The sequence below is a fragment of the Piliocolobus tephrosceles genome, chromosome 2 (genome assembly GCF_002776525.5).
Source record: "Piliocolobus tephrosceles isolate RC106 chromosome 2, ASM277652v3, whole genome shotgun sequence".
Lineage (NCBI taxonomy): Eukaryota > Metazoa > Chordata > Mammalia > Primates > Cercopithecidae > Piliocolobus > Piliocolobus tephrosceles.
Genome location: NC_045435.1, coordinates 79,231,966 through 79,376,144, shown reverse-complemented (window position 1 = coordinate 79,376,144; position 144,179 = coordinate 79,231,966). Strand labels below are relative to the sequence as shown.

General features: G+C 44.8%; 3 protein-coding genes and 1 pseudogene across 6 annotated transcripts in view; 2 read left to right on the top strand and 2 right to left on the bottom strand.

The window, feature by feature from the left end:
• Positions 1-14,016: 14,016 nt before the first annotated feature.
• Positions 14,017-14,595, top strand: SPATA12 (spermatogenesis associated 12). The gene is given in 1 exon segment (XM_023201075.2): positions 14,017-14,595. A coding segment is annotated over 1 exon segment (579 nt).
• Positions 14,596-34,516: 19,921 nt separating this feature from the next.
• IL17RD (interleukin 17 receptor D) lies at positions 34,517-110,727 on the bottom strand. 3 transcript variants are annotated; one of them, XM_023199773.2, is made up of 13 exons: positions 110,662-110,727; positions 60,960-61,017; positions 55,175-55,300; positions 50,516-50,634; positions 49,863-49,983; positions 46,748-46,792; positions 46,495-46,646; positions 44,951-45,016; positions 43,349-43,403; positions 42,743-42,853; positions 41,440-41,624; positions 37,873-38,812; positions 34,517-36,789 (listed from the first exon to the last, which is right to left on the bottom strand). In XM_023199773.2, exons 5-13 carry the CDS (start codon positions 49,978-49,980, stop codon positions 36,677-36,679), a joined length of 1,785 nt encoding a protein of 594 aa, XP_023055541.1. In that variant the 5' UTR covers positions 49,981-49,983; positions 50,516-50,634; positions 55,175-55,300; positions 60,960-61,017; positions 110,662-110,727; the 3' UTR covers positions 34,517-36,676. The 3 variants fall into 3 exon arrangements, with proteins under 3 accessions (XP_023055541.1, XP_023055538.1, XP_026302609.1); XM_023199770.2 differs by lacking the exon at positions 110,662-110,727 and adding an exon at positions 106,305-106,513; XM_026446824.1 differs by lacking the exon at positions 110,662-110,727 and adding an exon at positions 82,465-82,493.
• LOC111532870 lies at positions 74,896-85,502 on the top strand (annotated as a pseudogene).
• A 30,816-nt stretch (positions 110,728-141,543) lies between the features above and the next one.
• HESX1 (HESX homeobox 1) overlaps positions 141,544-144,179 on the bottom strand; it is a 28,606-nt gene continuing 25,970 nt past the window's right edge. For both annotated transcript variants that reach the window (XM_023201045.2, XM_023201052.2), the window contains exons 3-6: positions 143,483-143,749; positions 142,475-142,674; positions 142,106-142,207; positions 141,544-142,010 (exon numbers count right to left, since the gene is read on the bottom strand). In XM_023201045.2, the coding sequence (XP_023056813.1) occupies positions 141,912-142,010; positions 142,106-142,207; positions 142,475-142,674; positions 143,483-143,639 (558 nt within the window). In that variant the 5' untranslated portion in view covers positions 143,640-143,749 and the 3' untranslated portion in view covers positions 141,544-141,911. The remainder of the gene's footprint in view (positions 142,011-142,105; positions 142,208-142,474; positions 142,675-143,482; positions 143,750-144,179) is intronic.

Sequence of the window (144,179 nt, the reverse complement as noted above, 5' to 3'; positions counted from 1 at the left end):
GTAAAGCGGGACTGAAATGACTGCCTGATGGGGTGACAGCGAGACTTTAAAAACATGAAGTGGGGCCGGGCACAGTGGCTCACTCCTGTAATCACAGCACTTTGGGAGGCTGAGGTGGGGAGATCACCTGAGGTCGGGAGTTTGAGACCAGCCTGACCAACATGGAGAAACCCCATCTCTACCAAAAATACAAAAGTAGCCAGGCCCGTGGTGACACATGCCTGTAATCCCAGCTACTCGGGAGGCTGAGGCAGGAGAATCGCTTGAACCTGGGAAGCAGAGGTTGCGATGAGCCAAGATCATGCCATTGAACTCCAGTCTGGGCAACAAGAGCGAAACCCTATCTCAAAAATAAAAATAAAAAGATGAAGTGAGGGACCCAGCACTTCGGGAGGCTGAGGCAGGAGAATCACTTGAGCCTAGGAGTTCAAGTTCTGACTGGGCAACAGAACGAGACCCCATCTCTACAAAAAATTTAAAAATTAGCTGGGTGTGTGACATGCACCTACAGTCCCTGTGGGAGGATCTCTTGAGCCTGAGAGGTCAAGGCTACAGTGAGCCATGATTATGCCACAGCACTCCAGCCTGGGCAACAGAGCTGAGATTCTGTCTCAAAAAAAAAAAAGAACTTAGCCCAGGGCATGTATGTAGCAAGCACTTAAACGGTATAGCTGCTGCTACTCGGGTTTTCAAAAAAGAGCTGCAAAAAACTCTAGGTTCTGCAGGAGATCCCTCTCAAGAACCTGTCCAGGAAGCGGGTACACCTGTCCCCACCCCCACAGTAGGAGTCAGAATCAGGGACTGGACAGGATGGGGTTCCTGGAGGAAGCTCACAGCAGCAGCAGCCTCTGAGTCACAGCTCAGCCCCTCCCTGGCATATCCCTTTGTTTGCTGGGAGTTGAGCTGTGACTCACATGAGCTCTGGTCCTGGGCTGGGCACATGTGACCCAGGGTCCTGACTGCCCTGCCCACAGTCACTGAGAAAATTCTTTGTGCAGACTCACCTTTCCCTCATCTCCCCTGCTCTTCCTGCTCCTGCAGCATCAGATCTCAGCCTGCAGTATCAGACCTCACAGGGAGCCTCTGGTGTCTTGTGGGTAGTTTACCAGCCCCCACCACACACACACACACACACACACACACAGAGGCACACACCACCACTTTTGTGGAGTGTGCCTGTTTTTTCACCGTGCTACGTTTTGATGTAACTTCAATCTATAAAGAAAAAGTCCAGAAGAGTCACTGTAGTACACTCCAACTCCTCTTACACTTTTTTTTTATTGTGGTAAAATATAATATAAAACATACCACTTTAACCATTTTTAAGTGTACAGTTCAGTGGCATCTAGCACATTCACCATGTTGTACAACTCTCACCATTATCCATTTCCAGAACTTTATTGTCATTCTAAACAGAAACTGTGTATCCATTCAGCGGTAACTCCTCCTGCACCTGCCCCTCTCCCAGCCCCTGCTGTATTAATACTTCTCTTTCTAAACTTGCTATTCCAGGTACCCCCTGTAAGTGTCCTTCTGTGACTGGCTTTTCTCAGGTAGCATAATACTTTCATGGCTCAGTCATGTTGTATCGTGTGTCAAAAATTTCTTTTTTTTTTTTTTTTTTTGCAATGTGATCTGGCTCTGTCATCCAGGCTGGAGTACAGTGGCACGATCATAACTCACTGCAGCCTCCAACTCCTGGGCTCAAGAGGTCCTCCCATCTTGGCCTCCCAAAGTGTCAGGATTACAGGTGTGAGCCACCTCACTCAACCAGAAATTCCTTCCTTTTTAAGGTTAAATAATATTCCATTGTATGTACATATCACATTTTGTTTATCCACTCATCTATCAATAGACATTTGGGTTATTTCTACCTTTTGGCTATTGTGAATAACACTGCTGTGAACATGGGAATGCAAGTATCTGTTTGGGTCTCTGCTTTCATTTCTTTGGGTATATACCCGGATGTGGAATTGCTGGACTATATGGTACCTCTATGTTTAACCCCTGTTACACTTTTAGGATTCTGGCAGTCACCATAGCTAACTCAATGAGCACTCTCGTCTTACGTTACTCACCACTCTAAGAATTTTTATTAACTCATTTAGTCCTGAAAACAACTCCCTGAGGTGTGGTATAATTATTTGCATCCCCATTTTACAGACAAAGAACCTGAAGTGAGAGAGGTCCTCCTTCTCAGATGGCAGCGTCAGCATCTGAGCCCTCACAGGTTCAGATTTAAATTATTTCTCTGGTTGTGACAAAAACAAGGTGCTGCTCTGCCTACCAGCATTTTCTGCCCTGAATAATGCCTTTGGGAGGGTTTCCACATCTTTCCTTGCTCTAGACTAAGGATCAACTAAAAAAAAGAGAGTGAGGCAGGGATGCTCCACTGGATTGGATCTGTCTAGACTCACTGCTAGCAGTGAGAAATCCAACTCCATCTAAATGGGTGAGAAAGGGGATTTGTAGGAAGGTCCCTGGAGCAGCTTGAACAGTCATGTGACTAGATCCAAAGACAATGTGCCCAACCCTCCCCACGCGCTGTCACCGCTCCACACTCTGGGCCTGTCCTAACTGCTCTGACGCTGGGTGAGTGCCTTCAAGCACCTTCTCTGCCACTTCTGAGTGGGTTAGTATGACGGTGAGGAAGCCCACGGCCTGGCATGGCTGGCTTGTGTCTAGCTCCAAACCGGCTACCACAGCCAGGGGGAGGGGAACCATGATAGGCCCAGCCAGGACCACAGCCCCCACTCGGGCTCAGGCTGGGCTCAGGAGCATGGGGGGGCTCAGGAGCACGGGGGAGCCTTTCAGAGAAGAGGGAAGGAAGCAGAGCAAGTGCCCAGCACAGATGCTGTGTAATCTACAATAGCAAAAGATTGGAAGCTGCCCAGTAGTACTGAACAAAACAAGGTTAAATAAAGTTGCTCTAGCCACTCAGCAAAACACTATGTAGCTGTTTAACAAGCAGGAATATCTGGTGGGAACGACAGGACTCGCTCTTTCTCTGTCCACACACATGCACACACACACAACAAACATACACACACACATACATACACATATGTAATAATTCACAGGTAAGAAAAATATAGGCAAGAATTATATCATAATAGAAGAATCAAATGGCTTTTAATCTGTTTACCAAACTTTTCTTTACAGGTTCAACAAATTATTGTCCGTACCAGGCAAGGCGCTGGGGACGTGACAGGGAACACAATAGAAGAAAAATTCCTGCCCTCATGGAACTTACATTCTAGTGGGGGAGGCAGATGACAAGATAAATAAGCAAAATATACCTTATATTGGATAACGATAGTGTTAGGAGAAAAAGCAATGAAGGCAGAGGGGAAGTTGGGATGTAGTGGTAACAGTATTTAGATACAATGACCAGGGGAGGCTGGAGGAAATGAGGGACCAAGCTCTGTAGACACTGGGAGAGGTGCATTTGGGGCAGTGGGAATAGCAGGTGCAAAGGCCCTGAGGTGCCCACGCAGGGAACAACATGGAGGTGATGTGGCTGAGGTGAGGTTATGAGGGGGAAGGGCAAACTAAAAGAGGAGTCAGAGAGGAAGTGTGGCCAGATCACATGGGGCCTTGCAGCCACCCTAAGGGCTTTGGCTTTTGTTGCAATGAAATGAGAGCTATTTGAGGGCTCTGAGCAGAGAAGTAGCCAACCCTTTAGAAGGTTCCCTCTGACTCTGAGTTGAGAACAAGCTGAAAGGAGGTAAGGGCAGAGGCTTGGAGGCCACAGTCATTCAGGTGAGAGGGGAGAATGACCTGGAGGGTGGTAGGAGAAGGAGGGGAGCAGTGGCCACTCTCCAAGTATATTTTGAAAAAATACAGTGGAGTCTTTTGACAAGTGTGGAGAAGAGAGATACAAAAGTCAGATGATGCCCCAGCCTTTAGGCCTGAGCAACCAGGAGGTTGGGGTGCTCCTTAATAGAGATGTGGGAAGAGGATCAGGAGAGTGGGGCATCCTGGAAGCCAGGTGAGACAAGGCTTCGAGGAAGAGCAGGTGACCAACTCCATGAAACACTGCTGGTAGCCAGGAAGGATGGCAACAGAGAACAGGCCATTGGGATGAGCAACCAGGCACTCATTGGAGACCTCAGGAAGAGATGTCTGGGGAGAAGGGAGTGGAAGCCAAGCCTGCCTGAAATGAGGGGCTCAAAAGAGAATGGGATAGCAGCATTATTCACAATAGCCAAAAGATGGAAGCAACTCTGTATTCACAACAGATGAATGGTTGAACAAAATGTGGCAAATGCATAGAATTGAATAATATTCTGCCTTAACAAGGCAGGAAAGTCCATGCCAGCTGTGTTGGCTCATGCCTGTAATCCCAGCACTTTGGGAGGCCCAGGCAGGGGGACTGCCTGAGCTCAGGGGCTCAAGACCATCCTGGGCAATGTGGCAAAACCCTGTCTCTACTGAAAATATAAAAAATTAATCGGGCATAGTGGTGCATGCCTGTGGTCCCAGCTACCTGGGAAGCTGAGGTCAGAAGATTGCTTGAGCCTGGCAGGTAGAGGTTGCAGTGAGCTGAGATTGTGCCACTGCAGCAATCAGTGACAGAGTGAGGCCCCATCTCAAAAAACAAAACAGAAAACCAAAAACCAAGATAGAAATTCTTACTTTTTTTCTTTTTTGGAGACAGGGTTTCCTTCCGTTATCCAGGCTGGGGTGCAGCGGCAAGATCACGGGTCACCGCAGCCTCAACTTCCCTGGCTCAAGCGATCCTCCCACCTCAGCCCCCAAGTAGCTGAGATTACAGGTGCATGCCACCACGCCCAGCAAATTGTTGTATTTTTTTGTAGACAGGGTATCACCATGTTGCCAAGGCTGGTTTTGAACCCCTGGGCTCACTGCCTGCCTCCTCGGTGCTGGGATTACAGGCATGAACCACCATGCCCAGCCCAAAGGAAGGAAATTCTGATACATGTTACAACATGGGTGAACCTTGAGCACATTATGCTGAGTGAGATAAGCCAATCACAAAAGGACAAATATGGCATGATTCCACTTATATGAGGTATCTAGAGCAGTCAAATTCAGAGACAGAAAGTAGAATGCTGGTCGCCAGGGGCGGGGGGCAGGAGGGAATGGGGGTTACTGTTTAATGGATATAGCGTTTCAGTGTCACAAGATGAAGAACTCTGCAGATTGGCTGCACAACAATATCACTATACACAACACTACTGACCTGAAAACTTAAAAATAGTCAACACAGTAAATTTTACGTTATGTGTGTTTTATCACAATTTTTTGAGAGACAATGGAAGGCAAAAAATTAGTCAGCAAGTCCAGACAATTCTTTCAAAAAGTTTTGCTCCAAACTAAAGAGAAATGGGTGTATAACTGTAGGGAGAAATAGGGTGGAGAGAGGGTTCTATTGTTTTTAAGTTGGGAGAAATAACTGCGTGTTTATTTGCTGATAGGACTGATCCAGTAGGCCATGCTCTTAAATGTTGAAATTACTTGCAAAAGGCCGGGCACAGTGGCTCACGCCTGTAATCCCAGCACTTCGGGAGGCCGAGGTGGGCAGATCACTTGAGGTCAGGAGTTCGAGACCAGCCTGGCCAACATGGTGAAGCCCCATCTCTATGAAAAATACAAAAATTAGCCGGGTGTGATGGTGTGCACCTGTAGTCCCAGCTACTAGGAAGGATGAGGCAGGAGAATCACTTGAGCCTGGGAGGCAGAGGTTGCAGTGAGTCGAGATTGTGCCACTGCACTCCAGCCTGGGCAACAGAGTGAGACTCCATCTCAAAACAAAAACAAAAACAAAAATTACTTGCAAAAGAAAAACTGTATTTTAGGATGATGAATATTCTGGAACTAGTGGCAATATCTGCACTACCTTATGCATGTGCTAAAAAACAGATTGGGTACTTCAAAAGGGTCAATTTTGTGGTATGTTAATTATACCTCAATAAAAATAAAATAAAATAAAAGTGATAATAAATGTTTAATGTCTTCCGAATACCATGTTCTCATACAGGCTGAGTTCCCACCCAGGCAGCCCCAGATACCAATAGTTTCTGTGGCCAGTGACCCACCACAGCTACGTGGTAGCCTGCGGAACAGGAGAGGCAAGGTCAGCCTCATTATGGCTGAGTCACAAATGCTGCATTAGCACACACAACCCCCTACAGCTAGACCTACGGAGCATGCACCAATTTGCTGCAGATAGATGGCACCTTTTACTTAGTTAGGCCCATGAACTCTCAGGTCTTCAGTCTTAAAAGGAAATCTAAGAACTGGGCACGGTAGCTCACACCTGTAATCCCAGCTACTCAGGAGGCTGAGGCAGGAGGATCACTTAAGGCCAGGAGAGCAACATAGTGAGACTCTGTCTCAAAAAAAAGCAAAAACCCTAAAATGTAAGAAACAATCATTTCAATCAGAACAATCAAAAGAAACTCTGCACCCCCACTGCCAATCTGCCAACCCATCTGGTCCATCTGTAATTGCAAGACAACAAGGGAGGGACTTATTTTGCAGTCAATCAAAGGGGAGGGAGTTCTTTCCAAAATGTTCTCCTATCTATACCAACAGCACACTTCCACTTCCAACCATTGCCTTTTTCCTTTCTTTTTTTCCTTTTCTTTTTTTTCTGAAACGGAGTCTCACTCTGTCACCCAGGTACAGTGGCACGATCTTGGCTCACCATGACCTCCGCCTCCCAGGTTCAAGCGATTCGCCTGCCTCAGCCTCCCAAGTAGCTGGGATTGCAGGCACCCACCACCACGCCTGGCTAATTTTTTGTATTTTTAGCAGAGACGAGGTTTCACCATGTTGGTCAGGCTGGTCTCGAACTCCTGACCTCAAGTGATCTTTCCGCTTCGGCCTCCCAAAGTGCTGGGACTACAGGCATGAGCCACCACACCCAGCCTTTTGCCTTTTTTCTTTCTTCTGAACAACCTCAAACAGTATCTTACCCACTGTGATGATTAATTTTATATGTCAGCTTGGCTAGACCATGGTAACCAGCTATTTGGTCAAACATTCTAGACATTTCTGTGAAGTTATTTTTTTAGATGAGATTAACATTTAAATCAGTGGACTTAGAGTAAAGCAGATTATTCTCCATGATGTGGTGGGCTTTAGCCAATCAGCTATGAGCCTTAGCAGAAAAAGACTGACCTCCCAGAGCAGGAAGAATTCTGCCCAGACTGCCTTTGGGCTCACTGCAACTCTTCCCTGGGTCTCCCGCCTGCCAGCCTGCCTACCTTACCGATTTTGGACTCGCTCGGCCTCCACAATCACATGAGTCAATTCCTAAAAATCAACCTCTCAATAGATAGATGAGTGATTGATTGACATATATCCTGTTGGTTCTGTTTCTCTCCAAACCCTAATACACACCCAAAATAAGTGATTTTCCAATAGAAATTGTCTGTAAGGACCTGTACTTGCATGAAATTTCAAGTCACCAGAGAGATGAATAACAATTTTTTTTAAAAAAAACACAAAATATGGCAACCCAGAAAGAATAACATTTGTTGGCCAGGCACAGTGGCTCACGCCTGTAATCCCAGCACTTTGGGAAGCCAAGGCAGGAGGATCACGAGGTCACGAGATGGAGATCATCCTGGCTAACACAGTGAAATCCCATCTCTACTAAAAATACAGATACAAAATTAGCCAGGCGTGGTGGCGGGCACCTGTAGTCCCAACTACTCGGGAGGCTGAGGCGGGAGAATGGCGTGAACCAGGGAGGCAGAGCTTACAGTGAACCAAGATCGTGCCACTGCATTCCAGCCTGGGCAACAGCGAGACTCCATCTCAAAATAATAATAATAATAATAATAATAATAATATTTGTCTATATACTGATCAAAGCCATCATAGTAGATATATTTGTTTTCAAATGCAACTTTAGTGTGGGTGTGGTGGCTTACACCTGTAATCCCAGCACACTGGGAGGCTGAGGCCAGAGAATCACTTGAGCCCAGGAGTTTGAGACCAGCCTGGGTAATACAGTAAGATCTAGTCTCTACAAAAAATTTTAAAAATTAGCCAGTGTGAGGCCAGGTGCGGTGGCTCACGCCTGTAATCCCAACACTTTGGGAGGCCAAGGTGGGTGGATCACGAGGTCAGGAGATCGAGACCATCCTGGTTAACATGGTGAAACCCCATCTCTACTAAAAAAAAATACAAAAAAATTAGTCGGGCACAGTGGCAGGCTCCTGTGGTCCCAGTTACTCGGGAGGCCGAGGCAGGAGAATGGCGTGAACCTGGGAGGCAGAGCTTGCAGTGAGCTGAGATCCGGCCACTGCACTCCAGCCTGGGCAACAGAGCGAGACTCCGTCTCAAAACAAACAAACAAACAAACAAAATTAGCAGGTGTGGTGGCATGCACCTGTAGTCCCAGTTACTCTGGAGGCCAAGGCAAGAGGATCACTTGAGCCCAGAGGACACTAGACATGCATAGGGCAACTATTGTTTCACCCAATAATTCAGATATGTGCGTGCACGTGTTCGCGCGCGCACACACACACACACACACAACCGGGTCACCAGGTAGCAGTCTATTTTTTACAATAGGTCAGAGTCAAAAACAAGGGAGAAGCCACCATACTCCACCACACAATAAATGCTTAATAAAATTTGGTAGCATCATCATTCTTAGCTCACTCTAAAAGCTAATACTTTCATGTTCTTCATTAGCATTTATTATCACAATAAAATAGAGCTTCTGATACATTTATCAATGCTGCCACTCACTTACTGCAGTGCTGTTTAAGACTCACTGCACCTCCCTAAATAAACTTGCCAACTCTCTCTCCTCAAAAGGAGTCAGGCGGTCATTTAAATAATTTCTGACTCACAATGCTGGCCAAGGATTAGCGAGGCCCTGCCCAGCCCAGAACACATGAAATGTGAGTGATTTGTTAAGAAAACCATTTGAGTTTGCAAGACTGCACAGGGCTTTTATAAAACTAAAGCCATGCTGGAGAGAAACAGTCCTCCCCACCCCCTTGGGAGATGTGTCATAGAGAGAGGTCACACAAGGTCAGTCAAGCTGCACCTTCTGAGACTGGGCAGGAACTGAAGCGCCAAACCTCAAGTGTGGAACGTGCTTCCTTGTTTTGGGGTTAGGTTATATCATTGTGTTTTTCCCCTAACTTTCCATGTGCATAAACACGCACACACCCCCATCACTAAAGGATGGAAACAAAATCCCTATGAACTGCCGGTTCCAACAACTTAATTAAGTAAAGGGAATCTGCTAAGGCAAAAGATCTGATTTTTTTTTTTTTTTTTTTTTTTTTCTGAGACTGAGTCTCGCTCTATCACCCAGGCTGGAGTGCTGTGACACGATCTTGGCTGACTGTAACCTCTGTCTCCCGGGTTCAAGCAATTCTCTGCCTCAGCCTCTCTAGTAGCTGAGATTACAGGCACCCGCCACCATGCCCAGCTAATTTGTGTATTTTTAGTTGAGACGGGGTTTCACCGTCTTGGCCAGGTTGTTCTTGAACTCCTGACCTTGTGATCCACTAGCCTCAGCCTCCCAAAGTGCTGGGATTATAGGCATCAGCCACCATGCCTGGCCTAGATCTGAGATTCTGAAAATCTCAAAACATATTCTATTGCATATAACTTTCTCTCCTCCCAGAAACAAACTAAAAACTCAGTCCAAATTAATGCTTTTTAAAAAATTGCTTTCTTGAAACAACTGTAATAAATAACTCTAATCTCTGTATCTCAAACACACGCACACACAAGTATTGTTTTTTAAAATGAGAGCTCTTCCCCCCAGCTGAGTTGAGGTATGAATGGATTTGAAGTTTCAAATGTAGTTTCCCACATTGTTCTTTAAGTTTGGAAAACAAGACTCCAACTTGGAAAACAAGATTCCAAGTGATATAAATTTAAGTGCTGCATTCTTTATTTCTTTTTTCTTGAAAATAAAATCATGTATTTGTGCTGTGCCAAAGCATTACATCTGGAACACATAAGTACATGTTGGGGTGTAAACTAACCTTGTTTTTTTCTTTTGAGACGGTCTTGCTCTGTCGCCAAGCTGGAGTGCATTAGTGTGAGCACGGTTCATTGCAGCCTCAAACGACTGGGCTCAAGCTATCCTCCCACCTTAGCCTCCCAAGTATGTGGGACTACAGACGTGTGCCGCCACACCCAACTAATTTTTAAATTTTTTTATAGAAATAGAGCCTCGCTTTGCTGCCCAGGCTGGTCTCAAACTCCTGGCCTGAGGCAATGCTCCCACTTCAACCTCCCAACGTGCTGGGATTATAGGCGTGAGCCACTGCGCCTAGCCTAAACTAAACTTTTAATATGTGATATTACTCCCTTTTTATTTTTATTCCATTCTTCAAACTATGATGGGAGTGAATTGGCGGGGAGGGGCCAAGATTGTTTTAGCAGCAGAACTCTTTCCTCAAATGAAATAATACCCCTTTGCCCAACAGATAAAACAAGATAAAATGGAGCCTGGCTTCAATTCTCCTACCACCACCTGTTGCCTCCAGGGCTGTGGGGTCTCCCAGTTCCCACTACACTTCTCAAGGCATGAAGCAAGGGGTTATGGGAGTATCTTAGAGATCTCCAACCCATCCTTAGCATGAAGGAAAGCCAGATCTGTTATATCTGCGACCCGGTGCCAGATGCACTCCCATTTCACAAATTCAGGAGTTAAATGCCTTAAATTAGACACTATAGTATACTGTGTTACTTTCTTCAAAAAAGAAAAGAAACATTATGTTCCTGGAGTTTTGTCGGTGCAATTTGATGTCTGTGCAATTTGCCTACTCAGCAGACTCAATGACTAGGGAAGCTGAGTGAGCAGTGCCACCAGCAAAAAGGAATTCAAGTTCCACACTTAATATTGTTAAGATGGCAAAACTCCCCAAGTAATCTACAAAGTCAATGCAACCCCTATCAAAATCTCAGGTCCCTTTTTGCAGAAACTAACAAGCTGACCCTAAAATTCATAGGGAGATCCAGAATGGCCAAAATAATCTAGAAAAAGAAGGACAGGCTGGGCACAGTGGCTCACACCTATAATCCCAGCACTTTGGCAGGCCAAGGTGTGAGGATTACTTGAGCCTAGGAGTTTGAGACCAGCCTGGGTAACATAGCCAGACCCAGTCTCTACAAAAAATAAATAAATAAAAATTAAAAATTAGCTGGGTGTGGTTGCACACATCTGTAGTCCCAGCTACTTGGGAGGCTGAGGTGGGAGGATTGCTTGAGCCCAGGAGGTCAAGGCTACAGTGAGCGGTGATCGTACCACTGCACTTCAGCCTGGGTGACAGAGCAAGACTCTGTATCACAAAAAAGAAAAAAAGAAGAAAGAAAAAGAAGGACAAAGTTGGAGGACTCATACTTCCTGATTTCAAAACTTACTACAAAGCTATAGTAGTCAAGACAGTATAGACAGCAATACTGGCCTAACGATAGACATATAAATGAATGGACTAGAACTGAGAATGCAGAAATAAATGCTTACGTTTATAATAAATTGATTTTTGACAAGAGTATCAAAACAATTTAATGGGGAAGAAGAGTCTTTTCAACACATGATTCTGGGACAACAGGATTTCCATATGCAAAAAATGAAGCTAGGCCCCTACCTCACACTATATACAAACATCAATTCAAAACAGATCAAAGTTCTAAATCTAAGAGCTGAAACTATAAAACTCTTATAAGAATATATAGGCATATGGCCAGTTGCAGTGGCTCACGCCTGTAATCCCAGCACTTTGGGAGGCCAAGGCAGGCAGATCACGAGGTCAGGCATTCGAGACCAACCTGACTAACATAGTGAAAACCTGCCTCTACTAAAAATACAAAAATCTGCCGGGTGTGATGGTGCACACCTGTAGTCCCAGCGACTCAAGAGGCTGAGGCAGGAGAATCATTTGAAACTGGAAGGTAGAGGTTGCAGTGAACTGAGATCATGCCACTGTACTCCAGCCTGGGTAAAAGAGCAAAACTCCATCTCGAAAAAAAAAAAGAGTATATAGGCATAAGTCTTCATGACCTTGCATTAGGCAAAGGTTTCTTAGGTATGATACCAAAAGCATAGGCAACCCAAGAAAAACAGATAAATTGAACTTCACCAAAATTAAAACCTGGCACTTCAAAGAACACTATCAAGAAAGTGAAAAAATAACCCACAGAATGGGCAAAATGTATTTTAAAATCATAGCTGATAAGGAACCGAATTCAGAATACACAAAGAACACTTACAACTCAATAATAAAGAGACATATAATCCAATTTAAAAATGGATAAAAGACCAAATATACATTTCTCCAAAGAAGATACACAAATGGCCAATAAGCACATGAAAGAATGCACATCATTAGCCACCAGGGAAATGCAAATCAAAGTTACAATGAGATGCCACTTCATATCCACTTAGGATGGCAATAATCAAAAGATGGATAATAACAAGTGTTGATGAGGATGTGGAGAAACTGGAAATCTCATACACTGCTGATGGGATTGTAAAACGGTACAGCCACTCTGGAAACAGTTTGGCAGTTCCTCAAAATGTTAGAGTTACCATATACCCAGCAATTCCACTGCTAGATATATATTCAAGAGAAATAAAACCGTATGTCCACAGAAGTTTGTATATTCTTCCCTAGGAAAGAGCCAGGGCAGATAAAAGAGAAGAGAAATGCATATGGACAAAGAAAACACTCTTGGACATAATTAAATGGGAAAACATTAGTTGTTAGCACTGTCCAGGCCAAATAAAGAATTAAAAAAAAAAAAAAAAAAGGCCAGGTGCAGTGGCTCATGTCTCTAATCCCAGCACTTCAGGAGGACAAGGCGGGAGGATTGCTTGAGCTCAGGGGTTCAAGACCAGCCTGGGCAACATGGCAAAACCCTGTCTCTACTAAAAATACAAAAAAATTTGCCAGGTACGGTGGCACATGCCTATAGTCCCAGCTACTAGGAAGGGTGAGGCACGAGAATCACTTGAACCAGGGAGGCAGAGGATGCAGTGAGCTGAGATGCCACCCTGGGCAACAGAGCAAAACTCTGTCTTAAAAAAAAAAAAAAAAAAAAAAGAAAAAAAAAAAAAAAAAACAGGCCAGGCATGGTGGCTCACCCCTGTAATCCCAGCACTTTGGGAGGCCAAGGTCGGTGGATCACGAGGTCAGGAGTTCAAGACCAGCCTGGCCAAGTTGGTGAAACCCCATCTCGACTAAAAATACAAAAATTAGCCAGGTGCAGTGACAGGTGCCTATAATCCCACCTACTCAGGGGGCTGAAGCAGAAGAATCACTTGAACCCAGGTGGCAGAGGTTGCAGTGAGCCAAGGTCATGCCAGTGTACTCCAGCCTGGGTGACAGAGTGAGACTCTGTCTCTAAATAAATAAATAAATAAATACAGAGAAACAAAATCCGTAGGTAAGTAATACATACAAAATGAGCCCATTGTGTTGGTTTTCAAAGATACTCACAGGCACTCATGCTTGTGTGAGTAAACAAAAGCAAGAGAAATCTATGCCCAGCTGATCACAAACATTCTCTCTGGAAGCAAGCCTGGGATGGGGAAGGCAGAATTTTATTTTTTACATCTTTTTTTAATCTCAGCATATTATACCTGTAATTACTTTTAACTCTACAACTTCTGATATGTTTACATTTGTGTTCAATAAGAATATAATCAGGATTTCTTATTTATGTTTCTAGCCAAAAGGGAAGGAAAGAGAGAGAAAGCCACTGGAGTTGGGCAGCATGGGAAGTTGTGAAAGTGGACAAGCATGAAAGAGCTTCCAAGTAGTAGAAACAGCAGGAGCAAAGATGTGAACGTGGGAAAACCTCCACAGTATCTGGGTGACTGTGGAGTTTGGCTCTGTTTGAGCACCCAGGGATGACTGCTGGTGGGGTATGGCTGAAGGTGAATGGGAACAGTGCACTCAGCAACCAGGCTGCAAGAGTGCTGCATGCCCCTTAGGGATTGGCTCTGGCCAAGTGCCCTGGCCTCCTTTTCTGGAGCATTCTGGTTTTGACTTGGGCCCCATGTCCAGTTCTGCCCTGACTTGTGGGTCCACCTTGGAAAAGTCAGGAGGGACCTGGGAAATGAAGGCACTAGACTCTTCCAGACTCGTTCCATGGCCACCCAGAGGCCTTGGGTCATCTACCCAACATCCCAACAAACCCAACTGTGCACTGGCATCATGCCAGGGGCCAGATATTCTGCCAGGAGCAGCCTCTGCCCTCCCAGAGCTGACATTTCAGGGAGATGTGTGCCAAAGCAAGACCTGTAAGAGATAATTACAAACAGCCATCTCTCTTGACATCACTGCACCCCAAATAAATCTTCTGGGAAGACCCTCTTCACCTCTAGCTCTCCTGATACAGCAAGACAGTTGTGAACAAGTTATTTATAACTCTATACCTCAATTTCCTGGTATGGAAGATGGGGGTAATGAGAGGACCTGTGCCACAGGATGGTTGTGGAGACTGTATGAGGATATAGGTGCTGAGCCCAGTAGCACAGGGTACAGCAGTTCAAACCAACTGACATTTATTGAGGGCTGCTTTGTCAGGTCCCTCTCTACAGTATACTCCAACACACACATACACACACAGCTGTAACCAGTGAGAATTCTGCAACATCTGAGAGTCTGGCAGCTGTCTGTCTGGGTCTTTGCACATGCTATGCCCTCCCTTCCATCCCCCACCGGGGGTGACTTGTAGCCATCCCTTTCTGCATCTTGTCAGATATCACTTTTTCCAAGAAGCCTCTCTGTCACACCATTTCCCCAATATCACAGATGAAGAAAAAAAGACTCAGAAAGGTTAAGTTACTGGCACAAGGTCACACAATCCAGATCTCATACTCTTAGCCCCACGGGAACCTTACGCTGTATTAAATGACATCAATTGATCAATCAATGGAAAGAGTGGAACGCATGCATCTCCTGATCCCCGATCCCATACATTTTCATCTCTTTGTTGTTTCTATCAAAGCCTGCTAAGTAACTACTTTTCCTCTAGATGAGTACCACTAGGTGATGAGGTGAGGTAATCAAATGACACAAAACAGGAAGGAGTCCACCACCAGGGTAGGTGCAGTGGAGCAAGTGTTACAATGTGCAGGATTATAACTCCAGCAATGACCCCTAGGCTCATGCTCATTCCCCAGGTGGCAGTTTCAGAACACATTGCTCAGGTCTCACCCTGTAAAGGTAGGTACCAACCTTCTAGTAAGCCATCAGAACACACAATGCCAAGATCTTACTCCAGCCACCTGCCAGGACCTGGGGGGCAGGAGGCGAGTTCTCCCTACATTGTCTCATTTTCCCTCCCCTTCTGCAGTGAGATAGACCATGTCCGGTGCTCAAGAGTTGACTGGCCACACTGGAGAGTTTGACCACAACCTTGGGCTCCATATGCATGGAATGAGGTTGCCTGCAATTGTCCATGAGGCTGCTCCCTCATTTGTCTGGGTTTATGCTCCAGTGCTATCTCCTCAGAGACCTTCTCTGACCAAAGCCAGCTCTGCCTCCATCCCATCACTCTGGATCTCCTTTCCCAGCTTCATCTCCATTACACTGGCCACTTTCCCTCACATCTTATTACTGATCTAGTTGTCTGCTGTCCATCTCCACCACTGGGATGTAAACTCCACAAGGGAGGAATGCTATCAGTTTCCTTGACTGCTGTGTGGTCAGTACAAGGGCAATGCCTGGCACAGAGTAGCCCTCTCTCCCTAAATGTTTTTGAATAAATGAAAAAAACGAGCTAAGTGGCTAAGACAGGTGTAAATACGACCTCAATTAGGAACAGTCTTGCCAGTCCTCTTTTTTTTTTCTTTTTTTAAGAAAAAAAAAAATGGGCCCAGCACAGTGACTCATGCCTGTAATCCCAGCACTTTGGGAGGCCAAGGCAGGTGATCACTTGAGCCCAGGTGTTCGAGACCAACCTGGGCAACATGGTGAAATCCCATCTCTACAAAAACTACAAAAATTAGCTAGGCATGGTGGTGCATGCCCATAGCCCCAGTTACTCAGGAGGCTGAGGCGGAAGGATCACGTAAGCCTGAGAGGCAGATGTGGCAGTGAGCCAAGATCACACCACTGCATGCCAGCCTGGGCAAGAAAGCAAGACCCTATCTCTAAAAAAGAAAAAAGAAAAAGAAATGTGTACCCATTTTCATAACTGAATAAACAATTTTCATCAAAGTAAAGAAGAAAGCAAAACTTGTCACCAAACCTCTCCACAGCAGACCTCACTCCACCCATCATGCTAGTAATATCCCATGAAGAAACTGACTCAATAAATTAGAATTATATATTAAAAATCTCATTTTAACTTGAGTTTCAACTTGTGAAAGTGAAGTGATATGAATTAAAGAATATTTGTAGAAACCATTAAGAAAATGAGTCCAAGGATTAATTTTCTTTTAAATATAGCTAGGGTCGCATTAATAAATTGATTAAGGAATGATACAGAAAAATCCAGGAAAAGAACAAAAGAGAGAGAAAGCCCCTACCCACCCCCACCTCCAACCCAGTGCAGTTACAGGAGCCTGAACAATACAGAACTTGGCCTTGAAGGGTTACTAAACTATGGCAATGGCCTTTCTGCTTCATGCTTCTTTGCCTCAGACCCCCTCTGGTGACACATGACTGCGCAGCATACTAAGTTCTGGTCAGGAGCTCAGGGACCTTAGTTATGGCAGAGAACTTTAGAGACGGATATTGATGGATGCAGGATGGTCAGGACACTAAGCAGACCAGAAGGACTAGAACGGTAGCATGCAGGAGGCCACAGCTCGTCCTCATCAGAGTGGTACAGGGACTGCATCTGGTTCTCTGCCCCCTCTCCTTCAATGGTTCTCTGTCCCCTCTCCTCCAATGGAACAGGCTATTGCAGGAGGTGACAAGTTCCCTGTGCCTAGAGGATTCAAGCTTAGGTTAAACAGTAACTAGGAAGAGATGTTGCAGAGGTGATTTAATCTGGAGGTGAAAGTATGGTCACTTTCAACCCTGAGCTCCTGACCAGCAACGAGTTCCTTGGCATTTCACTACTCGCCAAACTCGCCTCACTTCAGTCAATGGGTGTTCATTCACTCAGGACAGTTATTGTGCACCAGCTATATGCCATGGGCCAGGAGTCAGTAGTGAACAGGACAATACATCTCTGCTCTCTTGAATCCTACGTTCTCCTGGGTGGATGCACACAATAAACCCATAAATCAATGCATGAATAAGATCATCCCAGGCAAGCTCTATGAATAAAATACAAGAAAGAGTGTGATAGAAACTAATGGGGGAGAGGCTGCTTTGGATAAAGTAGTCAGAAAAACCATCTGTACAGGGGAGACATCTGAGCAAAAGGGCAAGAAAGTGCCCAGCATGGAAGAAGTGATGGAAAAGCATGCTAGGTTGAGGGAACAGCAAGTGCAAAGGCCCTGAGAAGTCTTCTGAAAACTTGAACTCAAATGTTCATGAATTGCATCCCAGCCTAAAGGTCTCACCACAGGCCAACAGTCCCTAACCTCACAGCCTGCGTCTTTTTCCCCTAATTGACCAAGTCAAGGCTGACCTGTATTGCCTATTGAAAAGTGTGTTCTGGGAGGGGGAACAAGGGCAGCCCCCAATGTGCAGGGAATTGAGATGTAACAGGGGGCAAGAACCTTCACTTTCCTACCAGAAGTTCAGAATCCACTTACAGGCCTCATGGAGAATACAATGTAAGGGGAAACCTCTGGAAAAATAACTGTGCTTCAAGTGCCTCATGTACATTTCAGGACATTCCCTGGGGCTCCAGGTTCAGAGCTCTTATCTATGGAGTTCCAGAAGACAGAAACTAAATTTCCAAGAAGATACTAAATGGGTGCAGCCCAGGAAAACTCTACAGATGGAGGGGGCAATCTGCTAGAGATGAATGAATGCGGGAGAAGACGACAAGATCAGGTCCCTGGACCCTGAAATAGACTCCCACACTCACAGAGACTAGACAATGTCAGCCTGTCAGGGGACCCAAGGCCTAAAAGAATCAAGTGAAATCTACCCACCCTCCCCCCGCCAACAAGAGGCAAACATCCAATCGCACCCCAGAGCTTCCAGAGAAGATCCAAGACCCCACTTTCCAACAGTGTCCTTGACAAAGTTCATCTCTAATCCCACATTCTGAGATATACTTTGCACAAGGCTGGTTAGCCACAGGAGGTGTTACAGCAAAGCTCAAATTTCCCAGGGCGGAAGGGAACACCATGGCTACTGTGTAAACACCACCAGCTCCTTACCAGAAGAAGGGGAAGGAGCAACAGCCTGCAGACCCACCTCATTGAGAAGCTAGGGCTGTGCACGCGCTGTTAGATGTCAGTGATAATAATCACAAGAGCAGCTAACACAGAAGATTTATCCTGCCCCAGTCAGTATTTTAAGCACTTTATCCCTATACAAGTCTTTAAGGTTTGTACTATTATCATCCCCACCTTACAGATGAGAAAACTGAGGCATAGGTAAGTGAAGTAACTTGCCCAGGACTACACAGCTAAGACAAAGACCCAGTGAAGCTCTCCTCCTCCACACCCCAGGGAAGAAAGTGGTTATACCTGGGTAGTGCATGAAACGCTTAAAAATAAGTTTCTACCGGTACATTCAGGTCAACTACCGTCTGGCAATTCCCACGTCCTCGCCCAGTGCGGGAAGCAAGCCTGGGCCAGGCAGTAAATTCAGCAACCCGAGACCTCTAGGAACAAGGCGCTCTGTTTCCGCAACATTCAAGCGCGTGATGGGGCCGCTGATAGTGCAAGAGCAGCTCTCCACCACCGCAAAACCCAAGGGAACCCGTTTCCACTCGGCTCAGTCAGCCTCAGAAAACGCTCACCCGTCTCTGGCTGCGAGGCACCCACGCTGACCTTAACCCCTTGGCGTCCGCCACTCTGGCGTCCTATCTCTGGATCTTCTGGCCGCTCGGTTTAAAAGATGCAGCCGCCGGGACAAGGGCCTCAGGCAGGCTGGGACGGCGCCCGCCGCCCGGAGCGCCCTGAGTCCGGCTCCCCCGCTGCGAAGTGACCCGCGGCCCTGTGAGCCGCCACTAGCAGCGCGCGACGCGACGCTGACCTGCGAGTGCCCCGCCAGGCTGGAGAAGAAAGTTGGGCGAAAGGGGCGCGTCCCAGGACAGGTGGCGCCTCCCTCCCCGGAAGTGGCTCCGGGAATTTTCGCTCAAGGGGCTACCCGGGGACCAGAGTCAGGGTCCCCAGCAGGAGCGACGACTGGTCGAGGCTGGAGGTGGCACTGCCTACTTGCACTGCGCCCAGTGCGCCCCCGTGCGCTGGGCGTACCCTAGACCAGGGAGCCCTCAGGGCCCGCCGGGGGCACCGAGACCTGGCGGGGTAACTCGGAGGTGGGAGTTGGGGGGCGGTCCAGCTCGGGGACCGGGGCAAAGGAGGAACCAGCCCGGAAGAGGGTCTCACTCCGGGAGATCTAGCGGGGGGTGTCCCACCAAGGGGGGTGTCCAGCCGGGGAGGGTCTAGCCGGGGAGCGGGGTTCCCGGCTGCTGCCCGCACTCACCTCGGCCCCCGCGCTAGTTCGGCCTCTCCAGGCTGGAGAACTCACCGCGGGGGCGGCGGCGGCCCCCCGGGGGGGGGCGGGGCGGGGGGCGGGGAGGCCGGGCCGGCCACGTGGGCTGGAGGCGGGCCGGGGACCCCCGCGGGCGCCGGAGCCGGGCGACGCAGGACTAGGACGTGGCCACGCCCGGCCACAGCTCGACACCCCAGCTCCCCATGCACGGCCTAGGTCTACGGGAAGGCTAGAAAGAGGAGAGCGGAGACCCCAGGACATCCCTCCCCCGCCGCCACCTAAATCAGACTCAGGCTGAGAGAATTAACCAAGTCGGAGGAGGGGTAAACAGCCCTGCCTCTGGCTCCCGCTGTCCCGCCAGAGAACGCACCGCGGAAACCCCGAGGGTGGGTCGGTCGAGGGCCGAGTACCCTAGTGGGAGGGGACTCTCGTGCCGGGGTGGTAGGGGCTGCCCTAGCGGTCCAGGGCCACAGCCTGCACGCGGAGCTCCCACCTCCACGCTGGGCAGATCTTGGGCGTGTCAGATCTTGCCCAAGCCTCACTTTCCTCGATGGTGGAGGTGAGAATGAGGACGAGCCTCGAGCTGCGTGAACCCGGGCGCCCAGTAGGCTCTCAGGAATCGTCGGCTTGTAGGTGGACGCCGAGCCTGAAAGTGAGGGGCCTGGGTCGTGCATGCAGAAATAAACATGGGACTCTAAATAAAACGAGTTTCTGCAGGCATTCATTCATTCAACAGATGAACGCCTACGGTCCTCTTCACCTCTTAAAGTCAGAAATAAAGAATGCCCTAGACTGTCGTTACTGGGCTCCTAAGAAAGTGTAAACCCCGATGCTAAAAATGAAAAATTAATCAGTTGCCCCCATGTGCCGGCAGTGCATTTTAGGTGCTTGATCGAAATTAGCATTCACGACAGCCTTTAAGGTGGAGGGCCTGTGCGGGCCCGCTTCTCAAATGAAGAAATCGAAGCTTGGCGAGGTGAAGCCAGCCCCCAGAGCCAGAGGATCACAGTCTGGCCCCCTGTTTACAGAGGAAAGAGCATCAGCCCAAGGTACTAAGGCTCTTGCCCAGGTGCAGGAAAGGGGTGAGGGTTGAGAGCTCCCTGGGAGGCCACCTGTCGTGACAGCAGCAGCTGGGATGCAGGTCTTCCAGATTTACTTCACAGCAACCTCTGCCTTCTGTTGCCAGTGCTCAGCCCCGCAGTGCTGGGTGGCCTCTTCCTGGCCTGCAGCCCACCTTTTGGGCCAGAAACTGGGCATCTTGAGCAAACCAACTTCTATTCCACCAGCTGCAACTTCATTCCACTACAGCTTCTAGGGAGTTCCTTGACCCCAGACCCAATGCATTGTGACCCACCAGTTTCCTGTTCAGGGAACACACTCTCCCCAGTACTCCATTTCCAAGGACAGCTCCTGTGTCCAGACCCCTAGTCCTCAGCCTTTTCCCCAAGAACCTTTTGTCATTCTCCTTCCTCCCTAATGCAGAAGATCCCTACAACAACCAGCCATGTTTATCAAGTAATTACATTTATTAAGCAAAGGGCTTCTCTTGTCTCTGAAGTGCCTGCTCCCTCATCTGAGCTCAGCAGTGGCTTCAGATCCACCAGCCAACACCTGGTATTCTACTCAGGCAGGTTTGTCAGAGAAAACTTTTCTTTGCATTAGATTCAATTTAACAATTATTTGAGCATCTACTACATGCCACACACTGTGCTAGGCTCTGGGGACAGTAGTGACTGGATACCAAGACAGACAGTCCCTGACCTCATGGAGCTTATGAGCTGATGAGGGAGACAGTCAACTGACCCCTCACCAGGCAGCAAGAGAGCAGGATGTGGTGACAGACACCTGGAAGAAGCACTGGCCCAGGCAGAGCACAGGTCACACTGCTGGAAGTCCATGGACAGGGGAGGTAAGGGGAGAAAGAGGCTGCAGGAACCTTGATGGCCAAAGTGAGACGTTAGACCTTGTCCACCTAAAGGTTCAGACAGAGGCATGATGGGATGGATGTGAGCCACAGTTTGAAGACATCACACTGGCTGCTGAGTGAGAGATGATGCGGCAAGTGAGTCTCCTATACACAGTTAAAGGCAATGCGCCTTTTTATTATTACTAAAGGCAACTGCCTTGACTTCCTCTGTTTTATAATTCAGGGTTTCTGGAAAGCAGGACACATCTGCAAGTAGAATATTTAGATTAGCAACACAGCAATTTAACCCACAAGGTTTCTATGTGCAGCTCTCCCACCCTCTCCCATCCATGCCGTGCTTGGCCCTAATGTGGGCTTAGGGTTGGGGAGGACTTTGTTCCTAGACTCAGATTGAGAGTCTGTCAGGGGGAGAGATGATACACCCAAAGAGAGGATAGGCAGGAAATGTGGGTGTCTAGCCACAGAGTTTGGAAACTAGTGAAGACTCCAGAAGCCTCTGATGGTCAGTCATCTTTTCTCCTTGAAATGGTCAGTTTATTCATAAGGGCCCATTCTTAAGTTCAGTTCCCTCTCCCCGAACTACAAGACAGGATGAGAAGGCCATGTGCAGTGGCTCACACCTGTAATCCCAGCACTATGGGAGGCCAAGGTGGGAGGATCGCTTGAAACCAGGAGTTTAAGACCAGCCTGGGCAACAAAGTGAGATCCCTGTCTTTACCAAAAATTTAAAAATTAGCTCAGCATGGTGGTATGTTCCTATAGTCCCAGCTACTCGGGAGGCTGAGGCAGGAGGATTGCTTGAACCCAGTTTGGGGTTGCAGTAAGCCGTGTTCACACCACTGCACTCCAATCCGGGCTAACGGAGAGAAACCTGTCTCAAACAACAACAACAACAACAACAACAAAAAAAAAAAAAACAGGCTAGTGTGGGATCAGGGCAGTTACTTCACAAAATCATCAATTGGGGAAGCCAGGGTTTCTGCAAGAGACCCCCACCTGGATGGGCAGAGGATGAGCTATGACTGACGCCAGGCACAAAAGCAATGGAGACGGGCTGGGACAAGGGGTTGGGTAGCACCTTCAGGGAAAGCAGCCACAGGAGAAGACACAACCAGGGTCAAAGGTGGGACTCTGAGACCAGTGGCCCCAGCCACCTAGTAACCACTGGGTACCTTGAACACTTGCTGTCTGTTGTGTGTAACCTTACATTTAAAACCCCCTGCTTATGTAACACTAGTCATTGTAAAGCAATATAGAAAATACCAGAGGTACAAAGAATAAGAAAACCCACCCACAATCACACCATCCAGTGGTAACCACTGTTAATCTGTGTCCTTTATTTTTCATTTAACATATTGTGAATCCTTTCCTTTGTCATGAAATATTCTTCCACAACATGATTGCTAAAGGCCATTTGGTCCATTGTATGCATGTGCCCTCTTATAATCAATCCCGACTGGTACTTGGTTTATTCCTCATTTCTTGTTATGAAGATAATGCTTAGTAATGAATTTTTTGTTTGTTTGTTTTTTGAGACAGAACTTCACTCTGTCACACAGGCTGGAATGCAGTTGCACTGCAACCTTCACCTCCCAGGTTCAAGTGATTCTCTTGCCTCAGTGTCCTGAGTAGCTGGGATCACAGGCACCCACCACCATGCTCAGCTAATTTTTGTTTTTTTTTTTTTTTTTGTATTAGAAATGGGGTTTCGCCATGTTGGCTAGGCTGGTCTCAAATGCCTGACCTCAAGTAATCCACCCACCCTGGCATCCCAAAGCGGGGATTACAGGCGTGAGCCACCAGTTCTGGCCTGAAAATCTTTTTTTTTTGAAGGCAGGGTTGCCCAGGCTGCAGTGCAGTGGCACAGTCTCAGCTCAGTATAACCTCGACCTCCCAGGCTCAAGTGATCCTCTCACCTCAGCCTCCCAAGTAGCTGGGACTACAGGCGTGCGCCACCATATCTGGCTAATTTTTCTGTTTTTTTTTTTTTTTTTTTTGTAGAGACAAGTTCTTGCTATGTTGCCCAAGCTGGTTGTGAACTCCTAAACTCAAGCAATCCACCCGCCTCAGCCTCCCAAAGTGCTGGGATTATAGGCATGAGCCACCATATCCAGCCTCGAAAATCTTTGCACAACAAATGTAAATGTGCATTTTTAGTTACTTACTAAAGATAAAACACCAGAAGTGGAATTACTGGAAGAGACATTTAACTCTCTGCCTATTGCAACACACTATACAGATGTTCCCCCTCCCCCACTTTTTGGCATTTGAAAGGTGTGGAGTGTCCGGTTGTCGTCTTCACCCGGGGAATGGTGATGTGTCTGGGCATCAGTCTTTTTTTTTTTTGAGACGGAGTCTCACTGTATCACCCAGGCTGGAGTGCAATGGTACGATCTCAGCTCACTGCAATCTCTGCCTCCTGGGCTCAAGTGATTCTCCTGCCTCACCCTACTGAGTGGCTGGGATTACAGGCGCCTGCCACCACACCCGGCTGATTTTTGTATTTTCACTAGAGACAGGGTTTCACCATGTTGGTCAGGCTTATCTCGAACTCCTGACATCGTGATCCGCCCACCTCAGCCTGCCAAAGTGCTGGGATTACAGGCGTGGGCGTCAGTCTTATTGTTCACGCCTAAGCAATGCTCTTCAAGTGCTACTAAAAAGCTTCTTTGGAAGCAAGTCCTTTCTGCTTTCATAATCTGGGTTAGAAAACCTGAGGAGCAAGGCTGAGCTGGGGAGTGGAAAGGCAGAGAGAGGCTGTGGAGTGGGAAATACCTGAGTTCAAATACAACTTAAGCCCTGTCCTGAGGCAGGACATGAACTAAACTCCTAAGTCCCTTTGGGAGGGTGAGGGGAGCTCGAGCGCTACGCAATGCATGGCATAGTAGCAGGCATCCAATACACATTAGTGATTCTGATACCACTTGTTCCACTAACCAAACCTGCGTCTATAGCAAGCTGTTATCCAGTCTGGAGACAGGAACCACAGAGTGTAAAACCTTGAGATAACAGCCTAGTGGGGGAAATACATAAAACAGCCCAGTCGTTCTCCACTCTGGGATCACAGTAAATGGATGGGAGCCATGTTCTAATTTGCAAAGTGAGGCACAGATGCACTTTTCTCTTCTAGGGAACCTTTTAGCTGTCATCAAGATAGGCAATAATAGTGTTTTTTAAATTTACTAATTTAAATTAAATTTAAACCTTTTAAATTTACTAATAACTGTTATTTCTCAGCCAGGCACAGTGGCTCATGCCTGTAATCCTAGCGCTTTGAGAGGCCAAGGCGGGTAGATTGCTTGACCCCAGGAGTTCAAGACCAGCCTGGGCAACATGGTGAAATCCCATCTCTACAAAAAATACAAAAATCAGCTGGGCATGGTGGCGCACGCCTGTAGACCCAGTTACTCGGGAGGCTAAAGTGGGAGGATCGCTTGAGCCTGGGAGGTTGAGGCTGTAGTGAGTGGATTTGCAACCTGGGTGACACAGTGAGACCCTGTTAAATAAATAAGAAGAAAGAAAAGAAAAGGAAAAACACTATTATTGCCTATCTTGATGACAGCTAAAACAGATAGTAATGTTTTTGAGCACTTGTCATGTGCCAGGCACTTAGTGGGCTATCCCCTCCCCTCCCCTCCCCTGCTTTATCCTCACAAGAACCCCATGCGGCAGGTACATTTTTTCACCCCCATCTCACTGATGAGGAAACGGAGAACCAGGGAGATGAGGTGACCTGCCCCAGTGACTGCTTAATGATAGGGTGAGTACAAGCTGGTTAAAGCAGTAGAGCCTGAGTCCAGTCCAGATGGAAGGCCTCTGCAAGGGATACGGCCTCCCCTCATGAAGCAGCACTCTAGTGGGCAAGAGATTCCTGAAGACACATGTCAGGACCTAGACTGGAGGTGGACAGTGGTCAGGGAAGGTCTCTTTGCAAAGGAGGGATGGAGACTGAGAGAGGGTGATTCAGGTAGAAGAAAAGAAACAGCACATGCAAAGAACCCGGGGCAGGAACATAGGACTGAGGAATTTCAACAGTCTGGTATGGTCAGAAAAGAAGGGACACAGAGAGGAGAAGTCAGCAAGGCATCACATAAGAGCTTCGGTATTCACTTTCAGGGCCACTGGTGGTTTAAGCAAAAAGTGACATCTGATCAAGTACCCATCTCCCTCAAAGGCTATTCCCAGCTGCCCTGCGGAACTGAGACCTCCAGGAGGCAGGAATTCCATTTCAGTTAGCTATGCCATCAGCTACCCAGGCCAGGGCCAGAGAAGACATTCAGGGGAAATCCCATTTCATAACTTATACCTCCTAACCTGCCCCCATGACTCATCCCTATAGGAACAGGGGCTTTCCATGTGCCATGCTTTGTGCCCAGAATTTCACCCAGCTTCACATTCAAGCCTCACAACAGCCCCATTAGGTACTGAGTTATTAACTGCTTTTTTTGTCTTGTTTTGCTGTTTTGAGACAGAGTTTTGCTCTGTTGCCCAGGTTGGAGTGCAGTGATATGATCTTGGCTCACTGCAACCTCCACTTCCCAGGCTCAAGTGATCCTCCCACCTCAGCCTCCTGAGTAGCTGAGACTACAGGCGCATGCCACCATACCCAGCTGATTTTTGTATTTTTAGTAGAGACGGGGTTTCAACATGTTGGCCAGGCTGGTCTCGAACTCCTGACCTCAGGTGATCCGCCCACCTCTGCCTCCCAAAGTGCTAGGGTTACAGGTGTGAGCCACTGTGCCTGGCCCTATTATTAACTGTTTTCTAGATTTAGAAAGTAAGTCCTAAACAGGGCAAGCTGCCTGCCCAGGGAAACACAGAAAATGGCAAACTGAGATCTAAGTTCAAGATGCCTCAGACCAAAGCCTGCCTCAGCTTTAATCACAATGCTAATTATCATGATCTCATGAATAATAATACACAATTATACACAGGTGTGCAGGATACTGAAGCACATCTACCTCCAGAGATACAGAACCAAAGGTAGGACCTGACTGTATTTGCATTCAGCTGCCAGGCATGCTCTTGCCTTTCTTTTCTACAAGTTTCCTATGGCCCAGCCTTACCCAACCTGGTAGGAAAAGTCTATGGTTTGTTTTGAGGCTGATGTCTGCCCACTCCCCAGAATGTCTCTGACCAGCAAGAGTGGAAAAGACCAGGCAGAGCCATCTCATTCTGAAAGACTGTTATTTGATCTCTTCCCATCTCCCTCCACTAACTTCTAAAACTTGGGAAATTGCCCTGACCTTGCACTGATGGTTTGAGAAACAACCCCTGCCTTTGTTCACATTCAGAATGGAGAGTGGTCATCTGCCTAGCACAGAGACCTTACAGCAGCAAGTCCAGAAAAATGTATCTCTATTGGGATTAAATGGCAACCAGGAAAAAAGGAGTCTGGGGAATGGAACATTGGCAGATCTCAAGGTGCACAGTCAACTGTCACAGGCTATGTGTGGTCAGCTATTGGGAACCCCAGAGCTAACGTCTTAATTTTGCCAAATTAAGTTCCTCTTCAGCCCTCACCTCTGCAACAGCCAGGCATGGACCCACCCTCTTCTTTTAGGGGATAGAAATGATATAACTTATCACCTGACAAAATACTTGGCCTAAAGCTCCTTGTGGGCATGGAACTGTCTCCCACCCATCCCGATATGGCCCCCAAAGAGCCCAAGACCTGCTCTTCCATGGAATAATTAATAGCTACTATTCACCAAGTACCTGGCACTTGCTGAGCACAGCCTTGGGTACTTTATGTACTCCATCTCATTTAATCCTCACAATAGCCCTTTGTGGTGGCTATTAGTCCCATCTTACAGATGAAGAAACTGAGTTTCAGAACATTTAGATGACTTGCCCTCAACTCTATACATAGGAGGTCAGCAGGGCAGGGGTCCTGTGTGTACCATGTCCATCACTATGTCTATGTCCCAACACACACTTTGGAATTAACCCTGTTAAGGCAGTTGTATCATCTGTAGATGCAAAGGATGGTGCAAGGTCCCTTCCAGAAAGAGGCCAGGGAGCCAAGCTCACTGATCTTGCATTTCTTTTCCTTAATCCCAAAGGCCCCATTTGAATTTTCTCATTGCAAAAGTTTTTATGCCGTGTTTGTGTCCATCTCTCCCCTTCATTGCATCCTCTAACTTTTCTTATTCTTGGGCCTCTTATGATTTCATTCCTTGTGGACAGCAAGGACAGGATATGCTGAGGGAGGAGTGGGAAACACTTTTTTTGGGGGACCCCCTGTGCCCAGGACTGCAAAGAAAGATTTTATGTCTCCTCCCTCCTCCACCTGCTTAGCTTATCACCTGTAGTTCTTATTCAACTAAAGCAACGACATTTTTTTCCAATTAGAGCCTCCAAGATGAAACTGGTCCTTGCTCCTCTAATGCTGGTATTTCTAAAACAAAGCAAAGCCAGTGGTAGGGCCCCACAGATGTTGGGGACTGCAAGAACCCTAGGCTGCTGTAAAAACAGACAGCTTTCTAATATCATGGTAAAAATGAGGGCTTCTCATGCTGTCCCAAGAGAACACTAATAGAAAGTACTAGCTGCAACATTTCTTTTTCTTTTTTTTTTTAACTTTTTAATTTTAACTTAAAATTTTTTGAGACAGGATCTTGCTCTGTCACCCAGGCTGCAGTGAAGTGGTGTGATCATATAATTCACTGCAGCCTTAAACTCCTGGGCTCAAGTAATCCTTTCACCTCAGCCTCCTGAGGAGCTAGGACTACTAGCACACACCACCATGCCCAGCTAATTTTAAAATTTTTTTGTAAAGACGGAATCTTGTTATGTTGCCCAGGCTGGTCTTAGACTTCTGGCCTGAAGTGATTCTCCTGTCTTGACCTCCCAAAGCGCTGAGATTACAGGTGTAAGTCACCATGCCTGAAGTATTTGTATTTTTTGAAGCCTCAGCCTGCCGAGTAGGTGAGTCTATAGGTGCGCACCGCCAAGCCCAGCTGCAACTTTTGTTTTAATGAAAGAAAAGGAAAGAGAAATTCATGTATAACAGTATCTGCCTCATGGATTCATTTGCTTCAACTCTGAACCAGATTTACACTCAGTATTTGCAACGAGAAAGGAACCAAGTCACTCAAGTTTCTTCCTTCCGCTTAAACTATTACTGAGGGACAGAGCAGCCTATTGATCAGGAGTGGTGATGCTTCAGAGACTTCAACTCCAGTGCTGCCAATTCCTTGTTTGTGCCCTTGGCAAAGCTATACAATTTCTAGACCTCAGAATCTCAAAATTGAGGCTGCTGATAGTACCCTCTATAGGGGATCATGGTAAGAAAAAACATGAAGAGCACTAAGAGCAGGAACCAGCCCTGTCGACACTCAGAGGATGGCAATCATCACTTCCTCTCTGACATTCATTTTATGGGAAAGCTCTCTATTGCCTTTGCCCACACATTTTTCAGTCCATTCCCTACCTGGCTGGCTTGACCTTTAACAAGGGCATCCCTGAGCAGTCTAGGTAGGGTTTGCCTCAGCTCATATCCTGGCTCTGCCACTAGCCAACTGTGGGATCACAAGTCAGTTATAGCCTCTCTGAGCCTCAGTTTCCTCATGTGTAAAATGGGAACAGTAGAATTGGCCACCTCACAGAGCAGCTGTGAAGATGAACGAGATGATGTGTGTAAAGCACTTAACACTCCTGGAAATAAAAAGAATTGACAGAGTGTGGGGGGAAAGGAAATCAATGGGAGAAATGATAACGAGCCTCCTGGGTCACTCTAACCAGGAGAAATGAAGGATATGCGAAGGTCAGGAGGCAAGAATGTGTGAGAATTTCCTCCTCTCAGAAACAATAATGCTTCCCTCAGAGCTGTTTTCTTTGGGGGGTTTTGTTTTTTACCACTCCTTGTTTTCCTTGGGCTCCCCAAACAGGGTAGGTTGTAGGCCCTGAGCACATTAACATCCCAGTGAAGTATGAGAAGGAACAAGTAAATAAGGAAGATCCAATTTTTAAAATCTATTATGGTCCCAAGACCCCAAATTTAGACTACATCCCGCTCAGGCAATGGCCAAAAGCTTGTATTCTATGTCCTTGCTATTTGTTAACCCTCACTGTCCTCCTGTGGACACTGTCATTTACTGAACATGGACTATGAGCCAGGAATGCACAGGTGGCACTTTACATTCACCGTGCAGTTTAATTCATCGCCTGTAAAGTAGGGCCTCTCTATGGACGAGAGGCTGAGGGGCAGAGTCTGACAGTCACTGGGGCACAGCAACAGTAGCAGAGGCCAGGCATGGTGGCTCACACCTGTAATCCCAGCACTTTTGGAGGCAGAGGCAGAAGGATTGCCTGAGTTCAGCAGTTCGAGAGCAGCCTGCGCAACGTGGGGAAACCCTACCTCTTAAAAAAATAAAAGAAAGAAAGAAAAAACAGTCAGCAGAGCTGGGACCTGACCCTGAAGGTGATAGACACCAAGAAGTTAACTCACAGAGCATGGGGGTCACAGGAGGGGAGAATGTCCATGGAAGACTGAGCAGGCATCTTTTTTTCTGAGTGACAAAAAACGTTTGTGTGCAGCCCCCAAATCTCAGTGCCTTTTTTCAAATTTCTGAAAAGAAAGTCCATTTGTTCTGAGAAGTCAAATTTCTTTCTGATATAAGTAACCCTGTTGCAGCAGGCAGGCCTGTTGCCACATGGGGTAATGGGTGACTGATTGCCTGTGGAGCCGAGCTGAAGGACTAGGGCAGCACAGTGCTGTTCTTTAAAGGGCAAGGAAGACTGGCCACCCTTGGCCTCCTCGTCCTGAGGCAGAGCCCTCCGAAAACCGGGCTGGGAACCTCAGCCAGTCAGGAAACAAGAAAGATGTGCTGAAAAATGAACCACTACAACCTTAAAACAAAACATTTTATTTAATGCAGAAATTCTAAGGTACAAAAACATTTTGTAAATGTCAGCTGTGATCTACTATCACCTATTTACAGAGTTATGTACAAATCAAATAAGTCTAACATTTTCAATGTCAAAAATACAGCACGCTGTTAAGAGTTCTGTCAGTGCTCATTATCCCACTAGATCCCACAAACGACAAACTCAAAGATGAAACAAAGGCAACGCCATCAATAAGCACCATATTCCACAGGCTTTCTCCCCTCGGATGTAGTAACAGGGAGTTTCCACAGGGAAAAATTATCTTTTAAAAAACTAACAGTAAAAATAGGAGTTACTTACTATCTAGATGAACACATTTGGTTTTCACAAAAGCTTTTGCTGTGGTCTGGATTCACCATGCTTTTTTCTTGAGAGAAACATACCAAACTTTTTGTTGTTGTTGTTGAGACAGAGTTTTGCTCTTGCTGCCCAGGCTGGAGTGCAATGGCGCGATCTCAGCTCACCGCAACCTCTGCCTCCCGGATGTGAGCGATTCTCCTGCCTCAGCCTCCTGAGTAGCTGGGATTACAGGCACGCACAACCACGCCTGACTAATTTTGTATTTTTAGTAGAGACGGGGTTTCACCATGTTGGTCAGGCTGGTCTTGAACTCTGGACCTCAGGTGATCAGCCCACTTTGGCCTCCCAAAGCGCTGGGATTACAGGCGCGAGCCACCGTGCCCCACCTGATATGAAACTTTTGAAACAACAGATGAGCACATTAGTGTAATCCAATGGCAAGTTTTTGTCTAACAATTAGAGCAGCTAATTTTGTCTACATCATGTACAAATAGAAGATTGCCTCTGAATCTTCCCGAAATTTTATAGGATATAAATATCAGATATGCAGTCATAACTGTTTGCTTTCGTGAGACTTCTGATTGTGCAAAACGCAGTGCTTGGTCAATTGAGAGCAGAACAGAAACAAAGATTCTGGAGGTGTCTGTGGTCTGAGCTGAATTTTAAAGAATGAAAGGGCAAGAGGGAAGATAACTGGCCAAACTTCCCCAGACATCTTCACTGGGGGACTCAAATGTCTTTGCAAATTAGCCTTCAAACAGCAATGGGAAGGTGGTGCTTAGCAACTACTGCTGTTACCTCACCAGTGGTTAAACGGAAGTCTGCACCATTTAATATTGTGAGTCGCGAAATAAAGGTGATGTCTACAGAGATGCGTAAAAATAGGATCTAAAATTGGGAGGGAGGGGTAGCTGCCACTCAGAAGGTAAGAGCTGGTCTCAACATAGTATACATTAGAAATAAGCACCAAGTGTTTGATCTCAGGAGGAAAACAAACACAAGTTATGATAGATGACTATCATCAGGGGAAAAAATGTAGTAGTCAAATAATTCTCCATGAATATAGGCAACATATCATTTTGTAAAAGTACCATTATATTTTTAAGTGGTAAGAGGAGCTGGGTGTGCAAGAATTTCCCCCATAATCCCCACCCTGAGCCTGGTCTTCACAAGGCACCAATGTGAGTAAGACACCAACATTCTGTTTGGGCAACTAAACTAAGTGTGAAGCTGAGAAACATTATAGCAGTGAAAATTATTAGGCCCCTGGAAAACAAGAGCCATGAAGAATGGTTTAAGTGGGTGGAATTATTTATCACTGAAATAAAAACACCAGGGGGATGACTTCACTGTGGTTTTCGAATACATGGAAGGTGACCAGCTGTTCTTTCTCCACTACATGCTGAACAAAAGGAAGCCGGCTTGAATTTCTATAAGACATACAAAGAACTATCTGATCAGCAGGGTAGGTTACAGAATCTCCTTCTTGTAAAATAAAGACTACCATCTACAGCCGTATGTCTGGAATAATTCAGGCACAGCCCTGTCTGACACCAGGGGAAGAACATGCTAGATAATCTAAACTTTCTCCTAGTCCCTAAACCCTGAAACTAGAATCAAAGCCACTGGCTTGCAGTCAGATTTCCTTTTGTCTATTTTCACCCTGATCCTGGAAAGGAGGTGATATGGCAAGGATGACCCAACACTCCATTTGGACTCCTAACTGGTATCTCAATATCAGGAAAAGCTTTTCTCTGTATACTGTTTCACACCTCCAAAACAGAGTCAATTCACAGATCACTCAAAATGGAAGATAATGCAAATACCTGGCTCTAATGGATGCTAGGAGGTTCCTTGCCTTACTCTCTAAAATTGCCTGCTTTCCTAATCATGTCTTGGCCTATGCTCAAAACCGCACACCATCGAAAAAAAATTATTATGCCAAGAGCTAAAACTATAAACAAAGCCCTTTAGGTTGTGAAGTTTAAATGAAATTGTTCCCAGCATTTTTTAAATTGAGAGAGCATAAATCTGATTTTGAAATTAACAACTGGCTTGCCTTTCTTTTAAGACACCATGAAATGTAAAGATGCAATCAAGACATGTCCAATGCATTCAAAATCACATCAAATTTCTTTGCAGGAGAGGCTGGAGAAAGAAGCAATCTAACTACTGGCTGCATTTAGCAAGAGCATTTTCTGGTGGCACCATCTGTAATTACCATGAATGCCTTTCCTTCAAATCTTATAAAGCAGAGGTTAACAAACTGGTATTCAGTGGACCAAATCAGGTCCATCCATGCTGGGTCTAAATTCACTTGAATTTTAACTTAGTTGTCAATATTTTTTAAAATCAGAATTGTTCATATAAAAATCCAGACTGTCAGCTTTTCTTGAAAAATGGGAATATCAGGAAATACTTCATGGCCACAGTCGACTGGAAAATTGCCCCCTGTGGCTGGAACAGGGTTGCTTCAGTTTGCCACAGTCCCCACCATTCCCTGTTGCTCTCTGACACAGACAAAGTATATTAATTACCATTTATCACCACACTGCTGTTTTCCTTATACCTCACATGCTACACTGGTGACCACTGAAGGTATAAGATCTGCTAAATAAGAGCAGTAGTCGTCTTCACCAACAGAAAATAAAAGACTAGTAACCTTCACATTGGCATTGTCCACTTCTCTTTAATAAAGACAGAAAGAATATTTTCTCTGTTCTTCAGGGAGTCAAATTAGTGTTGAAGTTGGGGGGCCAGAGAGTTTTCTTTCTTTTGGGAGGAGGGTGTGTCATTTTTCCTCCAGGAATAAAATTGGTCTTCTTTCCCTTTATTTCTTTTAAAAGATGCTCAACTCTGAAGAAATGGCTCTGAAAATCATGTAACCCCACATTTTTTGAAAGATAGTCTCCTGTTTATTTGCACTTAAGTCAGGAGACCTGAGACTAACAGTTGGTATTTTAAAAAAGATACTTGTGGCTATGAAGTTATAAGACTGAACGCTGACAAACAAATATGAACTTAAATATCCATGACTTACTACACACTGATTCCAATGATGTCACCACTGCTAAAGACATTTTATTGAACTTCTGATCTGAGACTGTCTTCAGTTATTCCTAACATGTCAATCAAAAACTCTGTCTTCTAACTTTATGGCCTGATCTCATTTTTGGCTCAAGATACTATTATCTGGCTGGGTCACCATCTGAATACCTGGGCCTGGACTGGAATGACTTCTGATTCTTTCTGGAGATTAATTGCCTCAAAGGCCCAAGACAGGCCTCTGGAAGAGCTTCTGCACCCTGTATGGCTGGGCTGAGTCTGTTGAGGTGTTCTCTGTTGAGGTGGTCTCTGCTGCTTGTAACAGAGGTAGTCTCTGAGAAGGCACATCTTTACCTGAGCTTTAACCTCCTTGATCACTCTCCTGGCAAAGCTGACGACATCAGATGCTAAGTCCTTTCTATAGCGCATTGGTAAGTTAAGATGAACAACTAGCACTCTACCTTCAGCTACCTGCAGGCTTCTTGGTTTTCCTGGAACCCTGGACTTACCCCTGATCTCTTTTCTAAAGGACATTGTCTAACCTATCCACAAAAGCCTTTTACTCTCAGGATCAAGGCCTCTCATGGAGATCATCCCTTTTTCCATTTCTTGTTTCCACAATATCTAAAAGCCTGTGACTTGGCAGAACGTTTTTCTGAATTTCATCTTATATCCACCGTCTGGGACAATTTCTGAGTCAAAAAATGCAGCTTTGCTTAAAACAGATGTTTTGCCTTAATCTGCAGGGCAACGATTCCCATTTCTAGCATAATGGGTAGAGTAGAAAAAGTGAAACTAATGAAACAAAACTAGGAAGTTGGACTTCTCAATTTATTCTGAGGCAATCACACTGTCGTTTCATTACTTGTTATATTAAGAGTTTGATTTTGTTGATCAGAAACATTAGTATTTCAACATAAGTATCAAAACCCTAAATCCAAACTAAAACATCCCCTGATTTTTTGACTAGCACTCTCTTTTTCCCTTCCATTTCTATAAGGAGTGAGTTCACGTGGCTAGCTCTCTGCCCACACACCCTTGGAGCCCAGTTAATGCTTCTCCTCCCAATCCTCCATTCTCTCCCTGGGGCCACTTTCCCAGAGATGCCTTATTTCATGAGCAAAGCTGAATATCCTAAAAGCGACTCCTAATGGTTCCTCTGGGACAGGAAACATCTCTTGACCTCAATAAGAAATCTCTCATAATGTTCCAAGTGAATTTTCATGTTAGCCAGTTTGGACTAACCAATCTCCTTCACAGAATGTATGCCTAGGATGAAATGGCGGGGCAGTCATGTGTGGGTAGGAGCTCTGCACTCATTCCAGATTCCATAGAAGAGTCATTCCAACATGAAATGACTCTTCTCTGAGTTGCCTGTTTTTATGGGGAGACAGTCTTGCAGCTCACTGTCTCTCCCTCGGAGCAGCTGCAGGAAACTTGATGCCAGAGAACAGACTAGCACGTTCTTCTCCCAAAAAGCTGCCAACTGCCTTTACAGAGCAGTGAGTATGACATTTGCATCAGAAATATACACAAACCTTTTCTTTCCAGCAGGAGTGCAAGTCCCCCTTTCCCCACCTGCCATGCATGTGCTTAGAAGGGAAAGTCCTGCCCCATCCCACCTCCCACTCTGCCTCAGGATGTTTCTCAACATACCCCTTCATGTTGGTCTTATCTGACGAAGGAGTTAAAACCACAGTCCCTGGGCTGAATGTTGAGAAAACAGGGTGCCGAAATCTAACAGCACCCATGTGAAAGGTAGTGAGAGAGGTCCACACCTGCTCAAAGGCACGGGGAGAAGGGTTTCCACAGGGAAGACCAAGACAGCATTCATTACACACATGCTAATCATCAGATGAGATGTGAACAATTGTTTTTTCTTTAGAAACAGAACTCTGTAGAAAGTCATTCATAAAAATGGAACATTTACTTTTGTGACTATCCCCTCCATTCTACCTTCTTTAAAAGAGGTTTGTCATTAGTCAAAACCAGTTCAGCAGATTAACTGGCCATCACCTCCACACACTGCTGTATTTCAGTGAATTCTGATCCCTAATATTCAGGACACAGCTTTAGACCAGAAGGCCAACCAAAGCACGAACTGCAACTTTCAATAATACAGACCAGCTGGGTAGCAGTCTCTTAAGAATAAACTTCCAGACACCAACATCTGAGACACAGCACAGTAAATGTAACCCATGGAAATAGCAGGCAGATCTGGCCCCCGCATGATGTCTACTCAGACCAAGAGGAGGCTGTGTGTGCTGAGATCCTGGGGCCTTCTGCACATTGACCAACCTATCTCAGATGGAATGGTCAAGACGGTCAGCCTGGCCCTGTGAGCTTCACTTCAATCAGCCATGCTACCCAGTAACACAGAGACTCATTTCATAAAAAGTGACCGTATATTCAGTCACTTTCTTAACTTTTGACTCAAAGCTTATATTTAACACCCATGGCAATGTAAATTCTATATCAAAAATAAATGAGAACATTATTTGCAATACAACATGGATTCCAGATAGACTGGCACTTGATTTCTGTGGCTATGATGTTAAAAGTGCCTTTTTTCACAAAGCATTTCAAATCAAGGTAGCCAATAGCAAACAGGCAAAGTTTGTGGAGCTCAGTGAAGTCTGAATGACCAGTGAAGGTATCTTCCTTTTTTTCCTTTACGTATTTCTTCCCTACCTCCCACAATAGGCTCTGATCCAAGGACTAACCAAATTTGGCAAGCTGTTGTCAGACCTTATGGACATGCCTTTCAGAGCTCCATATCATTTTAGAAAATTGGAGAGTTTGCCAAGATATCTGGTGAAGGGTTGGGGCAAGGGACAACAAGTACTGGCCAGCATTTCACTCCAAATATCCTTGTATGAGACCTCAGCTCCAAGTGGGCCATGCAACCAGGGAGATGAGCTGGGGAATCAGAGGGAGGCAGCAGCTAAAGTGGCAATGCTTAGACTCTTTCATTTTGTTACAAAGGGGCGACCGCGTGGAGTTCATCAGTGTAGCTGCGGCAACCAAGATCTGCTTTGCACACTCCAGAAGAGAGGAGCTTGGAAGGAAGGGCAGGAGGTTCCTCTTCACCTAAAGAGAGAAGAGAGTACAGAGTCACACTGTCATCGCATTTCGCTGGGCTGGGCGGGTGCTCATGCTAGAATATGGCTGGATCTGGGTTTGGACTATGGCTCTGTATAAATAAGGTAAGAATCCCAACCAGCTCAAGATGGGGCTAGTCCTCCTAACAGGTTCTAGTTCCCTTAGTTGAGGAAGGAAGAGATATTTCATAAAAGTAAAGGGTTTGGGCTGAGCACAGTGGCTCACGCCTGTAATCCCAGCACTTTGGAAGGCCAAGGTTGAGGGATCACTTGAGGTCAGGAGTTTGAGACCAGCCTAGCCAACATGGTGAAACCCCATCTCTACTAAAGATACAAAAAATTAGCTGGGCATGGTAGTGTATCTGAAATTCCAGCTACTTGGGAGGCTGGGCAGAAGAATTGCTTGAACCCAGGAGGCAGAGGTTGCAGTGAGCTGAGATCAAGCCATTGCAGCCTGGGCAACAGGGTGAGACCCCGTCTCAAAAAAAAAAAAAAAAAAGTCAAGGGTTTGTATGCATGACCCCAACTAGTTACAGACATAGTAAGGCACAGCCTGAGATGGCATCTAGCTGATGCTCCCTGGGGAAGTAGGCCTTCCTAGAGAGCCCTCATACCTGGGGCCCTGTGCTGAGCTAAGATAGAAATAATACTGTACCCATGAATCCCAGACTCGATGAATGTAGCTTTAAAGACAACAGGGGGCGGTGAACACTACAGGTCTAAAAAAGACAAGCGTCCACAAACTGTTATCCAAGACCCTCGGGGCCCAATGTGTTTTCATGTCTGATGTTTTTGAAGTTTAGAAAAGTGATACAGTGCATATACTGTATGTGGCACAACACCCCTTGCAGGGTCTGGGCAGCTCACCATAATTTAGCATTAGTATTTCTGCAACTCAAACATGTGAGTATTCCCATCACCTGGTATAAATCAAGACTACCAAACGAGCTGTGTTCTCATCAGGTTTCATTGCCCAGTAAGTTGGCACCAAAACTGGAAAAACGCTTTGACTATTTCAGAAGCATGGCCAAAGGCTGCGTCCTGTTAGAACCTGGCGCCAAAGTCACCTTACCCAGGCCTGAAGAGGAAGACACGCTCTCCGTCAGGGAAGATGTTTCTGTCTGGTCCGTCGACAGTCCTTCCATCAGTGGCAGAGACAGCTCAGATGAGGGCACAGACGAGTCATAGATGCCCGAGTCCCGCGGCATGTCCGAGGGGCTGCCGGCTTTCACCGTGTGCAGCAGGGGCTGCAGAGCGGCGCTACCGTCAAGGGCAGGCCGGGCCTCCGCGTCTTGGTCCAGGCCCCCGTGCTGACTCTCGTGCTGGAAGTCGGCTGGTCCAGTTGCCCCAAGAACGGCCGCCTCTACTAGGCAGAAATCGCTCTCGGGCCCTGGTTTGCACATGACATCATTTAAAACCAAGCCCGAGTCAAATTTCTCCAAGACTGGCTCCCGGTAGTGCAGTGGAGGAGGATGGAAGGGAACGAACTGCTTTTCGAACCAGTCGGGCTCCTCGTCGATAAACTGGTGCATATTGCAAATGGCGACGTACAGGGACCTGCCTGACTTGCTCCGGAAGTAGTTCCTTCTGCTGCCCTGTCGCGCATGCTGCCCTGGCTCCTGGAGGCCGTGGTCTCGGGAGTGCAGGTGGGAACAGAGCTGGGGAAGATTGTCCATGAGTTTATACTTGGTACTCAGGTCTAGGACACCGGGGACGTCTCCCTCGCAGGAATAATCAAAGTAGACGGCGATGAACTTGCTGAGCGCCGCGGACGAACTCTGCTTGGCCTGGCGGAGCTTTTCGGCAATGGCTGACACCGCCACCAGGAAGAGTTCTCCTTTCCCCGAGCCTCGGCCACCTCCTTTGTGTTTGTAGTTCTTCTTGTCCACAAAGTACTTCATACCTTTGGAACAAACCACAATGATGAACTGGGACTCGTGGATCTTCTGGATGACCCATTCTCTCTGCCCTTCTCTACAGAGGCTGAAGTCTTCCCACAGGTCCAGAGCCACCTGGAAAGAGAACAAGGCACCGTGTCACCCATACAGAAGGCTCGGGAAGAGGCTCGGAAGTGAGTTACAGGAAGGGAAATGTCAGAAGGAGGCCATCTAATATGCCCCTTAACCCTTATTAGCACAGCTATGTACAGGCTCCAGGTTACACCATACCAAGGAATAGCTAAAGTTCCATGGGTGATGGTCATATGCTAGTCCCTCTGCAAAAACTTGCCATCCATCCATTTTCGTATCACACGGGGTCATTACCACTCCTGCCCTACAAGTGAGGGGACAGAAGCACAGCGCTTTTGGCACCTTGCTCAAGTCACACCCTACATAGGACATCCTCAAGGAAGCAACAGGTGGTAGAGAGCACAGGACAGAGAAACTGAGGTTGGTTGATCTGGTGAGTGAGGTACCTGGATTAGAGGGGCAGATCCTGGAGAGAAGGCTGGCAGGCTCTGAGAGGAAGATGTGGATGAATGGCTCCAAAGTGAACTGGGAGATGGGGCTCAGGCCTGGATGCCAGTCACCCACAATTATAGGTGACTCACATCCAGACAGTGACTGACAAAGGGACCTATCTCGACACTCTCATAGCCTCAGGCGTGCGCACGCTGTTTATTAGTTTGTCCATGGCTGGAGAGGAGGCTAGTGAACTGCATTAACATGGTCATTCTGAGTAACTCACTCAGGACTGACTAGCACACCTTCCTCCATGACTTCACACAGGTCTACAAAGCTACATCTCTACAAGGCTGGTAATTGGCAAGGCTTTACCCCCAAGGGGGTCTGGTAGGGAGATTGTGGGGGTGGCTGACAAAAGAGAGAAAATCAGACATGTATGGCCCCTCAGAGGACTTCACCTTCTCAGACCACTTTCACCTAATTCTGCGAAAACATCTCTTGGCGATTGTGTTGGTGTCTTTCCTTCTGTAGTTCAGATATTAATTCCCAATGGCTATGACCAAATACAGCAGCCACACTATCTTACAGGGAAGGGCATTCTGAAACGACTTTGTTCTCCTCTTCTGCTCTAAGATGTTACCAATGGGGAAAAAACCCCCAACATCCATCCACTTGCTGAAAATAACCCTGAATTGTCTTATACTTTCCTTAATTCTTGATAACATTACACATGCTAAAAGCTCAGTGGGAGTATACACCAAGCATTTTTTAAATGTTCCTATCTTTGACCCAGCAATTCCATTTCCAGGCATCTTTCTTGGGAAATCATCCCAAATGGGACAATATTGAACCACTGAGATGTTTAATATTTGTACTGAGTTATGGCACATCAGTATGGAGGGTCATGTAGCTATTTAAAATTGCAGTTTATATATAACTACTAATAGTGTAAAAAATTATTAAGAGACTGCAAAAAAATCATTTCAATCAGCCCCAAAGGCAAAACTGTATGCGTGAGTTCACCTATATGGAAAAAGACTGGAAGGAAATAAACCACACATGAAATGTGAGTTCTTCTTTCTCAGATTTTCTTTAATCAGATTGGGATACCAGACAATGTTTTATCTATCATTGTTTTCTAGTTCCAAGTTTTCTACAGTAACTATTACACTAATAACTGGAAGAGCGTTTTCCCCAGAGGCTAAATACTTGTGAAGTAGAGCAAACTTGGTTGCCTGTGGTATCTGAAAACTGTGCCATTGGCTAGAGTGCAGTTATTTTCAGCACGTGTTGATCCACCAACCTTACCGCTTTCATGCAGAAAGTAGGCTAGCGTAGTATGTTATGCTGACACTAGGGGGCAGCCTCACCACATGGAGAGATTCTGAAAAACATGCCAATGGGCAGTTTCAAAGCAAAAACAACTTCCAATCACACAATTATTTTACAGTTCTTGCATTTGGAAGAAACAGGGTATGCCTTCCATGAGAGTTTCAGACTTCACTCTAAAAATGTACGTTCTGACATTATAGAAAAGCATATTAATAACATATTAATAACTCAAGAGAACAGCTAAGAAACCAGAGCAGATCATTTCAGTACTTGACACAGTATTGCTTTCTGGGAGTGCTCCCTTCCTACCTCCCTGTTCTCTCTGGCCAGTGCCCTCTCCTGCATCACCAGTTTCTCCTCGTCTATGATTCCACCAGTCAATGGTCAAACAGCTTCACAGAGCCATTTGTTTATCACTTCTCCCTGGACCTCAAGATTCCCTCTAATGGCAGCCTCATCCTTCATTCCCCTTCTCAGCAGAACTCCAAACAACTGTGTGAACTCACTGCTTTACTTGCCACTCTCTCCTTGATCCTCCAAGTGGGGCTTCTGTCCTGAACATGCTCACCAGGATGAGTGACACCCTTCAACTCCAATTGCATGTTTCCATGGAAGCTACTGGTCTTCTTAATGCTTACAAAACTTCCTGCCAGGTGAGTGCCACTCAAAGCTCTAGAGCAGAAGTTTGTCAGAATTAGAACTAAGTATTATGAAATATTTAGTGCTGGTGATGGGTAAGACAGACTCAAGAAAGAATGCAAGACTATCCCCAGTTTGAAAGCTGTGGCACTACTCAAGGGCAGGTGTCACCACAGGAGGCCCAGAGGAGAGGAGAAGGCAGTGGGAAGAGTACGGGGCAAGTGTCCTGGCCAGGGTAGGAGAAGGAACTTTAGATTCCGCACCTCACAGCCACAGAAGTCCTGGAGGAAGTAGGCGAAACACTGGACGACATTCATGTGATTCTGGCCATCTTTACTGGAATAGCAGAGAAAGACCTTTGGCCGCGGCCGGAGCCTCTCTCTTGGGAGTGCTGCAGTGTATGTGGAAGACTCAGAGCTCTCTTCATCTAAATGTGAATATATGTTTTCTAAATTGGAAAAGAAGATAGGGTTGATACCTGCAAGCAGTGCTTTGTTCTGTTCCCTAAGAATTGAAACCCAGTGCTATCTTCAAGAAAGAACAATTGACACATCTACCTAGAGCAGTCCCAGTCCCCAACTCCATCGGCCCCCTCGGGTCATCACTTGGAATGGGACAGCTGATTTCCGCAGTGGAGCAACGAATGGTCAAAAATTGTTCTTCACCTGAAGCTGACCTTGGATAAACTAAGAAAGCTGTAGGGGTCATCCTGGTTAGCAGAGCGCCACCCTAGTTAGCAGAGTGCCCAGAACTGGCTCTTGCAGCCAAGTGCACCTATTAGACCAATTAAGCATGGGCAGAGCTGATGTTTTCTTAAAAGAGTTTTTATTGAGGTATAATTTACAAAAGTAAAGTTCCTAAATCTTAAGTGTACATCTCAGTAAATTTTTATGGAAGTATACAACTGTGTAACCCTCACCTCGACCAAGCTATGGATCATTTACAACACCTCAGAAGGTTGTCTCATGGTGACATTTGTAAATGAGCAAGCCCTACCTATATCCTTACTTTCACTTCAGGCTTCCTTTATGTCCCTGAATTTACTATCCTATGGTTGAAAATGGAATTATGGGCCAGAGGCAGTGGCTCATGCCTGTAATCCCAGCACTTTGGGAGGCTGAGGCAGGAGGAATGCTTGAGCTTAGGAGTTAGACCAACCTAGGCAACATAGTGAGACTCCATGACTACAAAAAAAAAAAAGTTTTTTTAATTAGCCAGGCATGGTGGTGCATGCCTGTAGTCCCCAGCTACCTCAGGGGGCTGAAGTGGGAGGATGGCTTAAGCCTGGGAAGTCGAGCCTGCAGTGAGCTATGACGGTGTCACTGCACTCTAGCCTGGGCAACAGAGCGAGACCCTGTCTCAAGAAATAGATATATAATGATACCTGTTTTTTTAGTGGCTCCTGAGGTTAAAAGCCAAATATTTTAATTCCGGGAATTGAATAGGAGCTATGAGGCTTCCCAGGAGCCATCCTGGAGGACCCAGGTACTCCCAGTCTCCCTTTCTGTTGGCAGCAACTCCTGGTCTGCCCCTTGTTGTGGGGAGACACAGCACACAAAGAGATACCTTGTTGCTTCTTGCGGCACATCACAGTGAAGAGCGTCGCGAATGCTGATATGACCACCAGTGGCACTGTGATAGCCACGGCTCTGATGGGCCCAGCCCACGGGGAGTGCACTGGGGAATTTCAAAGGGAAAGTTTTTAAACTTAAGCAGTGTAAAGGTTCAAAGAGAAACAACTTTCTTTCTTTTTAAACATAAGCCGCATAACAGGTTCTAGGACCATGCAACCACCTTTCTCTAGTGTGGTTTGGTGATTATAAAAGGATTCAAAGGTTCATTTTTAAAGAGTTGCAAAGAACAATTCAACAGTTAAGAGTCAGGCTGGGACATAAAATACCTTTGAGTGAGAATTTTGCCTAAGGAAACCTCCCCTCCTACCACTTTTCTTCAGAGGACAATTGACTATTTATCTAGCTATACACACCAAACTGGCTTTAATCTCCCAGGTATCCACATTAGAGTGGAAGGAAAGTCAGATTTGATGGAACATCATTTAAGAGAGAGGAGCTGAATTTTGTTTTGTTTCTGTAAATCATGAAGTACAGAGAATATCAAATAGCTTGGTCTATAATAGTCTAGGGCCAAAATTTCAAACGAGAAAACACCTACCTGGCTTTAAGGCATAATGCATCACTTTTCTTGTTGTGTTAGTGTCATCCACCAGCTGCAAAACAGAGGATGCTGCATTATTTTTTTTTAAGTGGTATATACCAGGTAAGTGGAAAAAAAATGGTAATTTCATTCATTTTTTCCATCATTGGGCAGTGCGGGAAGGGGTAGGAAGCAAGTAGTGGAGAATGGCTGAGTTTTGGAAAAGAGAGCTTCTGGAGCCTGTAATCATCTGCCAGGCTGAGACTAGGCATCATGTGTACTCAGGTTCATCTCTGCTTTACCAACTCGAAACTCTAAGCTTCATCATGTTTTCTTTTATTAATCAAAAGGCTGTGTATTGATTGAAGAAGTCAACTGGTGAGTCCCGCATTCTAATAATGTTCAATTAAGCTGGCATCCTTCCACTGATTTTACTGGGCCTCCATTAATGCTTTAAGAAGGTGTGTCAGTCTAAAACCACACACTGATTCCAAGGAATGCAAGAACTAGGTGTTTCTACCAAAATGTTAAGACATGTTGTTTGTCTTTGAATGGTGGCACTATGGACAAATTGTTAATTTCCTTTTCTGTTTTTCTCATACTCTTATTATTTGTAGTACCAATTTGATACAGGAAAGGTAATCTTAAAAAGGAAATGAAACATTACTTTTTTTTTTTTTTTGAAACAGAGTTTCGCTCTTTCGCCCAGGCTGGAGTGCAGTGGCGCGATCTGAGCTCACTGCAACCTCCACCTTCTAGTTTCAAGTGATTCTCCTGCCTCAGCCTCCCAAGTAGCTGGGATTACAGGCGCCCACCACCACGCCCAGCTAATTTTTGTATTTTTACAAGAGATGGGGTTTCACTGAGACATTACATTTACATGTTCTTTGAAGTGGTGTTTAGAATTCATTTATACTTACATAGAAGAATAGCAACAGAAACTTAAGAGAAGTGTAGGCAAAAGTAATGGGCGTAACTTATTTTGCTATTTTCATACTAAAAAAAACCTTTTTTTTTTTTTTTTTTTTTTTTGAGACGGAGTCTCGCTCTGTCACCCAGGCTGGAGTGCAGTGGCCAGATCTCAGCTCACTGCAAGCTTCGCCTCCCAGGTTTACGCCATTCTCCTGCCTCAGCCTCTCGAGTAGCTGAGACTACAGGTGCCCGCCACCTCGCCTGGCTAGTTTTTTTGTATTTTTTAGTAGAGACGGGGTTTCACTGGGTTAGCCAGGATGGTCTCGATCTCCTGACCTCATGATCCGCCCATCTTGGCCTCCCAAAGTGCTGGGATTACAGGCTTGAGCCACCGCACCTGGCCTAAAAAAACCTTTAAGCTAAAATCTTGAAAATATATCTTTGTAGTATTAAGGAATACTAGAGATTTTAAACCATGGTTATATATGGACCATATGATTACATAAAAATATTTATTTGAAATATTTAATGAAGAGATCAAAGATCAATTATATATAAAGTTTTTTTAAAAGCATGTTAAGAACCACATAAAAATATAACTGTGCACACCTTCAATGGCTTGAAATTTTAGTGTTGTAAACAGTTGAAATTCTATATGAACTGGGTTCATTCTATAGCATTAACAGGGCTTTCTTGTGTTATGCATACCTCGATTATATAATCCCCAGGAGAAACATTTTGAAGGAGGCAGCTGGTCGTCTCTGTATTTTGCTCCTGCAACAGACCAAAGAACACTTTAAAAACTCACTTTTTGGACAAAGGTCATCAGGACACCTCTTCTAGCCCAGAGCTGAAGGAGACTTGCCATCAGTCTCAACCACAGTTTTCAGAAAATGTGATTAGATCAAAAAGTAACTGTGTTTATCTGCCACATGTTATCTGAACTTCCCTTTGATAAAAGGCCCAGGACAGCCCAGGACCCTTGCCATAGACTATGCTTAGCTGGTGGCACCCTGAGCAGGAATATTTGATTTGAAGACAAAGAAACTAGTTTGAACAACCTTTACTTAACAAAAGGGTGAGGAAAGAAATTACTAGTTTGTGTTTATACATATTTTATTTGCCATAATTTTAACATGGGCAGGAGGTCAAAGACCTCGATAGAGATGAGAGCCAGCAAGGAGAGCAAACTATAACAGAACCTGACATATACAGGAGCATGTCTAAGGAGGTACTGGGCTTTGCCACCACGACCAGAAATTTTCTTGGTATCCACAGTGGGCGATCAGACAGTCCTGTGAACATCCGAAACGGTTTCCACTCTTCTGACCACTCCCAGTTTAAGGGGTGGGTTACTCAGTTTCTATTTAACCTTGGCCTATTTGTAAAATCAGTAGCCACTGTGTTATCAGTGGCTTGGCTCCTAGATCTGGTTTTTCCATTTACTAGGTATGTGGCCTTGAGCAAGCCAGGTGATTTCCCTGAGCCTCAGCTTTCCCATCTGTAAAATGGGGATGACAGTAGCCTCTGTTTCATAGAGTGGTATGGATTCAAGCAGCATAAAGCTCAGGGCCTGCCACACAGAGAGCACATGATGAATGCTTAAAACATAAAAGGACAGGCCAGGCGTGGTGGCTCAGGCCTGTAATCTTAGCACTTTTGAGGCCAAGGTGGGTAGATCACTTGAGGTCAGGAGTCTAAGACCAGCCTGAGCAACATGGTGAAACCCCGTCTCTACTAAAAATAAAAAAATTAGCTGGGCATGGTGGCATGCGCCTATAATCCCAGCTACTCCAGAGGATGAGGCAGGAGAATCATTTGAACCCAGGAGGCAGAGGTTGCAGTGAGCCGAGATCACACCACTGCACTCCAGCCTGGGCGACAGAACAAGACTTCATCTCAAAAACAAACAAACAAACAAAACAAAAACAAACAAACAAATATATATATATATATATACACACATACACACACACATATATATGGACAAATGAGAAATACTTCTTGTTTATTCCTTGGCAATCCTGTTACCAGGCTGTATCACCACCAGGACAGCTGGGTTACAGATAACTAGGGAGTGAAGGATAGTGGCAAGGTGGCCCTGAGACATGCCCAGTGATTACATTCCCAAGTATCTACCAACCACTGAGAGCCAACAAAGCCTAATGCTCACATTGAGCAACCCAAATTCCAGTGGCCCGGGGGTCGCTTTGAAACTCGCAGTGTTACTTTATGTACACCCGGCAGCTCACCTGCTTACAGGTCTTTCGCTTGAAAGGTCCTTCATGCTTGAGCTTGTAGTGAAGATAGAAGAAACGGAAGCCGAAGTTGTGCGGTGCGTGGTCGAAGGACACCTGCATGTCCGAGCCATGCTGGCTAATGTTCAGGTTCCGAGGCTTCCAGACTGGGAGGAGGTAGGACCCAGAGTGAGCAACCAGAGGCTACCCCAACACCATTATAATGGCAACACTTTGAGACTTGATAGATAAGAACACTGTTACTTACAGGGTTTACAAGCCAGGTTGTCCGGCTGTAACAACAGGTCACAGGCTATTAAGAGAATAAAGATACATGTTTTTAGTTTTAGGACAGTTTGACATTTTCCTCTCCCAACAACCCAATGAAATATAAAGATACTGTGCTAGATGATGCTAGAAAAGGTATAAAATATATCAATTCAATGAGGATTTTCACTACTGTGCAGTTGTATCTTACGAACATTTAAATGGTACAATATAAACATATTAATGCAGTTCACTTTATGCCACATAAATGTTAACAGTGTAAAGTCATCCAGATTTTAAAAGCTTGTCGGGCATTACATAATTTCAAGGATGGTGGCCAAGGGCAGCAGAGCTATGTTGATGCTACAGTCACATGGAGGCTCTGTTTCAGCTGTAAACAGAAATGATGCCGGCCCCTACCCCATTGTGGAGATGTTTAGACACAAGAGAACCTTGGAATGGTCTTGGTAACTGCTGCAGGATTAGTTTAACCTTCACTAGTATTCTAATTTAAGATGCTTTTGATGGTTTCTTGAAATGGCATGCAGGCATATAAACCTGAAATGTCAGCACTGAAAACCAGGTACCAAAGCCAATAGCTTTGAAACAGAATCTAAATGCAATAAAAACACACTGAGAGAGGCCAAACAGCTAGTCCACTATGCCATGCTGCTTGCTAACGCAGGGAGAGTCTCCATATAATGCCAATAAAACCGAAGGCAGCATCAAAAACCACAGTGCACTGAAATGGTGACAAATGTTTGCATTCCAGGAACACACCCCCTGCACCCACCTTACCCCCAAATAGACACATTGATTCTATGCCAATGGGAAAAATTCATCTTAAATTATACTAATTTTGATTTAGGTGAGGCTTTCATAAACACATTCTTTGAATCTTCTATCTGGTTATTATGTGCAAGTCATCCAGAGATTATGTGACATACACATGGTCTTTGCCCTATGGAATTTCATTTTAAGAATTATGAGACCAATTGTTAAAATAATTTTGCTGCATAGAAAACAATCATAATAAGAATTCTGCAGAGGGAAACACTGATGTAGGCTGGAGTTGTGAACAGAAACATCACAATGGATGAGGGCTGCAACCAGACCTCACAGGAGGGGATGTTGGACAGGACTGACCATCCAAGGCTTGAATGACAAAGACTGATCAGGAAGGCAAGAAGGAGCTGCTGCCTGTTGCAGGGTGACCAGTCACCAAAGTTTGAAAGCAGCATCTCAGGAAGATTAAAGAGATAACCTGTACAGAACAAAAGGTGAGCAGACCCAGCACAGTGGGTGGTTGAGTTCAGAGCATGGATTCCAGAGTCAGACTTCTGGGGTTCAAATCCAACTCCCGGCAAGCCCTTCACCTTCTCTGTGTGGGATTCGACATCTAGTAAGTGGGGATGGTACGATTAAATTCTTTGTAGGGTTGTCACAGAGGGTATTTGGAGTTAACATTTGGAATGCATTTAGAACTGGGCCTAGCACATAGACATTAAATAAACAGAACTTTCTAGAAAATAGTTTTCTTAATCTAGTCCTGAAAATGACAGGCCTCCCTCCTGATAACAGGTAAAAAATGGAATCATTTCATGCTCTACCCTTAACCACAAAATCAACTTACACTTTTTATTTCTGGGTTTTTGTTTGTTTGTTTGTTTGTTTGTTTGAGATGGAGTCTTGCTCTGTGGCCCAGGCTGGAGTGCAGTGGCATGATCTCAGCTCACTGCAACCTCTGCCTCCCCGGTTCAAGTGATTCTCCTGCCTCAGCCTCCTGAGTAGCTGGGATTATAGGCACATGCCACCACACCCGGCTAATTTTGGTATTTTTAGTAGAGATGGGGACCATGTTGACCAGGTTGGTCTCGAACTCCTGACTTAGTGATGTCCCTCGGCCTCCCAAATGCAGGGATTGCTGGTGTGAGTCACTGTGCCAGGCCAGCTGTCTTTTTAAACTAGAAATGGGGTCTTGCTATGTTGCTCAGGCTGGCCTCAAACTCCTAGGCTCAAGCAATCCTCCTGCCTCAGGATTATAGGCATGAACCACTGAGCCAGGCCTATTTTTTTTCTTTAATCCAATCGTTTTGATACATGTCTGTCTTTTTTTTTTTTTTTTAAGACGGAGTTTTGCTCTTTCGCCCAGGCTGGAGTGCAGTGGCTTGATCTCAGCTCCATGCAACCTCCACCTCCCAGGTTCAAACAATTCTCCTGTCTCAGCCTCCCGAGTAGCCGGGACTACAGGTGCACACCATGATGCCCAGCTAATTTTTGTATTTTTAGTAGAGACGGGATTTCACCATATTTTTCAGGCTAGTCTCGAACTACTGACCTCAGGTGATTCACCCACCTCCGCCTTCTAAAGTGTTGGGATTACAGGCATGAGCCACTGCGCCTGGCCGGCTGTCTCTTTTAACCAGAAATGGGGTCTTGCTATATTGCCCAGGCTGGCCTCAAACTCGTGGGCTCAAGCAATGCTCCTGCCTCAGCCTCCCAAATAGCCGAGAGCATAGGTAATGCAGACTATCTTAGTGATGGTCACAGCATCCTCAAAAATATCAACTGTCAGGTCTGTTCTACAACAAGCCAGGAGTGGGTATATCTGGTTAGATGAACAGTGTCTGTACCTAACCTTAATTCTAAAAAGTTCTTTTCTGGATGCTTTTCTCCCTGCCATGCTTGCTTCATACTAGTATTTGGCATGTTTTTTGTTTGTTTGTTTGTTTGTTTCTCCCTGAGACAGAATCTTGCTCTGTCACTCAGGCTGGAGTGCACTGGCCCAATCTTGGCTCACTGAAACCTCTGCCTCCCGGGTTCAAGCAATGTTCCTGCCTCAGCCTCCCAAGTAGCTAGGATTACAGGTGCCCACCACCATACCTGGCTAATTTTTGTATTTTTAGTAGAGACAGGGTTTCACCATGTTGGCCAGGCTGGTCTCGAACTCCTGACCTTGTGATTCGCCTGCCTCGGCCTCCCAAAGTGCTGGGATTACAGGTGTGAGCCACCGCACCCGGCCCTTGGCATGTTCTTGAACACATTTCTGTAGAAAAATCATCAAAAGCAGGAGAAAAGCCTTCTCATGGGAACCAGGCAGGAAAGGCTATACTCACCTCGGGTTCTGAAGAAGAAAGGGTGGTAATTGCTTTCGTTTTTAATGGAAGGAAAAGGGACAACCTTTACGAAATAATCCGTTTCAAATTTCATATTCAGGAAAGGTTGAGATTCCATTCCCTAAAAGGGAACAAAAACAAGTGACATCATGGAGAAATTACCCACCCCTCCACCAACATAAGGTCTTCGCTCCTACCCCAACTGCCACCCAGACACAACTCCAGATCTGCAGGACACGTTCCAGGGAGGCAGGAAGTCAGGTCTAGTTTCTGGACCAACTTGAGGTTTGGATTGCTTAACCATGAAGATGGACAATGCAGTCTGTTTTTTGGCAAAGAACCCATGGCTTGTTAATACTGAACCTCAGAGTTGGGGGGCAGGGTGAGCCCACATACACTCTTTGGAGCACAAAGACACCTTCCAGGATAGCTGCTCCAGCAGTAACCCGAGAGGCGTGTTTACACAGGGAGGTGCTGAAGTTTCCCTGGGAGCCTGGAGCAGGCTCAAGGTGCTGCTGTACCATTCTTGCCCACCTTGGCGGGTGGGGTGGACCCCATAGCCCCTCCTTCTCCAATTTCAGACTTTGAATACACTATTCAGGACCCTGGAACAATGGCATGTCTTCAGGAGCACATTCCCCAGCATGACTTACAGTTCTTTTGAAGCTACTGTTGAGCTGCTTCGGATCCTTTAGAATCAGTTGTTGGCACTGTCTTCCCTCTGACTTCAGCTCCTCCAGTATTACCCGAAATCCTTTCAGGAATTCGATGCCTAAGCAAAGCAGAATGCTTGTATTAATAGTAAACCTCATTACTTCTGAATATACTCTTCTTCCTCCAAGATTACCATCTTCTCTACCTACACACCAGAGTTAAAGGAATTCTAACTCTGGCCAGGGTATCTGAGTCTATAGAATGGAAAAAACATACCCCCTGCATTCCTCTGGTAAAGACCAGGTGATTTTCTCTATCCCACCATTACTAATTAATCCCTAATCCAGCCAGCTATTTCATAAATACCCATTGCCTCTCTGGCATTAGGGTTCAAATATTTAGACTCCAGTTACAATTGGTCATAAAAAGTCTGAAGTGGAATATATGATTTCTAGGTCATTACAAAGAATACATTCGACTGATGATAATTCCCAGTGTTGACTAGGGAATCCCTCCAAACCATGTTTCCACTTTAAGTTTTAGCTCTATATTTTTTGGCACATCTCACTGAGCAACATACAAAATTCCCAACAAATTGTGTCTGCACCCAAGGGGTTCTGAGGCTTGAGATTAAATAGCTTAGGGGAATGCCTGTGTGATTTACAAAGCGGTTCTTGCTCTAATCATGCCTGAAAGGCAGACACCCAAGGGTTGCCCAGTGTGTGCTCTTCATACAGCCTCCGAGGCCCCGAGACACCCACAGCGCCGCTGAAAGGCACCAGCCCAGCCTCCTGCCACCTGAGCTCCCCCCACTGCACGTCCGACTAGATGCTTTCAAAAGGATTAAGCTCTGATGGCCACAAGCGCCAGCACCAGGGCTGTGTATCCCACGGAGACTGAAGTGGTCCGACTGCAGCTGGAGAGCCCCAAAGCCTGCCGCAATGGCGAGATACCGATTTCACATTCTTTCTGAACATTTTCAACCCTTCCCCTCCCAGGACAAAAGTAATTACACAGGATGCAATTAACCAGGTGGGAAATTTATTGATGATAAAGGTCAGGAAAATCTTTTTCTCTTTCAACTAAGTTCTCCAATCCTATAATTATTTGATGAAGAATACATATTTCTTGATGAGTAGGGCAGAGGAGCAGGAGCAACAATTAGAGCTTCACATTTTAGGGTTTCAGAGCATTACTGTGCACAGGTATGGACTCTGCCATGTTGTATCTCAATTACAAAGCTTCCTGTGGGGGTGAAAGCCAGCTGAGCAACCACCAGAGATTCAGACAAGGTGATGACAAGGTCATTAGACCAACGACTATTTTAGATCTCACAGGACTTGCCTTTTGAGATCCAAAAAAACTTTGTAAAACAAATCCTCAGTATTAATACTAAGATTTAATTTACACAACATTACCAGAATGACTATTTAACAAAATCCAGGTGATTAATACTATTAACAGCCATATATCTCACAATTACATAAAAATTCATCAGCTGGGGCCAGGCGCAGTGGCTCATGCCTGTAATCCCAGCACTTTGGGAGGCCAAGGCGGGCGGATCACGAGGTCAGGAGATCGAGACCACGGTGAAACCCTGTCTCTACTAAAAATACAAAAAAAAATTAGCCAGGCACGGTGGCGGGCACCTGTAGTCCCAGCTACTCGGGAGGCTGAGGTGGGAGAATGGCATGAACCCAGAAAGCAGAGCTTGCAGTGAGCCGAGATCGCGCCACAGCACTCCAACCTGGGCGACAGAGCAAGACTCCATCTCAAAAAAAAAAAAAAAAATTCATCAGTTAGGGTGGCAAGGGGTGGTTCTTGTTCTTATTTTTAAAAGATTGGCCTAAAAACCACTATGCCAAGGTTCCGAGGCTGAGGGAAGAGGCAGTAAACGTAATTCCTTTATTACTGTGACACATTACAGTACTATTAACACCTTGTAGTTATGTAATGATTAGCAATTTTATAGAGGAGCTTCCCATGAAAGAACTTATTTGCTCTCTCTTCCATCATTTAAACTCATCAAATCCTCCCAACAACCATAGGAGGAAGGTGTTATTATCCCCATCTTACAGATGAGGAAACAGATTTATAGTAGCTAACTGGCTTGCCCAGGGTCACATAGGAATAAAATGGCAGAGGTGAGATTTGAACCCAGGAAGTGTCTGGCTCTCAGCCAGTACTCTTAACTCACATGCTTTTCTACCTTCCAAGAAGTGTCCTTAATAGAACCTAACAGAAACTCTCCAGCCATCCCCACCCATAAATCAGCGTCCAGGAAAAGCACAGTCCCCCCACTGCCCCCACTGGTCCATGTCAGTTTTCCTGCCACCAACTCACATCTCTTACTTTCATTCTAACGAGGGGGCCTGCAATTCATCAGGCCAACTCCTTAACCATTTAAGCCTTACATGGAATGACTACTTCCTTTTTATCTACAGAAAATGTTTTTAATCTTTAAATGTTAAGATAATATTATTTTTGGAAACCCCAGTGGGTTAAAACCCAGAAGTACTGATGTGGAGAAGTGGTTCGGCCCATGGGTCTGCTTAATCCTTCCTCTCCTGCAATCTGGTTCTTCTGAGATTTATCCTGTTCAGATTAAGAAATTCAGACTTTATTTTACTTCTTCCTTGGCCATGTTTTCACAAACTTGTAATATCAGGTAGCAGTGTCAAAGCGGCAGTCCCGAGATCTAGGTTCTGATCATGGTAATAGCAGCCACTATTCTTTGAGAACTCTCTCTGAAAATGAAAACTCTCTCTAAAGAGTTTCTGTTAGGTTCTATCAAGGACACTTCTTGGAAGGTAGAAAAGCATGTGAGTTAAGAGCACTGGCTGAGAGCCAGACACTTCCTGGGTTCAAATCTCACCTCTGCCATTTTATTCCTATGTGACCCTGGGCAAGCCAGTTAGCTACCATGTGTGTCTCTAACCATGAGGCAGTTCTCATGTCCCCTCTACAGATGGGGAAGCTGGGGCTCAGTGAGGTTCAACGCCTCATGTGAAAGATAAATTCTGGAGGTTCAAACCCAGGCCCGTCTGAACAAATGGTCCCCTTCCTACGTCTCATAGAATGGGCTAACCCATTCTTTCCTATGTATCTTCAGTTCATTCAAGAGGACAAGCAGATTTAGCCCCAACCCGAATCTAGCCATATAATACCGGTTTGCTTTCTTCTTTTGTTATTTATTTATTTATTTATTTTTGAGACAGAGTTTCACTCTTGTTGTCCAGGCTGGAGCGCAATGGTGCAATCTTGGCCTACCGCAACCTCTGCCTTGTGGGTTCAAGCAATTCTCCTGCCTCAGCTCCCCAGGTAGCTAGCATTACAGGCATGTGACACCACACCCAGCTGATTTTGTATTTTTAGAGGAGACGGGGTTTCACCATGTTGGTCAGGCTGGTCTCAAACTCCTGACCTCAGGTGATCCATCTGCCTCAGCTTCCCTAAGTGCTGGAATTACAGGCATGAGCCACCACACCCAACCTGTTTTGTTTTATAAAGAGACAAGGTCTCTTTCTGTAGCTCAGGCTGGAGCGCAGTGGCACGACAATCATAGCTAACTGTAGCATCAAAACCTGGGCTCAAGTGGTCCTCTTGCCTCAGCCTTCCAAGTAGCTAAGACTACACACTTGTGCCACCATGCCTGGATAATTTTTTAATCTTCCGGTTAGAAATGGGGGGGGGGGGTCTCACTTTGTTGCCCAGGCTAGTCTCGAACTCCTGGCCTCAAATGATCCTACCGTCTCGGCCTCCCAAAGTGATGAGATTACAGGTGTAAGTCACCATGCTTGGCCTGCTTTTTTTTGTTCTTTTCCATTTTGTTTTTTTGTCTCACACAGTTTAAATAAAAATTCAAGTTGGGCATGGTGGCTCACACCTGTAATCCCAGCACTTTGGGAGGCTGGGGTGGGCGGATCATGAGGTCAGGAGTTTGAGACCAGCCTGGCCAACATGGTAAAACCCCATCTCTACTAAAAATACAAAAATTAGCTGGGTGTGGTGGCAGGCACCTATAATCCCAGCTACTTGGGTGGCTGAGGCAGGAGAATTGCTTGAAACCGGGAGGCGGAAGTTGCAGTGAACCGAGATCGCGCCATTGAACTCCAGCCTGGGTGAAAGAGCGAAATTCTGTCTCTGAAAAAAAAAGAAATTCAATTTGTTGCCAACATTTAAAAATTCATTGATTTCATTGTTTTTCATGAACACTGGGATTTTCCTGAAAAATCACAATATGTGCCAATGCTGAGCTGGCATATCTCTGTGTCCACAGAAACTGCTAATGCTGGATGGCCATTATGTCCCTGGATGGGCCATGGGTTTTCTTGGCACTGTTGCCCTCCTACCCCTGACTAGGGCTGAGACAGAGGCCAAGACGTCAGTGCCATTTATTACTCACACAATATTACTTTTCAAGCCCATGTGAACAACAATAACAGTAGAAGAAACAAAAGACCATAGGGCACAGTCTCAAGCCATGTGTACGCCCAGCAAATATACGCAATAAAGTACAAAGTGTATCTGTGCCCAATCCAACGTAAGCCTCGCTCACATCAAGACCTGCCTGGTTCCTGGAGACCATCACGTGGGACCTTTGCACTGGGCCCTATCCACCCAGGTTACCACCATACACTCGATTTTTGACCACTCACCAAGGGCCCCTGGGGACCAAAGAATGGTGACTGCCACTTGGTCATGGCAAGCATACTGGCTGATGGTGATATTCTGGGCGTCAGCAATCACATGCTTCCCCACTGGATTCAAGTAGGTGGTACAATCTAGAGAGTGGGGAGAATGAGAACAGTTATATTTAAAATTTCATTTTTATTTTCAGGTTCATCTTATCAAAATAAACAGGGCATGTCTGAAGGTGGCCAAATCCATTCTGTTAAAGATGTGTGCCTCAAAAGCCCAAATAAGACATCAGAGGTTGACTACTGCTTGGAGAACTGTAAGATGCTACAGAGGGATGATTTGTAGCACCACCACCACCACCACCACCACCCACTCATCCCATGTTAAATTCCAGGGCTGTGTTGGGAGGATCTTATACAGTATGGAGTCTGTGTGTGTATCTGGCATTAACGCTTTTTAAACCTAAATCAGTAATTATTTACATCAATTCAACCAATTTTCAGCATTAAAGAGTGATATGAAACAAAACAATCGCTAAATAACTTGGGCATTGTTTGTTTTTAGAAAAAACCTAGAGGGCCAGATGATTGGGGGAAAGGAACTAACACTCAGATGTGAATTCATATGGGAGTGATTCTCAGCAAGACTGTTAACTCAGTTAGCACAGGGTACTAACTCAGTGACGAAGTGATAAGGATGTTAACCAGCATTGGTCAAAGGTAAAATTTTTGTTCTTAGACACCATGTGTCATCAAAGACACCAGCAACCCCCAGAAAATCCAAGGAGCCCCACATTGCTCAAAAAGCAGAAACCACACCCATCTCTGATTTTGGCTGAGGAGTTTACTCACTGCCACCTGTCAACGTAGCCATAGCAGCTGTACCACCTGGTCTTGCTAAATACACCTTCAAAATCTGCAAGTTTCCTAAAAAACTGCCAAAAGCTTCCGGCCAGACTCAGGCTGTGACTTCAAAGAATGGCCATGAGCTGTTCTGGCCACTCTTGCAGGGAGAACCATTCACCATCCCCAGCACACACCACTCGTAATTCTTATGCTGCTTCATCCCCATTTCTTTCTCAATGATCAAACTTGAACACCCTCTCTTGTATCTCCTGCAAAAGATCATCAGTTCCATCAAACATCCAAATCTGTCCATTACCCCTCTGAAGCCAGGGTGTTTCTCTTTGGGGTAAAGCATTCCAGGGGACTTTGTAAGAAGCTCTGTGAGTCTCCCTTTTTCTCCCTGTAGATGTTACTGCACATTTCCCATTTTTATGACTAAAAATGTTCATTGCAGACATTTTCAAACCACAAAAGACTGTAAGAAAAATATAAAAGGCATTCATAACCTCTTACCACAGAGGTGCAATGAACATTCTAATGAATACCCTTCCAAGCCTTGTTTTAACATGCACATATTCCTCCTTTTAAATGTATTAAAGCATAGCATACATACACAAAAACGCACCCCTACACTTGTAAAACTCCATCCTTCATGCTGCCTGTATTCTGCTTTATTGCCTGACTACATTAGGCACACTCCCTTCCTCCACTCAACTCCGTCAGCTTCAAAAACAGTCATATTTACATTTGTTTTTTTCTTTTTTGAGATGCAGTTTCACTCTTGTTGCCCAGGCTAGAGTGCAATGGCGCAATCTCGGCTCATGGCAACCTCTGCCTCCTGGGTTCAAGCGATTCTCCTGCCTCAGCCTCCCGAGTAGCTGGGATTACAGGTATGTGCCACCACACCCAGCTAATTTTTGTATTTTTAGTAGAGACGGGGTTTCTCCATGTTGGTCAGGCCGGTCTCGAACTGCCGACCTCAGGTGATCCGCCCACCTCGGCCTCCCAAAGTGCTGAGATTACAGGCGTGAGCCACTACGCCTGGCCTATATTTACATTTCAATATTACTTCTTTCAAAGGATGTTAATAATACCAAATTCTACTTCTAGTAAAAATTCACTCTCAAAGCAATCAACATATGTTCTCTGGGTAAAGAAGAGATTTTAGAATAGGAAAAAATTTATAACATCTGGTTTAACACCCTCACTATACAAATGAGGAGCTATGAGAGATCAGCTCTTACCACTTCTATCACAGCACACAGCTTATTGCCACCAACATAAGTTCTGAATCAGAGGTGTTCAGCCTGCAAAAACCCTGGCTGAGACCAGCTTCCCAAAATATTAAAAAAAAAAAAAAGGCAAGTTCCTGTCATACTTGTAAAGTTCAAATATTTTGATTTATTGTGGTCCATAATGAAAGAGAATCAAACGGCTCTGAAAAGATGCATGAACAAGAGCAAATAATAGTAGTTGTCATTGCTTTCTTTGTTCATTCCTAATGTCAAAACTAATACTGTTTGGGTTTCTGTAAATATAGTTATGCAATATAAAGTCAAAGAATTTTTTTTTTTTTTTTGAGACATGGTCTTGCTCTGTCACCCAGGCTGGAGTACAGTGGCACAATCTCAGCTCACTGCAACCTCCACCTCCTAGGTTTGAGCAATTCTCCTGTCTCAGCCTCCTAAGTAGCTGGGACTACAGGTACATGCCACCATGCCAGGCTCATTTTTGTATTTTTAGTAGAGACAGAGTTTCACCTTATTGGTTAAGTTGGTTTCGAACTCCTGACCTCAGGTGATCCACCCGCTTTGGCCTCCCAAAGTGCTGGGATTACAGGCATGAGCCACTGCGCCCAGCCAATATAAAGTCTAAGAATAAGAAAATTTAATGTAACCTACTTGGGCATACCAAGAATGTAAAGAAAAAAACATGGAATTCAAGGCCAAAGGAGGCAGAGAGACTTGTAAAATTTAATTTTGACTTAACGGCAAGACATTTTCTTCCTGTATAACATTAAATGACAAAGGAATAGAAAAATATGGTTTTTAGTAATTTTGTTGAAAACCCAGTAATTGGTTCTTAGTTATTTCAAACAAGTTATTTCAGTTGACTAGTAACCAGTCAACTGAGCAGTAACAGGAACTTCCTTGTGGAAGACAGAAATATCTTTTTCAATGGAAAATATGGAATAGGTTTTTCTACACAGCCTGGATCCAATTATTAGCAAGTCCAAAATTTTGGATTCTGATTACAAAAACTTCATGCCCAAATGACATTTTCCCAAAATGCAACGGAGCTTCATACGTCTCAGGAGTCAATACAAGCTGTGAATTGAATTTTAATTAAATGTTGAAGAATTAAAAAGAAAGTAATGACTAAGAAACAGGTATAGGTATGTGGGCCAAATATTTGGTATTATGAAGAAAACAGCAAGATACTTTAAAGTTTTACATGGAGAGATCCTCCTTCACAAATGTCATATTAAATTAGAGATACAAATGCTTATTTGCAGCTGACAGGAAAATTCTGAACGCTTGAATGTAATACAAGATCTGCTAGGACCAAAAGCACATATTAGAAATTCACTTTGTAACTCAAAGAAAGATCCCTTACACCTCTTTACTTAGCTGAATCAAGTATCATGGATGTGCAAATCTTTCATTAGCATCTACCCAGCATTTACCCAGAACATATATATACCACCAATGTGAGCTGCCTGAATTGCACATGTAAGTCCTCACTGGTTAGCCTAAAATAGCCATGCCAGCAACTGTGGGTGTGAATCTGACACACATATTTGTATCTTAAAATTGTTGGACTGTAACCACAATGTTTACAATCCTGCTTTAGCAGTGATTATTCTAGAGGCCTCAATGCAACCTAAGCCCTTTACTTACATTGATTCATAACCCTGTCCAAGAGATGAATCAGATGCCAGAAGTTACTAAATATAAGTCAAGTTCCTTCTTGTCATTTTTACTTAAATTATGGCTCATAAAGCTAAAAGGATCACAATTCTATACAACTATCTTCTTATGAATGAAAGGAGTTGCTTAGAAAAAGCACCCCCCATGCCCTCAGAAAACAATTCAGCCAGAGGCCAGGCATGGTGGCTCACCCCTGTAATCCCAGCACTTTGGAAGGCCGAGGCGGGCAGATCACAAGGTCAAGAGATCAAGACCATCCTGGCCAACATGGTGAAACCTTGTCTCTACTGAAAATACAAAAATTAGCCGGGCGTGGTGGCATGCACCTGTAGTCCCAGCTACTCGAGAGGCTGAGGCAGAAGAATTGCTTGAATCCATGAGGCCGAGGTTGCAGTGAGCTGAGATTGCGCCACTGCACTCCGGCCTAGCAAGACTCCGTCTCAAAAAAAAAAAAAAGAAAAAAGAAAAGAAAACAATTCAGCCAGAGTCACCCTTTCTTGAGAGAAAGGGCAAAAAATGGTGCTTGCATTCCAACTCCAGTTGGACTGATTTCTATATTAACAGATATCAATTAATGAATATACATTGCAGTCAGATCCCAAGTTGAGTAGTTATAAGCATTACCTCATTTAAAACTCAAAATGGTGCTAGAAGAAGGAAACTAAGTTTTATTTTAAAAAAGAAAACTGAAGCCTGGAGAAGTCCAATCACCAGCCACAGCTCATAAAACTGGTAGGTAGGGCAAGGCACAGTGGCTCATACCTGTAATCCCAGCACTTTGGGAGGCAGAGGTGGGCAGATCACTTGAGGCCAGGAGTTCAAGACCAGCCTGGCTAACATGGCAAAACCCAGTCTCTAGTAAAAATACAAAAACTAACTGGGTGTGTGGCTGGGCACGGTGGCTCACGCCTATAATCCCAGCACTTTGGGAGGCTGAGGCGGGCAGATTACAAGGTCAGGAGATCGAGACCATCCTGGCTAACATGGTGAAACCCCATCTCTACTAAAAATACAAAAAATTAGCCAAGCGTGGTAGCGGGCACCTGTAGTCCCAGCTACTCGGGAGGCTGAGGCAGGAGAATGGCGTGAACCTTGGAGGCGGAGCTTGCAGTGAGTGGAGATCGTGCCACTGAACTCCAGCCTGGGTAACAGAGCAAGACTCTGTCTCAAAAAAAAAAAAAAAATTAACTGGGTATGGTGGCATGCACCTGTAATCCCAGCTGCTCAGGAGGCTGAGGCATAAGAATCGCTTGAACCTGGGAGGTCGAGGTTGCAGTGAGCAGAGATCATGCCACTACACTCCAGCCTGGGTGACAGAGTGAGACTCTATCCCCCCCCCCAAAAAAAGAAAAGATAAAAGAACTGATAGATGGGAAACTGGGGTTGGAGCCCAGGCCTGGTCAGCGATGGCCAACCAACTGCAGACTGTAGACCCCTGGCCAATCTGGGACCCAGATTCACACAGATTCACCTTGTGTGAATTTCACACAGATTCATTCTGTGTGAAATTTTAAAAATAACTGCCATTATTAAAAAATGTTTATATAAAAAGCACGAATTTCCCACTATTCTTGGAAATCAATTTGCTACATTCAGTGGGAATTCCCCATGGCCACAATATTTGGAATTAAGGAGTCAAGACTCCCCTCAGACTAGACATGAGCTATCCAGTTTGCCATACTCTCCACCATTCCCTAGCACCCTGCACTGGGGCAACTTTGTTATGTGTTTGCTGGGCCATACTGGCAGTTATGTCCTTAACAACACATACAGATAAACCCCAAGGAACACAGGGAAAGTCTCCTTACACAACTTTTCTGAACACTATGGAAGACACTTGACCTGGTCAAGCTCCCAAATACTTGAGTGGCTTAATTGAGACTGAGCTGCTTTAGCTGTTGACAAACCTGAACAGGTTCAGAAAATTCCTCAACCCCAAGACTGCAGCATCCTTGATTAAGCATGGCTATGTAATCTTTAGATGACTCAAAGGGCTCCATTCTTTGGCAATAAAGGCAGTTACTTACTGTCATATTTGAAGGTGATGTTGTACAGCCCACTGTTTCTGCTGGCCGGCCCCACTCCCTGTGGGAAAACAAGAGAACACGATGCAGAGTGAAGCCAATTTGCTCTTCCAACACAAATCCCCATGGAGTCCAAATGCAGGCAGCACTGCTGAGACCCAGGTCATGCCAGTCCCCGGACATCGTCCACCACTCTTTCTGCCCACTTCATGGCCCCCCACAGCTGTCAAACTCCGGCCAGCCCAGGAGATTCCTAACTGCCAGGCCATAGAGATCATGAGCACCCACTTCTGTAAAACAATAGGGGCAGGCTGTTCTGTGTTTAGGGGTTAAATAATAATTCATTAACAGTAAAATTGGGAGAGAGACCAAGAGCTGCCAGCTGGAGCCCTTCCAGTTAGATCCACTTTGAGCGCTGATTGGTCATAAAATTCGCCTACTCCAGACGCCCTCATCCGCAAGCTCTATTAAGCCACAACAGATAGGCAATTCCTCAAGTCTAAGGAAACTGGTTTCTCATTTCAAGACTGGGAATGAGTGTGGGACTAAGTTGTTACTTTTAATGAGAAAATTCTTCACTGCATCCATACCTATGCTTGGAATACATAGTGTGGGTCATAAAAAAAAGAAAAAGAAAAGAAAAGAAAAAAAGACTTTAAAAGGCCTAACTCTTACTCTTGGTGATGTGGCCATTAGCCATCTGCACTCTTAATACCAGGGCTAACAACTGTGCCAGACTTCCCACTTTAATTATAGCATCCACAGAGTGAGCCCTAGAATCCTCCTGTTGACCCCACCTTTTCCACCACTTACCCATCATGAGAAAGAGCAGCTACAGGTCTACCAACTCCAATTTACCTGTTTCTGTAATACTCTGCAAATGTGCCGTTCAGCATTAATCACAGAATTCTCCAAAATAGGTTAATTCTGAAATGCTAAATGATGGGAAAATATTCCAGTCACACAGCTAAAGTTTCCACTTAACAAGAAGGATGTTGGAGGGAACCATATGCTGGCAGCCTGGCATTTAATGGGCAATTGTGACACCGAAACAAAATGTGGAGAACACTTCTGATGGAGCCCAGGGTTTTTGGCCACAACCACATGACATCCATATGCCACAGGCATGTTCACGCTGCTTATCCTGAAGCCAGGCACACCCACTGAAAGTGTATCCCTGAATTCAGATATACATGGGCCTTGGGAAAGCACAACTGGGCAGAGAGGGGCACATGGACACACCCACCCAACCCCTACTTTAAGGTGAGGAATAAGTAACAGAAAACCTAAATCCACATGGCACACCAGCTCACAATCTACTGAAGCTCCCCTTCTTCATAGTTCACTTTCCTTCTCCAGCTTTCCTCCTCCTGCCTCTCTCCCCACATATACAAGATTGCAGAATTCCTCACCTGAACTAAAACACTTTGGAAAGTGTTGTGAACTTATTAAAATTCTAAGAGTGTCTATAACTGCTTAGGGACAAGACCACAGTTTGTACAGCTAAAGGCTGCTCAACCTGCAGATGGCAGACTCCAGAGTAATACAACCAGGTAGGAGATCAGGAACAAGACAATCCAATCCCCCAAGACCAAAGCCCAAGATCCCCAAATCACACTCTTCCGTGCTCTTATAAGCCCCCAAGACATAAACTCAATCCCCATCTATTAGGAGCCAGACGTTATGCTAGCTACGCTGGCAAACAAAACAGCCACTGTCCCCGCCCTCGTGAAATGAATTAACATGGAGTTCGTTATTTCAAAGAAGAGTAACTGGGTAGGTAGATTATATCCTAGGCATGCAGATAAATTTCACATCACACCATGGCCCTCTAAGAATGCCGTTTAGATGGTAAAACAAGGTATATATAGCAAGGGTGAAAGAGCCCGGCGTTAGGTAAGTACAGTGTATGAAATACCACAAGACAGCCCTTGAGTAAGGATGAATGAAGGATGGGTAAGACAACAGGTTCCAGAAGCTTAACAGGGGGAAGGATAACTGGGCTAGAATGAAGAGGAAAGCAGAGTAGCATCATGGGAGGAAAAGAAAACTGTAATCTAGAAGCCAAGATTAGTACCTCAATCCTCCCATCCTCCACTGGATGCCTGATGGCAAACCACTCTACTCTAGGGGTTCCCAACCCCCGGGCCCTGGACTGGTCCTGGTCCATGGCCTGTTAGGAACTGGGCAGTGCAGCAGGAGGTGGGCGGCGGGCGAGCATTACCACCTGAGCTCTGACTCCTGTCAGATCAGCAGTGGCACTGGATTCTCATAGGAGCACAAACCCTACTGTGAATTGTGCATGCGAGGGTTCTAGGCTCCTTATGAGAATCTAATGCCTGATGATCTGAGATGGAACAGTTTGATCCCGAAACCATCCCCTACTGACCCCCCAGTGCATGGAAAAATTGTCTTCCACAAAACTAGTCCCTGGTGCTAAAAAAAGGTGGGGACCGCTGCTCTACACCACTGAGTCTGGGTCTCCTCAACTGTCTTTTTTTTTTTTTTTTTTTTTTTAAGAATTTACATGGCTTTCCTCTAGGAGGTGGTTTTGAGGAAGATCAAATGAAGCCAGGTACAGGAGGGTCTTCTAAAAGGAAACACATTCCATCTAACACCATGCTCCCTGGTGCATAGGGATCCTAGCGACCAATCACCTTACTTCTCAGACGTAGCTTTTTTTGTTGTTCCAGTTCCCTTATATGTCTTTTGTTTGTTTCCTCTATATTCCTATTGCAACACATTATTCACAAGTATTTACTGGGCAATGGCCAATGCATTGTGGAAAAGAGCCCAAGACAGTGAGGTGTGCTATGCCATGCATTCAAGAACCCAAATCCCTCCAAATAAAGTCTCTGTGATGTGTGTGGAGCTGTTCAGAGGGGGGCCCAGTGAGGCTGGCCTGGAAGGAAGGTGAAGCTTACCTGTGGCATCCATTCACTCTCTGCTGAGCATTCCACCTTGGCCTAAGACTCACAGGGCTGGGCACTCAGCTATGAACCAGACCCAGGTCTTGACCTCAAGGGGCTCTGGCCACGTGCATAACTGCCCTCGCTCCCCTGCTTTGAGCCCTTCACTGGCTCCCTGCCCCTCCAGATCATTCCTGACTTGACACCTGCCTACCTTCCCAGTCTCTCCCTCTTACACCTTATAAACCCTTTGGGCACTGCAGTTCTGCTAGGAAAATGTCCTCAGGCATGCCTGCATTCTCAGAATCCCCTCCTCTTCTCTTTCTATCACCCAGATCCCCTCCCTTGATGGGCTGCTTGCCATATCACACTGTGTTCCTGACACATCGGTCTGCCTGCTACTCACTTGAGGGGAACATGGTAATTCATTCCCACAATTGGAGTAGCATGGCACTTTTAGGGATGTAGATGCAAAATGGCAGTTCCAATTCCACAGAAAATCAGAGATCATAAGACCCGGTGGCCATCCAAGCCTGGTCATGGAGTTCAGAAGCAGGAGAAAACATCCCAGGTATCAGTTCTTACATGCATTTTAAAGACCTTTTGGCAGGGCACAGTGGCTCACACCTGTAATCCCAGCACTTTGGGAGGCCAAGGTAGGTGGATCACCTGAAGTCAGGAGCTCGAGACCAGCCTGGCCAACATGGTGAAACCCCGTCTCTACTAAAAATACAAAAAATTAAGTAGGTGTGGTGGCAGGTGCCTGTAATCCCAGCTACTTGGGAGGCTGAGACAGGAGAATTGTTTGAATCCGGGAGGCGGAGGTTGCAGTGAGCCAAGATCGTGCCATTGCACTCCATCCTGGGTGACAAGAACAAAACTCCAACTTAAAAAAACAAACAAAACAACAACAACAAAAAACCTTTCACTCCTGGAATTCCTCAAGTGCACAGCTTCTCAGCACATGCATTACAGATGCTCTATCAGGCTGTCCTCAACACCCAAATAATGCTTCAGCTACTCTAGAGCCCTCAGAAACCACCTTAGCAATGGTATCCCAGGCTAGCCCATGGTGCACTCCTATTTTCTTTACACCTCATGATAGATAGAATGATAGCCCCTTAAACATGTCCATATTCTAGTCCCCAGAACCTGTGACTATGCTATTTTACAGAGCAAAAGAGACTATGGACATGTAAAGTTCAAGTATCCGAGATGGGGAGAGTATTCTCAGTTCTCCAAGTGGGCCCAATAACCACAGGGTCTTTATAAGAGGGAGACAGAAGGCTCAGAATCAGAGAAAGACATGTGACAATGGAATGAGGAGAGAGAGAAAGAGAGATCAATTTGAAGTACTGGTTCTGAGGTCAGAGGAAGGAGGAGCTAAGGAGCCACAGAATACAGGCCACCTCTGGAGACTGAAAAAGGCAAGGAATGGATCCTCCCCTACAGCCTCCAGAAGGAGCCAGCGCAGCCAACACTTTGATTTTGGCCACATTAAGATCCATTTTGGAATTCTGACATCCAGAACTGTAAGACAATAAGGTATGTCATTTTAAGCCACTAAGGTTTTGGTAATTTAATATAGCAGCAACTGAAAGCTAATATACACTCATATAATTTCAGCTGCAATATGGATAAAATAGATCTCTATGTCACACACACATGGCACGTGCTGTCATTCCTCCACCCTGCCCCCCAGCACCTGGAGCTGATCCCTGTCCTTGTGTTCTCCCCATCCCAAGCTTCAGGCAGGCATACAACATGGACCCATCAGAGCTGCTGCTTGAGATTCTGCTGTCCTAGATGCGGGCTTCTGTGGGCTGACATGGGGCTAACCCCCAGAAGCAGAGAAGTGGTTAAGACAATGGGTTTTGGAGTTACGCAGATGTGTGTTTAAACCACCACCTTTCCAGCTGTGTTACTCTGGGTAAATTTCTGAACCTCCCTGAGCTATAAAGTGTTTGAATAGGCTGGGTGCAGTGGCTTACACTTGTAATCCCAGCACTTTGGGAGGCCAAGGCGGGCGCATCACCTGAGGTCAGGAGTTCCAGACTAGCCTGGCCAACATGATAAAATCCCGTCTCTACTAAAAATACAAAAATTAGCCAGGCGTGGTGGTGGGTATCTATAATCCCAGCTACTTGGGAGGCTGAGGCAGGAGAATTGCTTGAATCCGGGAGGTGGAGGTTGCAGTGAGCCAAGATTGCATGCACCATCTCACTCCAGCCTGGGCAAAAAGAGTGAGGCTCCATCTCAAAAGAAAAGAAAAAGTGTTTGAATAAAACTTTGTGGAAAGCACTGTGTGAGATGACATATATCAAGTGCTCAGCATAGCATCTGACACACAATAAACTCAGAAATGTTTTATATCATCCTTCCCAAGAAGGTCACTGCCTTAATAAGCAGGTGAGAGTTGTACTGCAGGATAAGTTACAAAGAGATACATGAGGAAGACTGGAGAAACGTCACAGGTGGTGTATTTCCTAGGTATGATCTGTCTTCTGCATCCAGAACCTTGTAGGATTGTGGAAGATAAGACAGACAGGTCAGGGCAAGGTATTGGTAGGCACTGATCATCAGACTAAAATGCATTCAACAGATGGTCACGGAGGCCCAGTAAGTCCAGTTCTGTTAAGGCCATAGGTTGGATTGGAAGAGGAGAGGCTGAAGAAAGAGCCCAGGAGGACAGCCCTCAAAACCCCTGCCTATAGTCCTGGACCTGACACATAGTCCTTGATAAGTATAAGTTTTCTGCCTGAATAAATGAATGTATTATTAAGCCAAGTAATATACCCTAAGAACCTAGCTTGCTGTTACACTGATTTATGGGCTCAGAATGAGGGCCCACACTAAGAGAAAATAGATAAGGCAACTTACAAGGCTGTTGACCAGCTTTGCAAACTGTTCTTCAGGAAACAATCCCAAGCTTATAGTTACTATACTGTTTTTGCTATTTAATGAGCTAATGATTAAAAATACTTGTTTGTTGCCTGTTACTTAAAAACTATAAATGCCAATGCCGTGGCCTCGGGGTGCCACATTCTTAGTTAATTAAGCACCCCCATTTGCTGCACTAACGGGTAGCTTTTAATTTGTTCCAAAGGGAGCTAAGCAGCAAGCCCTGGCTGCCTGGAGCACTGCTATGAAATTCCTTTGGTTAGGCCAGGTGCAGTGGCTCACGCCTGCAATCCCAGCACTTTGGGAGGCCAAGGCAGGAGGATCACCTAAGGTTGGGAGTTCGAGACCAGCCTGACCAACATGGAGAAACCCCGTCTCTACTAAAAATATAAAAAATTAGCCAGGCATGGTGGCACATGCCTGTAATCCCAGCTACTCATGAGGCTGAGGCAGGAGAATCACTTGAACCTGGGAGGCGGAGGTTGCAGTGAGCCAAGATCACGCCATTGCATTCCAGCCTGGGCGACAGAGGGAGAATCTGTCTCAAAAAAAAAAAAAAAGAAAAAAGAAAGAAAGAAAGAAATTCCTTTGGTTGGTGCTCTATGGTCAGTAGGGACGGAAGCAGCAAATGGGAACATAATGGAGAAAACATCTTTAACTCAGGAAGAGAGGGGAGGATAACCTTTAAGGGCTCTAAAAGAATAAAATTCAAAAGCTAAAATCCCACACCACGCTCCAGCCATATGGCAAAGAAGCAAAGGCCTGGACACAGAGAGGCCAGCAGCGGAGCAGGATCCACAGGCAGCAGCCAGGGGCAGCCATGAAGGTGATCAGACAGCCAACTTCCTGACGGGCCTTCGGGCATTCTAAGCCATTTGAAGACACTAACTTCCCAAAGCAACATTTCCAATTCACCTCCAGCACAGCTTAACTGCCATTTTGGAAAAATGCATTTCAAGAAGAACTGTGCTAAATATAGCGCCCCTCTTCCAGTGGAAGGCAGGCCAAACTTTCAAATCAAGTAAGGAACGTTCAGAAAGCCAGTAATGTTTTAGTGAACAGAGTCAGAGTGAAAATTTAAATAAGAGCATTCGCACAAAGAACTGAGACTTTTTTTTTTTTTTTTTTTTTTGAGACGGAGTCTTGCTTTGTTGCCTAGGCTGGAGTGCAGTGGTGCGATCTCGGCTCACTGCAACCTCCACCTCCCAGGTTCAAGTGATCCCATCCCCTCAGCCTCCCGAGTAGCTGGGATTACAGGTGCCCACCACCATGCCCAGCTAATTTTTGTATCTGTAGTACAGACGGGTTTTGCCATGTTGGCCAGGCTGGTCTCAAACTCCTGACCTAAGGTGATCCACTTGCCTTGGCCTCCCAAAGTGCTGATATTACAGGCATGAGCCACTGTGCCCGGCCAGAAGATGGTTTTTTAAAGGTACACCTAGTAACTACTTAAAACTAAGGCCAACTCATATATATATATATATATATTTTTTTTTTTTTTTTTTTTTTTGAGATAGTCTTGCTTTGTCACCCAGGCTGGAATGCAATAGTGTGATCTTGGCTCACTGCAGTGTCCACCTCCTGGGTTCAAGAGATTCTTTTGCCTCAGCTTCCCAAGTAGCCGGGATTACAGGTGCCCACCACCATGTCTGGCTAATTTTTGTTATTTTTAGGAGAGACGGGTGTTTCCCCCTATTGGTAAGCCTGGTCTTGAACTCCTGATCTCAAGAGATCCGCCCACCTTGACCTCCCAAAGTGCTGGGATTACAGGCGTGAGCCACCAGGCCCGGCCATACTTTCTGTTTTTCTATAACATATTCTCTATCTTGGGCTTCCAGTGTGTAACATAGCAGACAGTGCTGTGAGGCTTAAAATGTACAACGGGACTAACATCTTTGTCTCTGACCAATGGATATGAGAAAGGTGAGACGAAGCAGAATATGGGGCCATTTGACTCCATGCCAGTTCAGATGGTTTCATAAACAAAGACAGACCCTACTTACTTCAGATCAAACCTTTAACAACAACAAAAAGTCGGCAAAGGCAGAGAAGCCCCAGGTGATGTAAGCTGAAGAGAATGCTGGTGAACCCTAAACACAGGGAAAATAAATCAAAAGCCAGCCTGGATCTATTCAAGATATTCCCTCCACATTCCCAGGAGCTGTTCTCTCTCTCTCTCAAATTGAGATGCAACCAACTTCAGAAATGAAGGATGCCAGCAGTCTGATTTGGAGGTGAGGTCTTAGATGCGTAGCAAGGAACACACAAGCTCTGGGGGAGTGCTGCTGGGTTCCCACCAGCAATTACCACATTGGCCCAAAAAGACCCGGAGATCTTAAGCTAATTAAAGAGATTTGCTTGCGGGGGTAGGAAATCACTACTCCAGAGCATGGCCTGTGCACCAGACCAAAGCCGTAATCATGATTCATCTCTGACATGTTGCTAATCAGCACACACATGTTCCTAATTTCACGCTCTCCAAAGGAAAGCTGAAGGGACAATTGTTTCTGAGCTCTAACATGAGGCCGACCCATGCCAAGTGACCATGTGTCCTGCTTATCAAACTGAGAGCTCTAGTTTTCATCCAAATTTCTTTTCACTGTCCCACCCCTCCACTCACTCTGCCCCCCGAAATCCATTCACTAAAGATGCAGATGTGTTAGGACATTGGCATGAGTTGTTTCTCTGACAGCAACTTCCCTAAATGACGGTGGCCCGAATGGAACTGCATATATTTTTAAATGTCCTTCCCCCCGCCTGACTTTATGATTTTCTTATTGCTTTGCCACTGGAACCAGCCATGCAGCTAAAGCCCAGAGATATCAACACAGACGCATACACACGCAACGCACACAAGCAAACTTTCTCCCTGGGTTTAAAAACAAGGCAAAACAAAGTTGTGCAGTCTCCTTAGTTTTCACAAAGCAAAAACTCAAGTACTTTTTCCAATTAGTCCGTTAAGGATCTGGGCCGTGTGTTCTCCCATGGCTGATACCCACAAATAGACAGGATTGTTCCATTTTTCCAACTCCAAAAACGTTAGAGACAAGCTATAAAACATGCCTCTGGACGGAGAGCCAGACCTTTCCCTCTGCTTCGCGCACCACTCCCATCCACTCAAATGAGAACCGCATGTTAGAGAACTGGCATCTTTAAGGTAATAGTCAACCCATCTGTAGTTTAAAAAGCATACACAGACTCAGATTAACTGTGTCTGTGTATGCTTTTTCCATAAATACTGGGTACAAAGAGGAAGCAAACAACCAACCACCTAAATACCCACCCAGCAAATCGGCTACTGACTCACTCTCACTTAGCTGTGAAAGAACAGTTACAAAGGCTTCACTCCAGAAGCCCAAAAAGTCTCTTCCTATGAGGGCAAAATAGTGATTAGACAATAGAGGAAAACTTAAAGCTATAAACATGATTGTTATGCCTAAACTGAGAGGAAATGTTCAGATCAAAACACAACTACTAATGAAAAGCCTTAGGACCACACAGAGAGGTGCACCGAATTGTGCCGACTTCAAATACCACTGTTTCCGAGGCCGGGGGACTGAGTCTCCAAATACTATGTCACATCTGGAATTCTGCTTTTACAGCACAAATGCCTGTAGAAATGGGGGATTGTGACATTGCCATGGGGACCCAGCCTCCTCCACCCCAACAGGTCCCCGGCAAGCCCCACACACATGCTTCCTTCAAGGTGGATTTCGCGTATTTGGAAATTATGGAAGGCCGTCCTTTTAGGTTTCAGTGTTAATGGAAACATTACAGGACATGCTAGAAAGCAAGGCAACCCCTTCTGTCAGCCGATTAAGTCTGTCCACATGGTGGTCTCAGACAGAAAAACCTCCTTAAAATAACAGTGGGAAGCAGTAAGTCAGCATTAGGCCCTTTTTCAAAATTTGTGGCTTTCCCCAACTTTCTCTAGGAAGGAGACAGGCTTCAAGCATCCTTTTAAACTCTCCTGTTCTCTAGCTGCAAAAATCCAAGTGAGTCAACCTATGCTCAAAACTGCCAGCCATTGGTAGCCCACCTCAGGCTCCAGGTAGCCTTGCCCTTGCTGAACTGAACCTCTCATGCCACCCTGCAGGGCTACTGGCCAATGCAGGGTGTATTTGCTTTTAATTACTGATGACCCTGTTTTTGTTAAGAGGAAAAGGTTACTAGAATCTTTGGAGAATCCTGTGAAAAATAATCCTTTCCCAATTTCCCCCGGAGACTTTTCATACACAATTTTGGGAGGCTCCCAGAGCTCATGAAGGCCACCCAAGGGCCTCTGAGGGGTTCACAGGCCCCCAGGTCCAAAGCCACATTTAGACGCAAAAAATCCCGAGACCCCACTTAGAAATCATCTTGGCTTTGCCAGTTCCCTGGGATGCAGACCCTCCAACTGACCTCTCCAGGTGTGGATTCAGATAACAACATATGAAATATCCACACATATACCATAATCACCCTTGGGTGACCCTAGCTGCTGCTGTCCCCCAGGAGTGAATATTCTCCCATTCATTCTGACTAGAATATTCCAAGCTAAAGCCAGAATGACTCTTCTAATAAGTATCTGCGTCTCTCTGCAAGGTCTGGCCTTTCCCAGAAACTTTCCAGGGGAGAGGGAAGAAATCAGCTCAGAGGTGAAGCCACAGTCACCAAGCTTTGACGGGCAGATGGGAGGAGAGGGTAAGGCCTCCTGTTTCACGGCCCTGCCCGGCCCAGGGGTGACACTCACGGTGTGACCTCCTGATCAAACCATTTCCATCTAGTCTCTTAGACAGCAGGTCCTGAAACATCCCCCTGAGATGCAGCCAGGGTTTCTGAGTGCCTTTGAGTGTGTGTGTTGTCAGTATGTGTGCCCAGTCACACAGCAACAACAACAACAACAAAGCACCAGGAAGTCAGCAGTGCCAGCTCCAGGTGTTAACACTTAGCGCATCCTGCCCAACCCCCTCCAGCTTGAGGCCGGCTGCCTGGGAGCCGGACACAGCAATTAGACCCTTCCCGGGCCAGGCGCCTTTGTCCCCTTGCTAACATCATTAGTGTCTGACTTCCTGTGCACAACGGGGCCTCCCGGGGGGCAATCGCCGGCTGACCGGGGCAAGGCATTAGACTTCCTTTGTCAAAGACCCTCAAATGTTAACAAGCATGTGAACAAGCTTCTCCTCCCCCACCCCTCCCACCTCAGCTGCTCCTCCAGCCCACCACTCTCAACTGGCTTGGTTCTCCCCAAGCTGTGGCAATCCGAGTTGCTTGGGAGAAATATCAAGTCTCAATGCTGGGCAAGCAGCACTGCCTTTCTGCAGAAAGAGCCTCCAAACCTGATTTCCTAGAACCTTTCATTATAAACATGCAACTCACACTCGCTGAGTGCCCACTGGTTACAATGGCTGTGTAACCACTGTCTTGCCTTAAGTAGGGTGAAACAAAGAAAGGTGAAAGTCCCAGGCTGTGCCACACCCAGCCCAGTGCCCATCAACCACAGCCGTACTCTGTTCCTGTGTTCATGGACTGAAGTGCAAAGTTGGCCTCAAGATGCAAGGACTTTGAAGGTTTGAGTGGTATCCTGAGGCCTTCAGAAAAACACTGGTGAGATCTGAAAACGGGGTGAGTGTGAGTTGCTATATAGCTGCAATCCTACCATCATCCCTCTCTTGGCAATACTATCACCATTTACCCCTCATTACCAAGAGTTGTAGCTTTTTATCTGGGGGAGAACTGCGGTGCATGTGTGCACACACACTGGCACACGGTATTTTCGGGAGGCTTCTGGACCCCTGAAGCCCCCAGACCTCTCACCTGCCTTACAGTCCAGCTCCACTCAATAGCTTGATAGCTTAAAGCCATGTCTGTTGAATAATAGAGAGTGGTTTTACTTTGGTGATTAAAAACAAAATTCAGGCCAGCCACAGTGGCTCAAACGTGTAATCCCAGCATTTTGGGAGGCAGAGGCCAGCGGATTGCTCGAGCCCAGGAGTTTAAGATCAGCCTGGGCAAAATGGTGAAACCCATTTCTACAAAAAGTACAAAAATATTAGCCAGGCGTGGTGGTACATACCTGTAGTCCCACACACCTGTAGTCCCAGCTACTCGGGAGGCTGAGGCAGGGGGATCGCTTGAGCCAAGGAGGTTGAGACTGTAGTGATCCGAAATCACACCACCACACTCCAGACTGGGTGACAGAGCAAGACACTGTCTCAAAAACAAAACGAAGGCCGGGCGCAGTGGCTCACATTTGTAATCCCAGCACTTTGGGAGGCCGAAGCCGGGGATCACAAGGTGAGGAGTTCAAGACCAGCCTGGCCAACATGGCTAAAAATACAAAAAATAATTTAGCCAGGCGTGGTGGCATCTGCCTGTAATCCCAGCTACTCGGGAGGCTGAGGCAGGAGAACTGTTGGAACCTAGGAGGTGGAGGTTGCAGTGAGCCGAGATCGCACCACTGCACTCCAGCCTGGGTGACAGAGTAAGACTCCATCTCAAAAACAACAACAACAAAAACAAACAAACAAAAAGTTCTAATGGGGGAGGGAAGCGGTTGATGTAAAATCTCCATTTAAAATAGAATTCTTGGATTAATGCCATCCAACTGTAATCCTTTATAGGCAGTATTTGTTACAACTCAGTAACTGAACACTTTGTCCAAGATGTTGGGACTCATGAACTTTACAAAGTAGAAACATGAAAGGCAACCACTTATGCTGTTGAGCACATAAACCCATCCAGAGAGCGCTATCTATCACTTTTCAGATCACAGGTGACAACAGTCATGTGTGCAGCCAAGTCAGTTGCACTGAATCAAGATAAAAAGTGAACTAGTGTGAACTAGTGAACTAGTGTGAAAAGTGAACTAGTGAACTCATCACTGAGTGTGGAGGAAAATACTCATAATACCCACTGGATGAAGAAAACAGCTGATTTTCCCACTCCTACTCAACTGCCTTTGCAGAGTATGGTATTTGTGGTCAACACAAAAAACTGAGTTAGGTTTTGGATATATTTTACAATATCTGCGCATGAGCCACTATGAAGGATAATCCAAAATTCCAGCTTTCCAAAATGAATAATCTATGTCTCTGACTCCTACTTCAGCCACAGCAAAACTCGTTCAGCTTCAAAATTAAGATGTTGGTATAAAGCAAAGGACACCATCACTTACATGATGCCAAGTCCCCCACAAGTTTATTTTGATGAATGTTACAAGTTTCAAAGGGTAAAAAATTTCACTGTCAGTTCTGACTTTTACCTTTTGCCAAACTAATTTTAAAATAGCAGGCAATTGGAAGGATATATTCAAACACTAATGATCCCTATAACTTTACATCTCCCTACTATTTGGATGGGAGCCAGCAGTCTGTTCTTAAACTATAAGCAATAAATCTAGAAGACTCTCTTTCCTAATTTCCCAAAGACACCACATGGAATTTCCATTAAAGCACACACACATGCAAACACACATACACACCATGACATACCAATTAAATCATTGTGTGACATTTAGGCCAGGAAATAATTATGTTTGCCAAGGAGTATTCAGCTTTGTTTTAATTTCCTTGAACCGCTAAAATGTCATTCTGAGAAGGCAAAGAATGATGTAAAAATGAAGTATTGATGTCTTGGTCAATTTTAGATTTTGATAAATTTTTTTTGTGGGTGAAGAAGGCAGTGGGGTGTTCCCAGGAATTAAGGTCTCCCTGCGCTCCCTCTCCAAGGATTTCTGGCAAGGAGTGGGATAGAGAGGTCAGTTATAAAGCAAATCCATTGTGAGGCAGACACAGCAAATGGAACAGCAGGTAGGAGCATATTTCCACTCCTGATGAAGTGGGCCTGGTGGTGAGTTCCCATTCCTCTCCTATAGGGCTGAGGCAAGCAAACGGCACACACAACCTTGTCCCTTCACCTGTCAACAGGAAGAAATCAATGTGTCTTGCCCCTTCATTAAGGCTTCCCATGTAGAAATGTTTACCAAATCAAAGTAATATGGTGAATTAAATTAGAAACCTATAATATTTTGTCATGAAGTTAGCATGAAACAGAAGCTAACCAGAAAAGATTAAAAGCAGCGATTAATTTTTTTTTTAAAAAGCAAGGTCCAAAGGTTCTGGCTAAGAATCGGGGAGCTCATTGCTCTCACTGCTGCGGCCACAGCCATGAGTATGCTCAGGTTTCAGAAGAGGCTCGCCTCTAGTGTCCTCTGCTGTGGCAAGAAGAAGGTCTGGTTGGACCCCAGTAAGACCAATGAAATCGCCAATGCCAACTCCCATCAGCAGATCCAGAAGCTGATCAAAGATGGGTTGATCATCTGCAAACCTGTGACTGTCCATTCCCAGGCTTGATGCCGGGAAAACACCTTGGCCCGCTGGAAGGGCATGCACGTGGGCATAGGTAAGCGAAAGGGTGCAGCCAATGCCCAAATGCCAGGGAAGGTAACTTGGATGAGGAGAATACGGATTCTGCACCAGTTGCTGAGAAGATACTGTGAATCTAAAAAGATTGATCACCACACATATCACAGACTGTACCTGAAGGTGAAGGGGAACGTGTTCAAAAACAAGTGGATTCTCAGGGAACACATCCATGGCTGAAGGCAGACAAGGCCCACAAGAAGCTCCTATATTACTATAATTTATCCTGTATGTTTCTTTAAAATTACATAAATGTAGGGGATTTTATGATTAGATGACTGCTCTCCAGTGAATAACAGAACTGTGTAAAATTAAAAGGGAAACTGGCAAATCCAGGAAGCAGATGACAATGTCTTCCTCTCTCCAGCAAAATAATCACATTACAGCCATGTGGAAACCTAAGACCTCCAACTCTTTCCAGAGAGTCAGGGCAGCTTGATTTTACAGACCAAGCTAAGGAGATAAAAACCACTTGCTGGTAAAAAACGGTAAATTCCATTTTGTGATTAGAATCACAACACATATGTAGCCCAGGTGTTGAAGAAGAAAGAATGAGCTCTGCCTCAAAAACAGCCTGGTCAGGCACGGTGGCTCCCACCTGTAATCCCAGCATTTTGGGAGGCCAAGGCAGGAGGAATGCTTGAAACCAGGAATTCAAGACCAGCCTGGACTCCATCTCATAGACCCCGTCTCTATGAAAAATACGAACAATTAGCTGGGTGTGGTGGCACACGCCTGTAGTCCCAGCTACTGAGGAGGATCTCTTGAGCCCAGGAGTTTGAGGATGCAGTGACTGCACCACTGCACTCCAGCCTGGGCAACAGAGCAAAGCTCTGTCTACCCCTCCCCCGCCCCCATCCTGCCCCCCAAAAAAAACAAAAAAAAAAAACTTAGCTGATTTAAAGCAATATTTAACTATACCCTGACATTCTCTCCTCCTTATTTATTCATGAAAAACCTCTGCAAATGCCCCAGGATTTATCAACCAGATGTCTCAAGAGCTCAAAATATGCTTTTGCACTTGGGAAAGCCATTTTGAGAGAGAATAAGGCTAAACCAGACCCCTGCCTCTAGGTGTTTACAATTAGTTTTGGAAAACAAAGCTAAAAGACACAAAACTACAGTAGATAAGGTTACGCTGCCTAGAATGAATGGGCTAAGTTATGCCACTGAGCTCTATGTGTAATAAGATTTCAGAGAAGGGGTAGTTGAACAGAGGAAGGCTAGCCAGAGAAGCGTCTTCAGAGGAGGCATGTTAAGCTTTGGGATTGGGGAGGGGAAGGAAGATTCTTTCAAGCAAATGCAGACCCAGAAGCTTGTGCTACCAACTGTACAACCCAGTGCCCAACACATGGTAAGCATTCTAGAAATGGTTGCTGTTTCTCAGGGATGACATAGAGCCTTTCTGGTCATCAGAATAAACACTTCCCACATCCCTGGAAGTGACCAACATGCCCTCATTGCTTCTGTGTTAGACACCCCCAAATGGCCTGAAAAGATGGGCACCATAGGGCTGAAATGGCCAAGTGGGTTCAGCTTTGCATGTGGTACATCTTGGAGACAGGCAAGATCCAAATACAGTGGTCCTTAGAGATGTGAGCACAAGCCTAGATTTGGCAGACAGAAGCACAGGGAAAAGGTCTCTGATACAGGCCAAGGTGGCAATGGGGTAGGTAGGGAGATAAGGAAGAAGAAAGAGGCAATGAAACAGCAGCTTCAAAGGACCCAAGAATTGAACAGATGGGATGAGTCAAACCCCACGGCCTGGAGAGCAGAACTGACACAAAACAGAAGAAGACTGGAGCTGGGGTCTCAAAACACATATCCATTTTAAGATGGAAATTGATTCCCTGACCCTAATACAGATGGAAGGTATTTAAGAAGGAGGAAAGTGAGTCCTGGTCACCAGCCACTTCCAGTTTTCACTTCTCTTCCCTCCATGACAAAAACACTTTTGGTGTTAGGTTAGTGCCACAGAGGCCTAAGTTGGAAGTCTCTAACCTTCCCCGGTTGCTCTTACACACCTTAACTTTCCTGTCTGTACTCAGAATAAACCAGTGTCATGCTTCCAGACAGCGCTCACTAAATACTAAAGAGATAAGAAGACTCAACGCAAAGGCCCTTTGTTAGCTTTTATCAAATCTTCATCAACTTCCCTACAGATCAAGAACACTAAAAACAATCTTTAAAAATGTGACATTGGCACAAAAGGACAAAAAGGACAATACTGTATGACTACACTTATATGAGGTATTTAGAGCAGTCAAATTCATAGGGACATGAATAGAGATAGCCAGGGGCTGTGGGGAGAGGAAAATGGGGAGTTATTGTTTAATGGGTATGGAATTTCCATTTAGGAAGGTGAAAAAGTTCTACAGGTGGATGGTGGTGATGGTTGCAAAACATTGTGAATTTACTTAAAAATCTTCCAACTGTACACTTAAAATTGTTAAAATGGTAAATTTTATGTTATGTATATTCCAACACAATAAAGAAAAAAGTAAAAACAACACAAACAAATAAACAAAAAAATAAATTGAAGGAAACTGAACCAGGAAAGGAATGATAACAACAAAACAGTGTTAGGGCCACATATGCAGGAAGAACTAGAGACTAGAGGGTGGAAGACTGGAGTGAGGCAGACCAGATAGTCAGCAACTGCAGCAGTCCATATGTAACATGACAGGGACGGCAATGTACTGATGAGGATCAAAGGACAGGTCTGAGAGGCATTTTTAAGGAAAAAATAGCAGGACTTGGTGACAAATGTAATACAGAGGTGATGATGAAATATTCAAAGATGACTTTCAGGCTGTTATTTGGGGAAGTTGGAAGATAGTGATTTTAAGGCAATAACGAGAACACTGGGGGCCAGGCGTGGCGGCTCACACCTGTAATCCCAGCACTTTGGGAGGCCGAGGCAGGCGGATCACCTGAGGTTGGGAGTTTGAGACCAGCCTGAACAACATGAAGAAACCCCGTCTGTACTTAAAAAATACAAAAAATTAGCTGGGCATGGTGGTGCATGCCTGTAATCACAGCTACTCAGGAGGCTGAGGCAGGAGAATAACTTGAACCCAGGAGGCAGAGGTTGCAGTAAGCCAAGATCGTGCCATTGCACTACAGCCTGGGCAACAGGAGCAAAACTCCATCTCAAAAAAAAAAAAAAAAAAAAGAGAACTTTTTTTCCCTCTGGGGAAAGAGGGTCTTTTTTTAAAAAGTAGGCTGCAGAAAAACAGTGAAAATGAGGTGCCTACTATCTTTTTACAATATCATATATTTTTGGGGGAGGGGAGAAATCAAGGATTAAAAAGCAGGAAGTCATGTATGAAGGTATGCCACAGAACCTTAAGGACAGATAGGCTAATTCATAAGAGGTATACAAAATTAACAGAAAGTGTAAAAAATAACAAAAAGCCAGGAATTAGGCTTTGTGAGACTACCCATAGTTAGGGCACATATGGAGGAAAAAGAAGATTGAAAAAGTGAGGTTGGCAAGGTAGGAAAATGAAATATACTTAAAATAAAGAATATTAAACAGGCTACAGTAAAAGAATGTCAAGAAGGATGTTTTCAACATGAAAACCATCTTTTTAAATGCTTTTTAAACTTTTTCCTTTGTTTAAATTTTTTATTTTGAATTTTTGTGTAATTTTGAACGAATGTGAATTTGAACGTGAATATTATATATACACATTAGTGTATATTATTCATGGGGTACATGCAATGAAAACTTCCTTTTTTTTTTTTTTTTTTGAGATGGGGTCTTGCTCTGTCTCCTGGGCTGGAATGCAGTGGCATGATCTCAGCTCACTGCAGCCTCCGCCTCCCAGTTCCAGTGATTCTCCTGCCTCAGCCTCCCAGGTAGCTGGGAGTACAGGCATGTGCCACCACGCCCAGTTAACTTTTGTATTTTTAGTAGAGACAGGGTTTCACCATGTTGGCCAGGCTGGCCTCGAACTCCTGACCTCAGGTGATCCCCCTACCTCAGCCTCCTTCCAAAAGTGCTAGGATTACAGGTGTGAGCCACCTCCCCTGGCCAAAAACCTTTTTGATTATACAAATCTCTGAGCAAATAATTATATTGCTAGATCATTTAAAACAGTTCCTCCGGCCGGGCGCAGTGGCTCAAGCCTGTAATCCCAGCACTTTGGGAGGCCGAGACAGGCGGATCACGAGGTCAGGAGATCGAGACCATCCTGGCTAACACGGTGAAACCCCGTCTCTAATAAAAATACAAAAACTAGCTGGGCGAGGTGGCGGGTGCCTGTAGTCTCAGCTACTCGGGAGGCTGAGGCAGGAGAATGGCGTAAACCCGGGAGGCGGAGCTTGCAGTGAGCTGAGATCCGGCCACTGCACTCTAGTCCGGGCGACAGAGCGAGACTCCGCCTCAAAAAAAAAAACAACAAAAAAAAAACAGTTCCTCCATATTAATTCCTGAGTTTTCTGCTGTCATTCAAACTCAACTCCTGGTTTTACAGGAAAAATAGAAAACATATTATTAGGACCACTTAAATCTAATGTTTTCATATGTTTGAAACTTAAACAAAAACAAAAACAAACCTGCCACTGGCACTGGAAAAAGGTACTGAAAAGACTGCTAGTTCACTGTCAGGCTTCTGCGTACAGATACCGAGTCGGGCACCCTGGAGGCAAGGCTGTGCTCAGAGCTCACAATTCTGCCAGAGAGCCCTCTAATCTCCCACATTATGGAGAAGAACACAGAGAACCCATGTCATGATGTTCCCCAAGATCTGCTCAGCACTTCACAATTTGAACCACTGTTAAAATATACCTTTTTTGCTGTTTTTGAAACAATGCTACATGGAAAATGTAGACTACCAACACTGAACTATGAGCTCCAAATCAGGTCTTTTTTTTTTTTTTTGAGATGGAGTCTTGCTCTGTCACCACGGCTGGAGTGCGGTGGCGCAATCTCGGCTCACTGCAAGCTCCACCTCTCAGGTTCACGCCATTCTCCTGCCTCAGCCTCCCAAGTAGCTGGGACTACAGGTGCCCACCACCATGCCCGGCTAATTTTTTCTATTTTTAGTAGAGACGGAGTTTCACCATGTTAGCCAGGATGGTCTTGATCTCCTGACCTTGTGATCCACGCACCTCGGCCTCCCAAAGTGCTGGGATTACAGGCATGAGCCACTGCACCCTAAATCAGGTCATTTTTTTAAACCAGATACTCCTAACCAACTAGTCTAAGAGCTAGCATTTAGAATAACTGGCAATTTCCCAGAACTCAAAGAGAAATAAAAGTTCAAAAGATTGGCTAGAACAATATCAGTAGGACTCAAAATTATCGAATTAAGATTTCAATTCAGGCAAACCATTTTTGTTCAAAGCTCACAAAAATGGTGAATGTTTGCATGAGGACACTAATACAAGCATTAATTTTCAGACCATCCTGTTTTGGACATCATTCAGCATTTGCTGCCATTTGACAGATGTACATCCATAGCCCCGAAAGGCTTAGTGGGTCAGTTTTGGCATCATGGCTAACAACTTTCTTTCTCAAAAGTAGGGTGGAAAAGCTGAGGTGTGGTTCATCTCTGAAATGTGATTGATCTCTGAGATGAGGTCTCCTATGGGAATATTACACCTCTAGAGTTTATTTCCAGACACCCACAACAGGTCTAGGGAAAGTAATATTTTAGGAAACAGTAACTATTACACTGGTTCAATGCTTATCACTAATGAACATTTATTATGCAGTAGCAGAACTGTGACTGACCTTCATAACTTTTATTTTTAAATTGGAGACAAGGTCTCACTCTGTTGCCCAGGCTGGAGTACAGTGGTACAATCATGGCTTACTGCAGCCTTGAACTCCTGGGCTCAAACAATTCTCTGCCTCAGCCTTCTAAGGAGCTGGGAGAACTACAGGCGTGTACCACCATGCCTGGCTAATTTTTAAAATTTCACTCTTTGTAGAGATGGGGCCTTGCTATGTTGCCCTGGTTAGTCTGAAACTCCTGGGCTCAAGCAATCCTCCTGCCTCAGACTCCCAATGTGTTGGGATTACAGACGTGAGCCACAGCACCTAGCCAACCCTCGTAACTTAACCACACTACACTGATGTTTTCCTGACAACATAACTTTTGAGGTCATAAAAAAGAACTTCTATAACCACTGGTCTGAACAGAACCATGTCATCTTACAAGTTCCCCAAAATAGCAAATGCCTCTGTATTTCATCTTTAAAAGCTTGACACTCAGGACTTATTTTTCAGGGAATATGTAGCTATGTTTTGCAATGTTAGCAGTTTTCATTTCTGAGGGATGGAATAAACATTAAAATACTCTTTGTTCTCTAATGTATTTTTTGAATTAAAAATACTATATACAATTGAACATAATCCTGAGCAGAACAACTAGTGATTATTAAACATTAATTATTTGTCACTTCAGATTAGAAATTTTTGAAGGTCAATTTTTTGTACATTATCTGTATATACAAACTGCTAAATGTTATTATTTAATATTTGTTATAATAAACATTTCTGGGAGAAAAGAAAAAGCTTGACACTCTAAGTTTCTTTTGCAATTCTCCCCATACTAGAACATCATGCCAACATCCTAATAAGATTGGTAGTAATGAAAGATCAACCTCATTTACTTGGCAACAATAGGCTTACAGAAGAATCACGTAAGAGAAAAACAAACACTATCTGATAAGGAAAAGATGGATTCTGTCTTCCACCGCAGCCCTTGGGCTCTCAGATCTGGAACACTGTTATCTGACTGTATCTGCACGGTTTTCACCATGAGGGTACTGCATGGTAGAGGAAGCAGAACAGAGGAACAAGGACCAAGAACAGCCCCTGCCCCATAGCCTGAATGCTCTAATAGCCACAGGAAAAAAAAAATTCAAACAGGGACACATGGAGCCTTCCTAACTCTCCCTTTCCCACTGACACCAAAAATAACCAACCATAAACTTTTAGCACCTCTCAAAGACTTCAAGAGAGGCATAAAGGGCAATGCTTTGGCCCAGCTAAAGATTTTCAAACCAGTGCAATTCCTTTCTTTACTGTTTTATTAAAATATGCAAGCACAGTACTTATAAACAAAGGAATCATTTCAGTTTTTGCTTGGAAAAATGGGAGCCAATACATTCCTTCTGGGAATTCAGGGTAAAAGTTTTACAAAAACAGTGTCCAGATGTGCTTAAAAACTCACTCTGTTCTTTCTTTTGGGGAGAAGTGGAGGGAGAAACAAAGGGTAGGAGAGACATCTTATTAAAAATTGAAACAGTTATTGGTTTTTCTTGGCTGCACCCACTAACCTGCTCTCCACTGACAACGCGGGAGCACCTGAGGCAGAAGTGCGTGACATCCCTCCCCCTCCAACCGCCCAGTCTGACCTCCTCCACTCTGGCCTCTTGGCAGGGAGATAGGGCCTGGCTGACCGCGGTGCTGGTGTTGCCAACCTGAGCATCAGGAACTTCTCTAACTTCCAGAACATCCTTGGTGACAAATGGTTCCACCAGGTGGTGATGAAAAGTTGTGTGTGTGTGTGTGTGGGGTTGGGGGGGGCGGGGGAGAAGAGACTTTGAAGGCCAAAAGTTCTCAACTGAGAATCAAGCATTTCTTTATGAAAACAACCACCCTGGGGATAAACCTTCATTTAAAAAAAAAAAAACAAAAAAACTTTAAACTGGAATGTTTTGTCAACATCACATCCCAGTTTTAACCTGGAAGCTTTGCTGAGATTTGAAGCTTCCTCAACCCAATGACTTCATTCCCAGAGTCCTTTTTAACCACAGAGAGATTTAAATAGTCTGTTATAAAGTTTCCCTTCATTTTCAGAGGGGCTGATGCTGGCACCGAGTATTGAAGGTAAATGAGTGTTTCAAACGGAGCATAAATAGACAGAGAATCAGGCATATATTATGAATAAAAAGATAATCCTAATAATAGTTTACATTATCACAAACCAAAGTTTATATGAGTAGCTAAGCCCCCTTTCAAAGTAGAGAGCAGCTGCTGGTACGGCAGAGGAAAATGGTATGTCAAAAATTTGACCTACCTTAAAGTGTGTTTAACTCCGCTGTCAGCCACTGCTTCCTTCTGCCACCTTACACCAGGATGGAGGCAGGGGCAGTATCCTTTTTGAAGTGTTTTGTTTGCACAGGTACAAAACTGTCTCAGTGCTGGAGGGACCTATCTCCACTCTACCTTGACAATCTCCACAAAGGCTACGTCATTCTCATCAGTGATGAAGTAAAAACAGGGACTCCCTCAGAGGAGCCAGTCCTGAAGGTGCCCTGCTACTGCCTCCCTAGAGTGCGAGGAACATCTCCAGGGTCTACAGCCTCAGTCCTTGAAGGCTGCCAGTACCACTATCAGAAGTAGGCAGGAGGCTGGGAAGCTGTGCTTACACACAAATCTGCTAAGTCACAAATTCCCCAGGCTTCATATGCACCCAAAAATGCTGGCCCCACATAAACCACTTTAACCCAAAGCCCTCACTGTGAGTGAGAGGAATATCTGCACTCAATAGGGTAATCCTGCCCTTCTTCATAGAACTCCCAGGATGTGCAGAGTCCAGGCCAGGCCCTAGGAAGACGAGTGCCATGTGCCTAGGACAGTGACATTCAGGTGGAAGAGACACACCTGGGTTTTCTGAGTGAAGACTAGGCGAGAGGGTCACCTTCTGGAAGTAGCCAGCTTCATGTTTCCAAATTAGAACACAGTGTTACAACTCGAGTCAATTATCTGGAGTTAAATATTTCTGTACCTACAGGGGCAAGAGGCACATCAGAATCATGGAAACAGTCCACGCCACTGGTCTCCTTTTTCAATTTCCACAGATATTAGGCCCATTTCAAGATGTTCTCACCAGGAGCCAAAAGCTTTATGCAAAGGTGGCTGAAGCTTCAATCAGCCCAGGGCAGAATGAGGGCAAACAGCCCCTAGTAACGAGTGGACTCCATGGAAGAGAGCCCCTCTTCTTCCCTTCCTTTCCTCCTGTCCTCATAGCAGCAGTGTGGCCCCTGCCACCTAAGGATATGAACATTCATGCAATGAGTGACCAGCATTGGGGAGAACCTCAAAGGCTCCTGCAAGCATAAAGGATTGACCAGCGGGTCCAGCTTTCTGCTGGCAGAGGACCATGAGGTATAAGCCACAGAAGAGGAACTGCCAAATCATGGGGTTTAGATAAAGACTCTTAGAAGGTGTTCACAAGCAAGCTTTATTTGAGGTGAGGATATTCAGAGGTATGATCTGCACATACCATGCACATCTCAGTCCTTTCTGCAGAGGATTATGACACCCTTTGCTCTGCCACTGCTGCAGGCAGAGGCGCTGGTTTCAACCACAGTCCCTTCCCAAAACAACTTGTCATCACTCCTGTCTAAGCTCAGTGTGCTTCCAGAAGGTGTGACCCCTGGAGATAAGGCATTTCATCAAGTCAGCCTTGTTGATGCCCTCATGCTCTAGGGCCTGTTATCACACACGGTTGCCCTTTTGGTCTCTGAATGAGTGACCTCTTCCCTAGCTGCTCACCATCTCTTCCTCCTCTGGCTTGTGTCACAGACCTTGTGGAGGTGTCCATCTTCCTGACAGCCTATCAGGCATTCTTGGCTCCTCTCCTGCCCACAACAGGATGCCAGTGCAAGCCATAACCTTATTTCTTAAAGTTTATGTCTGCTTTTATCTTCTCTGTCTCCCTGGTCCCTTTAAGTCCACCCACCCATGTATTCTTAAGTCCAGGATCTTCACTCTGGTGTATTAAGGGTAGTCCCAGACTCACCCTTGTGGAGGGGAAGTAATTGCTTTTACATTTCCCAAAATGTTCTTATCATATCCAGGGATCTTCCCAGAGGACTTGCTAAAGCAATGCCACTTCAACCAGGGCAGGTGGACAATCACTCAGGATAAGTGTTCCTGGACTGAGAGGGAAACCCACAGAACAGCAATGCCTGCGTGAGGGGCAAGGACCTGTGGGTGGGGCGGGGCTCAGCCAGGGTCCTTCTCCCCACTGTCTTCAAACAGAGCTGCTGCACTCTTATCTGCTTTATGTTGGGGTTCCCAGGAAGGAGTCATTTTTAAAAACAGGTAAGGAAGGTGTAGGTGTGTGTATGTGTGTATCACTATTCTGAAGAAGACAGCTTGGTGTAAATGGGAGTAAAGAGGGTAAAAAATCAACGACTCAGTTCTGCAATTACCCATATGCAGATCAACTGTCAAACAAACAATTTCTGTATCTGTGGCTGCCTTTCTTCCGCCCTCACCAACACCTAGCACAGTACCCAAATCCTCTCCAACCCAGACAGTGGCTGACAGAAAGGCCTCTGGGACTGTCGACACCCCAGTGTGATTCAAAGCTCCCAGGGAGTCCGAGGCTGTCCCCTTGTTTATGGATTCAGTGATTGATTGGGCCCTAAAAGCTCCTGGCCCAGAAGACTAAATGGGTTGTAATCAATCATTAAAAATAGTGTTGATGTTAAAAATTGGGAGATGCACCGGGTCTTTGGCCATGTGAATGAGCTAGGTGAGCACACATGAAATATGAAGGATGGAGGCAGGTGGAGACGTGGGCACCCTCCATGTATGCAAGCAACACAGGCTCATCAAAAGTGACCTGCAGAGCCGACAGGCCACATTTTGCAAAAATAAAGCTGTGTCTCAATTTAAAAAATAAAAACTATATGTAGGACAAATGCTTTTCTTGTATTAGAGAAAGGTCTGCAACAATGGCCATCAGTTGGGTGTTATTTCCCAAGTGAGATGAAAAACAGACACCCAGGTGCAAGGGGCAAGAGTCTAGGTGGCAAAAGAGGTGAGCAAATCAATAAGGACACGGAGTGGGTAGGACAGGACAATTACACCTTCCAAATTAAAGGTTCAAATCACCTCAATCAAAATAATAGTTAAAATCTTAATAATTCTAGTCTAACTGTCCCATTTTACAGGTAGTAAGGAAACTGACAGTCATATGGGTTACCTGCCCTGTCCATAGTCACAAGCAGTCAGCCTGAGATGCTCTCATCACACACATCGCAGTGACCTCAATGTGACAGCCTAACCAGGGTGGTTTCTAGCCCAAGATCAGGATTTTTTAAAAACTCCAATAAAACACAGTTAATATATATTTTCTTTATGGGTAATGTGTGATCAATCCAAAAGCTCTGGGGAAAGTACACGTGCACACACACATACTCTCTCATGCAAGTGTGCACACACACACATACGCACGCACACACGCGCACACACACACACATACACATAAAGGTACAAAGGTTTGCTGACCAAATTGGCAGTACAAATAGAATTTCCATGATAATATTCAGATTCAATTATTTTCATAATATGCTGGTAAGTCAGGAAGACTCACTAATCAATAATTCTTAGACTTACTAATCAATAATTATTTTAAATTCTTATTCACTTAAAACATCTTCCCTAACACTCTACTAAGCAACATTTTGCCCACACCAACTTTAATATTACTAGACTTAAAGGCACTAAAACATACTCAGAAGGTAAATCACCAGATGAAAGATTTAGTCCTTCTCTAATAAATCCAAAATCAAACAAGTATAAGCCATCACCAAAGTAACAAAGGCAAAGAAAAATTATAAATGGGGCTGGATGTGATGGCTCATGCCTATAATCCCAGCACTTTGGAAGGCCAAGGCAGGCAGATCACCTGCGGTTTGGAGTTCGAGACCAGCCTGATCAACATGGAGAAACCCCATCTCTACTAAAAATACAAAATTAGCTGAGCGTGATGGTGCATGCCTATAATCCCAGCTACTCGGGAGGCTGAAGCAGGAGAATCGCTTGAACCCAGGAGGCGGAGGTTGCGGTGAGCCAAGATTATGCCATTGCACTCCAGCCTGGGCAACAGAGTGAGATGCCATCTCAAAAAAAAAGAAAGAAAGAAAGAAAAAAAATATATAAACAATATTTCATGTGTGTGAGAGGTTTTTTTTTTGAGATGGAGTCTCTGTTGCATAGACTGGAGTGCAATGGCGCAATCTTGATTCACTGTAACCTATGCCTCCTGGGTTCAAGCAATTATCCTGCCTCAGCTTCCTGAGCAGCTGGCATTACAGGTGCCTGCCCACCATGCCTGGCTAATTTTTCTTTTTTTGTGTGTGTGTATTTTTAATAGAGACAGGGTTTCACCACATTGGTCAAGCTGGTCTCAAACTCCTGACCTCAGGTGATTCGTCCACCTTGGCCTCCCAAAGTGATGGGATCATAGGTTTGACCCACCCGGCTGATAAACAACAATATTATTAGGATGGAGAAGAATGAGTACATGTATACTGCTGATAAAAAGACTGCAGCCAGTCACTAAAGCAGTTACCATGTGGCCAGGCACAGAGCTGGATGTTTTAAAAACAGTATCTTGCTTACATCCTAAAACAACCAACAACCCTGGGAGATGAACTATTAATAACACATTTTACAGATGAAGAAATAGCCTCAGGGAAAAATTTGCCCAAGGTCTAAATAAATGGTAGCAAATGGTGGAGCTAAGATTCGTGAAACAAACCTATTCTTTTCTCAAAACACAATTCCTCCCAGTAAACTGGTTCAGTCATTATACAGGACAAGCTGGTAAACATGTATATAATGAGAGCCACAAATCCTTTGACCCAGTAATTTCACTTTGGGGAATAAATGCCAACGAAATAAACCAAAACATCAAGGAAGAGGGGCAGGAAACCCATCTGTATGAAGATGTTCATAGCAGCTTTGTAACAGTAATAACTTGAAAACAACCCAAATGCCTCATCAAATGTGGGGTGAGGACTGGCAAAAAGGGGAGGGGAGCTTACAACATGAACATATCATATGGCCACTAAAAGTGACATGTCTGTAGACTACATCAATACATGGAAACATCTTTGGAAAACAAACATAAGTAAAAAATAACCATAAATAAATAAAACACGTACAGTGATTATAGTAGCTATGCAACAAGATCTTTTTGTGTGTTCAAGGGTAGAAGAATCAGTATGTAATGGAGCTTAATACTCAGTAAACTTCATTTTTCTTATAAGGTTGAAGTAACCAATTTGTAAAGGCAACACAAGGAAACTCTCTTTAATCCATCCAGAATGTTTTCTTCCTGATCTAAGGAAGTCAAGTTTTCATATAAAAAATAAAGAATGTCAGGCATGGTGGCTCATACCTGTAATCCCAGCACTTTGGGAGGCTGGCGGGGGGGGGGGGGGGGAGCGCAGATCACTAGGTCAGGAGTTCGAGACCAGCCTGACCAACATGGTGAAATCCCGTCTCTACTAAAAATACAAAAATTTGCTGGGCGTGGTGGCACGCGCCTGTAATCTCAGCTACTAAGGAGGCTGAGGCAGGAGAATTGCTTGAACCCGGAAGGCGGAGGCTGCGGTGAGCCAAGATGGCACTACTGCACTCCAGCCTGGGCAACAGAGCGAGACTCTATCTCAAAAAAAACAAAAAGAAAGAAAAAAGAAAAGAAGACCCACTAATTTTATTTGTCTTTTTTTTTTTTTTTTTTTTCCTTTTTGTGGAGAACGGGGTCTCGCTGTATTACCCAGGCAGGTCTCGAACTCCTGGGCTCAAGCTATCCTCCCGCCTCTGCCTCCCTGAGAGCTGGGATTACAGGCGTGAGCCACCGTGCCCGGCCGACCCACTAATTTTAAAGCCACCTCCCCGCTTTTACGCTTTCAAGTCAGTCCTATTTTTAAATCAGATTAACAAAACCTCCAGTTATAAGCCCATAGCTCACAAAATTTTTTGTTATCCATTTAGCAAATTTATTTAAGAACACATACGTTTACAAATTGGAACATTCTTTCTGCCACCATTTGGTTTGTACCAATAAAAGTCCACACTCCCTGAATCTCATTCTTTTATAACACATTTGGAAAAGTAACATCAAGATAACATAAATCAATGGGGGTAGAGGAGGTCGGTTTAGGAGCGTCTGAACACAAGCCAAGGTAAAGGTCATATGCTCAAAGCATAAAGCAGGAAGTTTATGCCTAATTGCCTTTTTTATATGCCCTCCTTCCCCAAAAAGGAATACAATATGCTCACACAGGTTCTTCATCACACTCTGTCTAGGGAGGCAGGTGGGCCCAGTGAAGCCCAGAACACCCTTTGCACTGGGCTCACCTGGCCCCTTGGATGGCTTTCTGTATATCCTATCACTGCAGAAGAATGGGAGCATAATTCAAGAGCATCCCAACTAACCTCTGCACCTTTTAAAATGAACAAGGTTGAAAGGTTGGGGAAAGAAGTGGGCCAAAGATGGTGCTATCTTTGGAAAACAAAAAGCAGATTCCTGGCCAGGCATGGTGGCTCACGCCTGTAGTCCCAGCACTTTGGGAGGCCAAGGCGGGTGGATCATCTGAGGTCAGGAGTTAGAGACCAGCCTGGCCAACATGGTGAAACCCCGCTTCTACTAAAAATACAAAAATTAGCTGGGCGTGGTGGCACCTGTCCGTCATCCCAGCTACTTGGGAGGCTGAGGCAGGAGAATCGCTTGAACCCAGGAGGCAGAAGTTGAAGTGAGCTGAAATCATGCCATTACACTCCACCCTGGAGGATAAGAGCAAAACTCCATCTCAAAAAAAAAAAAAAAAAAAAGCAGACTCCTTCACTCGGCAGGATTGTCCTCTGCCTGGGCAGATCTCAGGTCAGTCTTCATCCCAAGGTTCCTTCTTCTCTGTACTTACCCATATTGGTAAGTCCTATCAATTTTCCATTTTGCCCTATGTTTGGGATGACTTACTATTGTCCCGCAAGCATAAAGCACCACGGTGTGCATCCTGCACAGAGCCAAAGCTCCATGATATCACCATGTCTACCTTTGAGGGTGAGCTGTCCAATAGCGTAGCCTCTAGCCAGGTGTGGCGATTTAAATTTAAATAAGTTTAAGTAAAATTAAAAATTCAGCCGGGCGTGGTGGCTCAAGCCTGTAATCCCAGCACTTTGGGAGGCCGAGACGGGCGGACCACGAGGTCAGGAGATCGAGACCATCCTGGCTAACACGGTGAAACCCTATCTCTACTAAAAACTACAAAAAAAAACTAGCCAGGTGAGGTGGCAGGCGCCTGTAGTCCGAGCTACTCAGGAGGCTGAGGCAGGAGAATGGCATAAACCCGGGAGGCGGAGCTTGCAGTGAGCTGAGATCCGGCCACTGCACTCCAGCCTGGGCGACAGAGTGAGACTCCGTCTCAAAAAATAAATAAATAAATAAAATAAAATAAAAATTCAGTTCCTTAGTTGTGCCAGCCACATTTCAGGTACTCAGTAGCCAAAAATGGTTGATGGTTACTGAATTGAACAGTGCTGGAAAGAACATTTTTTGTCACAGAAAGTTCTGTTGGATAGCACTGGGCTAAACAGCTCAGCACCTGCCCACGCCTGCCTCTGCAATAACAGGTGACACTCTCTCACAGCTGGGCAACTATTCCCAGCTGTCACCAGGCACCACAGGCCACCTCAACTGACACCGAGATAACTCAGGTTCACCTGGTCAGCATATTTATTTTTATTTACAGACAGTACAATTGATAGTTTTTGGTGTATAGGTCCACAAGGTATATGCATATTTATGTATGTATCCACCGCTATAATCAGTATACAGAACAGTCCCATCATCCCAAAAACTTCCCTTGTACTACTCCTTTGTAGTCAAGCCCTCCCTCCATCCCTCCAAAACCCTGGCAATCACTAATCTGGCAGCTTTTTTAAAAACTCAGATTCCTGGCCTTCCCCTGGAAATCCCACTTAAGCAGGTCTGGGGTGAGGCCCGGAATCTCCCCCCACGCCAAGAATGCTCCTCAGGTGATTCTGGTGTTTGGCCAGGTTTGGGAATCTTTGGGGTAATTGCCTAATCTGAGTTTAATTTAATTATCTCCAAAGTGCTGTCTAGTCTCGCTCTCTTTCCACCCCCCATTAGTTGCTTTGTTGCACATGGCAGCCATCCATCTGAGACAGGGTGCTTGGAAGGCAGGGCAAGTCCAACTGCTGGGGGCACGGGCAGGGTAAGAACTCTGCAGCTCCGGTTTCTGGTGGAGAGAGGCCTCTCCGAGTCACATGGACTCTCATCTTAATCCCTTCCTGGCTCTTTGTGCCATGGAATCCTCATCTGGAAAAAAGGGAACCACATCAGAAATAATCGTCTACCTCCGAGGCTTGCTGGGAAGTGATGACTTAGATAACATGTTCAAAGGCACTGGGCTGCCAGGACGAAAGGTACACTGTCCTGGATATGTCATCGCCTCACCAGATTTCCTCTGGATGGAACTCTCCTCACCCTATTTACTTGATGGATGTGAGAGATCGGGACTCAAATTACAATAAAATTGCAGACTTTTTGAAAACAAACAAACAAAAACTCAAAATATTTTTTCCTTCTAAATTCATGACCCCAAGGGTGAGGTACCAAATTCCATTTTTAAAGAGGAATTCAGAAGAATCAGCATCTTCTCAGAAAACCTCCTCCGCTCAGAAAGTAAACAATTACGAAGCGGGGCAAAACTTGAGTTTAGCCATTCTCTTCTGGCTTGCTCCTGCTATGCTGAGGATTCCTGGAAAACACTTTGAAAAGTTTAAGATGATCAAAGAAAAGGCACGGCCAACACAAGAAATGCTATCATTTAATATCACATGTTTATTTAGCCCCTCCAAGCCAAAGAGGGAAGATTGTTTGAAAGGGAGAGAATGCCTGCTTAATCAACTAAAAATGCATTCATTACTATGCTATTCACTGCGGCTTTCCTGAAATCAGACACTTTTGCCCCTAGACCATAAGATTGAAGCGATTTGAAACGAAAATATTTCCTGTCCACTGCTTGCCAGTTTCTAGCCCCAGAGTGATATAACAGATGACATCCAGTACAATAAATGCTTTTATTAACCATAAATTTGAGACTGCTTTAGGGATTTGAAGTGTTGGGTTTCATGCTGAAAAAATGTAATGTTATCCACAGACCATCAGTGAGTAACAAAAACAGAGGCACAGGTTATGCTACTTTGATCAAATTATGGCAAAAAATTGTCTTTTGCATTTAAAATAGTAGTTGCATTCAGGGCATATCTTCAAGGAGCACCACAATAGTTTAATCATATGTCTTGGAGAGTTTCATGGAAATTCATCCTGAGTGCAGATTTATAGAACCAGCAGCTTCTGTTAAACAGATAGGAAGCTGAAAAGTGTTATGAGGCTAAGAGGGCTGAGAAATCAAAATACTAAGATGGGACCCCTAAATCAGGGTTTCTCAGTCTCAGCGCTATCTACATTTTGGGCCAGGTAATTCTTTGTCATGGAGGGCTGACTTGTGCATTTCAGGATGTTTAGCAGCATCCCTGAGCCTTTCTCATTGACTGCCAGTAGCAGCCTACCCTAGCTGTGACAACCAAAAATGTCTCCAGAAATTCCCCAAATCAAGGTTAAGGCTGCAGTAAGCTGTGATCACGCCACTGCACTCAAGACTGGTTGATAGAGACCCTGTCTCAAAAAAAAAAAAAAAAAAAAAAAGAAACTCCCCAAATTCCCCCAATCAAAAACCACTGCTCTAAATCAAAGTCTAGGCTTGTTTAGCAAATGCTGTCTATGTTTTCATGTTTTCTTCATCCAAAGGAAATGTCAGAGCCTGGGGAGCTGCGCAGCCTCAGCGCTGTGCCCCCAGTGCCTCCCTCTACACAAAAATGGTTAACCCTGAGCAATTTCTGAAATCAAAAGCACCTTGCACTCCCTCTTCTACAAAACTAAAGGTAGCATAGCCATAGAAATGAGAACTCTCTCAGCTGTGACCAGAGCAAACGAGACCAAGCAAAGGCAAGCTGCCCCCTGCCTCCCACCAAAGCATACCCTCACCCGACCTTTGTGTCCAGCATGCATTCCAGCCCAGGAGCTCCGGCCCGCCGGGCAGAGGCTGCACACCGTTTCTGCCAGCATCTAAATTGCTGCTTTCTGGCCTTTCACTGTCAGGCCACAGAGGGGACCGTGGACTCGGTGCCAGAAAAGAAAATGAAAAGCAAAGTTGAATCTCTGCGGACCATTCTCTGGATGCTGAATGTCCCACTATTACATCTCGGCATGACATTTCATGGCCAGCAGGGGAGGAGGCCCAGTCCTGAAAGCTGAACAAACGCCGGGCACACAGGCCTGCCTGCGCCCTCGTAGTCTCTCTGGACTTATGAATAAAAGATGGAGGTTTTGTCTCTGTTGTTTCCCTGGTACCCTGTAAGAATAACAACTTGTCACTTTTTGACATTTTAACTTACTCTGAAAAATGACCAATATTAACTTTACATGTCTTGGCCCTTAAATCTGGAGTGGAGTAAAATGAAAGAAAGAAAAGCCATGTAATTAGGTAGAAGATAATAATTCAAGTTAAACTAATGAAACTGTCTATAAGGGACTCTAATAAAATAATGTAGGTAACATGCAATCACAGGACTAAAAGCCTAGAAACTAACTTGGAGGATATGCTTTCAGTAAAGTACCCTTTACTGGAAATAAAGTTCAATGATTTTTTAGCACAAAGGAAAGAAATGGCTGAATTTTGGTGTGAGGAAGCAGTCAACCGTAAACCTGCCCCGGCCAAACAGTGGTCTTTAATAGGAACTCATTCCCAGTCTCTGAGGGCGACACATCTATAACTGCAACAAGCCCATGTGAATAGCAAAAGCCTTGAGCATTCTTGAGAAACAGCACTCCTAATTTTGAGAGAGCGTGGTTGGTTTTAAACAATCTTTAAGGAAAGAGTTTATTACAGGATAGCACAAATGACATCCTGTACTTTCCTTAGACTCTCAATAAAGTAAAAGGGAAGGCTTAATGTGAAACACTGCATTTTTAAAAAGACAACACTAGACTAAACTGGGTACTATCATTAGCATAGATCTCTAAATACAACAACTGCACACAGAAAAAACAAATTTTTCTTATTGCTAAACCTGCATCCACATTTGTTACCAGTTGATACCTAAAAATCCAACAAAGTCACAGTATCACCTTTAGAGGGGTCTTGTCAAAATATTTGACCCTATTCATAAGGAAACAATAAAAAATCCAAATTGTGTACACAAGTGGCCTTGACTCTTCAGAATGTGTAGGCTATAAAGGACCAAAAAATAGGTAGAGGAACTGTTCTGTATTAAAGGAGGCTAAAGAGACAGGACATCAAAAAGCAATGAGTGACCCTTGTCTGCCCCCTAGAATGTGATGCAGAAAGAAATTACGAATGACATTAAAAGGACAAGTGAGGTAAGTGTAGCAAAACGTTACGAACTGGTAACTCTAGACAAAGGGGAAATGGGTGTTCATTTTACTGTTATTTCAATTATTCTACAGGTTTGAAAATTTTCAGAATACAAAGGATGGGAGAAAGAGCACAATAATGGGGAATCCCCACGTGGGGCTTTAAGGAACTCTAATATACAGGTGACTGTATTTTATACATCACATATATACATTTTACACACTATATACATTTATATATACATTTTATACATTATCTATACCTATATTTTGTACAGGTGACTAGCTGCCTGCTTGAGGGGTTGGGATGGCAACAACTTCATCTTCCTGTATCGTTTCAGAAAATATATGCCCTAGGCAGGGCATGGTGGCTCATGTTTGTAATCCCAGTACTTTGGGAGGCCAAGGCAGGAGGACGGCTTGAGGCCAGGAGCTCGAGATTAGCCTGAGTAACACAGTGAGACTCCATCTTAACACACAAAAAAATGTAAAAAAATAGCCAAGCTTGGCAGCACACGCCTGTGGTCCCAGCTACTCAGGAGACTGGGCCCGGATGATTGCTGGAGCCCAGGAGTTCAAGGCTGCAGTGAGCTATAATTGCATGACTGTACTCCAGCCTGGGTGACAGTATGAGACCTTGTCTCAAAAAAAAAAAAATATATATATATATATATATATATGTATATATACACACACACACACAAACACACACACACACACACACGTCATAGATCCATTTAAAATCTCCTGTATGCCTTTCCCTAAAACTCTTCTCCAGCAATTTACCATTCTCCTCTTATCAGAATTTCTACTAATTTAAAAACTTTTTAGTACTCTTTAAAAGTTCCCTGGTCTGCTGCCCAAATTCTCCCCCATTATCCACTCCCATCCTTTTTTAATGAGATAAAAGCAATGATTACACTAGTCTTGACCAACTCGAAACTCTGTACTTTTTAAAATGTATGACTCTTTAAGTAAAAGAAGCAAGCTCAGTAGATGGGAAATGTGCTCAAGTGAAAAGATGTGGGAGGTAGAATTTGTCTCTCAATGACTTCGAAACCAAGGGAGGAGAACAATGAGAGGCGGCCTGTCCACAGCAGCACTACAGAGGCCAGTGACAGTCACCTTAGGCATGCCGGCACTGGGAACTCATAGCTCCAGAGGCCCTGAAGCAGTCTTCCACCAGCACAACCAGATGTTACATTTTTTCTGCTTAATTTTGGTAAAACTCCATGACCTCCTTCTCAAATTAAAAAGGCAATGCCATTTTTTTTGTAAGCCACAGGAGCTATCTTTAGTGAAGCCTTCTAAGGATTTCATTAATTCATAGCCAGCCAACCAGGACTTTTCCCACAGTCTCCCACAAAAAAGCCCGGGAAGTCACTGATTGCTTGGCTGGATCTGAATATGAGCAGAGGTAAGATCAGAAATATCTAGTTCCTCCCACAGGGAGGCAAGGCATGAAAATCAAAGCCGGGCAAAAACTCATTTCCACAGCTGGTCAGCAAATCCGCAGCCCCGGAAAGAAGGCAAAGAGCACCTCTGATTATGGACAGACCTTCAAGTGGCTTCAGAAAATGAAATGCATTCACCACCAGAGGGGAAAGAAGCAAACAAAAAACGAGACCTGCACCCCTGTGAAAAAGACAAAGTTTCATACAAACTGAGGGTTGCTGCCAGAGAGTAAGATTTGTTCCATTCACATCGTTTCAGAAAGTCCAAAATCAGGATGCTTAGTTGGGGCTTAGCAGTAACTTTTCACATTTTTCTCATCCACAGTGCAGGGTAAAGTGGACAGTCCAAGCAACCCCCTCAAGCAACAGACACAGCCAGGTGTGGCTCCCACACAACACCAGCCCACACTCTCCCTGTCATGAATGGGAACCTGGCTTGAAGCCCAGCCTCTAACCAGTATGTGGCCCCTGGCAAGAGTGCCAATAACTGTGGTGTGAATGAATAAATTAAGCATATTTTTTATGCTACTCTCAGCACTAACTGCCACATGATTAGCCAATGTTAAGAAAACTATTTCGGAGGAAATTTCTTTTTTTTTTAGATGGAGTCTTGCTGTGTTGCCCAGGCTGGAGTACAATGGCACCATCTTGGCTCACTGCAACCTCCACCTCCTGGGTTCAAGTGATTCTCCAGCCTCAGTCTCCTGAGTAGCTAGGACTACAGGTGCACATCACCATACTCAGCTAATTTATGTGTTTTTAATAGAGACGGGGTTTCACCATGTTGGCCAGGCTGGTCTCGAACTCCTGACCTCAGGTCATCCGCCTGCCTTGGCCTCCCAAAATGCTGGGATTACAGGTGTGAGCCACCACTCCCTGCCCAGAGTAACTTTTATTATAGTTGCTTGACTGACATGTCACCTTCTCAGAGAGGCCATTGGAGAGTGTCTACTTGCAAAAGCCCATTGCTCTTATTGCCTCATTTTAATTTCCCATAGAGTGCTTGGTCATTCAAGAAACACGTATGGAGAACCTGCTATGTGCCAGGCACTGTTCTCGTGATGCAGAAGGGAACAAAATAGGTAAAGGCCCCACCCACATGGAGCTGACACTGCAATGGGGAAAAAGGATGGACAAAGAAAATACTATGTATGTCTTATGGTGAAAACTTCTGCAAAGAAAAAGTGAAGAAAAGAGGACAGATGCCAGGCCTGGTGGCTCAAGCCTGTAATCCCAGCACTTTGGGAGGCCGAGACGGGCGGATCACGAGGTCAGGAGATCGAGACCATCCTGGCTAACACGGTGAAACCCCGTCTCTATGAAAAAATACAAAAAACTAGCTGGGCGAGGTGGCGGGTGCCTGAAGTCCCAGCTACTGGGGAGGCTGAGGCAGGAGAATGGCGTAAACCCAGGAGGCGGAGCTTGCAGTGAGCTGAAATCTGGCCACTGCACTCCAGCCCAGGCGACAGAGCGAGACTCCACCTCAAAAAATAAAAAAATAAAAAAATAAAGAGGACAGAGTGAGCAGCAAGTTGCTATTGTAAACAGCATGGTCAGGTCTGATATTTCATTATCCTGTTTGTCTCCCCTACTAAAATCTAAGCTCTGGCCAGGCATGGTGGCTCATGCCTGTAAACCCAGGTGGGCAGATCGCTTGAGGCCAGGAATTCAAGACCAGCCTGGGCAACATAATAAAACCCCATCGCTACAAAAAGTGTAAAAAATTAGCCAGGCTTGGTGGCACGTGCATGTAGTCCTACCTACTCAGGAAGCCGAGGTAGGACAATTGCCTAAGCCCAGGAGTTCGAGACTGCAATAAGCTATGATCACGCCACTGCTGCACTCCAGCCTGGGCGACAGAGACCCTATCTCTGGAAATAAAATAAAATCTAAGCTCTAGAAATCAGACCTAACATGCAGAACGCACCAATATTCACTCAATGAATGGCCACTGAGTGTCCCTCTTATCAAACTGTTCACCTGTTGGAGAAATCTTCCAAGCCTCACCACTCCTGACAGAACACACACAGGCAGATTTCAAGGTGCCCTGTTATCTATTACCTACATCTTCAACCTTACCATCCCCCCACCAATGAGCCCCCTTCTCCAGCTTTGCCCAAATCTTACTTTCTGCCCAAACTGTTCCCCCAGCGCCCGGGTCCACTCACTGGTCAGGCCCTGCTCAAAGTCCCTTTGGTAAGACCTGTCTTCTTCATCTAAGCCTCCCACAAACCACTGAAATTCAATTTCTTCTTTATAGACACATCAAATTTGTTTGTTCCTCAGTGCATCACTGCAATGTTTGGTCACGTTCTCACGAAATCCGGAGGGATGATGGGGTCAGCCAGGCTTTGTGGCACAAGGAAAAGCTAGGGAGTGGTATGGAGAAGCCTCACAGAGAAAAGGGGGCCTCCTCCAAAGCAGGGGAAACTGAGGCAGAGCAAGAAGCCAGAGTTACTGGGAACCAACTGAGACATGGGCTAAAAAGCCAGAGTTCTAAGATGGCCTCAAGCAGGGCCTCAGGCAGTTGAATGTCAACAAACTGCTTTTCACAGAGGCAGTTCTAGGCTGAGGAGCAGCAGAAGCCCGTTCATGTTTCTCTGGAATGAGCAGGGAAGTGTGGAGAGAGGATGGGGAGGGCTTGGTACTGTGACCCCAGAATCCTTCCTGAATTTCCCTGTTATCCAGGCCCCTACTCCTTTGTCTTTCTCCTGGCCCAGACAGGCAGCCACTGTGGATGGGGGACTGGTCCCACAACTTAACACAGAGTGGCTGCTCAAAAAAGTGTCTCCTGCCTCCTCACTCCAAATAAGTCTTTTTGAGCTTCAGATGCTGAGCAGTTACAATAAATCCTAACCGTGTGAGTGCCTGTGCTCCACCCAGAGCAAATGTGCACACTCCAGAGGAAGGGGCCATAAACCGTCACTCAACAGGGACCATGCTCAGGCAGCGGACTGCTGCTACATTTGGTCTGTACTGCACTACATTTTCCTCAGATAAAAGGGGGCCGTTTCGGGAGAGAAGAAACCAGAAATCACCCAGACAGAATAAAATCACAGGGAAAGGATTTCTAAACCATATGGCCTATCTCAGGAAAACACACCTCTTCATTCCAAGGAAGCCCTCCCTTCATCCCATTAACCCTCCTACTCTCGAGTAAAACAGTCCATTGCAGCACAGAAGTCTGGGGACACTGCCAGGATTTTTTAAAGGGTTACTATTCAATGGGGGGAAAAGATCTACAAAACTGACCAAAGAGAACACTCAGAAAAACTCCTAGTTTTGAAGGCAATAAAGTACTTTTTACATCTGAAAAAAAGTTGTATTTAAGGCCTAATCCCTCATGATTTCAAAAGGATTCATTTGAAGTATTCATTTAATGTGTGAAATGTAAATATCCATCCAAACATTTTAATTAACGCTACCAATTTCCATTCCCTTTTCAAAGCTGATACTTGAATTTTATATGGCTTTTCTGGTACGTTCAAGCATGCTTCCCTACCATGCAGTAGTTTTAATGGAAAGCCTCATGATTAATGTCTATTAGATCAGGTTTGTAATGAAGAAAGGTACAATAAAATTACAATTTACTAAGCTTCCAATAATACTTGCCATCTACTGCCCTTTCAAGTCTTAAGGTGCCAGCCATATGCAAATAAGACATTTTAGCATTACTTTTACCATAAAACAAATGCTTCTTAAATAAGCACAGTAGAGGTAGTTTTCATTTACACTATTAAATCAGAAAATTTACGAGCCCATTTCCGTTTTAGAAGAGAATTACATGTGTGCTCACATCACATCTTTATTTTGTCGTCCACCCAGTGATTTGTTGAGGACAGCTGGTACCTATTAAATCCCCCCTTTAAATGTTGTAGCCTTAATTAGCTACATCCACCTTCCCCCAACATTTCCAAACAAGGAACCAAAGAAAAGGGAACCCATTTTTATCATGGATACTTGAACAATGGAGTTGCAAACATCAATGTTAACAGTCTCTAGTAGAAATAGCTATTCCTTTTTTAGGCCACTTCACAAAAATAGGGTACAAATGGAGTTTTTGTTATGTAGGTAATTTTTTAAATTGTTCAATTTTTAGTTTTCTGCCTGGTGTTATTAATTAAAAACCTTCTTTTAATATATTCTTTGGGAAAGGATGAAGGAGTCTCCCCAGAGATATTCTTGGTATTATTTAAGCTACAGACTTCTTTCTTACTTGGACTTCTCAGCATATGACTGAACAGACAGAATCTGCAAATAGAGAAAGCAGCAGGGTGTGGTTTTCTATGAACAGACATCATGCCCTTCCCAGACACCAAAGGGTTTCCAACTCACACAATGAGAAATTCTTGATTGGATTGCTTTAACCTGCCATATATAGATAAAACACACACTGACTTAATTTACAATGTCGATATCTCTCCTTTAAAAAAAAAAGACACATTTACATTTATGCATTCAGGACTTCAAGTGTGAATTCTGTTCAACAGACTATATTCTGAGCAAGATAAGGAGCCATCTCAAAGATTCCCCCGTTGGATTTGTTTCTTCAAGACTGGCCCTAGCTTTAATCTGCAGTAAGACTATCTGTTTCAATAGGATGTGATCACTTGAGGGCTTGTGTCTTTTCAATCAGCCGGTGGCCCTGCCGGGTTTAGAGTGGCAGAGGGGAAGTGGCCTGTGGTTAAACAGAGGAAATACCAAGGCATTTTAATAGAGCAAATAGTCTCTTTACTTCCCACCGGGAAGAGCTTCAAAGGCTGTGGGCCCCGGAGGAGACAGTGTGTTTCGGAGGCCATCAGTCACCTAATCGTGTGTCAGGCCCATTCAGAACATCCAAGCAGCCAAGACAAACACTGCCCAGGAGGACAATGCCTCCCACTGGCTGGGCAAGTCTGGCTGGCTGGAGATGGGGCTTGTAGCTCCAGCTCAGACAGCCCCCCCCGGCTGACTGAGGGCAGGAGCTCTCCAAATCTGGGGGCAGATGGGAAATGGAAAAGGTCTGGTGACCAGGGCAGGGTGGCAAGAGAGAGGTCTGCTCTAAGGCCACTGCACCTCTCAACCTGTCAAGCTCCTGGGGATACCTGAGCCCCCTCCTCACCCCACATTCTTACAAATCAAGGGTGGAGGCTCAAGCTTCTAGAAGCCTAAAAACCCATCCATCAGAAGCAGGCTGAAGAGGCAGTTGGGGGCCAGGCGCGGTGGCTCACGCCTGTAATCCCAGCATTTTGGGAGGCCAAGGTGGACAGATCATCTGAGATCAGGAGTTCGAGACCAGCCTGGCCAACATGGTGAAACCCCGTCTCTACTAAAAGTACAAAAATTAGCTGCGTGTGGTGGTAGACACCTGTAATCCCAACTACTCGGGAGGCTGAGGCAGGAGAATCGCTTGAACCCGGGAGGCAGAGATTGCAGTGAGCTGAGATCGTGCCACTGCACTCTGGCCTGGACACCAGAACAAAACTCCATCTCAAAATAAATTCATAAATAAATAAACAAAGAGGCAGTGGGGAACGAAGGAGGACGGTGAAATTGTTGATGGGGTAGCCCCAGCAGGAGCAGACATCTGCTAGGGCACAGTATATAAAAAGTTCAGGGACAGAGGAGGAAAAAGCCTTGTAAGGTTTAAAAAAAAAAAAAAAAAAAAAAAAACATGTTTTAGGCCAAATGAAGCATGAAAAATACTTAAAAGCATTAGCAGTTCTTTCCTTTGTTGGGAAGTTGTAAGATTTGAACTGCCGAGAATCTGATTTGGATCCTGTACTACTCCTTCCTGAGACTGTTTTCAGACAAACCCAGCTGTTCTAGGGAGGAACCCAGGGGAAGTGTCAAGTCCTCTTCACTCCAGGCCTCCTCATCAGTCCCAGGCCAGAGGCACCCACCCAAACTAGCCCCCCCGCCCCCCCCCAGTACTCACACTCCCCATCCAGCCTGACCCCTTTTATTGGTCGGGGCTCTGAGAAAGTCTTCACACTCCTCTCTAAGGCCAGTGACATAATTTAAAGCCAAACTCTGATTTTAAATGTTCAGAATGTATCTTCTCCCCTTCTCTGGATTGTGGAACCCCTGTCCTCTAAAAAAATAGGTCTCATCCTGGTTACAGCACGAGTATCCTCAGAAGACCTTGTTAAAATGCCAATTCCTGGGCTCCACCTCACTCTCACTCTGATTCCATTAGCTTTCAATCTGCATTTTAACAAGCTCCTGAGGCAATTCTGATACTGGAAGGCCCTGGGTGTCACTTGGAGAAAAAGTAACTGCTGGTCTCCTGGTCACCGAGCTATATGCCCAAGTTAATAACTAGCACAGTATCCCAGGCACTGCAGGGGCTTGGGGTTGGGTGGATGGGTGGGGGTGGGGAGAGAAGGGAGGGCTGCTCAAGAAAGATGGACATGGGCCAGAAGAGTTTCCAATTAACTAGGCAAACAGGCTGGAAGAAAGCTTTGCACTGCTTATAAAAACGTCTCTCTAAAAAATGTATCAGCCAGGGCTGAGTAATTTTTTAACCAAGAATTCTGTAACAGACACAAGAGCATCTATAACATGGATGACATGGCCATAGGATAGACAGACCAGATGTGGGCTTGGGAGCCATGAGCTGCAAGTGAATGAAAATGCATCCAATTCAGAATCAAATAAACATGCCTGGGCCCACAGCCAAGGATAATTCTTGGATTGGACTTTTATCAGGAACCTAAATTTTAACCAGCTGGAACTTCTCTTTTCCAAGTACCACCCTATTCCTTCCTACCTTTTGCAATGAAGTATTTGCCTTAAATGGGAAACTTGCATTTCGTTGTAAAGATGATGCCAGCATCCTGGCTTCCCGAATTCCTGAAGGAGTAGTGTTTTTTTGCAGGGGGAGTAGGAATTGTGTTCCAGGGATAATAGACCAGAGAAGGTGTACCCCATTTAGGTAAGGAGGCAAGAAATGTTCCCTCCTCCCGCACTGCAGGAAAAGCCATTAAATAAAAACCTGTGGGAGTAGATTCCTAACTCCTTGTTCCATAAAAAGGCTTCTAGACCAGCAAGACAAGGGGAGGGAGAACTTCAGAACAAGTGACTGACACAATTAAAGTTACGAACCAAACTTGCTTCTAGTTGCACACAAAACCATTCCACTCTCTAGAAGCAAGAGCCAGTGTAAATGAGGATGGCGGTCCCTCTGGAGGTTTTACAAATCATTACTTCTTTGCGAACACAGTATTTATTACTCAAACAGCAACGTTACCTGGCAAGGACCCTAACAGAATTTTTTTTTTAAAGTAGTTGAGGAAGTATGCCCACAACTCATTTCTAAAACACTGACCTGTGTTCAAGATGGTATCAGCCTCTTAATTGCTCCACTAATAATGGGGAGGTTGTGAAACCTGACCACTTAAACCAGGCCAGCCCCTGGCTCCTCTGGGAGCAGCCCGAAGGGTCTATTAGCAGGGCTGCAGAGGGTTGGCTGGCTGCAGTCACCTTGCAAGTCCTGCAAAAATACACATTCCTGCAAGGGCAAGGGTTCCTGAAACAAATGTTCCCTGGAGATCAACAGGGTCATTTACTCAGCTCTGCTCCAGCACCCAAATTCGGTCTCTCAGGACTTGGTGCTGCACCCTGCTGCCCCCTCTCAGGTTCTGAATATTGCCCAGGCCCACAGGAAGCCTCCTCTGATTTGCATCACATATAGTAGACCCTTATTCTTTTATGTTCCTATAGCCCCACTGCAAGCAACCTTAGAGCTGAGGCCAACATCTACGGACTAAGTACCTATTATTTGGTAGGGGACCCAAACATGAACCAAATACTCTAGTCACTGTGTACCAGTAATTTCTAGCTGACTCCCTGACAGAGCAACTTCTAGAAGACATGACCTAGGGAGATGTGGACAGGGACAATTTTTTGCAGAAGTGATGCTAGGGCTGAGAAGGGAAGCTACGGAGGTGTAAAGTGAAGGAACACAGGCAGGAACAGCATGTGCAAAGGCCTGCTGCAAAGACAATGGACCTTGATGCCCTGATCTTTGTCTCTACTTCTTAAAATCTATCAAGAAATACAGGATTTAGAAGGAAGGCAGCAGGGTCTAATTTGGTTCAGCCAATATTTACAGGGCTTTGAGGCCACCAAGATGAGGTTCAGTGCCTGGCTAAAGAAACTAGTCTGAAGACAGAAGTGAACAAATACTGACAAAGTGGTCTGGTGAGACCAAAGTGCAAGGACCTGCATGAGAAGGCAAAGCAAGGGGCATGGCATTCAGGAGGGCTTCCCTGAGGGGGCACCACCTGAACTGAGTCTTAAGCTAGGCAAGAAATTCTCAAGGGAGGAAAAGGCATCCTGGGAGGAGGGAAAAGCATGTCTTGGAAGCACAGAAGGCATCCATCCCGAGTTAGGAGCAGGATGGGAGGGACAGGGGGTGAGGCTGGAAAGGGTGGGAATGCAAAGCATGTGGGGAAACTGGGTCCATGAAATGTACCAAGCAGCAAATCCAGGAAAGAAGGAACCATGTATCAGCGTGGATGAGCCTGGAAACTGGAACATGGCCCAGAGGACTCTATGATCATCCAAGAGGGGAAAGAAGATGACCCAAGGAAAGGATTGGTGGGGCCAAGGCAGGAGCAGCTAAGAAACGTCACCCCCAGCTAGGGGTTGTGGTGGAGAAAAGGTCAGCATGAGTGTGAGGTGACTGGGACAGAGCCACCATCCTATGAGGGTGCAGGTTTGGGAGAGGAGAACACACTCGCACAGGCAGAAGAAAATCACCAGCCTGGCTCCGTCGGAGCACTACCATACCCCACAGCATTAAAACTTCACGAGTTTTGTACAGTGGCCTAAGAAGCCATCTTGGCAACTGCAGCAAAACAGCAAATCGGACTGATTTACCTATGTCATCACATGAACACTCAATAAAATGCCTGTGATGATACTGTGTCTAAATCCAAAATTCTAGTAGGATCCATACATAAGTTAACAAGAGATTAGCCTTGAGGAAACTTGCTAGCTACTAAAATTTTTTTAAACAATAAAACAAGAGCAGTGATGTTTTACTAAAATGGAACACAGTAAGAAAATGTGATGCTTTACTCATCTAGGAAGGAATGACAGAGCCTAAGGGGGCGGGGGAGGGGGCGGGGGCGGAGGCAGAGCAGGGGTCATAGTTGTCTCCAAAGCTTAGCTATTGAGTCTGAAGACATCCCAGCTGTCTGGCTCACACCTGGTTTTCTGCACCACATTTCTTGGACTGTGGGGCAAGTGAGCTTGGAGGCACCAGCCTGTGTGCCTAACGGAGTGTGTCCTAGGTTTTGACTGTGCTGAGGCTGTTTAGACCCACCCAGAAGAGGTCAACGTTGGCCTAAGCAAACCACTCCATACCTATCCCTCAGCCCAGCAACACTAAGGAAATTCTCATTTCATCCCATTTTTCATATGAAGAAATTGAGGCTCATGGCTCCCCAGGAGCAGAGCCAAGGTCATGTCCCTGCTGCCTGAGTGCAAAGCCTGCGTTTTCTCCGCAAGGCTTAAGGCCACGAGTTCCCTGACGCCGGGCCCACCCTGGCCTCAATGGGAGACTCGGGGCAGACGGACATAATCTCCGGGTTCTAGGGCCGCCCAAAGGCCAGAAGCCTAGGTAGGGAGCTGGGAAGCTGAGAGGGGGATGGCAATGACCTGCGCACATCGCCCAGACAGTGTCAAAGGAGCCCTCGGTTCCAGGGAGACGGCTCAACGCACAAGGCGAAAGTCTGGGCACCTCTCCAGTCTCATCTCAGGCACCTCACCCAGGTGACACCCACGCGGCCCTTTGGGGGAAAAATATCCGCAACTCGAAGCAGGGAAGCAGGATATCAGCCGCGAGACCTTCACAAGACGAAGGGCTGAACTGAGAGGCGAAGTTTCTCAGGAGGTCCCGGAGTCAGAGGAGGGGTAGGAGTGGGGTGACGGCCCCAGGCGAGGAGGAGCAAAGCTACCAGGAGAGCGGGGCGCATCCCTCCCCGTTGCTCCAGGTCCCCTCTCCGGCCGCCTGGGCCTTGGCAGAGTTGTGGACTGGAAGTCCGGGAGAACACCCCCTTCCCTCCCCAAAGCGCAACCCGGTCCGGGTAGCTCGGGGGATCCCAGCCCGGGACACGCAGTCCTGGGGCGAAGGAGGTCCCGGGCCAAGAACAAAGAATGGGGAGCCCGGCCCAGCCCCACCGCCCCTCACGCCCGCCCTCTGAATGGGACCCCGGCCGGCGGCCGCACCTCATTAGCAACACAAAGCCGGGGTCGGGCAGCCGCTTTCATCCCGACCGGGGCCGGAGGACACGCGCCCCGGGAGGGAAACCAGGAGGATGTGCGGGAGGAGTGGGACCCCGGCCGGCCGCGGACCCCGCGAAGAGCAGACAGGTTGGCGCGGGCTCGCCTCCCCGCGAGCACCTGTGCGCTCTGCGTCCCCCGCGAGTTGGCGACGGCAAGAAACCCGCCGCCCCCGCCTTACCCTCCAGCCACAGGTGTCGGCGCCCCGCGCGCGGCCGGACCCGCCAGCGGCCACAGCTAGCTGCGAGCCGTTGAGGCAGGCGTTGACCGTAAAGAAGACGGAGCAGAGCTGCAGCCACGGGGCCATGGCTGTGAGCTCGCCCAGCCAGGCCCTTCTCTGCGCCCCGGCCGCCCGCCGCTGGCCAGCCCCGAGTGGGCGGTGGCCGCGGCTGCGGCGGCAGTGAAGGGGACGGCACTGGGCATGCGTCGCTAGCCCGGGCCCCGCCCCTTTCTCCGGGCCCCGCCCCCGTCCTCAGTCCTCGTGTGCTGGCCCCACCCCCACAGCCTGGCCCTCCAGTCGTGGCCCTGTCTCCGTAGACCACGCCCCTCTGGTCACGCCCCAAGTCCCCACTGAGATTCTGGCAGCTGCAGTTTTTTCCCCCTCACTTAGATCTTTTTTTAATCTAAAGGATTTGTGCAAGTTATGCTCACTCTATGCAAAACCTGAGGAAAACACAAAGAATGTAATCATAATAATTTTAATAATAATTTAATAAACACCTGCTATGTGCCAGACCCCTTTCTGTATGCTCCCAACCACACAGGGAAGTGTATTATTGTTAACCCAGTTTTAGGCGCAGAAAAGTTAGGGGAACGTGATAGAGAAATCCTGGCTCCGCATTTACTAGTAGGACTTCGGACAAAAGCCTTGCTGTCTTCACAGTACTTCCTTACCACCACCCGCTCTAGCCCCCGCCCAACCCCCCTGGAAGCTAGAATAAATATCATAGTCTGGGAAGAGTTCTGTTGGTTGAAACATAACAAGTGCTCCATAAAGGATACAATCTATCATTAACTGACTCTCATAAGATCACACAGCTGTTACCTGCCAGACCTGAGATCCAAATCTAGACCTGACTAAAAACAATACTCTAAGCTACTACAGTTGTCAAACATACCCTCGTGAAGTGGATATTATTTCCGTTTGGAAGAGGAAACTGAGGCTTAGAGAAGTGGAGTAGCCCAAGCTACCCAGCGTTTCACCGCACTCCTCCCAGCCCTTTGCCTTGTATCTGAGCACCTAAACTCTCACACTTTGTCCCTCTCCACTACCCCCTTCCTCAAGAACACCATCTCCTCTTCCTAAGGGCTTTTTCTACTTCTGACTTTGTCCCCGTGTCCGATACATATCTCCACCCTGGATCCAAAGTGATCTTCCAAAAACACAAATCAGACTACTGACTTATCCTAATTAAAATTCTAGGCTGAGTGCAGTGGCCAATCCTAGAGGATCGCTTGAGTTCAGGAGTTAGAGGCAGCAGTGAGCTATGATCCTGCCACCACACTGAAGCCTGAGTGACAGAGTAAGACCCTGTCTCTAAAAAGTAACAAACAAACAAACAAACCTACCACCACCACCACCAACAACAACAACAAAAAACAGTAAAATTATGTGTTCTGTGTTCAGAGGAGGATTAATAAAAATAAAATCAATAAATAAAACTGTTCTATGGTGGCTTTTATGCAAAGGCCATTTAGAATAAAATCCATACTGGCCTTCTCTTCTACTCTGTCTTTACTACCTGGCTCCTGCTGCACAGATCTCCCCCCAACCCCAGCCTTATCTTGGTCTTTTTGCCTCAGGAAACCTTAGAAATTGTCATCTCCATCCATTCAACATGGCAGCCTCCTCTATATGACTCTCCTTCCAGGGCCCAGAATCCCCTCCCTCTCCTTGTCTGGCCTGGCCTAAGCTCAGCCACTACTAACACAGGATTCCTGCACTTTCCCTTGTGGCTTGTGACCCCACCACCCTGCCCACATGTCCTTGGAGGGCTTAAGTGGAGGAAGAGAACTCGTCTTAGTAATGCTAGCAGAAGTCCTGGGGATTTGCTTGGAAGTAGCTACATCTAGAACCAAGGAGTAGAGCCAGCCTCACCTGAACTTCAGGGGCTGGAAGTATGAAACAGTGGTTGCCCAAAGGAACACTGACATTATTGCCAGGGACAGGGAGAATAGGTGCTGGGTTCCCCAAACAACAGCATCCACCTCAAGACCCAGATGCTGGGCAGAATTTTTTTTTAACCTCATTGCCTGGAATTCAGGAATTCAGCCAGACCCAGTGAGGTTTACCATACCCTCTTCAGACACCAGAATAGCTAGGATCCACAGAAGGCTGTTCTGGAGTAGCCTTCTGTGAATAGACCTCGGGAAGCACATCACTCCTTTGGAGCTGCTGGTTCAGTGCCTCCCTACCCTTCCTCACATTCTTGGTACCTGTCCCTGGGTTGTTCTCAGCCCCCACAGCAGGGATGTCCAGCGTTTGGCCACGAGAGTCAGGGGTGGCAGGGCCTGAGATGAGGCCAGGACCACATGGGTTTTGGTGAAACAGGGAGGAAACAATGAGGTGACCAGTTCCTTAATCTATGTGGCATTCCAGTCTATACATGCTTTATAACTTATTAAACAACCCCATACTAAGGGACATCTGTTAGAATCAGTGATTCAAAAATACCCTAACACACTTATCTTGACACATTGATTCAATGATTTTATACATTTCTAGAATCAGAATTGCTGGATTATGCACATTTAAAATTGTCAAACTGCTCATTATCGTATTATCACTATCTTAATTGGCTTCTCTGGTTGCGAATGAGGTAGATCATGTTCCTATGTATTTGTTGGCCATTTGTACTCTTTTTTTTTGAGACGAAGTCTCACCCTGTCACCCAGGCTGGAGTGAGTGAAGCAATCTCGGCTCACTGCAACCTCTGCCTCCCAGGTTCAAGCGATTCTCCTGCCTCAGCCTCCCAAGTAGCTGGGATTACAGTCACGCGACACTGCACCTGGCTAATTTTTAGTGAGATGTGGTTTCACCATGTTGGCCAGGCTGGTCTTGAACTCCTAACCTCAGGTAATCTGCCTGCCTCGGCCTCCCAAAGTGCTGGGATTACAGACGTGAGCCACCGCGCCCGGCCCATTTGTACTCTTTCTTTTTTGTTTTGTTTTGTTTTTGTTTTTGTTTTTGAGACAAAGTCTCACTCTGTCACCCAGGCTGGAGTGCAGTGGCGCAAACTTGGCTCACTGCAAGCTCTGCCTGCCGGGTTCACGCCATTCTCCTGCCTCAGCCTCCTAAGGAGTTGGGACTACAGGCACCCGCCACCACACCAGGCTAATTTTTTTTTTTTTTTTTTTTTTTTTGGTATTTTTTATAGAGACAGGGTTTCACCATGTTAGCCAGGATAGTCTCGATCTCCTGACCTCATGATCCACCTGCCTCGGCCTCCCAAAGTGCTGGGATTACAGGCGTGAGCCACCGTGCCCGGCCTGTACTCTTTCTTTAGTCAGGAATTGGACTCCAGGAAAAGGAGCAGTACTTAGAGCTTACAACAGAGGGAGAACCTCAAGGAGAACATTGGTTAGAGGAAACTGTTTCTCCCTGGGTTTTATTTGCTTCACCATATGATTGCATGACAGGGAAGGCAGAGTCCCACTATTGAATTCCCTCCTATCCACAGCTCACTGCAGAATCTGGCAACCGACAGCCTCTGAAAACATGCTGCGGGGCTCAGAGAGAGCACAAGCTTTCCTGAAGCGGTGTGGAGGGCACAGGAAGGAAAAGGCTTAAGCGTCCAGTCTAAAACATGCTTAGAATGACATCCCTCAGGACCAGGGACAGGGAGGCCCTCCTATTTCCCTTCAAGGAAGGCCACCAGCACATGTGTGAGTGGGAGGAGAACCACAGACAACAAAGGGTCAAATCTGGTCAGGAAATTAAGGTTGTAAATTGGCTTTTGGCAACGTTCTCTGCATTCTGGTCTTTCCCATTGATTCTTTCTCCCATCTCCTTTTTTGTTGTCGTTGTTTGTTTGTTTGTTTGAGACAGAGTTTCACCCTTGTTTCCCAGGCTGGAGTGCAATGCCATGGTCTCGGCTCACTGCAACCTCCACCTCCCGGTTTCAAGCGATCCTTCTGCCTCAGCCTCCCCAGCAACTGGGATAACAGGTGCCCGCCACCATGCCTGGCTAATTTTTTGTATTTTTAGTAGAGGCGGGGTTTCACCATGTTGGCCAGGCTGGTCTCGAACTCCTGACGCCAGGTGATCCACCCACCTCAGCCTCCCAAAGTGCTGGGATTAAAGGCATGAGCCACTGCGCCCAGCCTCCACCTCCTCTTTTTATCCCAACCCTTCAGAATAGCTGTAAGGCTGCAGGGAGTGGACCTCTCTATCCTGGAAGCTGAGCTAAAATGAGGGGACCAGGCCCCACATGTCCTCCATGGATCACAGTTTCCTCCAAGCCACAGTAGAACTCACCTGTGGAGGTGACCAGAAGAAAGCTAGGGAAACCCTCCCTCAATACAACACTTGGTCTCACCTGCCAAGGCCAGGATTGCCTGTAGTCCAGTCACACTTTCAGTCACCCCTTGTGGTGAGAGGTGGCTGTCGTCTGATTCACCTCTGCCCCCATGCCTGGCACTCTGTCTGGCACATATCAGTGGGCAAGAGACTGTCACCACCTCTCCCTCTTTGGAGCAAAGCTGAGAATTAAACAGATAAAATCACCTTAAAATAAGCTGTTGATGAAATGCAAATATATTTTCCCACTCTAACTATAACCTAGCCAGAGAAGAAAAATCCTTAACACAAGGATTGGATTTTGTTAGGGGCCAAATTATCCCATGAAACATAAAAAAAAAAAAAAAAAAAAAAAAAAAAAGATAAATTGATGGTGGAAGCAATTTGTGTCATGAATCATTTCGAGCAGGGAATAGCTAAATACCATTTTAATGAACAGTGTTAGAAGCAGTCGGCCCAAATTCTAATTTATTTTGGTATTGTGAGAAATTAGTGTATGTTTTCTGTATTAATAAAGACATTAAAAGTAAAGAATGTCACTGTACCCCGACCCCAGTCTCCCAGAGGGCTGAGGGTGCAAGGTTTCCCGGGCTTTGGAGGGAGCAGTATGTGGAGAACTGGTACCCACCTGCAAGCCCTTAGTCCCTGAGACCCCACAAGACTGCGTGGATGTCAGTCAGGCTACCTGGCAGTCTTGGCTCCAATGGGGTAGGTGTCATCATCCTCACTTCACAGATGGGGAAGCTGAGGCTCAGTGAGGGGAAGTCTGCTCGGGATCACAGAGCTGGGGTTCAAACCGGACCCCGATCGCCTGACCTGGGACCACCTTGCCTGGGACGAAAGGCCCCAGACTCAGCTGATTCCTCCAGACTCTTGCTGTCTAGGACGCCAACAACATAGCCTTCCTAAATCCAGCCGTGGGGCCTCCTGCACAGCCCAGAGACCCACGGCGGCGGACGACAGAAAACCTGGGGCGGCTGACCCAACCCTGCGCCCAGGAATCCCAGGACGCCCATCCCATAGTTCTCGGGCGGCGCGTTCCTTGGCAGCTACACGGAATTGAACGGCCCACGGCCACTTCCCGTTTCTTTTCTCGGAGGAAAAGAAGAGCGGACGTCTGGTCTCCACGGTAACCGCTAGGGGGCGCGCGCAGTCCAGGTCGGAGACCGCCCCCCCACCCCGGACGACCCTGCACCGCGCCAGCACAAACAAGTCGTTCCAGATCAAAGCCCCCAGGGTAGGTGCGAGTACTCTGCTGTTACCCAGAGCTGGTGCTAAGCTTTAGGGGAAGTAGAGTCCAGGGGGTCGTAAGACAACAGGATCAAATGGGGCCTTTCAGTAGCCGTGTGGCTTTGGGCAACTCTGGATGTCATTTTTCTCAGATGGCAACACAGGAATGACGTGGATGCAGACCTCGGGTTTTTTTTTTTTTCGAACCTGAAGTAAGCAAATGACTTACAGCCTGTGTGAATGTTACTGCAGGTAGTGGACCAGGAGTTGCTGCAGCCAGGGCCGGCTCTTATTTGCAATTCAGGTAAGACCTGGGGAAATGGCCACGTCTAATCTTCAGGAGGTAACTCCCTGGTTTGGATCCTCACTATACCGGAAGGCTAAGGACCATATCCTGTTTTCCATTCATTCATTAATTCATTCAACAAGTACCGATGGAATCTCTGCACCATATCAGGCATTATGCCAGCAGTGGGGATCAGTGTGAACAACAGGGCACTGTCATAGTTGTCATTAACCTGCAAACAAACATTCCATGGAGGACACTGGCATTACTCAAATAGCCCTATGACTAGGGAGGAATTACTAGTAGATGAGTTGTTTTTGAAGACGGGATCCCTGGGCTGAGATTCCCAGTATAAGAGTTACCTGGGCAAAGGGGAGGGGAGCAGAGAGAGGAGGACTGTTCTGGGCAGAAGGAATAGCATGTGCAAAGGCCCTGGGGCAGTAGGGAACATAGCAACCTCAAGGAGCTGAAAGAGGCTAATGTGGTTGGAGAGCGGTCAGGTGTGGGGGAATGGTGCAAGGTGAGCTGGTAAGGCCTGCAGGGGCAGCCAGGCAGTACTTTACGTCCTGGTTTGACATAAAGTAAAAGTAGCTAGCAGCTTCTTAGGATTACTTTAAGGGCAGAAGTGGGGCTATATTTTGAAAAGATTCCTGTATTCCAAGTGCTGAGCACAGGGTATTTCCTGGCATTTAGCCAGCATTTGATACATACTTGATGAGTGAATGAATAAATGATCAGGATCTTTACTGAAATTCTGAGTTTTAATGTCTTGAATGAATCCAAACTCATTAAAAAGCCTAGGAAAACATCCAACCCTACCAAAGCTCCAAATAATGCGAATGAAGCAAAGCAAAGTGCAGAAACATTTTCTTATCATCATTTGAGGTTATTTTTATTTTGTAAAGTTCTGTCTTATTTTTAATAGACTTTTAAAAGAACAATTATAGATTTACAGAAAAACTGAGATGACAGTACAGGAGTTCTTATTACATTACATAACATGTATGTTATGTAATTTATGTGTGTATGTATGTATTAATAATGTTATTACATAACATATTACATTAGTAGGGCACAATTAATGAACTGAGGCTGATAACATTAAAAGTCCAAACTTTATTCAAATTTCCTTAGTTTTTACTTAATGTCCTTATTCTATCCAGGATCCCAGCCAGTGTATCACATTATAGTTAGTTGCCATGTCTCAGGTTCCTCTAGGCTATGACAGTTTTTCAGACTTCCATTATATTTGGTGACCTTGACAGGATTTTTTTTTGGAGATGGAGTCTCACTCTTGTCTCCCAGGCTGGAGTGCAATGGCGCAATCTCGGCTCACTGCAACCTCCACTTCCCAGGTTCAAGCGATTCTCCTGCCTCAGCCTGCCAAGCAGCTGGGATTACAGGCGCCTGCCACCAAGCCCAGCTAATTTTTTCGTCTTTAGTGGAGACGCGGTTTCACCATGTTGGCCAGGCTGGTCTTTTTTTTTTTTTTTTTTTTTTTTGAGACGGAGTCTTGCTCTGTCGCCCAGGCTGGAGTGCGGTGGCTGGATCTCAGCTCACTGCAAGCTCCGCCTCCCGGGTTCACGCCATTCTCCTGCCTCAGCCACCCGAGTAGCTGGGACTACAGGCGCCCGCCACCTCACCCGGCTAGTTTGTTTTTGTATTTTTAGTAGAGACGTGGTTTCACCATGTTAGCCAGGATGGTCTCAATCTCCTGACCTCGTGATCCGCCCGTCTCGGCCTCCCAAAGTGCTGGGATTACAGGCTTGAGCCACCGCGCCCGGCCAGCCAGGCTGGTCTTGAACTCCTGGCCTCAGGTGATCCGCCCACCTCGGCCTCCCAAAATGGTGGGATTACAGGCATGAGCCACTGTGCACAGCCTAATTCATACCTTTTAAGACTGAGTAGTATTCCATCATATATATATGTGTATATATATATATATATATATATATATATACCGCCACAATTTCTTTATCCACTCTTTGATTGATGGGCATTTGGGCTGGTTCCATATTTTTGCAATTGTAAATTGTGCTGCTATAAACATGTATGTGCAAGTATCTTTTTTGTATAATGACTTCTTTTCCTCTGAGTGGTCACCCAGTAGTGGCATTGCTGAATCAAATGGTAGATCTACTTTTAGTTCTTTAAGGAATCTCCACACTGTTTTCCATAGTGGTTGTACTAGTTTACACTCCCACCAGCAGTGTAGAAGTGTTCCCTTTTCACCACATCCACGCCAACAACCATTATTTTTTGATTATGGCCATTCTTGCAGGAGTGAGGTGGTTGAGTAAATGAATAAATGATCAGGATCTTTGTGGTTTTGATTTGCATTTCCTTGATTGTTAGTCCCATTCCAGGCTAATAAAAAAAAAAAAAATTCATAGACAAGGCTTTTCCATGATGCCCAGGCTGATCTCAAACTCCTGGGCTCAAGCAATCCTCCTGCCTCTGCCTTCCAAAGTGTTGGGATTACAGGCTTGAGCCACTGTGCCTGGCCTATATTTCTTAACATGCAAGAGAAGTTCTTTCTTATTTAGTTGTTGTCCCTTTTGCTGAGCATCTTGTTCTTGCTTTAAAAAGTAATTCTTTCTCTTATCTCTCTGAGGAAATAGTTTTATTGAAGCCCTCTTCTGTTTCCTCCAAATGCCTTTTTTCTGTTTGTTTGAAATTTTAAAACAGAATCAACTTTTTATGACTCCTCTAAAAGTGGAAAATAGATATGCTATGTTAGCAGGTTAGGACTTAAACTGGGTAATTGACATCAACAAACAAAGATCGAAGGCAGGTCACATATATCAGGAGGAAAGAGGTTCCACTGAACCAATCAAATGAGATGTGGTTGATAAACAACCTGGAGCAACCATGGCAACTCTTAGCCATTTTACTTTGTGAATTATCACACCTATAATATTTAGTTCTCCCTTCACCTAGACGAATTGTTTTTTGTTTTCTCTGATACCATCATGAACCTAAATGATATGGCTTGTGATATAAATGAATGCATAATCATAATGAATAGCATTTTTATATTCAACTGTTAATCTAGCAAGCATTTACTGAGTGTCTCGTGTATGCCAGGCACTGTGCAAGGCACTGGAAAGGACCATGATCAAGGTCATCATGTCCTTGCCCTCCAGGAAGTCACTCTCCAGGGCAGTCCCTTACACTTAGCAGAGTCCAGTGAGACTGAGGGGCGGCCACTCGCAGTTCCATTTAACAGACGTGAAGGATATGAGGCTCCGGGTGGTTCCCTGGTTTGCCTAATGACACGCAGCTATTTGGAGACTGTGCTGCATCACGAACCCAAATCTTCCTCTCCCACACTCTTCGTTTCAAAGGCTGGGTATAAAGAGAAGCCAGAGAAAACGAATCACAAAAGGAGAGTTCAGAGTTCAGGGGGAGAACCAAGAGGAAACCAAGGGGAAAAAGAGTTTCAAAGTATTTGCTCAGGCCCTAGCCTCCCCAGTTTACATTTTAGCAGGGACTGGCTCAGGGCACTCAGTGGGGGAACAGGGCCTGTAGGGGCACCTAGGAGACAAGGAGAAGTTTCTGGGGAAGAGATGACAGAGGAGAGGAAGAGACACGCTGTGTTCACTTACAGTTGCAGGGAATGTTTTCGCTACTCTTTTAGAGTTAAATCCTCGTGGGCAATAATCCTCAAATTGAATAACTTATATACCTAGAAGCAGTGGCTGGCAACTGGGTGGGTCAGAGCCTTCTAGGGTGTCCTCTCCATTGCAGGGGGAAGGCCAATGTCCCTCAGCTGTGAAAATATGCAATGGGCTGTGACTCTGGTCTCTCAGCCGACCCAGTGCCATTGCAAGAAATTGCAAGAAATTCTAAATTTCTGGCCAGGTGCGGTGGCTTGTGCTTGTAATGCCAGCACTTTGGGAGTTAGTGGCAGACAGATCACTTGAGATCAGGAGGTTAAGACCAGCCTGGGCAACGTGGTGAAACCCTGTCTCTACTAAAAATACAAAAATTAGCTGCACATGGTGGTGCACGCCTTTGGTCCCAGCCACTCGGGAGGCTGGGGCACGAGAACTGCTTGAACCTGGGAGGTGGAGGTTGCAGTGAGCCGAGATTGTGCCACTGCACTCTAGCCTGGGTGACAGAACAAGATTCTGTCTCAAAAAAAGAAAAGAAAAGAAATTCTAAATTTCTGAATGTAAGCTAAATTTTACTAGAGGTGGAGCAAGGATTACAGATCTCAAAAACAGCAGCAGAGCAAAACATTGAGCCAAATTCATGAGCACAAGTAGCCCCATGTCAGCGATGAAATCCACCAAGCACCCTCCCTGCCAGGCTGCTTCCTCCTCCCACAGGAGCCACCCAAAGATTCAGATGGGACAACAGCTCTGCATCCCTGCCTGGGACACGGGGAATCCCCTGCAGGTTGGCAAAGGCATGGGTGGGGTGGGGAGGAGTGTGAAGGAAAGTGGTTCACTCCGTCTTTCACTGAGAGGTCAGATGATAACTTCCACTGGCCTTTCTCAACTTGACTAAAGATATACATTAAAACCCGAAACCTAAAATAAATTCTTCCATTGCTGCTGGCTGCCATTATGTAATGTCTCACAATGTTTCCCAGGGACCCTCCAGGCAGTCTCATTTACTGCTTTGGGTGCTCTTCCAGCTTTGTTCATGACTTCCAAACTGCTCTCCATAAAATTGAGCCATATGTACGTTGGCTACTCTCAACATAGTTTGTACCTCTAAAAGTATGCATATATCATCATGAGGCCAAGGTTGAGAATGGTATGCAAGGGCATAGATTGGGTTCCTTTTTTAAAAGCCTGGCAACATTTCAGGCTAAGTTTTTCAAAAGTTTTTGAAATAATTTTAAACTTACGAAATTTGTTGCAAAAATAGCTCAGAGTACCCATATAGCTCTCCATCTACCTTCCTCTAATGTTAACCTTTTATAGTGTAACCATAGCACAATATTCAAAACCAGAAATTTAACACTAAAACACTACTGCATAATCTACAGACCTTACTGGAAATCCACCAATCTTCCCGCTATTTTTTTTTTAAGAGATGGAGTCTCTCACTCTGTCACCCTGGATGGAGTGTAATGGCAATATCGTAGTTCACTGCAGCCTCCAATTCCTGGGTTTAAGCAATCCTCCTGCTTCAACCTCCCAACCAGCTGGGTCTACAAGAGTGTGCCACCATGCCCAGCTAATTAAAAAAAATTTTTTTTAAGACAGGAGTCTCACTAGGTTGTTCAGCCTGGTCTTGAACTCCCAGCCTCAAGCAGTCCTCCCACTTCAGCCCCCTGAGTCGCTGAAATTATAGGCATGAGCCACCACGCCCAGTTCTAATGTCTCATTTTTAAAAACAGTTTTTTAAATTTTAGAATGTTTAGATTTGCAGAAAAACTGAAAAGATAGTACAGAATTTCCATACACTCCACAACCAGTTTTCCTTACTATTATCATCTTACATTAGTAGGATATATTTGCCCCAATTTATTAACCAGTACTAATACCTTATTACTAACTAAAACCTATACTTGATTTTGATTTCTTTAGTTTTTAATGTAATGTTCCAGGATCCCATCCAAGATACCATGTAATTTCTAGTCGTCATATCTCCTTAGGCTCCCCTTGGCTGTGATAGTTTCTCAGACTTTCCTTGTTTTTTCATGACCTTGACAGTTTTGAGGAGTACTAGTCATATATTTTGTAGGCTACCCCTCAATTGTAATTGTCTGGTGTTTTTCTTATAAGTAGACTAGGCTTGTGGATTTATTTTTATTTAGAGATAGGGTCTTGCTACGTTGCCCAGGCTGGAATGCAGTGGCTATTCACAGGCACAATCATAGTGGACTGTAGCCTTGAGTTGCTGAGTTCAAGGGATCCTCCTGCCTCTGCCACATTAGTAGCTGGGACTACAGGTGCACCACCATGCCTGGTTCAGGGTTATGGATTTTTTTTTTTTTTTTTTTTGAGACGCAGTCTTGCTCTGTCACCCAGGCTGGTGTGCAGTGGGACGATCTAGGCTCACTGCAAGCTCTGCCTCCTGGGTTCACGCCATTCTCCTGCCTCAGCTTCCTGAGTAGCTGGGACTACAGGTGCCTGCCACCATGCCCGGCTAATTTTTTTTGTATTTTAGTAGAGACAGGGTTTCACCGTGTTAGCCAGGATGGTCTCAATCTCCTGACCTCGTGATCTGCCCGTCTCAGCCTCCCAAAGTGCTGGGATTACAGGCGTGAGCCCCCGCGCCGAGCCAGGTTATGGATTTTTAAGACAAGGTCATGGAGGTAAAGTGCCATTTTCACCACATCTTATCAAGGGTCCACTAATGTCCTTTTTCTGGTCCAGAGTACAATCCAGAATCCTGGACATAATGCTAATTGCACTAAGTTGTTATGTCTCCATGGTCTAGTTTAATCTGTGTGTATTAGTCCATTCTCACACTGCTATAAAGAACTACCTGTCCCACGTGGTGTCTCACGCCTGTAATCCCAGCACTTCGGGAGGCTGAGGCAGGTGAATTGCCTGAGGTCAGGAGTTCAAGACCAGCCTGGCCAACATAGTGAAATCCTGTCTCTAATAAAAATACAAAAAATTAGCTGGGCGTGGTGGCGGGTGCCTGTAATCCCAGTTACTAGGGAGGCTGAGGCAGAAGAATCACTTGAACCTGGGAGTCCGAGGTTGCAGTGAGCTGGGATCGCATTGCACTCCAGCCTGGGCAACAAGAGAGAAACTCTGTCTCAAACAAACAAACAAAAAGCAAAGAACTACCTGAGACTGGGTAATTTAGAAAGAAAAGAGGTTTAATTGACTCACAGTTTCACAGACTTAACAGGAAGCATGACTGGGAGGCCCTCAGGAAACTTACAATCATGGCGGAAGGTGAAGGGGAAACAAAGCGTATCTTACATGGCGGCAGGAGAGAAAGAGTGAAGGGTTATGTGCCACACACTTTCTTTTTTGTTTTGTTTTGTTTTGTTTTGTTTTTTTGAGATGGAGTCTCGCTCTGTCGCCCAGGCTGGAGTGCAGTGGTGCGATCTCTGCTCACTGCAAACTCTGTCTCCCGGGTTCACACCATTCTCCTGCCTCAGCCTCCAGAGTAGCTGGGACTACAGGCGCCCACAACAACGCCCGGCTGATTATATGTGTGTGTGTGTGTGTGTGTGTGTGTGTGTGTGTGTGTGTGTGTGTTTTAGTAGAGACGGGGTTTCACCGTGTTAGCCAGGATGGTCTGGATCTCCTGATCTCGTGATCCACCTGCCTCAGCCTCCCAAAGTGCTGGGATTATAGGCGTGAGTCACCGTGCCCAGCCTGCTTAGTGGAGATACTTTTAGATGGTAGAAATACCCTGTTACTCCTCAAACTTTTGTTGTTGATTTCAGCATCCATCAGTGGATCTGGCATGTAAAAATTGTTACTGTGGTGTTCTAATAGTGATTTTCAAATTTCCCTTATTCCCTCTTTATTTATTAATTGGAATTCTGTAAGGAGAAGTTTCCTGTCTCTTTTCTACCATTAATTTATTTATTCAATTATTTATATAAATATGGACTTGCGAATATTTTATTTGATAGGTTTTATTCCAGTACTATTATAATTTAATTTGGTGCTCAAATTTTTTCAGCTTTGGCTGTTGAGAACACCTGCAGGGTGGTCCTGTGTTCTTTCTGTATGCCCTATCATTTTTTTTTTTAGTATATCCTTACTTCCTGGTACACAAAAATGTCCCAGGGTCATGTTGTATTTTTCGTGTCCTAGTACTGGAATCAACAATGTCTTTTTTTTTTTTTTTTTGAGATGGAGTCTCACTTTGTCACCCAGGCTGGAGTGCAGTAGAGCTATCTCAGCTCACTGCAACCTCCACCTCCTGGGTTCAAGTGATTCTCCTGCCTCACCCTCCGAGTAGCTGGGATTACAGGAGCGCACAACCACGCCCGACTAATTTTTATATTTTTAGTAGAGACGGGGTTTGCCCGGGCTAATCTGAAACTCCTGACCTCAGGTGATCCACCCACCTTGGCCTCCCAAAATGCTAGGATTACAGGTATGTGGAATCAATAATTTCTGTAAGGATTTTTGTTTCCTTTTATTGGAGAATGATATTTAGAAATCAAGACCTAGGTACTAGGTGTGCTCATTGCTACTGGGGTATCATTGCTCCTAGGCCCTCCCAGCAGACAGAGCTGGGAAATGTATGTATGTATACTAACACACACATACACACACACGTGAAGCCATGAGTTCATACTAATAAATTCAATTATAATGTTCAATCAATTGAACATTGTAGGTTCAATCCAGCTTCTCCCTTTCCTTGTCACTTCTTTTTTCCACAGTGAGAAACCTGGTTGTCTTTATTCACAATACATTCGTTTTTTTTGTTTGTTTGTTTGTTTGTTTGTTTGTTTGTTTGTTTGTTTTGAGACAGAGTCTCGCTGTGTCGCCCAGGCTGGAGTGCAGTGGCCGGATCTCAGCTCACTGCAAGCTCTGCCTCCTGGATTCACGCCATTCTCCTGCCTCAGCCTCCCGAGTAGCTGGGACTACAGGCGCCCGCCACCTTGCCCGGCTAGGTTTTGTATTTTTTTAAATAGAGACAGGGTTTCACCATTTTGGCCAGGATGGTCTCGATCTCCTGACCTTGTGATCCACCCGTCTTGGCCTCCCAAAGTGCTGGGATTACAGGCTTGAGCCACCGTGCCCGGCCTCACAATACATTCTCTTATTTGCTTCTGCCGGCACCACAATATTGCTGCTGACTTACAGAATACCTTATCCAACATCATTCCCAAATCATTGCATCTTATAAAAAGTGAAATGTCACAGCAAAGAAAGTGTAACAGTGGGCTCATGCTCATGAAATTAACTGTTCTTATTACATATCCCATTACCCTAAGGCAGCACACCTAATTAAAAGTTGGCAAAATTTACTGAAGACTTTATTGTGGTGCCATTTGGGAAATAATACCCTGACAGGATGGATTCTGTCTTATAGGATGCAGTATATATTTTGAATTAGGGATCATCATATGGTGCTGTCTCCCTCTTAGCCAGAATAAATAGCTCCATGATGCAAGGAGTAGAAGTGGAAGTGGCTTCTCTCACTATTATATGCTAACTCTCTTGCAGGATTTTTGCTTCCCTTCCCTGCAACTTTGAGCTCTGCTGGTTTAGAGGTCTTAATCACCAAAGGGAACCCAATAATGGTTCCATTGAATTGAAAGATAAGACTGCCACATGGCCATTTTGGACTCCTTATGCCACTGAAAGGTGTTACTCTACTGGCCAGAGTGACTGATCTCTATTACATGGGGGAAATTTTTGGATCATTGCTACACAATGGGGACAAGGAAGACTATGTTTGGAACCCAGGGATTCTCCAGGGCACCCCTTAGTACTTCCATGCCCAATAGTAAGGGTTAATGAACAACTAGAGCAACCAGAAAAGGCAGGGCAATTGAGTACTCAGAGTTCTGGGGGACTAAGGTTTGGGTCAGTCCACCAGGTAAAGAACCCCAACGAGCTAAGGTTCTGGCTGAGGTTAGGGAAATATTGAATGGGTAGAGGGAGAAGGAAGTCATGTATATCAATTATGTCTTATGATCAATTAAGGAAAATACATTCTATTTGCTTGTTATACGTGTTTGTCTATCTAAATCATTTTCTCCTTCTTTCTCTTCTTGCCATTTTTATTTTATATACAAGTTGCTAAAGTTAATGCTACAGTTTAGTCTTTAGGTAACAGAAGATTTCATGGGACTGTGAATGAATATAAGAAATAATTAATAGAGCCAGGAATGGATGTAATGATTGTTGGGACTGAGTGTCTTCTCATTTGGGGGAGAGCATGAGGACATCTTCATTTCTAAGATGAATATCTCTATCTTGTTAGGTAGAATTGTAGAGATGATTTGTTGTAAAAGGTTCAAATGTGGCCAGGCACAGTGGCTTACACCTGTAATCCCAGCACTTTGGGAGGCCGAGGCGGGCGAATCTCGAGGTCAGGAAATCGAGACCATCCTGGCTAACACGGTGAAATCCCATCTCTGCTAAAAATACAAAAAAAAAAAAAAAAAAATTAGCTGGGCGTCGTGGCGGGTACCTGTAGTCCCAGCTATTTGGGATACTGAGGCAGGAGAATGGCTTGAACCCAGGAGGCGAAGGTTGCAGTGAGCCGAGATCGTGCCACTGCACTCCCTCCAGCCTGGGTGACAGAGTGAGACTCCATCTCAAAAAAAAAAAAAAAAAAAAAAAAAAAAGGTTCAAATGTGTGTAGAAGGGAGCATATGGAAGGTAAATACCTGAAGAGTAGAACTCTACCAGTTATCAATTTGTTGCCTCTCAGATCCAAATTCACCCTTCATTATCTGATGCTAAGCAAAAATGGATCTGGTCCATTTAATTATTTTCCTTTGTCAGCTAGCACTATGTTAAACTCTGTCAGTAGAGGGTGATGGAGAGACATTGTAGGAAGAAGGAGGAAAAACTGGTTGCTGTGTTCCTTCCATCAGGCTTCTGCGGTGTGGGCTCCTTCTCCAGCACCCACTCCTGCAGCATTGGTGGCTTTTCTAGCACCTGCATTGCAGGCAGCTTCTCCAGTGTTCAGCTCCTGCTACAAACACAGCTTCCTCAGTACCATGTTCTTACAGCAGCTGGTTCCTGCAGTGCATGGCAGCCAGAAGTGCCCGTGGCCAGCAGCTTCCCCTGGCACTCCCTTTGAACAGTTTCATAGCAGAGTGCCTCCAGAGAAACACCTTCCCATGAACAGCTTTCTCTGGCACCATACTGGGTGGATTTGTGACAAGTTCTGACACGGAAGCCCCACAGCAACTTCTCTGCTATTCAGTGAGGTATGGCTGTGTCCCCTCCAATGGGGTCTGATCTCTGACCTGGGAGAGGGCTCTTCCTTGCATTGTCTCTCTCAGCCCTAGCTGGTGGCTGCTCCTCCTATATGCTATTCCTACATTGTTTAGCATTCTCTCCACTTCTTACTAGTGAAGCCATCACTTCTCCAATCTTTCGTTATAGTTAATAATTCCTTATATTAAACTTTCCTTGTTCAAATTACTATGTAGTTTGTCTACCGACTGGACGCAGACTAGTCTGCGCAAAGAATAGTTTCAGAATTGCTAACTCTAACTCATTCCCCTGTGAGAGCCATAGACAGAAACGAAACAAATCTACTAACAAAACTAATTTTTTTTTTTTTTTGAGGCAGAGTCTTGCTTTGTCACCAGGCTGGAGTGCAGCGGCATGATCTCGGCTCACTGCAACCTCCGCTCCCCGGGTTCAAGCAATTCTCCTACCTCAGCCTTTTGAGTAGCTGGGACTACAGGCGCCCGCCACCACGCCCAGCTAATTTTTTTTTTTTTTTTTGAGACAGAGTCTTGCTCTGCCGCCCAGGCTGGAGTACAGTGGCCGGATCTCAGCTCACTGCAAGCTCCGCCTCCCGGGTTCACGCCATTCTCCTGTCTCAGCCTCCCGAGTAGCTGGGACTACAGGCGCCCGCCTCGTCGCCCGTCTAGTTTTTTGTATGTTTTAGTAGAGATGGGGTTTCACCGTATTAGCCAGGATGGTCTGGATCTCCTGACCTCGTGATCCGCGCGTCTCGGCCTCCCAAAGTGCTGGGATTACAGGCTTGAGCCACCGCACCCGGCCTAATTTTTGTATTTTTTAGTAGAGAGGGGTTTCATCATGTAGGCCAGAATGGGCTCGATCTCTTGACCTCGTGATCTGCCTGCCTTGGCCTCCCAAAGTGCTGGGATTACAGGCATGAGCCACCATGCGCGGCCTAATGAAACTATAATCTGTGTGTACAGCTCTTTCTATCTTTAGTCTTAGAGTATCTAGTCAAAACATTGTTTTACACAGTTATATAAGTTAGGTCTTTTCTTAACTATTTCCAGTATGGTCATATTATTCATTTGAGATATACTGAGGTCCATTGGTGTTGGTGTTCCATTTTGGGTTCTCCTCTCATCCTGGTTGATTTAAATTATTTATTTATTTTGGGTGTATGTGAAGCATTACCGTGATTCTAAGAGTCATAGCAACATAAAAGGATCTACTCAGTCTGTAATCGCAGCACTTTGGGTGGCCAAGGCAGGCAGATCACTTGAAGTCAGGAGTTCGAGACTAGCCTGGACAACATGGTAAAACCCCATCTCTACTAAAAATACAAAATTAGCCGGGCATGGTGGCGCATTCCAGTAATCCCAGCTACTTGGTGGCTGAGGCATGAGAAACACTTGAACCCAGGAAGCAGAGGTTGCAGTGAGCCAAGGCTGTGGCATTGCATCCCAGCCTGGGTGACAGAGCTAGACTCTGTACATATAGTATATATATTATGTATATATACACTCAGAGAAGTGTTGTGCTCCCATATTCCCAGCATCCATTCCCATTATTCCCTCGTTGTTTCCATCCCATCCCCATCCACTCACCCTCTATAAGTAACTAGAGTTTTTGGCTCCTGGTTCATCTCTACTGGATTTCATTTGCACAGATAAGCAGATGCATGCGTATTTTCTTGTATCCCTTTCTTTATACCATAGATACTCTTTTGCATCTTATTAACCCCACGTTTTAACCAGATGATGTATGGGAGGTCTAAAGATGAGTCTTAAGCCTTCCTAGGGAGTAAAGACATAGTTTCATATTCCCCTTGTTCCCTACTTTGTTTGGAGCCCAGGCTGTGTCCATGCTAAAGTAGATAAGAAATATTTACTGGAGTTGACCACTGAAAGTCACATTGGAGGACCATAGAAATGGCCATTTCTATTAAAATAAAACATATGAATAGTCTCTAATTTGTAATGCACAGCGATTCTACTTCTTGATGTTTAACCTCAGAAAAAATTCATGTCTGTGCACAGGTAGATATATACAAAGCTGTTTTTAGTAACAATCTTAATCCATTAAGGCTGCTACAACAAAATACCATAGACTGGGTAGCTTAATAACAACACAATTTTATTGCTTACAATTCTGGAGGTTGGGGAGTCAAGGATTAAGGCGCCAGCAGATTTGGTGTCTAGTTGTTACAGGATCTTCGGGGTGTTGATTTTCTGGCCAGAAACCTCTGTAGCTGCGGCACCTGAGTTCTTGTCCTGCATCTAGGAAGAATGAGGTACACAGACAAGTAAAGGGTGAACAAAATGAAGATGAACTTTATTGAGTGTTACAACAGCCAGAGGAGGCTTGCAGTGGTTAACTCCTCTCCGTAGGCAGGTAATCCTTCAATGTTCAGTTCTCAACAGAGAGGAGGCCCTGGGGATGGTAGCTCCTCTCTGCAACTGGCCCCGATGTCTGCAGCTCTCAGCAGAGAGGAGTCCCTGGAGAGGGTGGCTCCTCCCTGCCAGCAGGTCATCTCTGCAGCTTTCAGCAGAGAGAGTAGCTCCTCTCCGCAGGTCTCAGCAGAGAGGATAGCTCCTCTCTGCTGCTGGTTGTCTTGTCATCTCCAGCTATCAGCAGAGAGGGTAACTCCTCTCTGACAGCTGGTCATTCCTTGTCTCTCTGTCCTCTTTGTCCTCTGGCCATCATCTGCACTGCTCTGACTAAGCTCTGGGCTTTTATGGACCTCAGTGGGGAAGAAGCACATACCAATTAGTCCATGAGTGGCCATGGGCCGGCCAGAAGAGGTACCATGAGTCCCCACTCCAGTCCACCAGACTGGTAGCCTGGCCCCCAGCCTTCAGGCCCTCCCTGGCCTGAAGATGGGGCCTTACTGGAAACCTGCCCCCTTCCACCCAGGAATCAATCTGCCTCCTGCTGCTATTCACGGCCCCTGGGGCTCAGCCCAAACCCTGCTGCAAGATTGGAGCAGGCACCACGAGTGGAGAGAGGCCAGGCAGCAGGAGTAGACACCCCCGAGCCTGCAGGGACTTGTGGGGGAGGGGGCAGTTCTTCCTGGGGTGCGGGCTGCAGAGACACCCGGGTGCACTGGGGTTTGGGTGGCTGCAGTGGTGGGCCTCCCACCGGCTCTATGGAGTGTGCAGCGGAGCGGTGCCTCCCTGTTGCAGCCAGCATGATGGCAGCAGCCACTGCCATCATAGTGAGGACCCATTTCCTACTTCATAGATGATTCCTTCTTGCTGTGTCCTCACATAGCAGAAGGGGAAAGGGAGCACTCTCAAGCCTCTTGTATAAGGGCACTGATCTGATTTATGAGGGCTCCACTCTCATAATCTAATCACTTCTCCAAGGTTTTACCTGCTAATGCCATCATCTGGGGGGCTGGGATTTCAGCATTTGAATTTTCAGGGAGAAATATTCAGCCCAAGGCAATAGCACTATTTTTAATGGCGGGACAAACAACAACAACAGAAACAACCTTAGTGTCTATCAAGAGAGAAATGGCTAAAAACACACTGTGGAACACCCACCCTGTCACACTACACAATGCAGTAGGTTTGTTTGTTTTAACAAGGTACAGCTATGAGGGGCTTAGAAACAGCACTGAGGCATATTGTTGAGTGGAGGAAAAATGCTAATTATAGAATAAGTATGTTAAAATACCATTTATGAAAAATCAACAAATAAATAGAACTACAAAACAATGCCACATGTTTTATGTGGGTACATACCCTTGTATAAAAATCCATAAGAAAAAGATTTTGGAAGCAAAGGTATCAAACTGAAAAAGGTAGTTTTATTGGAGGGAGGAGACTGGGGATTTGGGAGGAAGGGTCTCAAAAAGAGCTTCTATCTGTAATGTGTTCGCTTTTTCAATCCTAATGTAATTTTTATTTGTATAATTAAAAACAAACAACCACAACAAATAAGCAACAGAGACTACATTAATTAGACCTCAAAACCCTTGAAAAAGTGACTACAATCTATTGTGGAAGCACGCAGACTCACTCAGTATCAGTATCTTCCTCCTACAGAAAATGCTGGGAAATGACAGAGTCTCCTTCTACCCTCATACAATGAGAGAATCCCTCTCTAAAAATTGCCTGCTTAACTAAGGCTTGTTGTCTGCTAATAAAACCAAGCAGTGCAAGCAAAGAAATAATCTAGAATCTAAAATTGCTGTGAACACCGTACACCCACCATCTGCACACTACAATTAATGCTGGACTATTCCTGCTTTCTCACATGCTATCATTGACATGTAAAACTCCACTTCTCTCAATGCTTTGTCTGCTTTGATTCTGTTCTTTGCTAAGGTATAGGATATTCCACATGAGGAAAACAACTGATGGCTGAGGACAGAATTTGGGTACTCCAAGTCCTTTGCTTTCTATTTCAACCATTTGATTATTGAGATCAGAGAGGAGACAATATTCTCACACTGAGGTTATTAAATATATTTCTAAAGATAAAAAGTATATAAAATACTTTTCAAGTATATAGTTACATTATATTTCTCTTGGGGAAAATGAAAAAATAAAACTAGAGCCTTAGCCTTATTACACTAAAAATAAAAATAAAAAGATTAAGATGATAATGAGCCAGAAAGCTGACTAAGCCACTAATCAAAGACAGAGACACAAATACAATTAGTGTTTAGAGCAAGTTGCTCTAAGGATTCTCGGCTAATCCTGAGACATCTAGAGGCCTCACATGGGGAGCCCCATCCTGCCTTGACATGGGAAGGCACTTCCTGCCACCGCTCTCTGTTTTTGTGTAGTTCGGGTTAAGACCATGCAAAATAAACAACGGTATTTTGCCCAGGCATCACATTCCCTTCTAGGAGGAAATTACCACACTCATTTTTTAGCTTCTCTGTTTGGAGTATATTTTCTGGTATTTTAATTTTTAAATCCCCTAGCTCCTCTCCTGCCTTTTAGGAAAATTACTTGTGTTTTCTGACCTTACAGACTCAAAGCTATTCCTTTTGAAGGTTTCTTTTTGATTCAAAGAATTTGTGCAAACAGCAAAGAAAAAATTATATTTGTGCAAAACACATCTGTCCTCATGTAGAGAATATCTGGAAGAACGGCAGTATCTCAGGGTAGTAGGATTGCTGGTAATTAATTTATTCTAATTTTCTGTATTGTTTAATTTTGAATATTGAGAATATTTTATTTTTACAATAAAAAGAACATTTTCTTTTTGGAACAACAACAAAAAATGTGGGGAGGGAATAAGGGATGAAATAACTGGAACAGAAAAAAATGAGAACAGGAACAATAAGATGTGCCAGGACTGAGGTTAACACTCAAACTCCTCACAGACTCAATTGTTGTCCAGCTCCAAACCCATTCACCTGCCAGGCCACTCTCCCTTCTGGCCCACACCTCTAGCAACGCCTTCTGTCTGGTCTTCCTGCCTGCTCTTGCTCCTCAATAATCTATCTCTACAGAACAGCCAGAATGTTTACTTGAAATAAAAAATCTGATCCATTATTCCCTCCATATACGACCTTCAGTGGCTTCCAGTTGCACATGGATAAAAACCCAATCTCCAGCTGGGCGTGGTGGCTCATGCCTGTGACCCTAGCACTTTCGGAGGCCAAGGCGGGTGGATCACCTGAGGTCGGGAGGTCGAGACCAGCCTGCCAACATGGAGAAACCCTGTCTCTACTAAAAATACAAAATTAGCTGGGCGTGGTGGCACATGCCTATAATCCCAGCTACTCAGGAAGGCTGAGGCAGGAGAATCACTTGAACCCGGGAGGTGGAGGTTGTGGTGAGCTGAGATCGCACCATTGCACTCCAGCCTGGGCAACGAGCAAAACTCTGTCTCAAAAAAAATAAAAACAAAAACACGCCGGGCTCGGTGGCTCAAGCCTGTAATCCCAGCACTTTGGGAGGCCGAGACGGGCAGATCACGAGGTCAGGAGATCGAGACCATCCTGGCTAACATAGTGAAACCCCGTCTCTACTAAAAAATACAAAAAAAAAAAAAAAAACTAGCCGGGCGAGGTGGCGGGCGCCTGTAGGCCCAGCTACTCGGGAGGCTGAGGCAGGAGAATGGCGTGAACCCGGGAGGTGGAGCTTGCAGTGAGATGAGATCCGGCCACTGCACTCCAGCCCGGGCGACAGAGCGAGACTCCGTCTTAAAAAAAAAAAAAAAAAAAAACACCCAGTCTCCTTATCCCACTCAAGGCCTGGCCCCTCCTGCCCTTGCTCCTTCTTCTCCTGCCCATTTTCCTTTTGCTCACTTTGTTGATCATTCCTGGAACACTCTTTCCTGCCTCAGGGCCTTTGTACTTGTTGTTTCCTATGCTTTTCCCTCAGCTCCTCACATGGTCAGCCCCGTTCCTCCAGAGTCTCCAGGAATCTGCGTCTTAAATATGTATTTCACATGATGCTCATGCACACTCATATTCCAGAGTTCCTGGATTTGAACGAGTGTTTAAGGGGAAGGACATTCAAGAACCAACTTCTGACAGATGCCTGGAGTATAGCTATTCTCTTTCAGCCTTTTGCGAGACAAGGTGGGTCCCCTGGACCAAGATGCTCCTCAAGAAGGACCTGGGTACTGTATGTTGGCTTACAGAAGGATGGCATTTTAGGGCTCAAAGTGCCCCACCAAAGACCAGAATGGCCGACATTCTAGCTAGGAAGATTTTTATTTTATTTTAAATATATAGAGAGACAGGGTCTCATCACTCTGTCACCTAGGCTGGAGTGCAGGGGCACAATCACGGCTCACTGCAGCCTCAACCTTCCAGCCTCAAGTGATCCTCCCATCTCAGCCTCCCAAGTAGCTGGGATTACAGGTGCATGCCACCATGCCTGGCTAATTTTTGTATTTTCTGTAGAGATGGGGCTTTGTCATGTTGCCCAGTCTGGTCTTGAACTCCTGAGCTCAAGCAATCCGCCCGCCTCAGCCTCCCAAAGTATTGGGATTACAGGCATGAGTCACCATGCCTGGCCCAGGAAGATTTTTAGTGGTGACAATTATGTATTCATCTATTACTAAGCTAAACATAAGGTAACTACAACAAATCTGACCTTCCTTTAAAATGGGGTTTGGGGACTGAGATATATTCAGATATTGACTGCCTGAGAACTAGTCACCCTGAAAGGTTCACAGGGGACAAATTATCTGGGTCAAATTAAAATACCCTTTTGGAAGGTATTGTAAGCATTAAGCAAACACTGAGCTGAAACTACAGGCAAGTTCCTATGCTAGGAGTGTGAGAGGAAGCAAGACGGTGGGCCCAGGTCTGCCTAACCTGTCCTTATAGCCCTTCACCGGAGCTTGTCATGGGGCAAAGTAGATTGAGTAGTTTTATTTTTTATTGTTTTTGAGGATTTTTTTTCTATTCTCACCTGGTAGGCAGGTGGTAAGGATAAGCAGAAGTGAGAACTTCACAAAAAGGCCGTGACAAGGACAAGCGGTAAAGAGCCATGACTTTGTTGTCATCCTCTCCTCTCTGTGAGTTCTTTTAGGAACACTTTCCTCCCTCCCTGTAGTTCTAGGGGGCTGCCAATCAAGGTGGCCCTGTACCAGTCAACCCTCACATTAGGAGTGATTCTCCAACCCCAGGAGCTGGGTCCATCAGAGTCCTCCCTGACACTTCAACAGACTCAGAGTCAGGCTCCCTCTCTTCCTGGCTTCCCAAATTGGCCAGAGATGAGCCTTGTGTTGTCCAGTTGCATCACACCCATCCAGTAGAGAAAGCTGAGAATTGCTTGAACTTGGGAGGCAGAGGTTGCAGTGAGCCAAGATTGCACCACTGCACTCCAGCCTGGGCGACAGAGCGAGACTCTGTCTTGAAAAAAAAAAAAAAAAAGAAGCCTACTAACTAGAGTTCAATATTTGCTTATAGTTCTTTATCTTTAGTCTGAGGGTATATAATTGAAACACAGTATGCAAAAGTCACTTGGGTTGGTTTTCCCATATTCTGCCCTACTTCAGAGTGTTAGCATCATTTTGCGTTATTCATTTTAATTAATGTCAAGTTCATTGCTTCTGCTAATATTCAAATTTATGGTTTTTTTTCTTTCATCTTTGTTGGTTTTAATTTTGAATATGTGAAACATTAACACACCATTAAAAGTATACGCAGAGGCTGGGGTCGGTGGCTCATGCCTGTAATCCCAGCACTTCGGGAGGTGGAGGTGGGCAGATCTTTTCAGCTCAGGAGTTTGAGAACATTCTGGGCAACATGGCGAAACCCTGTTACTACAAAAAATTCAAAAAGTAGCCGGGCGTGGTGGTTCACGTCTGTAGTCCCAGCCATTTGGGAGGCTGAGGTAGAAGGATGCTTGAGCCCCTGAGGTCGAGGCTGCAGTGAGTCACAATTGCACCACTGCACTCCAGCCTGGGTGACAGGGTGAGACTTTGTCTCAAAATAATAATAATAATAATATTAATATATGCAGGCAAGTGTAACTCCCCCACCCATCCCTTCCACCTTGTTCCTATGCTCCCATCTCTACCACATATCTCTACTCCCTGAAGTAACCAATTTCATTTCCTAGTTTATCCTTCCTGCATATCTCTTTTCAAAACTAAGCAGATACATCTAGGTTTTATTTCTCCTTCTTTTCACACTATAGACACTCTCTAGCACTTTTCTTCACTTATATGCTGGACATCATTCCTTAACAGTTCGCAGAGGCATCTGAGCTTCTGTACAGCTATGTAGGACACCATCATGTGGCTGTACTAGGGTTTACTCAACCACTCTTTTGTGTATGGGCATTTAGGTTGTTTCTAATATTTTGTAATTCCAAATGTGCTTCAGTGAATAATCTTATGCATAAGGAGTTTTGTATTGTTGGAAATATATATATATATATATATATATATATATATAAATTTTTTTTGAGACAGAGTCTCACTCTGTCGCACAGGCTAGAGTGCAGTGGTGCAATCTCGGCTCACTGCAACCTCTGCCTCCCAGGTTCGAGTGATTCTCCTGTCTCAGCCTCCTGAGTAGCTGGGATTACAAGCACCTTCCACCACACTGGCTAATTTTTGTATTTTTAGTAGAGATGGAGTTTCACCATGTTGGACAGGATGGTCTCGATCTTGTGACCTCGTGATCCGCCCACCTTGGTCTCTCAAAGTGTTGGGATTACAGGCGTGAGCCACTGTGCCGTGCCAGAAATGTTTCTTTAGAGTAAACCCTCAGAAGTTGCATTGCCAGATGAAAAGTTAAACACATATGTAGTGTTGTTAGATGTTATTAGATTTCCCTTCATATGAGTTCTAGCAATTTGCATACTCACCAGCAACATATGAAAGTGTCTGTTTTCCCACAGACTTGCCAGCTGAGTGCTTTGTAAAACTTTAAAATTTTTGCTAATGTGACAGGTAAGAAATGGTATCCCAGTGCAGTTTTTAAAAAATGTATATAGGCAGGGCTTGGTGGCTCTCGCCTGTAATCCCAGCACTTTGGCAGGCTGAGGCGGGCAGATCACTTCAGGCAGGCTGAGGTCAGGAATTCAAGACCAGCCTGGCCAACATGGTGAAACCCCGTCTCTACCAAAAATACAAAAATTAGCCGGGTGTGGTGGTGCACCTGTAATCCCAGTTACTTGGGAGGCTGAAGCAGGAGAATCACTTGAACCTGGGAGGCAGAGGTTGCAGTGAACCGAGATTGCACCATTGCACTCCAGCCTGGGCAACCTTGAGAGACTCCATCTCAAAAAAAAAAATTTATAAATATATATATAAAATATATTATATATATGTATATATATTATATATAATAATATACACAAACACAAACTATCTTTTGGTGCACAGTTCCATGAATTTTAACATGTGTATCCACAGTCAGGACACAGAACAACTACTCCATCCTCCCCAAAAATTCCCTCATGCTGCCGCTTTTGTAGTCAAACACCTTCCCTCTCATGAATCCTGTGCACCACTGATCTGTTCTTCACCCTTATAGCTAGGACTTGTTCAGTGTTATCTACATGTGCAAGTTCTGGACTGCTATAGAATATAACCTTTTGAGACCTGCTTCTTTCACTCAGCATATCTCTGACATTCATCCATGTGTCATGTGGACCAGTAGTTTTTTTTTTTAAATTTATTTCTGAGTAGCACCTCATTATTTGGATGTATGACAGTTTATAAATGCACTCACCTATTGTTTCCAGCTTTTGCTGATTATAATGAAACTGCTTATAAACATCTGTGTAGAGTTTTGAAGGTAAATACCTAGAAGTGGAATTACTGAGTCATATGGTAAACATATGTTTAACTTTATAATAAACTGCCAAACTGTCTTCCATAATGGTTGTGCCATTTTGCATTCCTACCAGCAATAGATGAGAGTTCTGGTTGTTCCACATTCTTGTCTAAACTTGCTACTATCAGCTTTTCCCCCCTTCTCCCTAGCTATTCTCATAGGTATGTGGTGGTATTTCATTGTGATTTAATTTGCATTTCCCTAATAGTTAATGATGTTGAACATCTTTTCATGTGCTTATTTGTTATCTGTATATCTCTTTTTTTTTTTTTTTTTTTGAGACGGAGTCTCACTTTGTTGCCCAGGCTGGAGTGCAATGGCACAGTCTCAGCTCATTGCAACCTCCGCCTCCTGGGTTCAAGTGATTCTCCCTGCCTCAGCCTCCCAAGTAGCTGGGATTACAGGTGCCCACCACCACGCCCAGCTAATTTTTTGTATTTTTAGCAGAGACGAGGTTTCACCATGTTGGCCAGGCTGGTCTCGAACTCCTGACCTCAGGCAATCTGCCCACCTTGGCCTCCCAAAGTGCTGGGATATCTGTATATCTTTTTAAATGAGGTGTCTGTTCGAACCTTTTGTTCATATTTATTTGGTTTATTTTCTGAACCAAATGTGTGTGCGTGGGGGGTGCAGTTTGAGACAAGGTCTTGCTCTGTCGCCAAGGCTGAAGTGCAGTGGTGCAATCATAACTCACTGCTGCCTCTACCTCCTGGGCTCAAGTGATCCTCCTGCCTCAACCTCCTTTATAGTTGGGACCACAGGTGCATGCCACCACACCTAGCTACTTTTTAAATTTTTGTAGAGACAGGGTCTCACTTTATTGCCCAGGCTAGTCTTGAACTCCTGGTACAAGAGAGATCTGCTCTCCTCAGCCTCTCAAAGTATTGGGATTACAGGCGTGAGCCACCGCACCCAGCCTGTGATTGTATTCTACATTGTATATATTCTGGATACAAGTCCTTTGTCAGATATACCATTAGCAAATATTTTCTATAGTTTGTTTTTTCATTCTATTAACAATATCTTTCAAAAAGCAAAAATGTTTCATATTTTAGTGAAATCTATGTTTTTCTTTTACTGCTTTACAGTAAATCTTAAAACCAGGTAGTATGATTGCACTAAATTTTCTGTGATTTTTCAAAATTGTTTTATCTATTCTAGTTCTTTTGCCTTTTCATATGCTTTTATTTTATTTATTTATTTTTATTTTTTTATTTTTTTGAGGCGGAGTCTCGCTCTGTCGCCCAGGCTGGAGTGCAGTGGCCCGATCTCAGCTCACTGCAAGCTCCGCCTCCCGGGTTCACGCCATTCTCCTGCCTCAGCCTCCCCAGTAGCTGGGACCACAGGCGCCCGCCACCTTGCCCGGCTAGTTTTTTTGTATTTTTAGTAGAGACGGGGTTTCACCGTGTTAGCCAGGATGGTCTCGATCTCCTGACCTCATGATCCACCCGTCTCGGCCTCCCAAAGTTCTGGGATTACAGGCTTGAGCCACCGCGCCCGGCCGCTTTTATTTTTTTAAAAACAAAAAATCCTGCTGGGATTTTGATGAGAATTGTGTTGAATTTATACATCACTGTGGGGAGGATTGACATCTCAACCATGTTGTCTTACAATCACTAAATTCAGTATATCTCTCTATTTATGTAGGTCTTATTTGATTTCTTTCATTAGCTTTTTGTGGTCAGTATACAGATGCTATACATGCTCTGGAGGGAACTATTTTTTAATTTAAGTTTCTAATTGTTGGTTGTTGGTATATAGAAATATGATTGACTTTTGTATGTTGACCTTGCATCCTGCAACCTGGCTAAACTCACTAAATCTAGGCACTTTTTGTAGATGCCTTGGAATTTTCTACATAGATAATCATGTTGCTGTGAATAGGGATAGTTTTATTCCTTTCTTTCCAATCTTTATGCTTTTTTTTTTTTTCCTTATTGTACTGGCTAGAACTACAAAGTCAACACTGGATAGGAGTGATGAGGTGGACATTGCATTGTTCCCAGTCTTAGGGGGAAAGAATTTAGTATTTCACCATTAAACATCATGTTAGCTTTATGGTTTTTTTGCAGATATTTTGTAGATGTTAAGAAAGTTCTCTTCTATTCCTAGTTTGATGAGAATTTTTATCATAAATGGCTATTGCATTTCAATGGATATTGAATGCTTTTCAATATCAGTTGAAATAATAATGTGATTTATCTTTAGTCTATTAATATGGTAGATAACATTAATTGATTTTCAAATATTAAACCAGGCTTGTAAATAAAATCCAGCAATACAAAAAAAGAATAACACAGTATCACCAAGGGGGGTTTACTTAGGGGTTGACAAGCCTGGTTTAATATTTGAAAATCAATTAGTAAACCCCCCTTGGTGATACTGTGTTATTCTTTTTTTGTATTGCTGAATTTTATTTACTAATATTTTGTTGAGGATTTTTGCATCTGTGTTAATGAGGGATAGTTAACTTGGGTTTTTTTTTTCCTTCTTTTACTGTCTTTAATTTAGTATCGGGGTAATATAAGTCTCATAAAATGAGTAGAGAAGTGATCTTCTTGTATCTTCTGGAAGAGATTGTGTAGAATTGATGTTACTTCCTGTCTAAATGTCATAGAGAATTTGCCAGTGAAACCATCTGGGCCTGGAGTTTACCTTTTCAGAGGTTTAAAATTATTATTTCACATTTCTTTAGTAAGTATAGAACTATTATGGTTATTTGTTTCTTCTTGGGTGGATTTTAGTAGTTTGTAGATTTGATCTATTTCTTCTCTAAGCTATCAAATGTGTGCATAGAGTTATTCAAAGTATTATCTTATTCTTCTTTTAATGTTGATGTGGTCTGTAGTTATAGCCCCTCTTTCATTCCTAATGTCAGTGACTTATATCTTCTCCTTTTTTCTTTGTTAGTCTGGCTAAAGGTTTATCAATTTTATTAATATTTGTAAAGCACCAGTTTTTGGTTTCATTGATTTTTCTCCATGTTGTTTCTGATCTTTATCTTTCTGATTATTCTGAATTTATTTTGCTCTCTTTTGTTGTTGTTGTTTTTTTTTTTTTTTTTTTGAGACAGAGTCTTGCTCTGTCACCCAGGCTAGAGTGCAGTGGCTGGATCTCCGCTCACTGCAAGCTCCGCCTCCCGGGTTTTACGCCATTCTCCTGCCTCAGCCTCCCGAGTAGCTGGGACTACAGGCGTCCACCACCTCGCCCGGCTAGTTTTTTGTATTTTTTAGTAGAGACGGGGTTTCACCAGGTTAGCCAGGATGGTCTCGATCTCCTGACCTTGTGATCCGCCCGTCTCGGCCTCCCAAAGTGCTGGGATTACAGGCTTGAGCCACTGTGCCTGGCCTTCTTTTTTTGTTGTTCTTAAGGTAAAAGGTTAGATTGCTGATTTGAGATTTTTCTGTACTAATTTTTTCTTTTTTTTTTTTTGAGAAAGGGTCTCACTCTCACTCAGGCTGGAGTGCAGTGGCATGATCATGACTCACTATAGCTTCAACCTTCTGAGTTCAAGCAATCCTCCCACCTCAGCTTCCTGAGTAGCTGGGACCACAGGTGCACATCACCATGCCCAGCTATTTTTTTTTTTTTTAGATGGAGTCTCGCTTTGTTGCCCAGGCTGGAGTATAGGGGGGCGATCTTGGGTCACTGCAATCTCTGCCTCCCGGGTTCAAGCGATTCTCCTGCCTCAGCCTCCCAAGTAGCTGGGATTACAGGCACCTGCCACCATGCCCAGCTAATTTTTCTATGTTTAGTAGACACGGGGTTTCACCATGTTGGCCAGGCTGGTCTCAAACCCCTGACCTCAAGTGATCTGCCCACCTCAGCCTCCCAAAGTGCTGGGATTACAGGCATGAACTACTGTGGCTGGCTAATTTTTTAATTTTTTGTAGACCTTGGTCTCACTATGTTGCCCAGGCTGATCTTAAACTTCTGGCCTCAAGCGATCATCCTGCCTCAGCCTCCCAAAATGCTGGGATTACAGGTGTGAGCCACCATGCCTGGCTTCCACAAATTTCTGATGGCAATTTCAGGGAAAAAGGACTTAAATCTAGTGATTGCTGTTAAATCTTAATAAGGTTTAAAATAAAAAAAATTGTAATGATGTTTAATATTTATACAGGTAAGGATGTACATATTATCTAGACAAAATACCATTTATATATAGAGAAAAGATTATTTCCAAAAAATTGTTGGGACTTAAGAGAATTTGATTACTTTAGGTATCAAACACTCAGACTTTTAATCCCATCCTCCTCCTCCCACTCAACCCTGCCAAACAAACAAACAAACAAAAAAAAAAAAGTGGAAGGAAGGAAGAAAGGGAGGAAGAAAAGAAAAATGTAGTACATTTTTCTAGGTATTAGCATCACAGCCAGTAACTCCATCTACTGGAACGCTGAAGAGGAAGAGGCAACTCTGGAGTCAGGCAGAACTTGGTCTGAATTCTGGCTGAGCTGCTTCAGCTGTGTGGCCGTGATCAAGACATTTAGTCTGTTTCCTTCAATCAGCTCATCTGTAAAACGGGATAATAATCATCATAATAAACGCCCCGCGTGGTGGCTCATGCCTGTAATCCCAGCACTTTGGGAGGCCGAGGCAGGCAGATCTCTTAAGGTCAGGAGTTTGAGACCAGCTTGGCCAACATGGAGAAACCCCGTCTCTACTGAAACTACAAAAATTAGCTGGGTATGGTAGCGCATGCCCGTAATCCCAGGTACTCGGGAGGCTGAGGCAGGAGAATCGCTTGAACCCAGGGGGCAGAGGTTGCAGTGAGCCGAGATCATGCCACTGCACCCCAGCCAGGGCAACAGAGTGAGACTCCATCTCAAAAAAAAAAAGAAAAAAAATCATAATAAAAATATCTGATGCTAGGTTTTCTTATTTGTAAAGTGGATTGCCTATATTCACTTTGCAGAGTGTGAAAATTAAATGGGAATATTCATGTGAAGAACCATATTGCATAGCTCATGGTGGACACTTAGTCCATTTGGGCTTCTATAACAAAAATGCCACAGACTGGGCAGCTTATACACACAACAGAAATTTATTTCTCACAATTCTGGAGGCTGTGAAGTCCAAGATTAAAGCATGGGCAGAAGAAGTGAGTTTAATGGGGTGTGGACTGTTGAGAGCCACCAGGAGCTGCCTTGTGCCATGGACCGATGTTCCAACGGGAGTCAGGACAGTCAAAATGACCATGAAAGGTAGCCAAAGACTAACTTTGGAGGGGGTTTTATTCCTATGGGGCTCAGTGAAATGGAGATAGCAAGTCATCCTTTGTCAGACTGTGAGTTGAGTTCCATATTGAGAAAATGGAACAGTTCCCAGATCTCTGCTGGGAGGAACAAGAGGGAGGAACAAGGCCCAGGTTGATGCTGTGTGCTGGGTTCGGTAATGCGAGATTTATGCCATTCGTGTGATGTGTGATAAGATGCAGGACGTGAAAGCGGCTATTAACACTGATTAACTCAAAAGTTGACCACCAGCACACAGCCATTGTTTCCAGCAGCACTCTTTAGTGATGGGCTTTGGCTGGCTGGCTTCACAAAAGACAAATGCCATTACAGGAGACCAAATAACCTTATTTAGGCAGTTGTCAGATAATAGAGACGCTCCAGGTATTAGCCTGACTGCATTAGTTTGATTTGTTACTACTGTTCACCTTGTCTTGAGCATTAATGGGACAAAGGCCTAGAATTACCAGGAACAGAGATAAGCTGTGGATTAGAGCCTACGTGTTTTGAGGGAAAGATAATTCTATCTTGGGTTTTCCTTTCCGTTTTCATTTTGCTTGATTTTTCCTGAGTCCAATTTTCCCCCTGAATATCTTTATATTCTCTCCAAATTTCTAGCAATTGTAATTCCAAAAATGTTACTGATTCATTATTTCTTTTAACAAGATCAGCCTTTATCTTTGGGTTTTTAAAAAAGATTTTAGGGGAAATACACTAGCAATCTTTTATATTATCCTGTTTCTTGAATATTCTTATACATTATGAACTTGCTTCACAAAAGTTATAATAGAACTTATATTGTTATTAGTATCAAAAAATATAAAAAAGATAGGTATATTACATTTATAGTTATTTAATATTATAAATTATTGTTTAATTTTTCTGACTTATAAATGCTTGTTATAAATATATCATTTCTATTATAAGTGATTTCAGTTATACATATGTAGCTTCAGTTATAGATATATAAATTCAGTTAAAAATACAATTTATTTCAATTATAAATAAAATTGAATTTTAGGGCCACATAAATCAGTTATGTAAAATTGTCATTGGAAAATACTGAGATAATGATGGTCTAGGGTTATTATGTTTCTCTCCTCACCAGACTTTTTAGAGGTATGACCAGTTTTTATAATTTAAAAAAAAACTTAAGTGCATTATTAGTTGTTGATTGATATCTGTGATGGTGTTTCATTTTTTTCTAGATTCTATCATTTTACACAGAATCTTTACATTCCTCAGGGATTTGGGAATTAGGTTTAATTGTAGAAATTCTAGATAAACTATGATTATTCTTTGAAAAATCTCAATTTATGAAAAGCACTACTTCAAAAATACTTTAATATTAATATTAATAATGTGGAATAGTTTCTTATTGTGTACAAAACTTGAAATCTTATCCTAAACCAAGCAGACATTCAGGAGACAGAGCTATAATTCTGACATGGCAGGATGTCAGAGAGATGCAAAACAGAATGTCAAGTGTGATCACATTTTAAAAAATAACGACAAAAACAACAAATTGTGTGTGTGTGTATATATAAAGATGTTTTTATGATACACAAAAAGATCTATAAAGGTGTTTAATGATGGTTATCTCTGAAGGATGAGATTCAAGGGGGATTTTACTCTATTTCTATACTGCTTAAATTGTTTGCAGAATATAGAATGACAATAAATTTGGAATTAAAATAAAAGCTTACCCATCATGCGACACATTCTCCTCCAACCCACTCCCCCAGAGCCTACTCCTGGTAACTTCCAGTCTTTCAATTTAACATAATTTCATAAAAACCTAATGGAGAATGAAGAAAACTCTTTGTGGATAAATTTTAACTAATACATTTCATAAATAGTGCTTCTAATTTTTATATGAATGGAAGCAGCTTTTTATATTGGAAAAAATGGTCCAGTCTTTCTTAGAAAACAGGTAATGCCTCTGTTCTTCCTATCTACCCTGTTGCCCTTCTTTTCCTCCTCCCTCTCCATCTCAGCAACAATGGAATAGAATAAGCACACTTATTGCTGACCAATTGTTGGGACACATAGCTCTCTACCCCAAATGTGCTCTCAGTAAATAATTTGAAAAAGCTCTAAAATCTGAGTCATGCTGCTTTTCCTTAGAAATAATATGCAAACTCCCTCTAGTCTTTCATATATAAAAATATATAATGATTATAGATTCAGTAATTCAATGAGAACCTTCTACCCTGATCACTGGGACATCAGAAAGGGCAGAGGACAGAAAGAAAAGAGAAGCAAGGGAGAACTCAATTCAAATGGACAAAGCTGAAATTTGGCTTTCAGTGGACAAAGTCAGAGTCTTAAGCTGACATTTCAAAAAAAAAAAAAAAAAAAAAAAAAAAAAACACACCTTAAAAAAAAAAAAAAAAAAAAAAAAAAAAAACCCACCCACTTAAGTCTTCCATTAACTAGAAAACAAATGCCCAGATTTCCAGTGGAGAGGGCCCCTTTCTTGTTATATATCTTATCCTATTCCCATCTTTAATTGGCAGGGAAAATGGGAAAATGGGAAATGAAAACACATAGTTTTTGTTACTTAGAAAGCACCTTGATTACTTCCAGTGACTATGTCAGAGCACTTACAAAAGGTGGGTCAGTTATGCTACCTTCTCAGTCAACTTAATATTGTAGCTGATTAGAAATCATTAAACTGGAAATAGATACAAGCTAGATGATCACTATCACTAATGAATGAAAGTAAAGTACAAAATTAAATTAGAAAACTATTTAAAATTTTGCATTTATTTGCTGCTTACTTCTTTTGTGCAATTCAATACCACTGGTATAAATATGCTAGCTGATACTTGTATCTTTGTACTTTGGCATAATGACTTTACTTGGAAAAAAACCTTGAAACTAACATGCTGTAAGAATTTCTTTTGATAGATGGTAAGAAATTCTCACTGCTTTATGCTATAAATCAAGAGAAGTTGAAGATTCATGAATAAATCATAATCTATAATATAGTGAAGCATAATTATGTTTCAAAATGTGCATGGAGGAAACTAATGGAAACAACTCACGCTTTTGTTCTTCAGATTATTTTACTTGAAATACTTTATAATTAGAATCCAGCTTGTGGAGTCACTTAGTCATGAGTCTATTGATTTTAACAAACTAATTTATTAGATTAATTTGGCTCACTTAAAAAATAGCAAACTTTTCTGAAAATGTTTATTAAAATATATAGAAAAGGTCTTTACTATAACTAAAAGTGCCCAAATATAATATGTACCATGCTATAATAGTAATTACATACAATATATTTTCAGAAAAAATGACAATGTTCAGATTAAATGCAGGAAAGAAAACAACACATTTTAACATGTAATATTTCCACTGATTCTTCATGCTCTGCAATTAGAAGATAATTTCACTTGTTTAGTTTTCTATCTATTCCAGGAGATTTGTGTTGAAATTTTTTTTCACCATTAGAAACTGTGATTCTCTATGGGACCTTTTCAGTTTTGCACGCCGATTTTGAAACCATATCTAAAGTTAAGGAAAAATAAAATAGGTCTCAGAAACATTATTTTATTATTCTTAACATTTCAACACCATGAATAACAACTAAATTTGAAAATTACCTGGATTCTGTCTTCCTCTAGATTCAATTTTCGAGCTAAGTCTTCTCTAATATCAATGCCAGGATAGCAGTTTACTCTAAAGACATTTTCTAACACTTCAATCTAAGAATAAGAAAAAAAAAATGTTGATATTCAGTATGTCACCAAAAATGAACTTTAATTTCTAGAGTAAAATGACTACATTTAAATCTTGGCAATTAATCTGGATGCCTTTTTAAAAATGATTACCTGGAAATTGTTAAAATATGATAGTCTATTGTTTCATTAATAAAGCTTCTAAACTGAGATACCAAAGTGAATGGGCTTTTGCTCAACTTGGTGTCAATTAAAGCCTTTGTATTATCATTATTGGGTGAAAAAACTTCCCACCTGGTTTTGAGTAAAAGCAGTTCTTGGTCTTCGGCCTCTATACCAACTCAACTCTCTTTTCAAAGACAGTCTTTCTGAGGCTGAAAAGTAATTTTCATATTTCGAAGCTCTTTCTTCTGGCATTGGGTGATCCACCATGCTGGGGAATGAAATCCCACCGGGAGGATTTGGGACATGTAGACGTAAGTTACCATCTTTCCCTAAAAACAGAAAAATAAGCCCTATCTTAGATGGTCAATCTTATGTTCCACAAAGTTCTATAGAGGTAGTTTCAGGAACTCATCTTTCTTTTCCTAGTGGAATTCTGGGATTCACAAGAGAATTGCCCCCCATTAACCAAAAACCAATAAAAAATGAAGATCCTGTCTTGGTAATACTGCCTCTTTGGTCTCTGAATGTCATGTATTTTTCAGTGAAAAGAGATTTCAAATATCTGATGTGTCAAACAGGGAGAGATCTTCTGAAGTAAAGGCAGGTTCTTGCTATTTCCTGTGAGTGAACTTATCCACTTCACTCAATCCAAAGCTGATATTCTTTTCATTTCTCCTAGGACTCAGCTGGAGGCATTAAAGTCCTAGACTGGCTGGGCGTGGTGCGTCATGCCTGTAATCCCAATACTTTGGGAGGCCGAGACAGGCGGATCACCTGAGGTCAGGAGTTCGAGACTAGCCTGACCAACAGGGTGAAACCCCCCCACCCCCCTACTAAAAATACAAAAATTAGCAGGGCATGGTGGCGCATGCCTGTAATCCCAGCTACTTGGGAGGCTGAGGCAGGAGAATCGTTTGAACCCGGGAGGTGGAGGCTGCAGTGAGCCAAGATCATGCCATTGCACTCCAGCCTTGACAACAAGACTAACACTCCATCTCAGAAAAAAAAAAAAAAATAATAATAATAATAAATAAAATAAAAGTCCTAAACTCTAGCTCTATGTAGTATGAAATAAAGGGCAAATTAAACACAGTAAATGAAGTAACAAAGAATTGAAACAATTAAGCTGTGGCATACCTGAGAAGCTGCAGGTGTCTGCCCAGGGCCTGTGGGGTTTCATTAATGGAACACAATCTTTCTTCTGGTCCAGTCCTAAGATTTTCTCAATTGAAAAGGAGCAAGTTGAGGGTTTGCTTTCCCCGAGCTGAGAGCCTCCCTGAAGGCTGGGAGACATCCTCTGGTGGTCTGCACGGAGCAATAGCTCTGGCCTCTGCTGGCTCTGCCCCACGTGTATGGGGCTGGGATCTTCCTGCAGTTCACCTTATAGCTCCGCTGACAAGGGGGCTGGATTTAGAACGTCACTAATTAAAATCCTGTCTTAGAAAGTTTTAGCATGTCAATGAACACTTGCCCAACCAGCAGCTTAAGGAGTTAATTGTTTATTTGTTTGCAAGTAATTAGCAACTAATGGCTACACCAGGGGGGCCACCTACAGGGACAAAAAGTGTTATCTCTCCTAAGCAGAACACAGACTTAACTTTCTCGAAAGAAGTGATGCACAAATGTGGCACTCCTCTTTTATTTGAAATCATTAATGTATAAAATCATGCTTTTTATTCTGAAGTTTATACTTTCATGGGCTCCACTTACCTAAACATACAGGCAAGAAACGAGAGCAGTCGAGTAATAAATAATCTAATTTAAGTGAATTTTCTTCCAAGGAAATTGGAAAAAATAATAATCTCTTAATGCTATTACAGTAATTCTGATGAAA

Coding starts and splice junctions, on each gene's coding strand:
- IL17RD (XM_023199770.2), bottom strand. CDS start 106,430: ATGGCCCCGTGGCTGCAGCTCTGCTCCGTCTTCTTTACGGTCAACGCC. Junction 46,793..49,862: donor TTTCTTCTTCAGAACCCGAG/GTGAGTATAGCC, acceptor TTCTCTTAATAG/CCTGTGACCTGTTGTTACAG. Junction 41,625..42,742: donor GTGCCGCAAGAAGCAACAAG/GTATCTCTTTGT, acceptor TTTCCAATTTAG/AAAACATATATTCACATTTA.